This window comes from Cygnus atratus, chromosome 1, assembly GCF_013377495.2.
Source record: "Cygnus atratus isolate AKBS03 ecotype Queensland, Australia chromosome 1, CAtr_DNAZoo_HiC_assembly, whole genome shotgun sequence".
Taxonomy (NCBI): Eukaryota; Metazoa; Chordata; class Aves; order Anseriformes; family Anatidae; genus Cygnus; species Cygnus atratus.
In genome coordinates this window covers 59,251,950-59,384,203 of record NC_066362.1, presented here as the reverse complement: position 1 = coordinate 59,384,203, position 132,254 = coordinate 59,251,950, and the positions used below count along the sequence as shown (strand labels likewise).

General features: G+C 35.6%; 1 protein-coding gene and 1 long non-coding RNA gene across 5 annotated transcripts; one reads left to right on the top strand and one right to left on the bottom strand.

Moving 5' to 3' along the window:
- Positions 1-13,085: 13,085 nt before the first annotated feature.
- Positions 13,086-89,216, top strand: LOC118256050 (uncharacterized). Of its 3 annotated transcripts, XR_004781138.2 has the most exons (7): positions 13,086-13,185; positions 48,976-49,094; positions 53,186-53,383; positions 53,686-53,759; positions 56,786-56,972; positions 68,714-68,773; positions 86,864-87,476. It is a non-coding gene; the product is annotated as an uncharacterized LOC118256050 (long non-coding RNA). The 3 variants fall into 3 exon arrangements; XR_004781137.2 differs by lacking the exon at positions 68,714-68,773 and having other exon boundaries at positions 86,864-87,472; XR_004781139.2 differs by lacking the exons at positions 53,186-53,383; positions 68,714-68,773 and having other exon boundaries at positions 86,864-89,216.
- On the bottom strand, positions 29,517-85,005 carry IGF1 (insulin like growth factor 1). 2 transcript variants are annotated; one of them, XM_035562724.2, is made up of 4 exons: positions 84,785-84,999; positions 80,289-80,445; positions 43,530-43,711; positions 29,517-32,757 (listed from the first exon to the last, which is right to left on the bottom strand). In XM_035562724.2, the coding sequence occupies exons 1-4, from the start codon at positions 84,845-84,847 to the stop codon at positions 32,698-32,700; spliced, it is 462 nt and encodes a 153-aa protein (XP_035418617.1). In that variant the 5' UTR covers positions 84,848-84,999; the 3' UTR covers positions 29,517-32,697. The 2 variants fall into 2 exon arrangements, with proteins under 2 accessions (XP_035418617.1, XP_035418608.1); XM_035562715.2 differs by lacking the exons at positions 29,517-32,757; positions 43,530-43,711 and adding an exon at positions 76,875-77,629 and having other exon boundaries at positions 84,785-85,005.
- Positions 89,217-132,254: the final 43,038 nt, after the last annotated feature.

The following is a 132,254-nucleotide window of genomic DNA, read 5'->3' as shown; positions in this document are numbered from 1 at the left end:
ACTCAGGCAACTTGTGTTTTGCAGCACTGGACCCATGTTACTGCCCTGGGTTATGATTACACTGTTTTATTGCCATCAATGCTCTTCCAATGTTTTAATGCCACTGAGTATCTGCTCACCAACTGCTGTTGCATAACTGGCACAGGTAGTACACTGTAATAGGATGGCCAGTAACATTACAACAGCTCTTTCCCAATTCCAGTTTGGTGATTTCATGTGTAATCAGGGAAATTTGCTAAGATGATGGTATTAGATGGCATTTAATTTTACCCCAAATGCGAAAACTATGTTAGTGTAATTCAACTATAATATAACCCTACATTGATTAAAAAACAAACACAAAAACAAGCAAAAGGTTCTTTAGAAGTATTCTGGGGAACAAGTACTTCTCTCTGATATACATCATCCTACTCAGTTCTTAGTTGTATATCAGGCTAGTTCAAGAAACTGATGGGAAGTAAGCATTTGCCCAGGAAATTTTGCATGTACCTCACTAGACCTCGGTAATTGTTCTACCTGTAGATTATTCACTGAGAAATATACTTGTGGCCTAACATTGTATCTGAATAGAAGCTGCATTTATTACCCTAACCCTGTCTGATCTAGAAATATGGGGAGGAAATTCGTGAACTGATTATAATGGTCAACAGTCTGATAATTTGTATGCAATTTATTGTTGACATTATATCTTTCAGTTTTTACTGAGTGAAAATAATGCAGCTGATCATGGCTCTTGTGAACATCCTTTCCTATTGTCCCCTTAAGATCATTATACATAGTATAGTGAGATGAAACAAACTTTGAGTTAACTGAGCACAAGAAGGATATTCCACAAGAAATTCACTGTCTTCTCACACAAAAATAGAATGTTAAAATTTATGACATTCACCTGAATATTTTTAGCTGACTTCTTATGGAAATAAGATTTAGGCAGCCACACGATGTGTAGATTTTGTAGGAGTGTATCGTCAGCTTTTGCTTCTCTGCCACTTTCAACCAAATTTGTTCAGGGAGTAGAGGAGAGGTAGGGACGTTCCTATCAGTTTCATTAAAGTAAGTAGCTAGACGAAGAAAGACCAATTAAGTTTCCCAACTGAAGGACAAGTTTCTGTCTGAGCTTACACTTTTTTAGACTGCAGGGAATGAATGTGAATGAGAGTTTCACCTACAGGAAAAGCTTCCACTGGAGCTTGTAATGATTACATAAATTTGAAGCAAACTAAGTGTCATTAGTTCCAATAATCATGAAACTATTTCTTTAGGTTGAAGCTGAATACTAGTTCATGCAGCACAGTTTAGAAAAAATGAGCACAAGGTGGAGATTTAATCCTGTCATGGAAAATGAGTTCTGCAAGCTGAGTGCATTCATGTGTTGGGGTTCAGGGCTGCCCTGCCTCATGGGTTTTTCTCTAGGAAAGCCTGTTTTCTTTCCTGCAGACTTTCTTGAATCTCCTCTGTGCATTCTCTAGGCTAAACAGTCACAGCTATCTCAGCTTTTCCACATAAGAGATATACTCCCATTCCTTAATCATCTTATTGGCCCTTTGTTGGACTCTCTCCAGTATGCCAGTGTGTCTCTGTTGTACTAGGGAGCTCAGAACTGGACACAATACTCCAGATCCATCCTCACCAGCGCTGAGTAGAGGCAAAGATCACTTCGGCCTGCTGGCAGCACTCCTCCTAATGCTTCCCCGGAGACCATTAGCCTTCTTTGTGGCAAGGCCACATTGCTGGTGCATGTTCAACTTGCTCTCCACCAGGAGACACAGGGCCTTATTTGCAAAACTACTTTCAGGCTGTCAACACCCAGCATGGAGTGCATTCCTCATCAGGTACAGGGCTTTGCATTCCCCTTGTGTTGAACTCAGTGAGATTCCTGTCAGCTCATTTCTCCAGCCTGTCAAGTTCCCTTTGAATGGCCGTGCAGTCCTCTGGTGTATCACCTACTCCTTCCAGTTTTGTGTCATGATCAGAGTTGCTGAGGGTACATTCTGCCCCATCATCCAGATCATTAATGAAGATGTTGAAGAGAACTGCATACAGTATTGATCCTTGGGGTACAAGGCTATTTACTGGCCTCAAATTGGACTTTGTACCATTGCTCACCACTTTCTGGGCCCATCTATTCATCCAGTTTTCAATCCACCTTACAGTCTGCTCATCCAGTCAATGCATCAGCTGTGAGGATCTTATGGGATCCTTACTAAGTCTAAGCAGATGTTATCTACTGCTGTCCCTTCATCTATGAAGCCAGTCTTTTCACCTCAGGCTTGTCAAACATGACTTCCTTCTGATGAATCCATGCTGACTACTCCTGATAACTTTCTCTTTGTTCACATGCCCAGAATTTGTTTCCAGGATTAGTTGCTCCATCATCTTCCCAGGCACAGAAGTAGTAAGTTTCCAGGATCTTATTTCCTGCCCTTTTTGAAGATAAGTGATTTTGATTTCCTACAGTCCTTAGCCACCTATCCTATTTGTCATGACCATTCACAGGTTATTGAGAGTGACCTTAAAATGTCATCAGTCAGCTCCCTCAGCACATGGGTACTGTGTGGGCTCTGTGAGATTCTGTGTGGGCCCTGTGAGTCCTGTGAGAGTCCATGTGAGAGTCCATGGACTTATGTATGGCCCGTTTGTTTAAGTGTTCTCTAATATGATACTCAACCACCAAAACTAAGTTTTCCATGCCTCTGCACTACCAGTTGCTCTGCCTCCACTGCTGTAACCATCCTCACAGGGCATTTGCCACCACCCATGAGTCAATACAGAGACAGAGAGCTTGCTGCTTTTCTTATTCAGCAGTATCTAAAGCCATCTGGATGGCCTTCACTTCTGCCATCACTACTGCCTTCCTCCTCCTATGCTTTTCCACAATACGACAGGACCCATAAGTGAACAGGGCATATTGCTTCTCATTCTCTGGTAATTTATTATACAGTGTGCCCTCTTGAGCATGCATCACCTCCTCCTCTGGCAATATTCTGAAATCCTTGTCTTCTGGCCAGTCCATGATCCAAGTTCCAAGAGTCCTGGGTAACTGGGGTTTCCTATTCAAGCCCATTGTGTGACACTGTCACCTATTAACCTTTCTCAAACTAAATGGTTGGGTTTCTACAGTTCAGTCTAATGTAAAATCTTGAATTTACTGCATAAATTACATAGTTAATTGTCATAATATAGCCTGCAAAACAATAATTCAACCTCCTTTACTCTAAGCAAAGTAAAACTTAACTTACACCATAATTCATACTGAGATTATAAACTTAAAGAATTCTTACATTTTGTATATTTCATTGTTATGTTGTTATTTTTTTTTAGTAGCACGTATGGGTTTAATATATTGACAACTTTGAGCCTGAAAATTCAAAAGTGTTTTGCTGTTGCTCACATTTAGGTATATTATAAAACAGCAAAGTCCTAAAAATAATAGAAAATGTCAAAAAAAAAAAAGGTGTGTGTGTGGGGGTGGTGGTGTTGGTGGTGATGGTGGATTTTTACTGTTGTGTTGATACTTGTTCAAATAAAAAGAAAGTATGTTAACTCTGTGAAGTAGTGTACCATATGCAAGAGTGCCAATGTTTTCCAAATGTTACATCATACCTATTCAGCATGACAGTAGCTGAATAGCTGAATGAAATAAAACTTTGATTGCGATTATTTTAGACTTATGAGGAAGGATGTTTATGGTACTCCCGGCAATGCTGCATTGAATAGCACATATATTCCAGATTTATATTGGTCTAAGAGAAGTCTTTAGCAATTTGCATTTTGAGAGCAGTGTTGGTACAATATGATGTTCTGAGTCACCAAAAGTTTAGTGACATAACAAGTTACAGCCTGAGGGAAAAAATATAGTTTGCCGAGACTACTGCATCTGAATTAGTATATTATGATCAGAGACTTGAATTGACTTTTTATGTTTTGTTTTTCAACATATAAATTTAGTGTGGGTATAAAAAGGTACTGACTGAGACTTTTGAAATGATTCCTCTCTATCCTTGAACAGACACCAATAATAGGAAAGGCTGCTATAAATCACTGCTGCTGGGTGACCTTGTCTTCTAAAACTAACAAAATTGAAGCCCAGCATGGATTTTATAGATACAGTGGTATTAACATCATTGAGTCCATATATTTGTTGATGCTTTTGTATTGTATAATCATGCTATACAATGGTACTGCTTATAGTTTTGTTACTTCACGTTTTACACCAATAATTGACTAGTGTGATATTTTTCATAAGCATAAAAAGTTTCATAAGCATTTAATGGAGAGAGAATGTACATTCGGATACCTTTATTTAATTATTTTATTTATTTCTTTATTTCTGGAAAGATCACATGGCTGGAGGACAGATAGAAACACCTAACATTCAGGTATAGAAATGAGAACTTACAGGATCAACTGATCTAGCTGCCAAAAGGAGACAAGAAGATAACTTTGTATACTGCTGGGAGGTCCCAACACCTGGTCAAGCCAGCCTTAACATGAACAGTTTGAAAGACAAACACACAAACACAACAGCAAAAACAAAACCACTTACTAGAATTTATATTATTCTAACATCTCGTACAACCTTTTGATGTGCTGGTTTCATTTAATAATATTTTTAATTGGTTAAAACACCAAAAACAAACAAAATCATAAAACCCTCAGAAATGCAATCCTTACTAAATCAACCTCAATCAGTGTACATTGGGAAGGCCAGAGCTGTTTAAACACAAATTTAGACTGGATCTAAATTGGGCTCCAAATCTGTGTGAGTGCCTAATTGTAGTACAAAAATATGTCTTTGGAACTTGATTATTAAACTCACAGCACTTGGAAGCATAAACTGTGTCTGGCTATTTTGTAGTTAGTAGAATAACCTTATTCTTTTCTTGGAATTTTCTGGATTTCTCTCTGAGTGTGATGCAAAAACACTGGAAAAGTTTGCAGGGGAGGGCTATAGAATTACCATCACTGACAACCTCTAAGTCAGTCATGGCTATATACATAAATGTATCTTATTTTTGCTTGCTATTACATTATTGAAATAAGTTTCTAAACCCATGATTTTAAATTGTTTTCAACCGGAGACATAGGTGTCTCTTTTCTGGATGAATGCATAGTTTTGGCAATTCATTAATAAATAATATACTTAGTAATATTTCATGCCCCAAATAATCAAAATAACAGTTGTTAGAACATGCACCCAGCTACCAAATTTAGTTTCTTGCATTATTTCATTATTCTGATCCGTTACGTCCTTCTTTGTTTAATTTAAGAATACATACCATAGAGGCCCAAATCTGTCCCATAATAAACTTTCCTAAGCACCCTTCCTAATCAATAAAAGTGTAAGAATCAGCTAAAGGAGTAAACAATTCCAGACATGGTAAGAGTGACTTATATATAGAGAAAACATAGTTTGATTGAAATGTTGGTTTATTTATTTATTTATTTGTTTGTTAAAAATGTAGTAGAAAACTTGTGGTTGAAGGAAGTATTTTAGAAAATCTTCAAACAGCGCATCATAAGAGAAAACCTGCCTTTGACAGATTTTTCTTCTAGAGTTATTGTGTGGAACTTTGTCAGCAACCTGGGTAATTCTTTTTCTTTATTGCTGCTGAGAGTTACCTAGCTTCTGCTGGATGATCTGTTCTGGCTGGAGGCAGGGCGACTGTCATGGGGACAAGTGGAGGCTCTTCACTCATAGTACATTTGAGAAAGAATCCCATGAAAAAGCTAATTAAATAACAGAAAGCAGGTAAATGGTTTAAAAATCTGGGTTCACCTTTTAACCAGCTATTTTACTTTTAGACTTTACGAAGTAGTCCACTTCCTGGGCAGTGAACAAGGGCAGCCAGCAAGATGGATTTCATGCTTTGAAATCCTTCAGCTAGTGGTATGTGCAGATGCCAAGATAGAGTTTTCCTCAGTGCAGCAAAATTTCTTAAGGTCACTAAAGTTTTACTGCACTTCTTATGCCATGAGCAGATGGAAAAAAGGTTGTCAGGAAAAGTGGACCTTAAGGTCAAGTGAGTGCTTTCAAAGACTTTCTAGTGCAAACTGATGTCTGAGTACAGTCCTTACAGCTAAGAGGTGGAAGGAAGTTGTAAGACCTTAAATCTGCCTCAATCTGGTAAAATATGTATCACGGCTGGCAGTGCCTTTGGCCTTGGTGATAATGAATGGATACCTGCAGACCCAGCAAAACTGGTCTTATTTGGGAAGCTTACGTAATATCATCTTTCCAAAACCTGGCATATACAGCACAGAGAAGAGATATTTGTCTTAGTTAGAGAGTACAGTTGTTGTCTGGCATTTCAGCCCAAAAGGTCTCTGACATCTTTACCTGGTGGCAGACGTAGTGGATTGAGAGTTAAGTGAAACTGCCCCAGCAGTGAGTTCAGGAAGATCAGAAAATTGAATCTTTCTTTTCTTTCTTTCTTTCTTTCTTTCTTTCTTTCTTTCTTTCTTTCTTTCTTTCTTCCTTCCTTCCTTTCTTCCTTTCTTCCTTTCTTCCTTTCTTCCTTTCTTCCTTTCTTCCTTTCTTCCTCTCTTTCTTTTTCTCTTTCTTTCTCTTTCTTTCTTTCTTTCTTTCTTTCTTTCTTTCTTTTTCTCTTTCTTTCTCTTTCTTTCTTTCTTTCTTTCTTTCTTTCTTTCTTTCTTTCTTTCTTTCTTTTTCTTTCTTTTTCTTTCTTTCTTTCTTTCTTTCTTTCTTTCTTTCTTTCTTTCTTTCTCTTTCTTTTCCTTCCTTCCTTCCTTCCTTCCTTCCTTCCTTCCTTCCTTCCTTCCCTTCCCTTCCCTTCCCTTTCTTTCCTTCTTTCCTTCTCTTTCTTTCTTTATTTTTATTCTCTTTCTTCTTTCTTCTCTTTCTCTTTCTCTCTTTCTCTTTCTCTTTCTCTCTTTCTCTCTTTATCTCTCTCTTTCTTTCTCTTTCTTTCTCTCTTTCTCTTTCTCTTTCTCTTTCTCTCTTTCTCTCTTTCTCTTTCTCTCTCTCTTTCTCTCTCTTTTTCACTCTTTCTTTCTCTCTTTTTCTTTCTTTCTCTCTCTCTCTTCCTTCCTTCCTTCCTTTTTTTATTTTTATTTTTATTTTTTTTATTTGGCACTCAAGTATTAACTAGAATTGCATTTTGGATTTTAATAAGATTTAAAGACTATCTGTTTTCAGGATGTCAGTAATCTCAAAACTGCTATTTTTGACAGTGTTGGAAAATTGTTGCTTTTCCCCTTTAACCTGCTTGATTCTGCTTAAAAAAATTTATACCCAGTGATTATATTGTTCAGTCGTGCTGCCTTTCCCATCTGTTTTGAGTAATATTAACTATGTTAAATATATGTTCAGAAACAAAAAATTTTAATTTAACTATGTTTGGAAACATGCTTCATCATTCCAAGTTTATATGTTCTAGATTTCTTCAAAGAATTGTCACATGAAACAGCTGCATAAATTCCTGTCTGCATGCTTATTATCATTGTACAAAGGAGAAGAATTTTGAGAGACTCCATGAAGGAGTTTATTTCAGTATAACTTACCTCCTTCTTAAAAGTTGTGTTACTATCAGTGTTAGTATTTTTATATAGATTAAATTTGACTCTGAGATTCAATCCTGAAATAGCTTATTTCTCCTAAGATGTGTCAACATTCTCTATTTCCTCCAAGATTAGTAGATACTTATTCAGTGCCATGTCAAATTAAGTTCTTAGTCAAGACCAGCAAACACTCATGTAAGAATGCCTTTTTTTTTTCTTTTTTTTTTTTTTTTTCACTCCTCCAGTGGAAAAGTGAATTCTTGACTAATAATTGATTGGTATTTGTTTGGTGTTGATACTTTCTATGCAGCAGGAAATATCAGTTTTCAATCAAATATACATTTTAAGTAAAACTGATGATCCTGTTAGAAGTGAGGAAGTTAGCTTTATTGAAAAGTAAGACCTGTAGCTGTCACTGGAAGTTTGTCTCAAGCAGCAGAAGTTGAGGAAATAAAATTACTTTAGTAAATTAACTTAATTTTAAGAAATATGTACTTGGATGTTTTCTGATTGCAATTCCTATTTCCTTCTAGCTAACTGAAAGCTTTATGTAATTTCCAATAACATGAGATTCAGCTCATATTGTTTGGCCCTTAGCTGGATTTATTCTAATTTCTTTTCAGTATTAGTCAGAAACCCTGTAGGCTTTTTAAGAGATTTGCAATCTGTACTAGTTGTATTATACAGAACAAGAGGAAGAGTCTGTGCTTGGTCTTCTGTTTAACAGGAAGACTGTCTTCAACAGAAGTGCTCCACTGCTATCGCTTCTGCAACATATCATTACAATCAGTATCATTTGTTCCATGCTTTTTCAGCATCTGTGAAGCAGCAGCTGGTTAATGCTTTCTTCACCATCAAAGTGCTTTCAAGGACATTGGACTAGAAACTTCCAGGAGAATTTTATTAATTTGCAAAACACAGAAATATGAGTATTTCAATGTTGTTTTCAAAATGTAGGTCAAGTAAGATATTAAAAATATTGGGGAAGGCTCATCCCCTATTGGAATGTGTGTGTTGATCAAATATGAAATATCTTGGAAGTAGTGAAAATTTCTTCTTATAATTTTGGTGATTCTTCATTATATTGGTAATTTTAATTTTATTTATAATTTCCTTTTATTTTGCTAGGTATACTAGAAATACAACTGGTGCCTTTAAATCTTTATGTCTTATATAAAACATCTTCATTTAATACACTTAAGTCCTGGGATGTACACAGTTTTAACATAAATAAGTCTTCAAACTGAAATCTGGTCACATTCTAGCTGTCTCTAATCGTTCTGCAACATTAAGCATGGACAAATCGGACTTAACTGATAGCCAGCAGCCTACATTTTACTTATCTGAAGCTTGGCAACAAAGTAGAAGAATTTGGATGTTTCAGTTTAGAAGGTGTGATGCTGTAGGAGTGTTCTTTGCTTATTGTTTCTTATGCAGTATATGGGATTCCACTTTTAGAGTAAATTATCAATAAATTTCAATATATCATGAAGAGGTAGCTGCTCTCTTAGCTGCTCATCAACTTCTTTTTGGTAACAATTCAACATAACTTTGGGGAATAGAAGATCCCAAATGGTCAACAATTAAATGCTTCCAAATAGGTCAGAAATGATGGTACAGGCTCTATGGTACATAACAGTGTTAGATCATCTGAGTGCTTTGTCCCATTCTTCATTTACTTTAGGCCATCCCATTGCAGATGATGTAAAGAATAATGACAGTCTGCTAAAATGAAGTATACAGCTAAATAGCTTTAATAGTATTTTAAGATGGCCTCTGTTTGCTGTTTGTTACACCTAGAAATGCATGTGAATTCTTCCTTTCAAAGTTCTTTTTGAATGAGTTTTCTGAATTTTGATGATTTTGGAAAGTGACATAGCATACATTTTCTGTTTAGATTTTTCCAATTAAAAACATAATGCTAAAATATCTGTAATTTCATTGCCCTTCCTTTGGTAAATATAAATTTAGGGAATTAGTTTAATTGGCAGCTGTAGTTTTCCCCAGAGAACTTCTTTTATTTTATTCTGTTGTTACAGGACCATAGAATCACTGAGGTAAGAAGGGACCAACACCCCTGCACAATAGCACTTTGCTCAGGATCGTGTCCAGCTGGATTTGGTTATCTCCAAGGATGATTGATTATGTCCAAGAATGATTTTGATTATCTCAAAGGATTATCTTCATTACCTCTCTGGGCAGTTTATTCCAGTGTTTGGCTACCCTTGTAGTAGGATGATGTTTGTTACATTTGAGCAGAATTTCCTTCGTGTCACATGCCTATTGCCTCTTTCCCTTTCACTAGATACGATTGAAAAGAGACTGTCTCTGTCTTCTTTACTGCTTTGCAGTCTGGTACACTTTGATAAGATCCCCCTCAAACCTTTCTTCCGGAGGCTGAAGAGTCCCAGCTCACTCAGCCTCTCCTCATATGTCAGAAATTGGATATATATATATTTTTTTTTGATAAATAAGGAAAACATTTTTTATATTTGTTAATACAATTTTAAAGTTTATTCCAACTGCTTTATTGATGTATTTGTGTTATTCTTGATATTTTTTTTTTTATAGTTATGGAAGAGCTGAACTTAACAAGTTCACATTCTTCTACTATCCCCACATATTGAAATATGTCCTGTGTCCTCAGAATATCTCTTTAATGTCTAAAGTGAAAGGAAATGTCTGCCCATCAAATATTTCTCATTATAGTTTGAAAAAAATTAAAAATTTATAGTAAATGCCTGTAGCTGTACTACATTTAAGATGCAGTGGTTGGAACTAACATTGTGGAATATTTATTTTAAAACTCTACTCTGCTTTTGATTTTTTCACCACTAGGAGGTGAAAGTGGCCTTTCAAATAATCAGCACTAGTAAAACCTTGTTTTGTTCATTGTGTTTTCTATCCTTCCACCATCTTTTTTTTTTTTTTAATAGTAATGAGATATGTTTGGTTTTCCTTTTATAATACTTCTTTAGTGTTTGTGGCTCACCCTGTTCACACAATCGTTTCCTCTTGGTTGATAATCTTTTCTTCCCTCCCTCAAAATGGCCTAAAAACATTTCCTCTTTTTACCTTTTCCATCAATTCTGCCTTACTTAAAAACAATAAAAATATATTAAAAAAAATCTTCAAGTTAGCCTTTCCACATTGGAAGCCTCATCTCTTTACAGCTGAATGCTTTAAGGTCAGGTGAATGCAGGGAATTGAAAGTGTTCAGTAAATGTCAAGAGCTGGGCCTATTCAGAATTGCCCTAGGGAACTGGGCTCCCATTTCTTATTAGAAGACTTTGTGAGGACTTCATCTCTAGTTCTTGGACCTTTAAATTTGTTGCTGTTTGTTAATATATAATATGAAAATGCTTTTTTATTTAAGTGTTTTAAAATTCCAGCAAAACCAATGACAGAAGCTATCTATGTTTTTCCCTAATTTTGGTTTTCAGTAACACTGTATCATATTTCTAAGTAGCCTCCCTTCTTCAAAATTGTTGGCCCCTGAACTATTTGTAACTTCTCAGGATAAATGTTCGTTTACTGTATTAAATGCTGTGAGTTTGCATTCTTAACTGCTGTCCTCTCTGCACTTTCAACAGATAAAGTTCTGTGAGTGACAAGAAATATAACCTCAAGTGAAAAGGACCAGGCAAAAGGCATTACATGGGGCTTGCATATAGTAGCAAGTGCTAAATCTTAAGATTTTTACTCTGTCTTTAATTCAGCTGCTTCCTTAGGAGATGTCTCATTCTGGCCAAGCATCTTAGAATTTCATCCTGCAGAAATAGATAAGAAAATAGGTTTTCAGACTATTTCTTGCAAATTTATACATACACAAATTAAAACATTAAAAAAAGATGGATTTTTTTTCCATTGGAGTATGCCTTAAAAGTTTTATTATATTATGCAAATTGCAGTATATAAAAATAAAAATAGATATATTATTATGAAATAAATCAAGGCTTTGTGGTTTTCTAAGTATTCAGAATTAGGGATACTGCATCCTCACTTTTTTCTTGTTGATTTGAAAATGCAGATACGTGACTTCTATCTCATTTTATTGTTGGTACATTCCCCTGCATTCTAAAAGTAACTGAAATGAGGCCAGTTAACTATATCCCTTACATGCCTTGTCATGGGACACAGCAAGGATAAAATAATGTAAAAATAACTTTTCGTTTTCTCATTCTTGATTCAAATGTAAAATATTTACCAGTTCATTAGAATTTATCTTTTTTTTTTTTTTCTTTTTTTCAGCAATTGCTTTTATTTTCTGAAGAGTTGGAAGTAAATGTCTCGAGCACACAAGAACAACTCTTTTTTGCCCAGTCTCTTAAAGTCCATAGTGTCTCTCCACCCTTTGGTGGACTCTCTTGTCGTTACTTTTTTTTTTTTTTTTTTAATTTATAGTTTTATAAGAATGATTACCAGGTTTTAATTAAGCAAATTTAGGTATGGCTATAGTGGTGGTTTTTACTTAAATTCTTGGATTCTGCTATTTGATGCTCTTCATACGAAATTTGAAATAGCACTTTTATTTAACAAACATAGTCTCATTTTCAAAAACACTTAAGTAAATGGTTAAATTCCCATTTTTTTCCCCTTTTCCTCTTGCCTAGGTGTTTATGAGCTTTGCTAATGTGGGGAATGTGATGACAGGATTATTCATATATTTTTTTTTTGTCAGCTACACAGTTCCCTAGATCTGTCTTGCATCAATCACGCTGAGCCAAAATCTGTGATTTCTAATAAGTTCTTGACTGTACAAGAAGTTTTGCTCAATTTAAGACCTGAAGCATTTGGCCTGTATTTTTTCCTGTATTAAAGAACCTCATCATGTTTACATGAAGTAAAACCTAGTATTCTTTTCTTTTCTACTGGTTTTCCTTTCCAGGATCCCATTTCCTCTAAGACACCTGGCATGTAAAATTGGCTGACAGGAGTGCTGCAGAGTGCATGAGCCTTGGAATGAAACTCCAAAGCTCAGTGCCATATCATGAGTGTGTTTTTCATAATGTCAGGAAGGATGAATTTCCAGTTTATTCTTGTGCACAGACTCAAGATTTTTCTTTTCACAGTGCCTTGACCAGTTGTCATGTGTATGATATAAATCTTTAATTGATAATGTAGACAGAGCAATCACTTGTTCAATTAATCAGTCTCAAAACAAGACCCCAAAACTGAAATGGTTGGTTTTCTCTCTGAACTGCATGACACGAATGCATTCAGAATTATTGAAGTGGATTTTTTCCACAGTTATGTTTATACTTACCTGTTCTAAGGTTGGTGGACTGTAAAAATGCTTGCTTTGCAGAATAATACTTTCTATCTTTTTTGTAAAACTAACAAAACCAAACTCCAGTCAACCTAAGGACATTCTTTACTTTCATTAGTATCAAAAGTTCCCATTGATCATATTAGATTTTGCATAGGGTTCTTAGGCAGGCTTATAGCTGGGCTATTTTTAGTTTTCTATTAGAAAAAATGTACATATGAAATATTCAGAGCTGCTGTCACCTAATGCGCATTGCACATCCGAGTGGTATTATTCTGTTAGTCAGACTTGCATCACATTTGAGCTGTCATACATTCAGCTGTACTGAAGTCAGGGAGCTGCAGCTCCTATCAAAACTCTCTTGAGGTTCTGTGTCTGTCATTTTAGACATTCAGGTGAGTGCCAAATTCACTGAAGCTAGCAGAGCTGAATATATTGAGGCTACAATTGCTGCAACAAGTTAAGTGAAGTAAAGCTCCAGAGCAAGTGGGGGTAGAGGGTGGAGGGGACCAAAATAAGAAGGTAGAGCTGTAAGCAAGCAAGCAAAGAAGAATTTGTTCAAATCAATGAGGAGAGGAACCAAATGTGCAGTGCTTAAGCTTCCTCCAATGTAGTCTGGTCAGTCATCCCTGGTATATACTTTCCCCATGCATCAGTTTCTCCTTTCTCCCTGGTATCACTGTTCCTCTTTCTTGCTCGCAGCAAACTGACATTTTCTAGTATTTAGTTTCCCACTCCACTGGTTTATTTCACTTTCCTTTCCTGTCTGGTTTTCCTTTATTCTACATTATGCAAAAATTAAAAAGCTTTTGGCTGCTTCACATGCATTGGATTCCAAGAGGAGAAACAAGATGATTTTTTTCCAGTCGACAACAAATGTAACAGTGAAGTACCCTTCTAGCTGTGAATATCTTTACTCTGGCACTGTAATAAGTGTGTTTAAACTTTTAGGATTTCCATTGTTGCGAAGGTGAAGATCTTGCATTGATTTCTATGTTATCGAAAGGCAGCAAGTTATCAAAACTAAGCACTTAAAAACAATATTTTAGAGACCAGAACATTTTGCATGCTGAGCATAGTCTTGAGTGCTTTCTGAGAATTTGTGCTGGAGACTGAACCCAAATTAATATTTGCCATAGAAAAAATACTGACTGAAGCTGCAATCTGTGCCTCTTTCATATTTCAGCTACAGCTTCAGCACAAAGAAAATTGTTCCTTGTTTGTCAGATATAAATTAAAGCTTACTATGTTACATTTAACTACAGTTCAGAGGAATATTTTTTAAAGATTTGAAGGAAGTTGATCCACAGCTCCTGGTATGTTGTTTATAATTATCAGCATATAACGTATCTTCATCAGGAAACTGTATAAATAGTTGAATAAATCTTGTTTTCTAAAGATTAATATTTTTTCTTGTATCATTAAATGTATGTGTAAAGTATTAGAAGACTTTTTTTCTTCAGTGTGGTCTTTTTGTATTAGTATGTGAGAAATTCCTTGGTTTTTGTAATTTTGGATCCATAGCATCATGTTACACAAGTGATGAGGCTTTCTAAATTGCTATATCAGAAGGCTTGTCATGATTTCTCCATCCTAGATTTTGTGCTAATAGGAAGGTGAAACAATAATATTTAAAATAGTTGTCGTGTTTTTCTCAAACTTTGAGTAGATACTTACAAAGTAATTTCTCATTTCATTCTTTCTCCTGAGTACCAGAGAACACATTCTCACATATCAAGTGAGTTTTTCATAAATTTGGAATCAGTACAACTGTAAAAAACTAATGAGATGGCAGGCCATGATCCTGTGAGATTCATAGAGGATATAAGAATTTTAACAGGATATAGCCTATGGCTGGCTTGATGTATAAAGGAATTAGAAAACGTTTACCATCAACAGCTAAAAACAATGACAATCATCTTCCATACATATGTTGTAGATTTTAAAAGATTTGTCTCATATAATTGTAGACATTTAGATGTTCGTGCTGTTTCTGTTGACAGTAAAAAGAAGAATCTCAGTGGGAAAGTTCATCCTATGTACAGCAGGACAAAATGATGATACTTTCAGAGACTTTTTAGGCATCTTCTCCTACTGCCTATAGAGAAGGCCTGGAAAGTGAAATTATCAATGGTGATATGTAGGTGAAAGGTATAAGTTCAAATTCACAGAGGAGAAAGATGGAAATTTCTTGTAAATTCCTCTCTCCATTTTCTCTCTAGTGAGTCAAGTAGATGCTAATGTAAAGCTAAAGTTATTGTTAGCAGAAACGGATCCTAATATAGAAATCAGAAATGACTTCAGTCTCCCATGGTATCTCAAATTCTAGAGTTGGAGGTGTACATTTTCTAATATGGATGACCAAAATTACTACTTTAAACCCAGAACTCTAACTTGGCATTTAGAGATTTCCCTGGATCAGCAGCATTCCTCTTTGAGTTCCCACTGTGAATTAGCTCCTCTGCATGATCTAGAACATCAAAATGAGATTTTTAAAACTTTTTTTTTTCACCTGAAAATGCTGATTTGTCAATACATAAACTGCACACATAATACTTCATGTCAAAACATTTTTTTGAATGACAAGTTAAATTCTTGATATATTCCATACTATATTTTCCATATGTAAGATTGGGGCAGTAGTCTGTTTTTTTGTTTTGTTTTGTTTTGGTTTTGTTTTTTTTTTTAAAGTAAGAAAATGTGCACTATAATTTTTTACTTATGAATCTGATCTTCTTCAGATTTTGAACTTAATGTGAGACAAAGTTTTCCTTCAGTCAATAATGAGACACTTATGTGCTTTCATTGCTTTCTCCCTAACACAATATGTAAACAGACAAGTCACTATCAGGGCTTTAAAATGATCAAAATCTTATTCCTTTTCTGAGGAAAGTGCATGAGAAATAATTGACACATGAATTCTGTGTATCATCTTTTTCATGTTCAAAAACTGTCCAAGTCTCATTTGATTAAGCATAAAAAACCTTTGTGAATGCCAGTAAGAGTATTGATGAATATTCAGGTTTTTGTTATCTGTGTTTGTTTTTTGATACATTATTAAATTGTCTGTTAGTCCTCTTATATGAATATAGGTTTATTCTCCAGAGACTTAAGGAGTTGTTTTCACACTGAGATTTTTTTAAGCATTTCCTTTTTCAATTAAAGTTGGAAACTTTAGTCACCTAGTAATTTAGTGCATACTTTTTAGAGCCTGTTTGTCTGCTGCAACCTTCTCTTTTCTTCCTCATAATTACATTGCAAAATTTACCAACCACATTGTGATTAGAAGAGGGTTCTCAGCAGTGATTCACAAAGTAATTGTTTGTTATCTTCTTGAATTAGCCTGTTTTTCTGGTTTTGACTGTTTTAGAGCTTTTACCCTTTTGCTGAATGGTAATATCTATAGTGCAGCCCTACTGAAAGAAAAAATGTTGAGAAATATGGGGTAGGTGCCGGTTCCTCCCAATTCAATGTCACTTGTCTGCTTACATGATGTAAATTCTTATTTTAATCCCATCTAGCCATTGATTTCTCAAGAGGTTACTGAAGAGAGATACAAAGCCCCTTTACCACCTCTTGTGGTAGCTGAATTTGTGTGTTTGCTTTACCAGGAGACCAATGAGGCTACATTTTTGCAGAAGAGTAATAAAAGTTAACCTGTTCGGGAATATCTACATAACCTATATTTCAGTCCAAAGAGCTGCATAAAGGTGTTTACAGTGTTCAAAAAAAACAATGACTCTTTTTGTTTGGAGGAATTTTTAAGAAATCTGTGATAAATGAAGATTAACTCTATATAGTGCTTTCAATATGACTTCCAAGATAATGTCAGAACACTGGTTTTGGAGTCTCCACCAATTGGAGACTTCCAGGCCTAACTTTTAAATTGGTATGCTGAAAGTGGCATAAATATATTCTGTATATATATAGACATGATGTGCTTACATAACACTATGTTCAAATGAATGTAATGGCTTAATTTTTCTTGAAGTTACTCTGAAAAGTCTGGGTTAACTTTATCTAAGTATTTTAGTACACAGGTTAAACTCTTTATTGACAAAGTTGAATCAGCGGCTACAAACTACTGAAACAATATAAACTTAAAGAAACAGATAGAAAATTTATGTGTATGAAGTAGCATTGTCCCATAATATATAATAGATAATCTGTATGTAACTAGAAAAGGATGTCATAAACATTTCAAAGGCCTTGACATTACTTCCTATTGATTTTAGTAAGTTTATCATCAGAGCTATCTTACATATGAGGCTTTATTTCCCAAGTCTAGAATAATAGAATACCTGTAACAAGATACTTGTTTTTAACAGATTTGGAATTCTCAAATGCTGCACTTGGTTCTGTTATATTTTTGAACAAATTAACTAGAATTTTGTCTTTCACTTTCCTCTGATGCAAAATGAAGATAATTCTGCTTCATTTTCTTCTGAAAAACAATCTGAGATGTTCCTTAAGTAGAAAGAATTATTCATTCATGATCTCATAACATAATTATCTGTACTAGTTGCTGTCATTTTTTTATGTTATGTTCAAATTATATGGCATACCACCTTGATAATAAGTTCAGTCTTCAGTAATCTGAGGCACCACATGACACATTTCTAAACTGAGAGTTTTAGAGGGGCTTTCATCGTAGGGTATTATGTAATTACTGTTATGTTTCAGCTTTTACAATTTTGCATGTGGTCTTTCAGTTTCCTGAAACTTTTGAGGTTAAAGATTTTTATTTTTTTTTCTCTTCCCATGTACTATCTCTAGTTATATGTACACTCAAACTGGACAAGTAGTAGCCATTCCTGTGTTAGGGGACAAGCTGGATAGGAAAGAATCCACCCTATTATTAGAAATTCTTGAAGAATGTTTTTAGCCAAATTTTGAACAGAATATTTTAGAGTGGGATAGACATTCCAAATGCAAGTTACATTTGATTTCATTGTTGACCTGATAGATTTATGAACCTTTCAAAGTTTTATCTTATATTACATTTTTGCCAGCTTTTTGTGCAGTACAATATCCCTCATCTACATAAGCTTGTGCTTATGTAAGTCCATGTATTTCTAAAAAACTGATAAATTTTACAGTTGCTTGAATTAATCTCCCCAAAATTCAGAATCTGTTAATCAATCAGAAGACAGGATCAGGTTAATGGGATTATGTTTTCATGTAATGTTCTTTTAAAATAGAATGAACACAGCACTGGCAATTTTCTTCTCATTGCTTTTATTGCCAGGCCTTAGCTCTCTACAGTCATGGTCCATGAAAGTTTGAAATGTTTTCATAATACGAAAATATTGTTACTTTCAATTTGTTAACTAGATACTCTTGGGTACAAGAACTTTAAGAGCTTGCCTGAAGTAATGAGAAATTTGTGGTGGAAAAAGAGCAGAACCCTTTATAACTTCATAAAGTGTTCATATCCAAAAACTCCAGCAATTTTCAGGAATACTGTTCCAGATCTTATTATCTGATTGCCTTCAAAGACAAGTTATGTGTGCTTGCTTTTGCCACATAATGTAGAGAGAATGGGAAAAATCTGTGTAATTGAAGATAGTAGGACCTGTGGACCACTTGTACTATGCAGGAAGTAAAGAAAAAGTGGAGAATATATTTGTGAACAGGATGGAAGGAAAACACTGTGCCTTCTTGCTCTGGTAATTTTCCTTTGCCAGCAGGGAAGTTGAAGTTACAGGTATCTGGAAGTAGTTCTAAGTGATGATAATGCTAGGAGTATCTAAATCAAAGTAAATTCTTAGATGCTCTCGATTGTCACCATTTCAGATGCTTGAGAGAATTTAAGGAACAACAATACCAAATCAGAAAGAAATCACAAGATCCTGGAGAAGCACCATAGTGGCATGGGTTAAACACTGAGTTGCTAATCAGGGTACCAGGGACAATCTGATACTTGTAGGCTGAATAATACTGGGGAAGTTGTTCTGTCCAACCAAAATAAAATGAAAACATTGCCATTCATTTCCCACATTTGAGGATTCTTTGGAAATTTTCAGCTTTAAGTGAATAAATTACTGTTTTTATCTGCTGCTGGGAAGCTTGAAGGAGTAGTGAGCACCGCAAAGGGGAGGACAAAGTTTCTTCCTCATGGCCTAGACTTACTGTCTCACGCAGAAGCCAGATAGCATGGAAAATACTCTCTTGAGAGATTCTCTGTATGTATAATTACTAGAGCATGAGGGATGGGGAAAGAATGTTTGGCACTAACAATTTTTTGTACAAAGAAACATGCGCAGTCATGAATCAACATTTGAAAAAGAGAGAAATAAGGTGCTTACAGTACCAATGAATGTTTGAGATGTGCCCAAAGGGATGGTTTTAGAAGAAGATACATAATAAATTACATTCTCTGAAGTAATAAATTGCCAATACATTGGAAAAGTGCTTTCAGATGAAACATTAACTACACACTTACAGAATATTCTTATCTCAGATATATTCTATTAGCTAAATGGGATTATAAGGTATCTTCTAGGAGGCTAAATTTAATAAATGGCATTGGCAGCTGCTTCATTAAGACAGTTACCTGAAAATCATGTTTTGTCAAAAAATCCAGCTGTGTAAAAAAATAAAGAGTATGCCTGTTTTTAGGAGGCAGTGCAAAAACCTTTCCCTGTAAAAATCCTTTTTCAAAAAACAGAGGAAATACATGGACTAGATGGTTTTTGTGTTAGATAAGAGAATAGAAAGAAGTAAGAAGTAAAGGAGCAGAGAAAAGAAGTAGGGCAGCATATATAAAATGATAACTAGGAAAACAAAATCAAATCAAGGAATTTTTACCCTGACAGGGCAAAGAATCGGAAGTTATGTGAAATATAGGATGCATGAAGTTTATACTTTGTTATTTATTTGAAAGGCGTACAGCAATTTAAAGTCCTCAAATAAAATGAGGTTTAAATATGCCTCTTATTAAATATGGTTGAAAAACCTTAGTGAAGGAAGTAAAAAGAGAAGCTAGAGAGAGCAAAATCATAAAGAATAAAATACAATTGCATAGGTTTCTGTTGAAGTAGAAAAAGGCATATCATGCATTAATGAATAGATATATATCTGTATTATAATAGATTATATTATAGATATCTATTATATTATAATAGATCAAATATATTAGTAGACTTACAATACATGACATGAACAAATACTCATGGAGGTATAGTTATAATTTTAATAATATAGGTTTTATTAAGGAGAAACATTGATTCAAATGACAAAATTGCTTGTCTCACTGGAGTCCTTGGGTAGTGATAGGGTTAGTATACTGCAAGTTCAGCTATTAAGTTATCTTGTTTTTCTGGTTACAGACAGTATGGACACTGAAATAGAAAGAGCATAAAGTGAAACTTTATGGAGGAGGAAATGTTCTAATATTAACTGAAGCTGTTGGTGTTTTGGCTGGCATATCAATAAACACTCAGTATTTGACCTAAGTTAGAAAACTGCATAAAAAATTCATGCTATTTGGACTGAAAAAGAACAGCAGGAAATGTGTTTAATAGTAAGTTATATTTGCAGAAAAAGCTAATTCAAGTGTTTTGTCTGAAGTCAATTGCTTATTTATTGATTACTAAAACAATAATGGGGTGTGCTTAATAAAACAGTACAGGACTGTGTTCAGCATGCTAAATTAGCAAAAAATTTACTGACTGATTTGGCTTTAAGAGCCAGGAATGAGTTATGTCTACTAAAAAATATTTGAAGCTGGGAAGCACCAGCAATGATAATGATATACAGATGAAGATCTGCAGGAAAGGCAAAAATAATATAAAGTATTTTCAGAAAACCAAGGATTGGAAGAACATGAAATGAAGAAATGTATCTCTGTTGCACAGTGTGAATAAAGATTCTGCAGTCAAGAGTATGCAAATACAGGTAACAGACCAATGTAATGTGAACTAGAATACAAATGTTGGATGTGATAGAAACATAAACTATTTGAAAGAATTAAATAAAATAGATATCTGAATTGACAACACCTAGGCCAAAATTGGACAAAATCAAGAACTTTCTTAAGGCCTGTTAATGGAGGAAAAAATAAATTTCCCTGCTCTATATGCTTTTAACATAAAAGACCTGTAAGTGATTAACAGTATTGTGATGTGTTGTATGCCCAGAGCAGTTCCGCCCCAAGAATTAAAATACCTCCCTCACCTGTAATCCACAGTGGGATCTGGAAACCATCTTGTATAGTGTTTAAGTCTTCAAAGGCCTTGATCTTATTGAGAGACTCAGGAAATGCTTAACGGTGTAGTATCAGGAACCCCAAAAATGCTGACATTGTTTTTTTTTTCCAAAATTGCAAGATAATTGCAATATGTGTAGAAGGGAAATCTGATTTGATTCCATTTTCAGCCTGAAGGGATTGACACACTTCTTGACATAGTGCCCAACTCAGTAGACTTACCAGTTTTTTTTTGTTTTTGTTTTTTTTTTGGAAGGGACCCTGAAGTGCACCTAGTTCCAATCCCCCTGCCATGGGTAGGGATGCCACCCACTAGATCAGGTTGCCCAGGGCCTCCTCCATCATGGTCTTGAACACCCCCAGGGATGTGGCGTCCACAGCTTCCCTGGGCAGCCTGTGCCAGTGCCTTTTCCTGCTTCTCCTATTGAAGCAGGTCACTATGTAGCAAGAATATGATATATGGAAGAGAAGGAAAAAATAATAATAAAAATAAAACCAAAAAGACTGAATAGATCTTAGAGGATAGAGTACATGCTGAGAAGGAGAGTCTTGGAGGGCCTGGTGGCTGGGCCAAAGACAGTGCATTTTAATTGAAATGGTTGTTGTATTAAAGGTTAAGACCAAATACTCCCCAAACAAAAATTAAGCCCGTGGTAATCTGGAAATCCTGCTTTCATCTTTGTTTTATCTCAGTTTGACTAGTGCTTCTCTTCCTGTTCTAATCAGTTGCTTCTCTACATATTGGTTGTCAAAATATAGAGATGACATTTGACTTCTTTTCAGAAAGCCTGCAGAAAATCTGTGTACTACTGATATGTAGCACACCATGTGCAAGCTGTTACAAATGTTAATAACTCTGTCACCCTCTCAGTTGGTAAAACATACTTCTCAGAGGTAGCTCCTTTTCACTGAGATGAAAGGTATAGAATCATTACTAATCAACTTAATCTAAATATTTAACAGAGATATAGTAAGTAAAAACATAAATTCTTAAGCCACAATTAATGTAATTTATGTATAAAGATATTTTTAACCAAACAACACTGTGAAAGTAAAGGAAAAAAACTCATGTAGCTGAATAAACTTTCCCAAGGAAAAAAAAAATCAGCTTAAATTTACATACACAATATCGACTTTATACTAGTAAAATATGAATTTCTTCCATGAGATTTTAAACAGCTGCTATTGATAGTCCTAATTCTTACTAAGCTTCCGGAAGTCCTCTGGCCTCTAAGTAGCAATTGATTTGTAGATTGATTTTTATCCTTAGCTGTGATCCAAAACCAGTTCCAATTTCGGGAGATAAATAAGATAATTTCCCAGTAAGCCAATAACCAAACTTGGTTAATCTGCAAGAACTCTTTAATCAAATGTTCTATAAATTAAATTACCTGTATCTGAGGAAATGCACAATTGAAGAAAAGAGCTGGCCACTAAGGCTTTGATTTGTGTGAACTATTAGTCATTTCTTCGACATTTTCTTAACCCCTGTGGAGTGTTTTTATTTTGGTTGTGTTAGAATTGCCATACAGTCATATTTATTAACAAGTACATGCTGTTCATGCAGGATTGGAAACTTGTGGTAATGTATGCAATACATACAATTAAAAATTATTTAATTTGTGATTAAATTTACAGACAGATGGATTTTTAAATTGTTTCTTAGCCATGTTGCCAAATCTACAAGTTGCTGTGGCCTCTGTTAACTGTATCTCATTATCAGACAGTAAGAATGAAAATATGTTTATCATTGTTGGGTGAATATTTTTTAACTGAAATCTCCATAAGTTTCTCAAGTACTATGAACCACAATGTGGGTTTAAAAATTATTGGCTGTGAATATTTAAATATAAAATAGAGAATTTTGTGTGTAAGATATTACTGTAGGGGTTGTGGACTTAGAGAATGTGTACTTAGATAATAGGACAGCTACTGTGCCAGTAGGGTAAAAATTTAAGAATATAAGAAATCAGAGTGAAGATAAGATAGGGAAAGCAGTCCAGGAAACTGTTTCAGACTGTAGCCAAAATGAATGTCCAGGGAAAAACACTAGAAGAAGGCAATACGTAGTGAAACTTTCCTACCCTTGATTTATTTATAATTCAGGGACTTCCTGAGCCAGAGGCTTTTTTTGTGTCTTACTTGCATTCGTAGTGGTTAGACTGTCCACAAGCCTCCCAGAACCATCAGTCTACTAGCAGAATATCTGTGGGTGAAACATTGCCCACAACAAAGGAAGGAAGACAGAATTACGCAGTACTTAAGCCAAATGGAGATACCCAAGCACTTGTGCCAGATGGGATACATACAAGGGTGCTAAGTGAGCTGTGTAGTATTGTTGTGAGGTTGCTCTCCATCATATTAGAAAGGTCATGGCACTTGTGGGAGACATTTGGTGACTGAAAAAAAAATGCAAATATTGCACCCATCTGAGACAACCAAGACCTGGGGAGCTCAGGTTGGCCTCAGTCCCAGGGAAAGTTATAGAAAAAACCTTGGAAGCTGTTTTCAAGCACATGAAGGATATGAAGATGACTGGGAACAGGTAGCATTTATCAAGGCAACCTGATTGCTTTAATATTGCCATAAACTTTGTGTTCTTACAGTTTACCCCTTTTCTGTCTAGGCAAATTTGAACAGCATGGGCCCTGGAAACAGATAGCAGCAGGATTACACATATGGCGCCCCTCCACCACTGACCGGCCAGTGTTCCTACTTTCTTTCTCTCTCTGTCTCTCCCCCTACCCCTCCCTTTTTAAGTTAGTAGTGTGCATGTATGAACTTCCCTCTCATTCCATGACAGCTTATTGTTTATAAAATCTTTTGAGGCAGGACCTCATTTACAAGTATTTTTCAAATCCAAGATCACCCTGCATGCTTGTTCTTTCTTCTACAGAACTCCCAGCAGATTTGAGGCATAACTTCACAACAATCATCTTCATTTTTCTGCAAGATGCCATACAATATTTATTCACATACCTCCAGATTACATTCTTGAGAACAACTGAACTGACAGAGATATAAGGCATACTTTAGAAATCCCTTGGAAATCTTTGAAAGATTCAGTATATGTTACCTAGTTCTCATATATCAAGGAGCTTTTGAGTAAGTGGCTATGCACCAGAGTTCAGATACCAGTTTGTTCCTGTTCATTCATGACCTTTCATTTTGCCTATAGATTCCATAATTCCTTCTGGTGACACTTCATTTTTTCAAGGCTCTTGAGCCACTGTTTAACTTTCTCTGTCAGTTCTATCTTGGTAGTGAAGCCTGCTCATTCTGTTAGGTATGTCCTGGTTTTGGTATATTTTGAGAATTGAAATGTCAGAAATGTCAGAGAAGAGAAAAGAAAACTAAATTACTGCAAATTCTATGTGGTGGAGGAATTTTCAACACATTTTTTATTAACCATAATCCTTTATTAGACCTCACAGAGGTGTAAGCTATACATACAAATACATTAGAAAGATACCCTCTTAACAGTAATGCTTCACATTTTGGACCTGATACCAAGAGGGCTGCAAACATTTCAGTACATTCTACAAACCAAAGGGTGCATTAGCCTTTATGTATACAGAGTGACAAAGCCCTTTACTGAAATCAAAGTAGATAAAAGTGAAAATCAGTCAACTACCTCTTCCAACCTTTACCTACCATAAAAGCATATAAAAGCCTTTAAAAGCGTGAATACACTATTATTTATGGAGCAGAGTTTAGTGTTGTAGACAGCTTGTAGAGAGAGGGGAAGAGAGTGGTCAAGATGGCATTACATGAACTGCAAACTAGCAAAAATTCTTGATAATTTTTTTATATTTGTACATATTAGGAGCTCTGTTTTTTTTGATTTATTGGTCATTACTAGAAAAGCTTTTAAGTGCTAAATGGGGAGGATAGCGCAACAAAGACATTGTTGAGGTATTTGGGGGATTCTGCAACACAATGATGTTACATACACAGTATGAAATATTATTTGTCATCAAGTAGTGACATTGTATTATGAGTAAGCACAGGAAAATAAAAAAGAAAGAATAAATCCAGTTAGAACTTTAATAGAGAGTTTAAATTGTTTTTAGTTAATGAACACTTAACACTTGTCACTGTTTGGTGATAATGACTTGAAATGTTAATAGTAGCATTATTCAGTAGTGAAATCAGAAATTCATGTATCCACATTCATGCTTGCATCATGGAAACCCCAGTTTTAGTCAGGATACCAGCTGAAGTCCAACAGTGAAGAAAGTGAGGATAGTTAATATTTCTATTTGGAAGGGTGACCTCCAGAAAAATAAGTGCTATCGATCTCTTCATTTAGCACTTTTGGGTGTCTTACGCAAATAATTTGGTAGGAGAGAAAGCCCATGTATGATATGATTATCAGCAGCAGGTGGTGCTGCTTCTTCTAGTTTAATTTTGTTTCCTAAAATCCTGAGGATTGATAAACATGTTTAATATTCAACCCAAAGATTCCAAGCATTAAGAAACTAAAATGGCACAATCACATTCTGATAAAAGCAACATGAAATATCAGACTACAGATAAAGCTGTTCAGAATATTATGAAGTATCAGTACGCTTTCAGTGGAGCACTTTATAACTATTGTTTGGTGAGACAGTTTAATCAGGCAACTATTATGATTATACAACTTTAACAATATATATTTTTTTCATCTTGCATTGGACTTCTATAGAATTCATTCAAACTAATTCTGTAGAAATGGCTATAAATCAAAAGGTAAGATTTATCTACTGTATCATGCAGTGTAGCTTGCATGTGCTTTATTATATTCAAACTTGTCTCTAAGTGGAAACAGTGAAGAGTATTATATTTCTTATATAGTATTTATTTCAAGCTGATTTGAAATTCTAATCTAAAATTAAAAAAAAAAAAAAAGGAAAAAAAAAGTGGAATTCATCCTGTGCATGAAATAAGGCCATTGTGCCTTACATTGATAGCACTTTAGTCTACTGGTCTTGGCTTCTTTGCCTTTAATCATTACTGAAGTGGACTTTTTCATACCACAAAAATGGTTAATGACAGTAAACCAGGAAAAATTGAACATTCATTTGATTTTAAAATGTACAAAGTTACATATTTCACTACAAAACATGAATTTCATGAAATCAGTTGTAATTATAGTTATCTGGTTAAACCTTTCTTTAACACAACAGTACATGAAGCATGATCCTATTTACCAAGATAGAGGGCAGTTGTTTTTGTTCATCAGGTATTTTGTTGTTGCTTCTCAAGCAATGAGATGGTAGTAACGAATGTAAAATACAGTAAGGTAGAATGTCTTTGATTTAGTTAAAAAATGGTTCATACCTTTAAAATGTGAAAAAAATATCTTCCAACCATATTTATGCTGTTTCTTAAGAACATCTATCAAGTGTGAATGTAAATATTGTAAATGGGTGCATATAATATTTGTTTGTGGGAAAGAATGTTTAGCAGCAGAAGTGTGTTCATGATTTTATGACTATTGTGAGCCAAGGTGGCAAAATAAAAAGTTATTGAAGAGATATCAAAACAGTTACAAAAAAATTGGATATAGGAATTTACAGTACTGAGTCTTTTCCACTTCTGAAATATTTAAGGGTAATACAGGGAGACATGTTCTACTTATAAAGAGTAACTAATTGACACAAAATAATTGAAATTATATTATTAAATGTCAGAAATCTTCATTCTTCTCTGTTTGTATTACCCATTATTCTTACTTTGAAGGGATGCTTACACTTCAATAATCTCACTTAACAGAAGTCATCTTGAGAAGAATGAAATAAAATTCCTAAGTCAATATTTTCAAAATAAAGTACTCAGAGTTTGTATTTTACATCCATACTCAAACAGATGAATAGATTTGCATGATGACAGCAGAGAAGTGTCTTAAAATCAGGTGATTTCTTCAGGTGTGAAAAACAAATATAGGATCTAACTTGTGACACCCATATTACACAATGTTCTTCTAAAATTAGATTCCAATTGGATTATTGAATATAATCTATAAGAAGTAATGTGTAAAAAGCAATAAATTCAACTTCTGCATGAGAGGAAAAAGAAGAAAAGCATAATACACATGCACACACACATGCACATACACATACATGCATTATAACAATTTATATATATATATACATATATATAAATATACATATATATATATATACACGCATACACACACCCTTTATGCAACTAATGTAAGATTTCCTAACATAATATAAGCATCAGAGAGGTCCTTCTTGTTTTGGTCTCTGCTAGACTGGTATCTCTTTACTGTACTATATGTAATCAAGTTTCAGATATTCTTATAACACCCTTCATGTAAAAAAACAAAGAAGATTTATATATCAGATACTGTGCGTTTGGACAGTTTAAGTCCAGTAGAATATTACAATGCTGTGACAAGCAAAATGTATAGTGTAAGTTTAGAATGAGTAAAAGCTTTGTGTTAATGACTTTTTTCCTCTTTTAAAACTGAATCTTAATCCAGTTACTTTTTGTAATGCTACTTCCACACATGAATTGTAATTACATATTAATTACATAATTAGTAATCTCATGAAGGCAAATTCTTTATTTTTTGTGGATTGTACCCAAGAGGAAAAATCTTAATCACTTGAAGGCCTCGTCTCCTCCTCCCTACCCCTGCCCCCCAAAATCAAAACAAAGTGAAGCAAAGCAAAACACCCCCCCTAAACAAACAGACAAACAATAAAACTTATGTTGCAATAGTGTTTTAACAAGATTTGCTGGGGGAGAGGGAGGGAGGAATTAATGTTGGTTTTGAATAGAAGTTTGGCATTTGGAAGACTTGTTTTTACTGAACAGTATCCTTAAAAGAGGGACCAGTATAGGTTGAGTCCCCAAATAAATTATTACTATTCCTTTTCAGACTAAAAATAAAACATTTTAAATATATTGATTATACCTTCATCAGAACATCAGTATTCTATCTAGCCTATAGGTTCCAAGAATCTCTATTTGGGCTTAACTTACTATCATTAAAACAAAACAAAACAAAACAAACAAAACAAAACAAAACAATGAAATGTGTAATTTTGCACATTAGGATGTTCATAGTGACCACATAAACTTTAAAAAAAAAAATTCACAGACTGTTAGCCATATATTTCAACTTTTTCTCACAATTTGAAACTGGTGAGAATTAAAAATAATATCAGTTTCACGTTAGGAACATTTTGTTCTTCATTCCTTGTCAACATCAGATGCATTTCTTTGTCCTATTTTTTTTTAAGAATATTTACTTTTGGGGGCATGCCATGAATGAGAAGGTAATCAAGTATAAAGAAAAACTTGTGCTCAATGAAAATCTTGACTGTATCATGCCACTGACGTTAAGCCAAACTCAACCCTTATTTCAGTCTATAGTGTGGCTTAAAAATCTTTGGTACGATACAGGATATCCAGTAACCTGAACAGGCTTTCATTCATATCCATTGTTCCCTGACTTTAAATGCTTTTCTTCATCTGTATTTCAGACTTGGAGTAAAGATTCAGAACTGCATTTCAAGTCTATGAATTTTTGTGGCATTTTGACCCTTATTCCTGCCCCATCTCCATTACTTTAAGATCTCTTTGCCATTTTCAAGTGATAAAAAGTTGAAAAGTTATGGCTAGTTGTATTTCTATTTTAATATCCATATCTATATAATTGTAATTTTCATACATTAAAAAAATATTTATGCTTTCTTTTATATTTTAGTCAAGTACTTTCTTAAACAAAACAATAGCACCACTTTGGCATTTTTGGCCAAATCAGTAAAAGGTAAAGCAAATATGCATATGCTTTTCTGAACTTGTCTTATCATGAACTTGCTTGTTAAAACAGAGCCGAGAAGACACGGTGCTTGCTTGGCCTAGAGTCTTCCTTAATCAACATCCTTGATGCTAACTCAAAAAGCAGTTTATGGGGCAACTGGAAACTACTTATGAATGGAATTCACTTCTGTAAAGAAAGCTTACCACTAATTTACTCATTTATCTTAGAAAAGGTATTGGGAATGTAATCTGTCTCTGAAAAATGTAGCTACTTTACCGTATCTACAGGGACCGAATGCAGTATCCCATTATTTGATTTTCTTTTCTTTCATTAAATGGTACAAATAAGACTCATACAAGTCTTTCACACAGATGTACACGTACATTTGTTAAGTACATTTACAGAAGAATATAGAATTTATTGACTTGCCATTCAAACACTTAATGATTAATTATGGTTACTATGGAGACAAGGCTCAAATTTTGCTACCTTGATGAAAAAGATATATTAACTTCAGTGGGTTTAGATGTGAAGTCCTTTTTGAACTAACTGAAAATAATGAAGCTTAATTCACTTTTTTTTTTTTTTTAACTTCTGCACTTTAGCAACATTCTGTGTAATAATTGGAGTTTTATGTCAATTCTAGAATGCAAAAATCTGTGACTTCTGTCATGCGTTTTACATGACGTGGAAGGATGGCCAGTGAGATTTTCTTTATCACTTAAGTGATTTATGAGAATAAATTGTATCCATTGGGAGCCCCGTTCCTAAATAACTGGAGTGCTTTTGAAAATCCAGCTGAACCCATCAATTTCTCTAATTAAGAAGTTTTTCAAGTCAGACTACTTGTACATTTGGGAGGGAGATGTTTTGGCTCATGATTCAACTTCTTTAAGTAGCGGGTTTATTGAGATTATTAAGCTAATGCAGCCCCTTTCTTTCACACTGATTGGTATATCATGTGCTCACTGCCATATGACTGGAGAATTCTCATGCAAGTATGCATTCTCCATCTATGCATTCTCACCTCTACAGTGGTAGATTTAGTCTCCATTTTGTGATTTTTTATTTTTATTCTTTATCTTCTAGCAATGCCAAGTGTTGCTTTTGAAGTTTCATTTGAAGCTATTCCTTATTTGTTGTTTCCTCCAATAATTGTAATTTGTTAGATGGTTGTCAAATTCTGATGTCAGGTATTGCTATGAAAGATACATGAGATACATGATGACATGAATGTGATTGCATGAATCTCAGGATGAGAACAAAATTTGGATTAATTTACATGAATTAAATGACAAAATGACCTATAGCTATTCAGAAAATCTTCTTAGCATTGCATCAGCAAAATGTTACCTATGAAGAAATTTTCCATCACAGAGATCTGAAAATTGCTTTTTGTGCTCATAGCTTTCCTCCCTCCTCCTCATAGAACTTCAGAACAGGTAGGGACAGAAGGAGTTGAGGTACACAAAATGGAAGTATGTATTATGTTTGTGACTTCAAAATAATGTCTTATTCTTAGAATGTGTTTAAGAATTCTTAACAGCTATTGAAATTAAAGCCACTTCCCTCTCCATCCCTCCCACCAAAAAAAAAGTCTGTTAAGAGCTGTGATAGATATCAGAATTGCTACCTTTTTGTATTGAATTGGTGGTAAATAACTTAGGTTACCGTTCCCACCTACTTTTCTGTACCTTCTTCCTTTTTTCAACATACCTATCTCAGTCAGTGACAGCTGTGGCAGATTCTTTTTATTCATTTACTGTTCTGCTTTTACAATGTGATAGCAGCCTATTGTGCATATAAACATGCATTTCACAGAAAGGGGAGGGCTTAAAGAATTACACAGGAATACATTGCACTTTTCTTGGAAAAAATATGAAACCCAAATTTCCTAAGGGAATAAAATGGGAACAAGCAAATAATTTGTTAGACTTTTAAGACCTACATTTCCTATATGTTTCACAAGAAACTATTAAGGAGCTGTAAAACATACAATCTACAGAAATTCTTCTCATTTGTATTTTAATCAATTCAATCGTCTACTCCCTTGCATGTAGTAGAAGGTTAGGTAAGTTTGAGTCTTTGAAGAGAAATATTGCCTTTACAGATCCGATCTAACATCTCCCTAATTGCTTCCTTTATACAGTATTCTCTATGCCTTCTTTACAGGTGACCAAGGGATTCTTCTTCCCTTGTCTGAGCTTGCTTGCGTGCAGGGTGGTGAGGTGGATGAAGTCATGTGGAACCATGCAAAGGATGGAGCCATGCATTCTCCCCTGCCTCCTCTTCCTTTCTCACATACAGATTTTTGTTGTTCACCCTGGGACACTGTTGGCTATCTATCCACCTTATTGCATGGCTAATCTAGCACTGACTTGATTTACAAAAGTGGGGCATAGGAAACAGTATTATTCAAGTTAGAATCAGTGCATTCCATATCAAGGTTTTATGACTGAGATTATCTGGAAATATGTATGGGTCTCCTGTAAGAATGCATGAAATGCTAGCTTAAGTAGCAGTCTGAAGGACGTTATGGTTCATGTCTTCTTGAAGACTTTCAACACTGTAATTTTGTGATTAGATTAGCTTTTTCTGATTTACAGAGAGATGCAGTGGCCTAATTAACAGTCAATTCAGTCACATCAGATTTTGGGAAGAACTGAAATGGTAAAGAACATGATGAACCTTCTGTTACTTTTGAAGAGAATGCTGGTATTTGAGAAAGATTTAGGCCCTGATGCACTACACTTTGAAGTCATTTGAGAACTGTTTTATCATCTTCTCTGACCCTAGTCATCTATAATTCTGTTCATATAACTGTAAGAGAAAACACTACCATTTAAACATCTAAAAGGAAAAAAGCAAAATATCTCTTTTTTTTTTTTTTTTTTTAAGACGGGAAAGTTATTTTCATATTGGAATCTAAAGCCATTTTAGTTCATTTAACTGAATATTCTTAAAACTATTTTGTTATTTATTCTTTGGCTTCATATTTCCATATTTGCTTTTACCTATTACCATTTTGGCCAGACCCTTTCATATAACAAACTATAAAATAGCACCTTTGTACTATAAAACAGAGATTTTTACATACTGTTTGATATATGTGTATTATTGATATGCTAAATTTTACATACTGCATTATATGGAGGAAGAAAGAAGTTACCTATACTGTTGCAAACAATTACCTGGAAGAATCATTAATGGTTTGAGAGCCTATGTATGCTTTAACTGCTTTTAAAATCTTTTGTCTCACAAATTGCAATTAACTGCATCTTTGCAAGAGAAAGAAAAATAAAACTGTATTAAAACAAATGTATCTATAACCCATATTCTGTCAAAATGCCACAGATGGAATTAATGGATGTTTAAAACTGTATATGTTACCTTACTGCTGCTGTTACTGGGAATGTCAAACTGTGCAAATATGAAGGGGTAGACAAACAATGTTATCAGACACTGTAAAACAAACAGCCTGTTGCTTGTATAGAAGTGCAAATAAAAAAAAAAAACACCACTTAGACAAGGCTGACGAATGACTCCAGCAGCCAGTGTTCATAGGTTAATTTAGTGCAATTGGATCCATCAAAGGCCCATAAATTTGTAGGCTTTTGAGGGGCACAGGACTTTAAGAGATTTTGTGCAGGACATTTAAAACAAGTTAACAAACAGTAATATATCAACCACAGAATATGTTAGCTCTGGGCTGGTTAAAATGTTCTGTTCTCTAAAAGACTTAATATTGGAATGTTTAGTTGCATTGTTCACTGGGAGAATGCCCATTGGTTGAGATTGCATCAAGCTTTTTAAACCATAGTTTTTTTTAAGTCTTCCGATGTTTAACAAATAATTTATTTACAGCAAAGTATCCTGCAGATGGCACATTCATTCTTCATTCTTGTGGATGTCATGTTCTTACATTCTGTAGTTTCTGTTTCCCGTGTTCCCTCTACTTGTATTCTTCAAATGCACTTCCTGAAGATGTAAAAGAAAAAAACAAAGCAACAACAAAAATTTATTCCAGATGGGTTTAAATATTCTGTATTCTGAATGACCACACAACATAGATTAGTGAGAAAACAGTTATCCTGGTTATCCTGAATGCAATGCTGGAGTTATTAGAACCCTTCGGCCAGTTCACAGAGAACTTGACTATACAAAATTTCTGTACTCTCATTTCCCCATTCTTCTAGGCATAAACATCTTGATTGCTGTCATTGTTGATCTGAGTAGTTACAACATTAACCATATTTTGCATAGTAAGGGTACACAGAGAAACCCTACCATACCAAAACTATTACTTTGGAGCATTTTGGAAGAGGAAATCTCTTCATACTGGAACCTGGATGGGCTTAGATGTGCAGTAGGTACCAAAAATTTTCTTTCTTTTAGAACAATGATATTTGAAAAAGTGGGATGCATAAGGGCCATGGAAGTTTAAAATTGCAGCTGCAGGATTTATGGATCCTCCTGGGCTTTGGTACCTAGTGAGTAGAGGTTTTCAAAATTGCTGAGTGGGACTCTGTTACCTACATGTAGCATAAGCTGCACATTAGATGTGTAAGGTTTCTGTTGGATAAGGCCTTTAGTGGGATAAAAAGTGTGGGTTCACTGCAGGAGCCGCAGCCAAATCATTTGTATTTTCATAACCAGAGTGATGTGCCAGGCAAATCAAGAGGGCTTTGGAATGAACGATGCCCTCATTTCACTCTTTCCATACACAGGCCAGGTTCCAGAAGCACTGAAAGCTGCAATATCCATCTTTTGGTTTGATTTTCTCATTTACCATGCTGGTAAATATTAGCTGGACTCAAATCTTTTCCCATTCTGTACCAGACTAGAGGCAGAATTAGCAAGTGACAATTTTTGGTTAACAGGAATTGTTAAAAGTCTGCTATCCTAAAAAAAAAAAAAAAAAAAAAAAAGGACATACATAAAAAATCTCCCTGAGAAAGGTGAGGCTTGTTTATGTTGCTCTACCACTGTATTGTCTTCTATTTTATCTGCAGAAAAAGAAATGTAATCTCCTCTAAACTTTTAAAAGTATTGAAAATATTATCTGCTTTTCCAATAGACAGAAGGAAAATGAGAGCTGATTTGGTGCATTATGGTAGTTTGTTTTGTTGTTTTTTAATGATTTCCTAATTGATTTAATTGATTGATTTTTTAATGATTTCCTAATGATTTCCTTGTATTCTATATACAAGCTTTCCATTGGCTTCTGGTGTCTATTAAACTTAAAATAAATCATAAACTGACAAAGGATCACAAAACTTAAGCTCACATACAGCTTCCTGATTGTCACTGGCTCTAAATAGTGTTCTGATGGGTATGAGTTAAATTACTATTTTTAGAATATAAAGCCAAACCAAACTAAACCAACAAAACCAACAAGTACTATATTAATCATACCACCATCAAGTAATAACATTGAGCCAAACTAAAAATTATCATCACTGACAAGCCAAATTTGTTAATAATATTCATAATGAAGAAATTTCTTTGTTGGAAATCTGTTATTGTAGATGTTCTTATCCCAAAATCCAACACTAAATGAGAAAGAGATGAATCATCTAGTTACTATTTCTGTGATCAGTTCAATAGGATATGGGCTTGGGCTTGTCTTCATCAAATTTTACTGCTAGCATTATAGAATAATTTTCTTAGGATGGGTTGAATACAGAAACAAAAACTTCAACAGAATCCTGCTTATCCAGAAATTATCATTATTATCCCCCCCCACACACACAACCACACACACACATTGCTGTTTGGTCGCTTGTTTCTCTTCCAGCTTTTCTAAAACTACCCGTCTTTAGTTTTCCCTAATTTGTACCTCAGTTTTCACCTTGAAGCACTCATTCTGGATGAACCCCTCAGTTTTCACTGATTTTCACTTAAAGCACCATTGCAGCACTTCCGATGAGTCTTACACTGTTAAGGATCCTGCCTTATGCTACAAATGTTTTGTTTAACATTTTTTTCAATGATCTAGATGAGAGGATCAAGTGCAACCACGGTAAGTTTGCCGACAACACCAAGTTGGGTAGGAATGTTGATCTGTTTGAGGGTAGGAAGTCTCTGCAGAGGGATCTGGATAGGCTGGATAAATTGGTCAAGCCTATTGGCATGACATTCAACAAGAGTAAGTGCTGAGTGCTGCATGAGTGACTGGAAAGCTGCCCAACGGAAAAGGACCTGGGGGTGCTGGTCGATGGCCACCTGAACATGAGGCAGCAGTGTGGTGAGGTAGCCAGGAAGGCCAGTGGTGTCCTGGCCTGCAACAGCAATAGCGTGGCCAGCAAGACTAGGGAGGTGATTGTCCCCCTGAACTTGCCACTGGTGAGACTGCACTTCACATATTGTCTTCAGTTTTGGGCCCCTCGCCACAAGAAGTATATTGGGTTGCTCAAGCATGTGCAGAGAAGAGCAACAAAGCTGGTTAAGAGACTAGAAAACAGGAGTTGTGAGGAGTGCCTGAGGGAGCTGGGGCTGTTTAGAGAAGCAGAGGATGATGGGAGACCCCATCATCCTCTACAGCTACCTGAAAGGAGGCTGCAGCAAGGAGGTATCTGTCTCTTTTCTCAGGTGACAAGTGAGAGGATGTGAGGAAATGGCTTGAAATTGTGCAAGGGGAGGTTTAGATTAGATATTAGAAAGAACTTCTTTATGGAGAGGGTGATCAAGCACTGGAAAGGGCTGTCCAGGAAGGTAGTGGAGTCCCTGTCCCTGGAGGTATATAAGAGATGTATGGGTGTGGTACCAAGGGACATGGCTTAGTGGTGGGACTCAGTAGGTCAGACTGATGGTTCCTTGTTGATCTGGGAGGTCTTTTCCAAACTAGATGATTCTATGATTCTAAGTGTTTATCTCATAACAATGCATTAAGAAGATGGTAATTCCTTGACTCATCTGCCTTGTTTTTTCCTCATAGTAACAAAGCAAAATAGCCTTATTACTGCTGCTGCTAGGTTCTCCTTTTTGAGGAGAGCTCACCAGGATACAGGAAAAGAATTATAAACTACATGCTATTTGCAAAAAGTCATATATTCTTGAAGGCTGCACATTCATGATCTAGAAGAAGAAAATTGAGAGCCTTATTATAAAACAACAGCTATTTTGCATTTAAGTGATCAATTCTCTCTGCTAATGTTTTCTGACCTCAAAATGGCTTAACCATTGCAATAAAGCAAATCCCATGACGCAGCTCTGGCATGTAGATGGCAAAAGAGCTGTCATAACACACAGGCTAGCTTTGAAATTGAGGGGCCATTGCAATTTACTTTTAGAACAGTTTATCTCCTGGAATCAGTGTTTTGATCCATAAATACATAGAAGTGGCACTGTTGGTTGTAGCATTAACATGCATGCAGGAAAGTCCTTTGACACGTATAACATAGTTTTTCAAAGTATACCATGTTGAGACTATTGAAAACAAGTGTGAATGCCTGAATCAGGATTTTAAATCTGCATTTACTCTGCTATAGAAAATTGTGCCTTATTTCCCTAGTCTTTGAAAAACATAATTAAAAATAAATTTCCCATTTGTGATACTTGTTTAATGATCATGCCCTCTGGTCTGATATTTAGATCTGGACAAAGACAATAAGCATGTTAAGATGTCAGTTGCAGAACGTCAACTTTGCATAAGTCAGTTTGTGAACAGAGAAGTGCAGACTTCAAACCTACCACCTTAACCATGGATCTTTGGAGACAGTGCAGCATTAACAGTAGGATAACGACTGCCCCACTGACAATGAAGGTCATTTAACTAAGTTGAAGATTACTGGGAAGCATGCAGTATCAATCTTATACTATTAGGATGGACTTTCAAACCTCATATTGGCATTAAAAGATCTCTTGCTTTATTGATAATAGATGGGAAGTATAATGTTTGTAGTTTTATGTAAGATATGATATCTTAGCAGTGAGTGAAGGTCCATCTGAAAGCTTTTTAGTTTTGTGGGCAGTGTGGTCAATAACAAAATAATAAGACTGTAAAGTAAGCAATGGGTGGAAATAATTTTCTGATGTGAAAGAGGCCAAGTTCTGCTTTCAATTTTTTTTTGAAATTACTAAAGTGAAGAAGCCACGTTCTGCTATCTGTTACACCTAAAGCTTCCCTTGCTGTCTTTGATAATGTAGCATGGATGTACAACAAATTAGGATTTGCCATTGTGCATATTTTGGTCTGTAAATGTACCTGTGAGTTGATAGCCAATTACAAAAGATTCTGCCAATCTTAGAAAGAATAATGTGAAATAATGCAATATGCTTTCTATTTTCTTAATGACATTTTCAAAAAGTAAAAATATTAACATATTTACCCCTCTCTCTCAGTTGTGCTTACTGTTTATTTAAATTTGAAGATTAGATAAAATCTGAAAGGATTTTGGCTAGTATCTGATCTTTTGAGAGAGTCCAGTTCCTATTGCTACTTTGTTGATAATACATTTATGTGTATTTTCCACAAATAAGGATTAAAGAAGGATAAGGAATAAAAATTTGAGGAAGACCAAAATTATATCATGAGGTACACCTCTTTGGTCTTTTTGCTTAGGGTGCAAGGAAATGGCATGAAATTACCTTTTTTTTTTTTTTTTTTTTTTTTTTTTTGCTTTCCCTCTTCTTTATTTACTGGATTTTATAATCAGCCTTTCCAGTATTGACTTCATGTGTTAATTCTCAAGGTATCTTGTAGTCTTAAATTGGTAAGAACTTTTTGCCACTGGTTTTATGACACTGCTTAATTCCAATTCACAGTCTTCCTTTATATACACAATTATTGTGGAAATAGCTTGATTTCCTTTTCTTGAACAGAGAACAGTTGTTTTTCAAAGTTCTGTTCAACAGTTTTCCAAACTGCTGTTAAAAATCATTTCACTTAAGGATAAATACACTAATTTTTTTTTTATTTATATTTTTTTTAGCATTTCTCGGAAAATAGAATAATGAAAGAAACAAAAGCTAGATGAAACCATGTACACTGAAGATAGAAATTAATTCTCCTTCTTGTTCCTCTTTCACACAGTTTAAAATACTAGACATAAACTTAGTGTAAAAATTGATGAAACCATTACTCTGCCTTCCAGTTCAAAACCTGAAAGTTTCTCCCTCTTCCTTACTCCTGCCTCACTAGCTGATGTATTTGCTCATTAAATGAGATTCTAATCTGAAAACAAGGTCATCAATTGTTCTCATAGTTTTAGGAGAAAGAAAAAATCTTGATCTATAATGTGCTTTGGTTTTACACCTATTCTCTTTGTTAAAAGTTCAGGAACATCTCTCTTAGTTTTAGAAATGTGCTGACATATGATTAACGTGTGTCCTTTTTATGAATGTTTGTTTATATATATAACTAACTGCAATTGAGGTAGATTTTTATAATGTATTTGTAATATGCAGTTGATTTCCTATTTTTAACCATTCTGGTGAGATGAATAGTTAGTATATATCTAAGTATCTTATTTTTAACACTAACAATTCTAACAAAGCTTTTAGCAGAGTATTCAAGTAATGAGCAAGTGAACAAAGCAAGCTTTGGATAAACAGAATTGATGAGTAATCATTTAATGACTGGAAAAGAGATCCTGGAAATTGTTTGGATTATTCAATCAAATCTTCATATTTCCCTTATTCTTTTAAAGAATAAGGAATTACTTGCTGGATTCTGATCCTGCAAAATTTTACTATTTGTTTAAATATGCAAATATTTTCATAAATCTTATTTCTATGGAATTTTAACTGTTTGGTTTACTGGGGTCTTGTCTTTGAATACTATCATAATTAACGTAAAAAGGTGAACTAATAAATTTCAGTAGCTTTGGTTAGAAGCAAAAGGGATTTTAAAGTGATAATAAATTCTCTGAAATTCAAGGTTTTGAGGAGGCTGAAAATAGTTTAATGAAGGTCAATTAAGCAAAAAATAAAATAAAATAAAATAAAATAAAATAAAATAAAATAAAAATAGAGCTGCAGTAAACCAAAAAGCTTTATTTTGAGATTAAAATGTTTTCCTTTGGAAAAAAAAAATATTCAATTCCAGCAGTTCCATTGTGAAAAATCTGACTTTTGCTTTTCAAAAGATCTTTTTTTTTTTTAATTCAATGTAATAATGAGATATAGAAAAGCTAATGAATATCAGTAATATAAAGTATACAAATCAAATTAAATAAACAAAAGAAAGGAAAACAGTCTTTATGGCCTTGGCCTTAGCATTGCAATGGAATGTAAGATAATTCTATTTCCCTTACCTAAACAGTCCAGAACAGTTGGCCTGAACATTTTTAATTTATTATTATTTTTTTCACTCTGAACACTAAACTGAAAATCAAGTTAAATCACTTAGCTTTCCTTAAGAAACTTATTGGAGAAACCAATTTCATTACTTCTAGTTCTTACATATTTTATGCCATTTCTATATTTCTGGACAGCTGCTGTTGTACTGAGGAATCTGAATGATCAGGGCAACATACTCTAGAACACAGAGTATGTTGAATGGAGATTATAGGGATAAAGCCTATTCTGTTTTTACCATTGCAGTTCACATTCAGAAGAGAAACAACAGATGTAAACAGCTTACTAAGTCTTAGCCAGCTATGTTGGTTTTGCATAATTGCTGTTGCAGATATGATTGTTACATCTACATATGATGGCTACTGAAAAAAACCTATTTTTACATTTTCTCATTGACCACCCATTGTCCAGTTGCCACCAAAAATTAGAAGATAACATCTCTTCTGTTTCAGCTTCTGAGCATTTAAAAGCAGAGCTGCTACTTCAGTATGGACTATCATGTTCCCCAGCTTGGATCAGTTGTTCTACACTGGGGAAAACAATTCGAAGGCTCAAAATGCATTTCAAATTGCAATTTATTTATTTATTTTTTTGTCATTACACACAGCTGCTGACCCAGACAGGTTTGGTGACCCCTGTAGGCTATGACTCAAAGAGCATAAAATATTTCTGGGAGTAGTGGAGATACTTCTTTTGAAGTAGGGCACACATGCTCTAGTGAGAGTTTGGTATCCTTTAGATAGATGTCTGAGAAGGATGTTTGACTGCTGGGCACTAACAAAAACTACATATTTCTGTAGTTCACAACTTCCTTAAGGCCCATAGTGCTGAAATCCAGCTGGAAAGATAATCTGAGTTATCCCATCTGTTCACTAGAGACTTTGGAGTGGTGAGCCTGTAGCTACAGCATTGTGCTCTGAAGCATGCTTCATTTCTCTGTGCAAGCAATTATGCATGTCTGGTGCATTCATTGGCTGCCCCAGTTTAAGGTAATTTTGGTGTAGGCTGACTGTGAAAGAGCAAATAAAAAGATGGTGAAAGCTGGGTATCTAAATTAGGATAGAGTTAAGGTTGGATATGTGATCCATTGTATACAGCAGCTGTGGCAATAACAAAGTGCTTCTAAATACCTTCTTTTTATTTTTATTTTTGGTGAATCAGTGAAGTATGTTTTGTGTAATATGTATATTAATGAAGTATTTGGTTTTTAGTTTTCAATATACCTTTATATTTATTTGTGAATAAAGGTCTTATAACAGGAGAAATAACAGTCTTGTAGAGGAAGAAATATTTTGTTTGTTAGCTACAAACAAACAAAACTCTACACACACAGTCTCTGTAATTGGATTAAATCTGGTTTTTGATGCTGGCCTTACATCAGCAAATAGGCATTTGGGGATTCCCAGGCCACATTAATCATTCAGTGACTACCCCTCATCATTCAGATTCGTGTGTGTAGTGTAGTACATTTGTTCGTAATGAAATGACTAAAGATCAGCATCAATATGACTTGTAAACAGAAGAACAACCCTCCTCTACTGAAAGAAGTTTACCAAAGTTCTACCAAATTGTGCATAGGAGGAATGATCTGTTCAAGGACTTTAGAAACTAGACCATCTATAAAAACACTTAAACCAAAGCCAAAATCCATGATTTTTCTATTAAAATGGGTTATGAGCAGATGTCAAATAAAAACTACATTGGAAGCATGAAAGGCAAGAAAACCTAATTGTGTACAAAATCTGAGATGTTCTGCTTGACAGCACATATTATATGGTTCACTTAATCCTGCCTTAAACGCTATCCTGAAATAAGAAAATGCAGAGATCACATATATTATCTTACATATATAATTCTGTATATATGTATAAGATATATGTCTTATATATAAGATAATATTCACAGAGAAAATATTCTAAAGCAGAAAACAAAATTGTTCAGCTTGGAAAAATAATTCGTCTTTGGTATTGTTTTTTGTTGTTGGTGTTAAAATCAGTAAATATCAATGCTATGAATTAGCTAAATATATTCATACTGGGGGAGCCTATCCAAAGAAAAAGCATGGCATTGTCTTTCTTTAATGGAGGCCTGTACACTGCAAAAAGAAAAAAGAAAGAAACAACAATTATATGAGAATATGTATTAGAGCTTTTTCACATAGTTTTTTCTTAATGCGTTGTTTCATTTAACTATATAATCCTTATTTACCATAAATATGAATTATACTTCCTCCTACCCCTTCTGTATTTTTTATTTCCTCAATCTAATTTTACCCATGAACAGAGGTTAAGGAAAATTTCAGTTTTTTTTTTTTTTCCCCCACCAGATTTCTGTTATTTTATTGCCAATTTCCCATCAAGAAGCACTTATAATTTTTCTGCTTCTGTTCACCTCTCTCCTTTTCCTGTACATATTCTTCAATAGTTTTCTTTAATGTGAATTTTTCTCTAGTATTGTTTTCTCTCCCCTTACGTCAAAATTCTGTGTTTTATGTGTGATGCAACATGGTTCATTCAGTCCTTCAATATTTCTCATTTTCTAAGCCTTTGATCTAATTCCTTTTCTTTTATTTTCCTCTGCTCTTCATTGTCTTTTTGTTGTCCTTTTCACTTCTTGCCTTCTCTCCTTTTCATTTCCTGGATGCTTTTTTTCCTGCATCTAGGTTGTCTCAATTACTACATACTCCCTCTAATTTTTTCCCACTTACAGTTCCCTTTTGAACACCCGCTTCTCTGCTGCTGCTCAAAGATGCAAGGCCTTTCTTCTGACCCTTCTAGTTCATAAGGAAAATATTTCCCTGTCTGTCCTTTTACCAGAGAAAAAGACATCTGTCTAAAGAATGGCATCATTCTTGGCCCTCCAAGGAAAGTGGTATGTTAGTGGTATCTATCAGAGGGCTAACAGGTATCTTCTCTCCTTTCACTTGGCATTACAGAATGTTTTACCCATCACCCAAGTAACAAGTATGGGAGGAAGCACAGCGATTACTGGCCAAGCTTGTTTTCTTTCTTTTCGTCTTTCTTTTTCCACAAGCCTTAGATATCTGTGTGCCCAGATAGGAATAAACCACAGGCTTTTCTTGTCCATTGTTGAGCTCTACCTGAAGTAGACTTCACTTGTCATGTGAGTCTTTTGAGATGTTAATGTCTAAGGTGATACTTCCCAAGAAGAAGCATACAGCCATTCCTTTAAAAGGTTGAACACTCTTGAGGAAGAGGTGAAATGGATTCCCTTTTATGGATTAGTTTATAGAAAAGAAATGGATGCTGGAACTATTACAACTGTGAACAAAATAAAATATGTCACTGGAGGTTTACAGAAGATGACAGATAACATGTAAAATAGATACTCAGAACTCAAATGGAAGAGACAGTTGGAAGAGAGCTTAATGGTAGCCTAGTCTAAGATCTGTTACCTAAACTACAGGCTCTGTTGAGGATAAATGAGATTTAACTACATATATGTACAGTATCTAATACAGCAGGGTGAAATATCTGACACAGACACAGACACAGACACAGATTTCTAGGTTGGAAGAGACCTCAAGATCATCGAGTCCAACCTCCGACCTAACACTAAGTACTCCACTAAACCATATCACTAAGCTCTACATCTAAACGTCTTTTAAAGACCTCCAGGGATGGCGACTCCACCACCTCCCTGGGCAGCCCGTTCCAATGCTTAATAACCCTTTCGGTAAAGAAGTTCTTCCTAACATCCAACCTAAAACTCCCCTGTCGCAACTTTCGCCCATTCCCCCTCGTGTATCTATTAATCCATCTGGATTATATTATCCATCAGTATCCATAAATATCCATATTTATCCATCTGGATACACTGAACTCCAGAACTATACAAATTATACCAATGAATATTTGAAGTGCTTGGAGAACATACATTTTAAACATTAAATAGTTAAAATTAAGTATGTAATGAATGTAGTGACTATCAAATTCATTTAGTACAGGTAAATAAAAAAATAAAAACCCAAAATAATGATGAAAGAAAAAAAAAAAGATTGTTCATTTACACAATAAAATTAATAACAGAAGCACTCATGATCACTCATTCTACCTCTTCCTTACAAAGAAGGATGAGTGAGTAGTTTGTGGATAGATGAGTATATAAACACTCGGTTTGGTTTCTTTTTGAAGGAACTTTTAGGTGCTATTTATGATTGGATGATGTGAGTACTTGTCAGTTAATACCCAGAAACAGGATAAAATCTCATAATTACTAGCTTAGCAAATCCATTTTTTTATTCTAAGAGGTGAGATAGAACACTTCATCTCCTCCTTATTTCCTGCCGCGGACGCTGTTTTCCAAAAACACACTAAATGTCACTGTCCCTAGCAGGTAGAACACATCAGTTGTTTGCTATGTTACCGGCCTTGACACTATTTCCCTTCCCTAAAATAGATAGAGCATTTTATTTTTTTGGCCTGGCCTACCTTCTGTGCTTTTGGCATATCAGTGTGGCGCTGAGCACGTACAGAGCGTGCAGACTTAGGTGGCTTTATTGGAGCACAGTACATCTCCAGCCTCCTCAGGTCACAACTCTGGAAGCAGCATTCATCCACTATTCCCTTGTGGTGTAAGCGTCTACTGCTGGATCCATACCCTGTAGGCTTACCTATTCAAAACACAAATGGAAAGTTTTTATGTTAGAAAGAAAATGCAAAGATCTCAGCAGCATTCATATTAAGTTGCATTATTTTAACTGAATCACCAATGGCAGTTGTAGAGGCTGCCTGTGTGTATCTGTTCTAAGACAATGTCCTTAGATACAGCTTCCAAAGATATTCCTGGAAATGGCCAGCTTGGATCTTTGTCTATGGATAGCTGCTATTTAAGCATTTGAGCAAACTTACATCTTCTTAGAAGAGTATTATTAAAACATTTTCTTGAACTGTCTTGGCATTGAAAATGGAGAGGAAGGAAGCTATAATCTGGCAGTTAGAAGCCTTGCAAAGGGAATTCACTTTTTAGCTTTTGGATGAAATCTAATTATTGAGCTGATTGAAGTAGCTGGTGTTTAAAGATCATGCCTGTGTAGTAGGCAAGTATTTTCTATTGAAAAAGGCTTCATTGAGCCACTATATGAAGAGAGAGTATGCTCCAAAGGGGAAACAAATACTGTATACAACTACATAGGGTCTAAGATCTGCAAGCTCAAAAACTAATGGGAAGCAGGAAATGAGGTAACTCAGTAACTGATGATATGCAGCAAAAATAGGGTGATGGTTGATGGAACAGATACGGACAGTGTTTAATATTGTATAGCTTTACACAAGATGGAAAATTGGACTGACATAACATGATTGTTCCTTGTTTTGTGTTTTTACAGGGCATCTGTAGGAAATACTTGATTTTTTTTTAATTGCATTTTTCACTCAGCTACATTAAAGGGTGACATTTTCATTTACAGAGCTGTCAAACTGTCCTCTCTCTCTTTTTTTTTTTTTCTTTTTCCCTGGCATTTCTGATTTCTTTAGTAACTAGAGATTTCACTGCCATACTATGCAAAGATTACACACCCATTATTTCCTGGGCTTGTTTGAATAAAACCCAGTTGGATGTGTGGTTGTTCTATTATGATATTAGAAATGAATGAACAGTAAATTCACACACACACAAAAAAAGCAGTTGCTGACTTACTACATCTATTTTTAAATTCTGGTAGAATTTGGTTTCAGACAGTAAAATTCTGAAAAGATTAAATGTTTTGTTTTGACATTTTCAGCATTAAATGTTTCCATTTAGACATGATACACATTGGATAAAACTCCAAAATATGGAAAAAAATGAAAGAATATTGCACCAAAAGCCAAAAAAAGATGTAACTTGATTCAGTCAGCTCAACCATTTTTTCCTTTCTTCTTCCTTTCTTTCTTTTTCTTTCTCTTTCTTTCTTTCTTTCTTTCTTTTTCTTTCTTTCTTTCTTTCTTTCCTTTCTTTCTTTCTTTTTCTTTCTTTCTTTCCTTCTTTCCTTCTTTCCTTCTTTCCTTCTTTCCTTCTTTCCTTCATTCTTTTTCCTTCTTTCTTTTATTTTCTTTCCTTCTTTTCTTCTTTCTTTCTTCCTTTCTTTCTCCTTCTTTCTTTCTTTCTTTGTTTCTGTCTTTTCTTTTTCTTCCTTCTTTCCTTCCTTCCTTCCTTCCTCCCTCCCTCCCTCCCTCCCTTCCTTCCTCCCTCCCTCCCTCCCTCCGTTCCTTCCTTCCTTCCTTCCTTCCTTCCTTCCTTCCTCCCTCCCTCCCTCCCTTCCTCCCTCCCTCCCTCCCTCCCTCCCTCCCTTCCTTCCTTCCCTCCCTCCCTCCCTCCTTCCCCTTTCATTTCTTTCTTTCTTTCTTCCCTTCATTTTTATCACTGAGACCAAAAACCTGTTATTTACAGATTTTGGCAAGGAATTCAGTTTTAAGAAATTACTCAAGCTAAATAAAGGAAAAAGGTATATCAACAAAGATGAAAATTCAGTTTCTCTTTGAGAAATTCTTGCCTCCTATGCTTATACAGCAAATTCTAGATTAATATCCATATACCTGGTCTGCAGTTGTCAATTTGAAGACAACAACTGCATTTTGCAATTCTCTGTGATTAAAACATATGTCCACTGACAAAGAACCCTTGAGGCCTCAGTACATCCGTAAATGAAAAGACCTCTAGTGGTAAAGTATGTCTAACATTTTAGCCAGCAGTACAGTCAGCTAAGAACTAACTATCCCCATGAGCTTTGTAAACCCAGACAATAGGTTTTTAAATGTCTTTTTCCAGGGACTATAAATTAAACAAAAAGAAAAACATGCTTACTTGGTATATTGCAATCCACTGAGGACCTCTATACTGTACATTGTCTGCTAAATAATTTGTTTCATAAGACTAAAGAGAATAGCAAGCCAGGAGTAGATTACGGTAATATTTTGATTTGTGTGTGTGCATTGTTTTCTGTGTATCACTGGAAAGATACATAGTTGGTGGTTTCTGTTTTTGTTTTTGTTGTTGTTGTTTGTTTGTTTATTTGTTTATTTGTTTGTTTTGGTGTCTTTTTTGTTTGTTTTGTTTTGTTTTCCAGACTATTTTCACTCACTGAGTTATAAGTTACAAGCTTTTCCCTGGAAATATTTCCAAAGGCTATTAATCAGATTCTCATAGCCTAACACTTTTGAAATTCAGCAGTCATGATAAAATCTGGAGTGTCATTACTGTGTTGGATACCCGGAGCTCTTCAACATTTTGTCTTACTCCCATTTAAAACATGGAAGGGCAAATTCTGTTCCTGTATATGAAGGTGTAACTTCTCTTAATAGATCCAGCTAAACTGGCACAAACTGTTGATTAGTTAAGCTCACCTTTCTTTTCTCAGTCTACCAATTTATCATAAACAAACACATTCTACAAGCAGATCAAGGGAGGTGATTGTTCACCTCTATTCTGCCCTCATGAGGCCCCACCTGGAGTACTGCATCCAGGTCTGGGGCCCCCAGAACAAGATGTAGACCTGTTAAAGTGAGTCCAGGGGAGGGCCTCAAAGATGATTAGAGGGCTGGAGCACCACCTCTCCTATGAAGAAAGGCTGAGAGAGCTGGGGATGTTCAGCCTGGTGAATAGAAGGCTCTGGCCACCTCACTGTGGCCTTTCAGTACTTCAAGGGGTCTTACAGAAAGGATGGAGAGGGACTCTTCTCAGGTAAATGACAGGACAAGGGGAAATGGTCTTAAACCTTTAAAGGAGAATAGATTTGTATTAGACATTAGAAATTCTTCACTGTAGGGGTAGTGAGGCACTGGAACAGGTTGCCAAAAGAAGTTGTGGATGTCCCATCCCTGGAGGTGTTCAAGGCCAGGTTGGATGGGGCCTTGGTCAACATGATCAAGTGGGTAGCAGGCATCCCTGTCTGTGGCAGGAGGCTTGAAACTATTTGATCTTTGAGGTCCGTTCCAACCCAAGCCATTCTATGATTCTATGATTTTTTTCTTTTGAATGGTATTTCACAGAAGCTAACAGGCATTTAGGTTTGGTTGATTCTTTGACATGCTGTGATCATGTGTTTACTATTATCCTCCCATGACTGATAATAGTAAAAATAAGGAGGGACAGTTTATTTATTAGTTTCAACTGGCTTTCCATGATCTTTCTACCTAGAAAACTGTCAAGCCAATAGAATATTTTAGGATTAGTATTATTTTGCACTTTTAAGAATCATACAGATGTCAGATCCTCATGACATTCATAATAGATACACAGTGTTATCTCTCAGTGACAAAATTTAAAATCAATAAGATTAAATATCTGTGCTAAGAACTTCCACAGGTTAACAACAGAACTTGATAGTAGAAGTCTTTCTTCCATGAGTAGCAAGACTCTAACTTGCAAAGTCATTTTGTAAAACAAGTGATCTTGTTCTTTACTGAAACCAATTATTTACTCTATAGAGCACTTACTAGGGTAATTTTTCTTAGTGACATATTTTGGTCAGCATGGTCCTCTAGGAAGAAACAGTGGCTGATAGCAGCATATTTATGGGATCCATTTGTATAAGAATGGTTTATAATGGGAATAATGAAAGGAAATGTAAAGTTTCAAAGGTCTCAAAAAATTGTTAGCTCTTTTGTTATTTAACATTGTTAACATTTAGCATTTAAATAAGCCAAAGATGAACTGGTTGGTAGATGTGATTTTTTTGGAAAGTCCTTCATCCTTTTTAGTAATCAGTAGTTCTTTCCAATTTGTCCATGCCAAGCCTATACTTACACAACTTTACCTGTGTTTTGCCATTTTAAATTTTGCTCAATTATGTAATCTGATGCATTCTTTCCGTATTTATTTTTTATTTTTTTTTTATTTTTTTACTGAAGGCATATAAAAAAAAGCAGTGATATGCAATGGGATATATAGCATTTTGTGAGTGTATCAGTATTGTTCGTATTGTGAAATCTATGACCTTCTGGTAAATATGGTCATTTTCACAGCAATATATTTGATTTGACTATACATGAAGTAGAGGAACCATGCCATGTACTGTAGCTTTAATAATATATCTCATTCATTTGTGTATCATGTCTTCCCATCCACATTTATTTGTCTTCGCAAACTTTAAAAAGTCCTAAGTTTTATTCACGTCTAGCTACTGACTTGTGCGATCATATGCAATTCATTTTACCCTTCAGCATCTGAATGCAACTGTTTATAAAGTTGTTAAAATACCTTGAATAGCTCATGAAGCATTACCTGCCTTATTTAGTAATCAGTAGCAACATTCCTCCTGTATAATTGTATGTTTAAATAGTTAATGCAAATCCTGAATTTTCGAATCTTTCAGGTAAAATTTCAGTGTACTTCAAAATTATTTTTACTTTAGCCAGACCATAGACATGTACAAGTTGTTTTTCTTTATGACAGAATGTTAATTTTATCAAGCAGGATATAGTGTCCTATAGCAGTTTTAAAAACCTCTATGGAAAATGTAATGAGTTTGGAATTAAATCACTAACACATCAGTGATGTGGTCAGCAATGAAACAGCATTTATTTATAGACTGAAATATTCATGTATTGCATGGCATACTAGCTACTCATCCTTCATTAAAAGAATAACATAAGTATTGTGAAGTTAAATGATATTATTTAACTTTCCCTTTAAAAAAGTTTTCCTAAGGTTTTTGAAAGACCTACCTAATCAAGTATCCTTAAATGCTGTAGGAAATAGAAACTGATATTATCTGAAGTGCTGTATAGCAGGTAAAGAAAGTGAATAGAAATTAATAGGAAAAAATGATTATTTTTCAGTAATCAGTATTCTGGGCTGTACTTTTGAGAAGTGTCTAGTGCCTACATTAATTTAAGATCAATAAATTTGAAATTACTGCTGTCCTCTTACATGCTGCTGTGTATATCATTACTACAGGCAAAGATGAGATAAAGAATTACAAGGAATTACTATCACTTCTGCAAGTATTATTGGTACTCCTCTCATCTTCTCGAAGGACTACAGGATCAAAATGGTCCCAGCTGATCATTACCAAAGTATGTATGCAGATCTAAGGAAATGTTCAAGCTCCTGCACAGTCATTTGGGCTAAAGCACATATTCAACATTAAGAACATGCCTGAGTGCTCTCCAACACAGGGACTAATTTAACTAAGAACTTAAGTTAATCTGTAGACCAAAATCCATATGAGTAAATAAATGGCTGTGTGTTCTGCACATTTTATATCAGTATTCTATTCCTTAATTTTTGATGATATTGCCTTAAAATACTGACTGATCCGTCTGTGTCAATATACTGGGCACCCATATAGCTTATTGTCATCCTTCTGACACAGTTTCATTGCTGCCTTCCAGCTGTTATCAAAAGTTTCCTTATATTTACTCAACCTTCAAAGTGCTGCCTGTGGACATATAACAGTCCTAGGCATTCCTTTTTGCTGATGTACACTGATTTCCTTGGAGGTTTCTTTCCTTTTTTGTCAGTTGCAGGCTCAAAAGAGGTCTCATATCATGTAGGTCAAAGTTTACTTAATAGAATTTTTGGCTCTCATTTAATCTACTGTACCAAATATGTGAATGTTTCTTTCCATGTGCTACAAGCAGATACAAAGTTTAGTCACACTGTTCTGAAGTTCACTGAAAGCAGGCCAAGTTCCAGAATTCCAATAGTTAAACAGCTGGCTTCTGTACTAACAGCACTTCCCTTTAAATAATGCAAAGCCAGTGGAGTAATTCAGTAGGGCTGGTTTATGCTTGATTTCTTTGTTTCCTTCCCACCCCCCAACCCCAAATGTTTCATTGATGCTACCATTGCTTCTGCTAGACTGACGGCCTCAATGTTAGAAGCACTGGTGTAGGTGGACTATAAAAGTTTCAATTGTCAAACTACCTAGACATTCTTTAGAGAATTAAAATCTACTGTTGTAACACTAGCATGAGGAAATGACATGAGAAACAGCCCAGAATAAACACAAAACTAACCTATTTTTAGAGGACTCTAGAAAGAACTGTGGTATTGTGTCCTCGAGGTTTTATGCGACTCTTTATATGTGCTGTACATAGTGTCTTTTTCAGCCCAGGAGCAGAACTCAAGAATGCTGTTTAGACTGTAATTCAGAAAAATATAATAGATCTGAAAAACAGTGAACCATATTCCTAACTTACTAATAGAGTCAACCTTCGGTTATAACTGCAGCTTTTAAAGTAACGTGAAAGGCTATTGACCTACTAGTGTACGGTGGTCTTGTGAGGATTTTCTTTTTGACTAGAGAAACTTGACATGTTTCTTATAAAATATCAGGGTAATATAATTTGTACAATTTTGAAGCACTGACAGCAGTTTTGGGGTATTTCTGTGCGTGATCCTCCAAAGTGGTGTGATGACAAACTCTTTTTCTCATTTACCAGTATGTCCAATTTATAGCCTACAGTATCTGTATGTATGTAGGCATACTGAGGGGCAGTAGGTCAGCCAGAGAGAATTTGTCCATGCCTGCACAAGGATGAGGCTCTCTACTGCTATATTGCAATGTGGAACTACAACATCTTGTACACTGGATCCAGGCTGGGAGCTGGTGGCTTGAAGTATTTTTGAGTTCCATGTAGTGTTGGCCTTTTGGTGGCAAATAAGACTAGGGGTGCTGAGTTTGCCATTCATTTTACCCAGTTTCACTATCTCAAAATTAGGGGTCTAGTTTAAGATAGTCAACAGGCAGGTGTGTCTGAGTGGCTTAGTCTGTTTTGGATGCATTACTCAAAATTAATTGTCCTCTGAAAGACCGTGTTCTTTCTTTGACTACAGATAAAGCTACCTGATCTTCTCTTAGAGTATACACACAACCTCTAGATAACTGAAGTCAAACAAGATGATTTCCATTGCAAGTGATTTGTCCTAAATCACAAAATATGCTGCTGGTGGAGTACAAATCCATTTCCATTTCCATTTTAGCAATTAAATATGATGACCCATATTTGTTCTGAAAAGCATTCCATCCAGTCTGCCATTTAATCATGTATCTCCATGCCCCTTTGACTATGTTTTGTACAGTAAGGCTAGCATCCTTCCGTATTTGTGCATTATAAATAAATGTGTATGCAAAATATGTGTGTTGATATCACTTTTAATCTCCTCACGATCTTAGACAAATGATTTAATATTATATCAGGAATACTTCTTGAGAGTACTCTGGAATTTTGAATCAGTATTTGGAAAATTATGAGTCAATGTTCAATCAGCGGGAAATGCCTTTATTTTGATACTTCTATGAAGTATTGAAACAAACATACAAACAAGCAAAAACCAAATGTTATGACCTGCTGTAAAGTTCCTTAACCTTATGATTTCAACTTTGCAAAGTAGGCAATCTGATTTTCATGTAAATAAGTTGCATGTATTTTGAAGCTACAATATTTAATATTTAGCTTCCATTTTCCTTCAATGTTTTGTCAGTGCCAAAAAAATAATTATGCTTAGACTGATTTTTGTTTGTATTCATCAAAATAAGCATATATTAGCATTTATAAATGCTCAGTGAATGGATGATCTAGCTCTGAAGTCTAATTTAATCTGCATGAAAATAGAGGATAAGCTTTATCAGTATGCACAAGTAAAATCTTTATGAAAGCATATGCACTTGTTAATAGTGAGATATTGCAAGAGAGCTACTGCTTTGCAGAATACTGGATTGCACTAATTACTGAGTCAAGAAGGCAAGAAGATCTTTGCTTGCTGTCCATGTCCTTTAAAATACTAGGCAAGTAAGACAGGCAAAGCATAGGCACTCGATTAATACTCCTCTATAAGAGAAATCTATTAAGTCTTGACTTAATTACTTGAGGAGAATTTTCCCTGAGTAATTAACATTTATAAGCTGCACCTTATGAAAAAATGAAAACTCTTTAACATTCCAAGTGGTGAATAAAACAACTATGTCACTTTAGTAAAATTTGTTAGCCAACAAATGTAGATTTATCCCAAAAAGTGTCTTAATTTTAAATTTGTGTGTCTTTGTTTACCAGGTAGTCTGTTACACAGTAGAAGAAGGTTGACTTTTCCTTTAGAAATACTCTTTCAGAAGCATTTTTTTTCTTCATTGTATGTTAAATTGAAAAATAAAAATAAAAATCCTCTTTCCCTAAACTTATTTCCAAAGCACAGCACTTGTAACAATTTACTCTCACATGCAGCTGCACCGTACTTTGCCCTCTTTATGGAACTGCTGCTTTGGAGGCCATTAAGCCTACTAAGCATGTGATAGAGCCATTATGCTTCCTTCACACAGTAGTTCCTAAGCCAGTTGCAACGTGTGAAGAGAAAGACCTATAGTTTTTTTGAGTATTGCACTGGGATATGAAAAAGAAATTTTAGAGTTTGGAATTCTTTTGAGGAAAAAAAAGAGCAGAAAGAGTGGGAAACAATATAATGTATTATTTTACACCAATTATGTGCTCTAGAGGGTGAAAACCTTGCCAACCTAGCACAATTTACAAGCCTACGTCAGATTCCAGGGCTGGAAAGTGCCAGATGCTGCCAAAAAATATATACTTTGGCAAGGCAAATGCTTTGCTGGACAGAAATTCACTACTGCAAGAATGGGCAGGTTTATCGAGGTTTAGGACAAGATAATTAGAAACCAGTAGGTCATTGCTACATTTGGATATTTCCCACTATAGTGCATCCAGGAGGACAACGGTAATACAGTCATCCGTCCATAATGAGAACACGTTCTTTCTTTTTCTTGTATATGCTCTCACAATAAATAATTACTGCTTACCCTTGTGTGTGGTAGAAGGATGATCAATCATGTTATGACCTTCCATGCCTTTCTTATCCCATAGCCAATGTAAAATTCTGATTTATTTGGATTGTCAAATGAATAAAAATGCAAAAAGTGTAATTGGGTGAAATCCTAGCATCAATGAAGTCATTGGGAAATCTTTTAGTGCAGCCAGGATTATGAATCAGGTGTCAGAAGCTACTTATATAGAACCTGATCCAAAATATATTAAAATCTTTAAAAATTTAAATATTAAAATTTTTAAAAATAAAAAATTAAAAAGGACTTCCACTGCCCCTAGTGGGCTTGGCATCAAGCTGATAATGAACAATTGCTTGCATTGTCTTCCAGCCTTACAGTTCAGTTCATCTTAGCGGCATCTGGAGAGACTTGCATGGAGTGGATGTGATGTGATTCCTTGAGGGAGATAAGAACAAAAGAATCCTGATGTACAATGTGAAACTGAATGACTGTTTCCCGGAGTTAATCCTACTGACTGCATAACAAACAATACAATGTTTTGCAGTGTGTAATCAGGATTTTATCAAGGTACTTGTTCTCAGCTGTATTCTGGGAAATGAAAGCAAATAACAAATGACAAACATAGCGCTCTTATTCCTGCATCACCTAGTTAGAGGGAGAAGGTTTGAATGGCTGTTGCATAATACTGAAATTAAATATCTCCTCTCTATCTTTCACTATATCCATGGGTGCAGCTATTGTCACACATTACAATTTCTATTTCTGCTTATATGACAGTAGTCCTTCCAGGGTGTAAGCAATTAGGAGGAGGCCACTGTTATCTAATCTATTATGGAGACAAATGTTGACATTTTTCTTTCCCTCATTAGAAACAATATGACACCAGAAAGGAGGGAGAAAGAAGACACTAGGAAGGGCATGGCTCACTTCTCACTCACACTAGGTTTGTATTTGTCTAATACAGTTAACTTCAGCAGATTTACTCCAATATGTGCTAAGTTCTGGAGCTATAGGCTCTGTTTACTGAGATCTGATATCATTGTGAAGGGCTTTGTCAGCAAGAAGCATCCAACCTTGTACACTACTCTATGCAGCAATCGAGAATAAGAAATAATCAAGATTCAGCTTTGTACTTGTGCAGTGATTTGAAAAGTATTGTCTGAGTCTTGTTTAGACTTTCAGTAATTGAACCTTTCTCTAGAAGCCAGAAGCATTAATTACTTAAAAAAAAAATTAAGCAAAGGTAAGATGACTGTGTTTTTTATCAAAGTTAAGCATGTAGTTTTCTTATGGCCAACATTGCAAATGTGAAAACTTATATCTAATTGTCTGCTACTTTTGGGCTATTGGGATACTTTTACTCATGAAGGTTGAATTTCAAGATTCCTGATTACCAAGGACAAATTAACCACTGCATTCTGAAGGGGAATTAAGACAGAAAGATTAAGAGTCAGATTCTTTTATCTTCACTGATGTTAAACAGTACTTTATCCTAAATAAAGAGAGCTCTTTGCAGGTAAAGATACTACTTAGTTTCAGGAATATTTATGGAATCTAGCTATCAATTATTTGCACAGGAGAAGGCTGTGACAGTGCCAGGAACTGAACCTACATCAACTTAAGCACTAGGCCAATGTCTTAACCATATACCTGTCTTCCATTAACCTTACTTTTGACTTGTTCGGTCATGTAAAAATCTAATCTTGAAAGAAAGCATTCCTTTGAGGTCATGATGCTCCTGTTAAACTTGTCTAATGAGATAAAAGAAAAAGTGAAACTTTCCAGTGAAGTACATAGTCATTAGGGAGTGAGGATGAAGTCAATGCGGTGAGAGAGGGACAGTGAGTTGTATCTGGAAACAACAGATAGCTAAATCTAGCTGAAATATACTGCTATGCTTGATTCACCTTTCACTCACACTGGTTTCTACCAGTTGTAGCTCCATTCGTTAGTGATTTAATACTGCAATAGGAGTTACGAGGATAAGTTCCAGTGACAGGGACATAAAGAAAAAGAAGCCAGTGCTGAATAATAAATGAAACTACTCTTATTCTCCTTGACAACCAAGCACACCTTCTTATTACTGAAGACATGCAGAGAGATCATAATCAAAGTAATGCTGATATAGTGCAGGCAGAAATTGGTTCCAGGATAGCATCTTATATACCAAAACTACAGTTTCTGTAGGATCATTGAAGATAGCAGGGCTTATAGGCAGTAAAGTTTTATATGAAGCAAACAGGCAGTAATCCTATTTTTACAGGGCTGACAATGACTTCTCCAGACACAATTTTTAAAAGGGAATGTGGTTTTCTAGGTAGATTTTTTAAAGATCTCACTTGCTAAGTTTCTATGGCTTTTTAAGAGAAGTTCAAAGATTTTAAAAGTTCATTTCCATTGAAAGAGATTTTTTTCTAAGTAATGAAAATTATTCCCTTCTACTGTTATCTTTCCAACTAGTTTAGACTTGATTAATGATTGAAACCTCAGCATCAGTTTAAGATGTTTCTCAATGGCTTCTCTTATTTGGTAGTTTTGCTGTCCTTTTGTTTCTCTGTTTGTTCTCTGGGTTAAATAGAGGAATCAAGTTCAGCAGAAAATAAGTGGGGTGAATAAGTATGCTTACAATGGTGTAGTCTTTTTAATTTATCTTATTATTACACTAATATGTAAGCTTAGTAGTGACTCTGTAAATGTTAACGTTTTTAGGTGTGCTTCAGTCTACAGAATCATTCTTCCCAATGTGGCCAGTGACTTTGCATGTCATTATGTCCACTTCATCATGTTGAGCATATTTCTGTTCAGGAGCTATGGTTTTCTTGGAAAAAAATAACATACAAAAACCCACAAAAAACTTGTCTTATGCTTACTTGGCCAGTGGAGGGCCTATATGGTATCACAGAAAATGAAAAAGTACAATCCAGTGAATGTCATGAAGTGTATTTCTAAAGAATCTTTTATTCCTGTATTGTTCATTAGAAATTACAGCCATTTTTAATTCTCAGACATTTAACAGCTATAGTTTTTTAAAATGCTACTAAATCTCAAAGCATGAAGGATTTTGAAAAAAGTTGTTGATTCTCTGAAAGCATAGATTTTGAGTTGTGCCTGAAGATATTTCTTGGACATAGACATCAGTATTAAGGCCTTTTCAAATATTTTTGTTGAGTCTTTAGATATTTAATTTTACATTTGCAAGTTATTAGCTGTATTTGAAATTAATAATCTGGTATTCAAACATGACATTAAGAGTCAAGCAGTACACAGCAAACTGGATTTCAGGCATACTCTGTTGCTACCCAAAACTTGACTTAATAAGATCATAAATATTTTCAAACAACTCTTCTTAAGTAGTTAATTGTAGTTAGTTCTACAATTAAATCTGATATTGATACATAGAAACCAAATCAAATAGCTAGAAACAATACTTCCACACCAAAAAATGAAATCCCTGTAATATCTTGTTTGCTTCTTCTAATTTCTTACAACTAAAGGAATGGGGTAGTGTCCAGAGGAGGTTAACTCATTTTCAGCTGTAACAGACACACAGTTAGAAAGCTTTTTTTATTTTTTAATAACATATTAAAATTAATTTTATCATTAGGCACTCAAATTTCATAACAAAATGGAATAATCTCTAATATATGTTTCCTCTGACGGTGCCTCCTGAAATCGCTATTGCATAATTGTGATAATACTTGCAATCTCCTGCACATTTAGCATTTATACACTCAGAGTGTGGATGCAGAGGCCGACAGCATGGTGTTTCTCTCTCTTAAGTCATTTAGTATCAAAACTGCTTAGAGTTCTTTCCATTCAGAGTAATTTTTGGATAAAATATGACTGTTGCTCTCACAGAAACTTGGTCAAAACGTATACTAAATGAAAGTTTTCTGTGGTTTGGGAAAGTTGGATTAATTTTTTCCCCTTGTTTTTCATTTTACATTCCTCTGAACTCCTTTTTCCTAGCCAGAAAAGGAGGTGCCGAAATAACCTAAAGAGGCTGTGCAGCCTGGCTGGAAGAGAGAAGAGAAGTTCAGCAAGTTCAGTGAGAGCGGCTGTTCCTGTGAGGTTTCCAGCTGAAGGGCCTTAACCAGGATGACACTAATTCTGCAGATCTCATTCTTCTCATTTGTGAAACTCAGAGAAGTTTCAGGTTAGCATCCAGGATAAAATCATAATTGGAAGTAAAATGAAGTCAATTTCACAGTTACATTTGTCTAAAATGAGTCTGTTTTCTCTCCTCAGCTTCTAAATGATTGTCTAAACTGCATCTCTTGTGATTTTGCTTAATTATTTGCAATCTCTCCTCATCTGTCATTTGCTTATGCTTCTCATACATTCTGTCTCGTCTTCTTTGTAATATCACTTAATAACTTTTCTAATGAATTTCCTAAATTCATTCCAGCATTCTAGGTATCTTTGTTTATGCCTCTAGCAGTTAGACAGCAGGCCATTAAATAAGTTGTTATCAATTTAAACTTCATAATTGTTTTAACTTTCCATCCAGCATCATAAAACTGCTATGCAGTCAACTGTGATCACTAAAGATTAAAACTACAAAAATAAACTACTGCATAAAGTTTTCTCTATACAACTTAAAAGCAAAATTTTTTGTAGAACAGATAAATTTAACATATATCACATTCAGAATTAGTGACAATGAAATACAATGAACATAAGCGTCATCCTTGCTGTTTTTTTTTTTTTTTCCTAATCTTAGTGACGCAAAGTATAAACCTAATGTCTGGTGCGGGAAATAGCTGCATAGTATTGACCTGGACAAGACTGAATCTCTCTCTCTCTCTACTTTTCTGTCTTTTGTTGTGTGCATGACTCTGATCTTTTGCCAGCAGCTGCTATGCAGCTTTTACATAGAATACCACTGGTACTACTGTGGTGTGTGTTGCCCAAATAATGGCTTTTTGTGTTTTCAGCTGTATATAAAATGAGAATATTGCATGAATTACATGCTGTGGTGACATATATATAGGAATTGTTTCTATGTCATATGACATAGAGAGATGGAGCTGTTGTAATGGAGTAGTATCGCTAGCCAATAGATCTGATCACTGGAATTTCCTGGGTATTAATTATATTCTAGAGCGCACTGGTTAGCCCTCCAGAAGATTTGTGTGATTGGCACAGAAGAGATAAAATTTACTCTGGTATTGAGGGTCTACAAAAAGTCTTCCTATCCTTCAAATGCATTGTGAAAATTGTTCTTGATGTGAAGGTTTAATGAAAAATTGAAGCAAAATATTGAACTGACAGGGACCGTTGTTTACTTCTGCATTGTTCTCAAGGTTTTGTATTATTTCACTTAGACTAGCTTTGGCCATGTAAACCTCTGGTCCCTAAACGTTAAGGGCCAGGAGATTTCACACTCGTTGCACCTGCAGGCCCTCGTGTGGGGCTGGAAGGCCGGAGGCTGGCAGCGGCCTTGCGGCCACTCCCGGGCGGCAGGCCGGGCGGCCGGGCGGCGCTAGGGGGCTCCGGCGCCATTCGGTAGCCGCCACCCGCGGCTGCAAAGGGAAGGGGACAGAGAAGGGGAAGGAGAAGGAGAAAGGAAAAGGGACGGTGAAGGCCCAGTATAAGGCTGTGCCCACACTGCACAGACACTGCGGCCTTATGGGTAGTGTGAGAGTGGCCTGTTGAAACTCCCCCCTTATCCTCCTCACCACAGGGGTGTTAAGAAGAGAAACACTACGGAGATGCTGCTGAGCAAAGTGGAGTGAGGATTCACTCCCTGTTCTGTTTATAGGTACAGATGGGAATGGTAAATGCCATATTCAAGCCAGCTGGCAAACTGGAAATCTTGTCTTGAACGTTTCCTAGAATCATGTTCACTAAGATTTCTGGAGGCTATTGAAAATCACATCAACTTGTCTTTCTATTGTTCGAGTGGCAAAGTTACTTTAATTTAATTTAATTTAATAATACAAGTAAACGCTTGTGCTACCACTGCACCTTACAATAGTTTTCCTGTCAGTATTTGGATCTTGTACTGCAGTCGCTCAAGTAACAGACAAGAAGTAGAAAATGAGAAGAAAGCTGAACTGTTAGAGGAAGGCATCCCCCTGTGATAAGTCCTCCTTTTTAGATTGGATTATTCAGATCATTTTGATTTGTAAATATAGTTCTGGAATTTGAAAAATGAGTTGGTAGGGTATATTTGCAAATCAGGAAGTAAAACACTTCTCAAATATCTGTCCTGCATGCTGTCCTTTGACCTCCTTTCTACATTATTAATAGCTTCTTAATTGTCTATGCAGAAATCCCTTATTATTAATCAGGCTAGGCTTTCTTAATTTCTAGCTTAAATTAAATATTATGGTGGAAAATCATCAAATGTACAGACAAAATATATCAATGTGGTATAGTTTGGTAACCTTTTATGAGCTTTTGAAATAACTGAACCATAGTCTGTGCAACTGCTTGTGTGGTAAACACTGTTGTCCATTCAAGTAATGATACCAGAAATTGTTCCCCAAACACAGAGTTATGTTGATATTTTAAAATACTGCTACTGATCTCCACAGCTTAAGCACTTAAAGCTCTACCCTGCTCTTTGTCAGCTTCGTGCTTGGGAAATGTCACTGGAGTGACAGCTGGTGGAGTGAAGGCAAAGAGCAGAGAGGAAGCACTGAAAAATGCTTGGAACGAGTCGCTGTTATTGTTGAGAGAAAAGATACTAGAAATACAGAAAACAGTATATGGCTTAAAATCCACCCTATGGATGAGTAAAAGAAAGGACTAGATGTAATGAAACATATGCATGATGAGTGGTATATTTAACAGAACTCCTTGCCATTCTTCAATTACAGCAGCAACAAGGAAGATTATCCTTTTCTCTACTCCAGGATGACGTCATTGTACCAATAAGTAGGACTTAGGAAAGGTTTATGTTCTTAGCACTAGAATTAAAAAATATAATGCTCCTTTTAATATCATAATTTCTAGATCTACCAACTTTCAATGTTTTATCTTGCAAGATCATTAGGAAATTCAGAAATCATTTTTCTTTGGTTTGATAGAAGCAGAGAGAGGTGATCTAAGGATAAATACGCTCTCTGTTAGTGTGCTACCATACCTCTGTATCACACCTGGCAAGGATCCACAATGTTTCAAACTAATATGCTGTAAAATTGCTAAGAAGAGAAGTATTTAAAAATTCATACATATTAACATTTCAATGTTGAACCTGGTAGTAATTACTGAGTCCTATATTTGTTTCCTAATAGAACAGACGTTCTTAATTTATTATTTCACATTGTAATTTTTCACATTAGACACCATACTGGCTGAATGAATGATAAAATGGATAATAAAATATCAGTGATAGGACACTTGTTCTTTCCTTTTATTCCAAAGAAACTAGACATTATTGCACCATGTCCCATATCTTGCTTAGATTCATTTTGATTCATTTCCTAAGAAAAATTGCTGAAACCTTTCCAGATTTCTTCATGGACCATTCGTTCATTATTGTCTCAGTGGTCTGAGACAATTATATAAAATCATACTTAGTGGATGTAGAAGAAAAAAAAATTAAGGGTTAGCTCTTCTGGGTATGGCATCTGGTATAGCTCAAGCTGGAATCAGTGAGGGGCAGCCCAATCCCTAAAGAACCATTCATGCTGTCTTATTGCACACAAAGCGTGTAAGTGTTTGAAAATCAAATACTTCTGCAAAAGAAAACGAAATATCCCACAACACTATCAACAACTGAGCAGCAGAGCGCTGCTAAGGATAAAGTCTGGTAATCATACATATAAATTATGACTGTTTGGCACCGTAACATTGCTAGTGACACTAATAGTTGGAGCAGGTAGCAACACCTAAGCCTCAGATTTCCCGAAACTTTCTAATACTAATCTCTACAACTTTGAAGTTGTTATAATTTAACCAAACCTAGCTGTCTGGGTTTCAAAGTTTTTACATTGTGCATTTTTGATAGGATTTTGGGGTTTTTGTTTTTCTTCTTGTAAAGGATGGGAGAAGGAAAGGCATGGCTAAAACCATTGAGTAATTTCTGACAATAAGATTAGAAGAATGCTGATATTAAAAATTAACTTCTTATTTGAAGTGTATGGCTGTTTTATTGAATAACCCTTGTACTTCCAGGATGTTAAGGTGGAATTTGGGGAGGAAGCAATAAGAAAATTACTGTTTCATATATGTGCACTTAGGTTCTGCGTGTTTAAATTCACCTAAAAATTGCAGATTTCCAAGGTTCTGAGTTACTTATCAGTAGAGTTAGTTATATAGATATGGGTATAGGTATTTATCAATTCAGTGTAAGTATCTATCAGTTCAATTCTCTGAAGAGTTGGGCTAACGCAAGAAGTTTTGTTTTTATACCTCCCTCATGATAATTTCAAGGCATTATCATCTGGCAACTCTTCTGTTAGAACGGCTGCCATCATTCATTACTGCTACCATAATTATAGCAGCAGTCTGATACAGACTTTTCTCCATCTGGATGTTGAGGTGAGGTTTCTCTTAAAAACATTCTTTCTTGGTCTCGGTTGAGATTAAAGTTAAAAAAGATGTAGCTACTTTGTGGTTAGGTGGACTGATGTGGGCACTTCTAGAAAGATCCTTCACAGTCTGCTTCACAGTCTGCACTAATCAGGACTGCAAGACTGGTACTTATATAGCTATTCACTGACGTGCAATTGCTAGTACACAGTGCAATCACTGCCCAACCCAGATCCCGTAAGAAAAATTGGATGCAGTTGCATGTGCTGTGCGTTTGTTAGAGGAGAACCGTCCTTGAAACCTGGTTCAAACATGATTCACTCTCAAAGGAATCAAAGTCCTAGTTCAGGTAAGGTAGCTGCCAAATACAGAACTTTAATAGTAACTTTTAAAGGCCCCTCTGTCTTAATTTACATTTCCTTCTGATCCATCATTGTTACCTCTTTTCAGATAAAATTTTTCTATCTTGCTTGATACGCTTATCTCTTACTGCTAATTCTTGCCTTCATTTCTTCTGCATGCAATTCTTATGTACAATGACTGCTTTTAAAAGAAATATACTGCAGTATTGACTCCTTTAATCGAATAATGGAGATATCAAAGGTCAGACTAAGGGCTTTTTTTTCTGTTCCCCCCCCCCCCCCCCCCATCATTCTTGCCTTCAGAAATACTGAAACCTTTTGAGCAGAGTTTCTATAAAATTCAAAAGAGTAAAACTCTCAAATGATTTTTCTAAATCAAAATTATTTTGCAATTCTGAAAAAATAATACCTTTAAAAGTTAATTAACACAATATTGACCGAGATCTAACAAATAGCCTACTTACAGGGAAGTCGCTGACTTCAGGGAAGTTAACCTGTTGGGAATATTGATAGAAACAGGGCTAGGAAAAGAGCATGCAAGGCAAATGGGCTCTACTCTGAATCAACTCCTGGCTTATTGCCTCATCTCTGTGTTAGTATTGGCAGAATGTTGTGGAGAATGAAAAGAAATTGCTTAGTAGGCTGTACCACTTTATTGAGAGGATGCGAAGAAAGTTGTGTGAAAGTGGAATGTGTGGGGAATTAGAGTGACAGCACACTGTTTTGTCACTGGCAGATGTCTGCTGGGCTTTACCATTTTACTGGGTGGTACAGTTCAATTGTTATGACACATCCAGGAAGAAAAACAGAAAATGCGAGCTGGAAGCCTGGAGAAAATTGAATGATGATGACTCAGAACTTACACCCCAAAGTAAAATGAAGATTGAAACACCACACCAATTTGCTTAGCAGAGTAATCTGAAGCACACATGAAGTAATGAGCTTCCGATTTATTGAAGCTTTGCACTGATCTTCAAATGAAAAGGGTAATATTAGAAAGCTAGAGTTAAGGTGAAAGGCAGGGATGATTGCAGATAAATTGCAATCTGAGCTTATGTTTTTGCTGCCATTCTCTTTTCAGTATGCTCTTTTTGTTCTGTGTGTAGTCAGCCCCGCATCTGCTTCTGCTGAAATCCAAGGAAAAGTCTTTCAGTGCCCAAAAGTGTTATGGTTTGACTTGTTTGGGTAGGAGAATCGGTCTCCTGTAGCCTATGAACCCTGTGCCATATACTTGCAGTAGGCAGTGGGGCCTGCTGGGGTGATCTACTTAATTTGCCACGAAGTTTTATGTAACTGTTATAGTATTGTTTAAAAAAGGTTTCAGGGATTCTCTGCAGTAGTATGGCATACATTAACTTCTAACCTAAAAGCAGTAGCCAATTTTTATCCCTTATGTAAACAGATATATTCTTACTGTATTTACTGAACTGTCTTTCTACGTGTGATAAACTATTACCTGAAATTTATTACCTTCGCTGTAATGTGGCATTTTGCTTAACATTTTAACTCTTCTAGTGGTTGAGTTATGTAAGGGTAAGTGTCTAAAAAAATAGTGCTTATTTTAGATCTGAATATAGATCTGAATGGTTACCTTAATCAGTGGATTTTAAAACATTTGAAAGGTGAATAAACATCATTGCCTCATTTTCACACATGGTGAAAGTAAGACAAATACAGATAAAACACTTTGGTCAAGGTTTTTTAAGTTAGCTAGTGCTAGAGCTAGAAATAGCTATGTCCCTCCCAGCTGCTTTATTCTTTATCTGCTGCCTATCTAGAGGAGTGCTTGATCTGTCCTCTGAAATATAAAAGGTGAGAGAGAGCTTATACCAACTAGGCGTTTAGTATTCAGAATTCCTACTTCTGGATTCATGGATTGCACAGAAAGGGACTATGTTCACCATAATAGCATACTCCTGGACATTTCAACATCTCACTGCTTGTTATGGGTGCAAAATTGATAAATAATTTTTCTGTACTTATGAGAAATTGGTTAGCAACAAAAAGATCATCTTACGTAGCATATGAAGAAATCAAGTGAATGCAGGTTTTATACTGGAAGTAATCCGAGTCCAGAAATCTTTTGAACTTTACATAGCAGTTATTGCCAAGTGTTGAAAGACCATATGGTTATTTATTTATTTATTGTCACTAGAGAAATTCAGGTCCTTTTGTTCATGCTAAAGAAACTTTAATTCAGTCTCTCCCAGGTGATGGTGTTGTAAGAGGCACGTTGTCCCTTATCTTCTGAAAGCATAGCCTCAAAACTCATTGAATATTGTGCGGCATTAGAGGTACAGTAAGCCTTTATTTCATATATTTATGTGTCTTAGAGAAAGACAATGTTAGTGGTCTCCTATGTGGATCATCAAGAGGGCAGGGGCTACATAACACCTCCACTGATGACTGTGGTCACACAGGGTCAATGAGTCCAACAGAGTGTCTCTGAAAAACAGTCCCAATATATCGATGTTTGAGAAGGACGGGCTACGGGTAACACCAGATACTGCCTACCACATGTCACTGGAAGCAAAGAACATGTCGCTTCCTTTACTAATACCTGGCAGCACTGACGTCTGTTTATCAGCAGCCACTTGGCAATGAAAACTGTGCCTGGTCAGTGCTTTGCTGCTGCCCTGCACAGCTTCTGCCCTGGAATTTCTGCAGCCTATGGGAATTAGGTGATTTCTGTTGCTGCAATGGCAGCAGAAAGAGGCTCTTGATGCTTTGGAAAGGTGCTTAGGTTTGAAGAAAAGGAGAGGAGGATGACATTCTCAGTGTCTGTTCTCCACTGTTTGTGGTGGGGGGGCCTAACGTATACTAGGTTAAGTTGGACATTTACTCATACCATTTGCTCAGCACTTTGGGAGCCTGATGCTGTTTACTTCTGTGTGCATTTAGGTGCACTTTGGCCTACTTGCAGTGTAAAAGCCCAAGCTTATTGTTGTCCATTAAAATGATCAGTTATACTGGTGATTCCTGTCTGTTTGACTCCAAGATCCCAGTGTTAATGTTGGCTTAACAAGCTTTACATTCTCTTTCTCTCTTCTAAAAAATATAAAGAGCCCATGTTTCAAATAAATCTCCCAAATCGTATGCTATTTAACATCTGACTGTTGAGGTTTTAAGCTGCTGAATGCTCATATAATGCATTTTAGAAAGTGACTTTGAGTTATGAGGTTATGAGTTACACAACAACATGATGTCAGCCTTCTGACTGGAGTCGTGGTATTTAGCAATGCTGCTTGGACAGGAAAGTTCACACACAGAAGCCTGTCCAACAGTTCTAAGAATTTTATATCTTTTGAAGTATTCAATATATTTCTTTACGTGTTAAAGCACTGGCCTTCCAAACCCTTGTTTTTGTTTTCCAGTAATCTCAGTGAACTTGGGGTCATTGGATTGCTTGCTTTCTCACTGGCTGCACTGAAATCAAACAGCCATCAGCTAAATTACTAGAGTTCAAGCATGTCTAAAATAAATTCAAAGCAGTGCTTTAAAATAGCATTATGACTCCTCTTTCTGCATGGCATGAGGATATAATGTAAACTGAAGAGGTAGAGGTGGTTCACAGAAAAGGTGTATTTTCTCTACTGACTCAAAATAACAGCAATGTGACTTTCAGATTTCAACTGCCTGACTCAAAATAAGGACAATGTGACTTTCAGATTTCAACTGCCTATTTCAGCTATAATATTTCTGTGATTGTAGTTGTTTCACTAAACAAACAAACAAAAATTCTACTGTTGATACAGAATTAGATCTTAGTTTTCCTAGCCATCTCTTTCCATCTGTTGAAACTGTATAGAACCAGCAAAACGAATACTTTAACAAAATCTTATAAATCTTTTAAATCTATACTGGCAATATAGCAGTAATATACTATCAGTTCCTTTGTCTGAAAAAAAAAAGTCAAGTCAAGGACAGTTAGGATGGACTTAACCAACAAAATCATATTTATCTGTTTAGATTGTTCAGTTTTCCCAATGTTTTTTGGAGTGCTCATCATACAGTGTGGGGAAAGCAGGAAGAAAGAGCAAATTGTCACACAAAATAGATTTTTTTTTTTTTAAATCAGATTACCATCCATTACCAGCAAAAGTTGGTATATGAAAAACATTTTATACCTACAGCTGCTGTTGAGAAATGCACTGGTGGTCTCTGCTAATATCCACACCATAAAATTACTTGAATGAATTCACATCCGATTGGTAGTTTCAGTAGACTTTCCATGAATGGATAAGCCTAATTGATGTTGTCACTATTGAAGATAGAAAGTTACTTATTCCAGCTAAAGGCTTAGTGTGTAACTTTGAGAGGAGTTTACACAATGACAGCACAGTATGAATTTTTGTGAACAACCATGGGGCTTTTCTCTACCAAATTGCATCAGCTCCTACATTAGCTGAAAAGGAAAATTAAAGATTTTTATATTATTTCTTGTATTGTTTATAATGCATTCATCTAAAATCAGATCTCTAGACCAAGAGATTTCAATCAGTTAAAATTTTAAATGATTTTGCACTGAATTGTTTTTATCACCAGCCACTTGGCAATGAAAACTGTTCCTGGTCAGTGCTTTGCTGATGCCCTACACAGTGTCTGGCATTTCTGCAACTCAAAAATGAGGTAATTTCTGTTGCTACAATGGCAGCAGAAAGAGGCTCATGATGCTTTGGAAGGGTGTTTAGGTTTGAATAAAAATAGAGGAAGATTTGGTTGCTTTTGATTCCAGCTCTCTTGTCAAAAGTGCTTTGTTAGTTCAGGTAGGATAGCGCATATTTCCCCTATATAAAGGGACAGTACTATGTGACTGTATCTCTAGGTTAAATTCACTGACATTTGTATTCTGTTTTGAACATACAAAGCATGAGCAGAAATTTTGTAATTACTTTGCAAAGTGGATCCTTGCCATTTCCAATTGGATGTGCAATTAATAGACCCAAAACCTTATAAATGCTCAGAGTAACGGGTAATTTCCTGAGAAATTGTGGGATATAATATATTTATCTGAGTGCAACAATCAAATACTTCTGCGATGAGCACTCTAGAAGAGTTTATGAGGAAAATATTAATTGTTTTATCTGTACTATTTGGATCCTGGAAATCACTAGGGCACAAGACCACCCATTACCTAATGAAAACAGAATAAATATTTGAATGGTTTGTTCCTTCTCCCAAGAATCATGCATCCTCTGTAACTATGAACACTTTTTTTTTAAAAAAAAAAAGACTGTAGTCATTTAATGACAGGCTATAACGTAATGTTAAACTGATTTGCCTGTGGACATGTAAAACGACAAAATTAAGGCTAACATCTCCTGATTTTAAGGGATTCATAAGACCAGTTCCAGTCATTAGCTTTTTCATTAAGCACTTGTGTTTGAGTTACAGCACGTATTTAAAAATGCATTTAATTCATTCACTCCTGCATTATTTATGGTTACACAAGCAAGTACCTTTTCTTAAAAAAAAATGCGGATTCTCCTAGTCCTTATGCTACACTGTATTTAGAATTACTGTAATAAATTTAGATGCTGTCAGATGCTGTCACTGCAGTGGAAACTAAGTCTAAGTCAGAAGTATGTGGAATTCCAAAATAAGACCTCTTGTGAATATAACTCCTAAAGAATTTTGAGATTTAATTATAGTTTTCAGTTTAGAAGACAAAGCAAACAATAAAATATGAATTATCTCCAAGTTCATGTAATGATCATTGTTTTTCTCATGTTCATTCTTTGTCCCATACTGTTTGTGATCCACATTCAGTCTTTGGCATCTTGGAAATGAGGTTAGTAGATAGGTAGCATTTATAGTCCCTTTAACCACTGTCAGTTCCAGAATGCCTCTTAGAATATTTATTCAGATTCAGCCTTCATTATTTTTAGCTCACTTGGGAAATTATTAGCTTTCATCTGATGCTTCACGTACTTATGCTAGAAATAAGAAGATTTCATACTAAGCGTATTAGTATGTTTCACGTCAGAGAGGAAGCTAAGTCATTATGCCAATTCTTATTTTAAAGGGCTTTTAATAGTGATAGCTTTTTCACAAGCATTCAATAAGGTCCATAAGCAAAATTTAAAGAAGTGGCTAAGGACTCTGACTCCTATTTCCAAAGACACTGAAGAGATCAAAAACACAGGTATTTGCCTAGGAGGAGTCTAAAAAAATTGTCTAGGACCATCTATCACGGATTTTTGTGAAAGTTAGACACAGTTTCTTTTGAAAATCTCGAATGTCCATCTGCATCTTGAGTGCCTAAAAACCATTGAAAATCTGCTTCATATGCCTTTGGGAACCTCCAAGGTCTCACTGGCTTTTCATGAGACTCACACTCATTTTTGAAAATAGATCAACACTTCTAAAAAGTTAGGTCTTAATCTTTTAGATGTATGCACCTAGCTGCCACAAAACCCAGACCAATTTAGGCATCTCAACAAGCACTAATATATGAAGAACTGGTATTTTTTAATAGTTTATTAAACTATTAAACTACCCTGCATGAATGGTAGACGAACTTTAAATTTACACTACAAACCTCTCAGGCTGATTTGAAAGAATGTTAAAAATAAGTTTTTTTGTGTGTGTATTTACCCTTTTCCCATCAGGCACAAGTAGTGTCTATTAATCGCATAAGAGAAACCCTATTTGTTATATTATATACAGAGGGAAAAATATCAGAAGTTCAGCTGGTAGTTCCTAGGAAAAACAGATGACTGGTTTGAATACAGTCAAGGGAAAATATCTGTGGTGCAATGGTGCTTATGGCCAAAAGACCTAAGAAAATCAATGATCAGTGTTTTCTTTAGTGAACATGGATAATTCCTCAAATTAACTCACACTATCCTCAATGCATTGAGCCAAAGCCAATTAAGTCAGCAGATAACCTTGAGTTAGTATCCATTGATTCTTGACTGCGGATTGTGAAGTGAAGAAAACCCTGGACAAGGCCAGCCTAGATTATTAGCATCACATTCTAAATAAAATAAATAAATAAAAATAATAAGGTTTCTTAAGTTTTTTTTTTTAATTTATTTTATTTTTGAAGATCAATTTCCTCAAACCAACATCTGGACTTGGACATCAGAATTTTGGAAACAATGCATGAGTAAGTTTTCACTATTTTCTCCCTCTTTGGTAATGTATTTCTTCCTTTATTATACTATATAACAGCTTTCCCTGGACAAATTCTTTTCTCTGTGATACAGAACTGCAGATACACACTTTTTAAATACTATATCTTTGGGGGAGGGGGGGGAAAAAAATGGGGCACGCCCACCTATTTCATAATTCAAAGACGGTTCAGGTAATTCATTTGGTTATTTGATTCTTTTTGGTTTATTTAATTTATTTGATTCTTTTTTTGTTATTTGATTCTATTTGTCCAAAGAAGGGCTACTAAGACCTAAGGCTTACTAAGGACCTAGAGGGTCCCTTATGAGGAGTGGCTGAGGTCACTAGGCCTGTTCAGCCTGGAGAAGGGGAGGCTGAGGGGAGACCTCATCGTGGTCTACAGCTTCCTCACGAGGGGGAGTGGAGGGGCAGGCGCCGATCTATTTTCTTTAGTGACCAGTGATAGGACCTGCGGGAATGGTGTCAAGCTGAGGCAGGGGAGGGTCAGGGTGGATATCAGGAAGAGGTTCTTCACTGAGAGGGTTGTCGTGCACTGGAACAGGCTCCCCAGGGAAGTAGTCACTGCACCAAGCCTGTTGGAGTTTAAGAAGGGTTTGGACTGTGCTCTTAGTCATATGGTCTGAATTTTTGGGTAGACCTGTGTGGTGCCAGGAGTTGGACTTGATGATCCATATGGGTCCCTTCCAACTCGGGATATTCTATGATTCTATGATTCTTGATTGGGGCTTAATGTCTAATTTATTCAAAAAATATCAGAGTATAAGTTTATATTTTAAAGGAGCAGCAGACAATAATAATATCACCACTTATAATTTCTGCTCATTTTATTAGGCTTCATCTTGATGATAATAGGAAATAGTTGTCTCTTACAGTATCAACTATGACTGCTTTCAAAAACTAAAATACAGTGACTATGTAACAAAATTATAGTAGGTTAAAGCCATTGGAAGTACAGTTGTAGAATTTTATTCCATTGTTTGTAAAAAGAAAAATAAGAGTCAAATTACATGAAAATGTCTTCCTACTGTTTTTTGAATGATTATACTATTTAGACCCCTCCACTTTCTGAAATAGTTGTATCTTGGGATAGCTATATTGTCTACTGTATCTAATTCCTTGAATAAAGGCAGAATTTTAGAAGTGTATGGAAATCATTCATATGAGTATCTCATTACAAGATCAACCCTCGTGATTTTTAGATGTGGAAGTCAATGCGTAATTGTGTAGTGAGAGAACAATGTGGAAACACTACCCTCATTTCTACTCACTTTCCCTCAAGCCAGACTAACTGGTACAATGCATAATATTAAGGCTAACCTGAAAGAAATTAAATTGTATACCTATTTTTTCATACCAAATATAAATCATCCTCTCTGTTGTTTATTTGTTTTTGTCCTGTTCTCTGAATGTTTTAAAAGAATACAAGTTGATAGTTTCTCAAGATCTAAACAACCTGAAGTACAACTCCTACCCTCATAGCTAGTTTGGAAATTTTAACTTTAAAGAAGGTCATGGAATGCAATTATCTTTGGAGTGATTCTATACTGTTTTTCTGCTGCCTTGGATGAAGAGGGTAACTCAAGCAAGAAAAGTAAAAGAACTTTTGTGCTCTTAATTCAACTCAGTGGATGTCTAACTACCTCAGGCAAGGTTCTGTCTTATTTATTTCAGTCGTATATTTTCTTTTATAGCTGAGCTCAATATGTCATCAGTAGCTATTGTTTAAATTTTCTTTTTTTTTAAATTGCTTTATCACTGAGAATCTCAAAACAGTACTTGAACACCATTCTGTGTTCTTTCTCCATCATGGTACCTTATGGCACAGCACTCTAATGGAGAAATTGCATCATTAAAGACCTACGATTTTCATGTTTAGATGTCACTCTAAGTTTTAAATATTACTATTGTCTGAATGTCTTAGAAAACTGCTAGGCCACGTATATTAACAGGACTAGGAATGAATTAGTGTGAACAGCAGTGTAAAAAATTGCTTCATTATCTATGCATGGATAAGTGTACCTTCTCTCATGATGCAGGAATAAAATAAGAAAGTGTGTTACTTATTATGATGTGTAAGAATATATTCCATCTATTATATCAAGAAAGAAAAGATAGGCTTTTCCTTTTTACTGTATCAGAGTAGAGTACAGTCTCCAGCAGAATTCACACTTAGTCAAATTAATGACCTGGTAGTTCTCAAAGGAGGCCAAAGGTGCAAGCCTAACTGGTGTAACCTGCATGAAGTACATTCTGTGTCATTGCTGAATTGCATTATATCATGGTAGCTAAAATGAGCTTGGGATTTGCTTTGATCTGAAATCTGGTCCATATGAGTGCACCCTTATCTCCACTTCAGAGTTTGCTGATGTATGGCTGTAAATAGATTAATACCAACAAATGTAGGCTCTTAATGGAGGGTCCTTATTCAATTAACTTAACTAATTTAAGGATGCAGTTACTATAGCTTATTTACTTAATTTAGCAGAGAAGAACAGGCATGTTCTATGGCATATCTATAACTTACAGAAAGCTCTGAAAGTTTCAAACTCCTTTCACAGACTGGAATAAGCTTGAGTGGGTTCCTAACTCCAATATCTCATTTAAAAGCCTAAAAGTAGATGGAGTGAATGTTAACCAGGATCTCCTCATGTGTATCGGACCAAGCTCTTTTTAATCTTGATCCCTCAAAAAGGTTCAGTCTGTATGTTGATAAATGAAAATTAAATGCTTGTCACCGACTGTCTAGAAAGAACTGAATTTAAAAGAAACTTTTGTCTGAAAAGTGAAAGAAACAATACGATCATCAATATACAATGCAAATGAGCGGTTTTCTAATTCCTCTATCCTTCTCCATATGAATCACAGAGGAATAACATCACCTATTCTTCCTACATTTCTACCCTCCCTTAAAAAGAAAAAAAAGTCAGTAAGGAATAACTTCATTTTTTTGAATTTAAAAATGTAAATAGGGTCATAATGCAAATGATTTCAGCAATATCTCTGTTTTCATTCAGTGCCCATAGATTTAGAGTATAATGCCAGAAGCAATTAGAAAAAAACATAAGTGTTCTAAAATCAAGTATAGATGGTGTTTTTGTGTTTAATCTTAGCTATATATTTCAGGAATAAACATGTCTTTTATTCAGGGCATGTATTTGCCAATAATACATCTGATTAAACTAGGAAAATTAGACATACTATCAGTAGCTTGCTCCCAAATTACACAAGAAGAAATTAGATACATTTTCAGTAGCTTGCTCTCAAATCTCTTCAGTCTATGAGTCACCAGATTCTTCCTGCCAAACTAAATATGTCTGTGAAAGGCTGGAAACTTTAATGGAAAGAAACATAAAACTTGAAATACGTAGGAAAAACTAAGTTTTTTCATGGAAGACCTGTTGACTAGTAATTCAGGAATTCAGGGGATGTAGAAACAAATTATTACATCTTACTTGACTACAGAAGTTTCAAGGTATGAAGTGTATTCATTTTAAACTTGCAATGTTAACCTAAAATAGATGTCCTTATTAGCTTTCATGTAACCTAAAGTAATCAATGAAGAGTTACAAAATGAAGCTATAAAAATTTCATTGTAATAGTAGAAGCTTTTATCCAGTCATTTCTACGTGTCTGAGCTAAAAGAAATCTTCACTTTAGTTAATGCAAGTCTGAAAAAAATCTCTTTAAAAATATTGTTTTAAATACTGACTTGTGAAATACAGAGTTTGTGTGTGTAATTTAAGATTTTGTCCATTGCCTTAGTAGGAGGTGGCTGTTAATGAAAATTCAGCTGAAGTCAAAACAATTTTCAGTAGTATTTACTTTCCTTAGAAGCTGCTGTTTATGTGTTTATGCTGCTGGGGTGTTACTTTGGAGATAGAAATAGTTACTAGGTATTGTTAGAATATTTATTTTCTAAAAGAAAACCGTTTTGTTCACAGAGCTGAGCTGAATCAGAATGGTCTGAGCCAACCCCTTCTTTTTTCTGTTTACTCAGCCTTGTACAAATTTATTTTCATCACACAAAGACACAAACATTATAAACAAATATTTGAATACCAAAAAAGTCATGTAGTTTCAGATTCGGGTGTGGGCCATAGGTTTCTAAAGGTAGTGCTTTAACAGGACACTCATTGCCAACTTCTACACCTTTACGGGAACATAAGGAAATGAAAGGGTCTGCTGTTTGCAGACAGCAAACTCCACATCATTCTCTTACTCTGCAACAGTTGTATTTCATAAATGGGAAATCTGAGATCACAGCTGAATTTCAAAAGTAAGATTGTAAATAGATAAATGTGCTGTAGACTCAGAAATAAGAAAGATGAGCCCTAACAGGTATAACTTTGTATTGTTTCTATGATATGGGGAAGCTGATCAGTTTTAACTAGTAAAGGATTTGGTATGAGGTAAGCAAACAGCTTACATGCTGTCTTTTAAGAGCAAGAACATTGAAAACACATTAAAGCTGACCGTACATTGGATTCAGTCAGAAAATACAGCAAGTGTCTAAGACTTGTGTCTGCTTCAGATTTTGTAGGAATTTAAGTTTACTAAAGGAATTCAAAGCAGTTCTCTAAGGAATTCCAAAACAATTTTCCAGGAATTGGCATTGGAGAGGCAATCAGAAATTTAACCTACAAATCACTTGGATAAAATTGACAAGATAAGCTCACCTGTGTAATTTGTTTAATTCTTAAAGATGCTGAAACAAAGATAGCATTTCAATTTTCTTACTTTTTGCTTACAGTAAGAAAAGCAATTTCTCCTATCATTCTGAAAGTTGTGTGTTAAACAGTGTTTAAGGTGCCTTTTGATTGAAGTAGGCAACTTTTACTGACAGTGACAATGCAGAATTTTCTATAACTTGAAGTTACATAAGGGTCAGCATACATTGTGCCTCTCCAAAGGCTATGGATGTGTTAAAATTCTTGCTTTCAGAACGTCATTTGCTAAAGCAAACATGAAATGTGTCTGTCACTTAAACAATTGACCTAGTACTTGGGCTGTATCTTGTGCAGTAACTTTACATGAAACATAACACAAAAAAAAAAAAAAGTATGAATTGAAGGCCTTTTCTTCTTCTTGACATGGAAGATCCTGCAGTTATTAACAGGGATAAATTTAGCATAAAATTTTCAACTAGCATACAGTTGTGGTATTGCTTTCTTTCATCTAAAATTTTAGAACGAGAAATGAATTAACCATTGGTTACTGCTTTCGTTTGTTGTCATATTCTTCATCAAGTTAAGCTTGTAACATAAGGAAATGTTGACATTTGGGTATGGTTTTGTAAGTAAGTTCAGGGGCATCTTTTTTCAGCAAAGCTCTGAAATGAAAATGGCTTTAAGTCTCTACTTGATCTTCAGTGATATGAGAGAGTTTGGAACAGATGTATAAAAGCTGAAGTGCTGAATAAGCTTTAGAGAAATGGCTGTATGAACTTCCTTCTTTGAATGAGTGCTCTGTATAAATTGCCCTAGATGCTGAAGTAGTTAATGCAAAAGGTTTTAATTAAGAGACTGTGGTTCTGGTAAAGTGAATAATTTGCTTCGTGACAGTTCCTGCTGTTGATCAAATATTGAAAATGTGTTATTAATACCAGGACAAATGAAGAGGTCCATATGAAAAGGTTTTGGCCAATTACATAAAGTATATGCCAGAATTGGAGTCAGTGAAGGGTTTTTCTTGGTATTTAAGATTCAGTGGAACAGTAAGAGGGGCAGCTATGCCAAGAATTAATGCTGATCTTGCCAAGTGCTTCTTTGAGTGACTCTATCCAACATGAGACTAAACATTGTATTAAATATGCATATAGCTAACAGCAGTTAAGGAATGAAATGTCATATAACAGCTTTCTGCTATTTGAGACCAAATGTGAAACTTGGTCTACTGCATAGATAAAGGCAAACATCATAAAATGCATTAGCATCTCCTATGTCTAACAGCTAACAAGGATACATACATTCAACGTCTGGAGGACCTGTACTTACTTGGTTTGGTAGTAGGGACTTCTTGCAGAGATGTTTCAGTATGAAATTTTGATCAATGGTTTGCTTCCACTCAACTCATTTAAAATTATAATTATTACTGCAGTCCCTCCTAATAAAATCCTTGGAGACCAGAGAAGAACCAGCTGTAGAGGAAAACTGTGTGTAAAGACTAACTTTCGTCTGTTTTGGAGGCTAAATATTCCCAGACTCCCTTTCTGATGTATGGAAAGAGTAGGTGGAACCTCTCTGTTGTTACAGAGGTTGCTTAAGATTAACACTTCCTAGCCTTTCTTAACGTGGTAAAAAAGGACAAAATTCTTTTAAAGACTGGCATATTTTCCAAGAATTTCCTCAATGATTACTACAGGGGGGAACAGAGCAAACGTGTCAGTTATTTGACTGTACAGTGATTATTACTCTGTATGCCACAGCCACAGACTTGTGTCAATAACCGTGCCTGTATTTCTGGTTCCCTGAGCAGTTACCATTTGGACCTGGCTAAAGCCAGCCTTAGCTCCTTTCCAGACTAAAGCTTTCCTGTAAGACATAAGGAACCTGGGGATAAAAACTGAGGAATACATTGAAGTCTTCCATGTTTACAAGATTTGGACATGGATGGGGCACATAGCCAGACTAAGGAACTTAAAAACATTCTCAGATCTTCCTTCATGAACATGGCCAGGATGATTAGCATTTCTTTGCAGAGTTTTGTAAGACTGTCACTGCAACTGTAGACTATGTCTACTGCAACTTTTCAGCACTCCACTCCTGGGCTGGTAACATTAACGTTCCTTTCAATCAGGGACACACAGAGGAGCTAATGACTCATAATTCCTACAGGTATGGAGTAGTTAAAGAACTGAGTGCCATGCCATCTCTTGTAATTACAGTGATAGGTTTGACAAGCCTAAAAACTTTAATAGCATCTTAAAAGCAGACTTCCCAACGTAAACAAGAAGTAGTTAGTTAAAGGGAAATGGAAGAAGCAACAAGATTGCCTGTTGCTAGGCCCCTTATTTCCTCCTCTGTAAGGCAGCAGTTCCTCCATAGATACATTAGTTCTACAAAGCAATAAAATTCCAGAACGACTCTAATTGCTCAAAGTTATGTTCACTGTCTTTTCCTGATTTCTGATGATTATAACTGAGTATTTTTATGCTGCTCGCAGTTGGGGATATTCCCAAGGACGCTGCACAATTATGATTGTCTTAGTGTTACTAATAAGTAGAAAAAATATGTCCAGGTTCATCCTCAAAGCAGTTGACACTGTGAGCCTTATTCTTGAAACCAGAAAAGCCTGTGTCTTATGAGATTCGTACTTGTATGTATGGAAGCATGTGCCAGGTTAGTCTCCACAATCTGAAGAATATCAGAGGAACTAGATGGTGTCAGGTGTCTAAATTCAGCTCTTCCTTTTCTATGCAAGTAGTGCTTCAGAGGATGCTCTTTAAGCCCAAAGTGTTTTTTCATTTTTTAACAGTTTTTTTTTTTAATTCATGAAATTGATAACTCTGTGCCATTGCTTCAAATAACTATTGCCATCTAAGCTGGCCTTTAGAAATTAAAATGACCAAAAATATCCAAAGAAATAAGAAATCTATTTCTTTATTGGCATTCACATGTACTGTTAGCTAAAGTAATATCCATTTAGTGGGAAAGGAAAACGCATATTTTCAAAGGAGAAATAACTGGATAAAAAAGAATATAGCATATGCTCCTTAGAGCAAACTACACTTGCTGTCTTTTCTCAGGAAAAAACATGAGCTAGAATGAATGACTGTCTATCAAATTCAACTTGTATGAAGAAAAAAAATCTTTTAATCTCTTGTTTGATTAACATATAAAGTAAATTCTTGTGATAAGACTAGACTATTCAAGCAAAATTTGTCCCCTTCCTGAGCTGTCTTTTCTGTATGTTTTCTGTAATCTGTACGTTCAGTTTCTCCTACATTCTTTGCCTTCAGCATTTTTTATTTTATTTTATTTTTTGTTATAGCAGTGGAGTAGTAGACCTTTCTAGGCATTAACATTCAAATGAACATGGCAGGCATCCCGCTTTGTTTCATGACTGTTAAATCCAGTTTTTGATATTGAAGGAGCATTAACTGAGAAGAGTTGTGTCTAAGTGTAGCCACTTGTTTTCTTTTGGAGGTTCAGCTACAAGGAACAGCAAGCTGTGGCCAGGCTCCCTGTTGGTTGACTTCTCCTAACATAAGCTAGTGCGTGGGAACTTTAATGACAGAAGTTCTACTAGAGAGATGTTGCTAGATAGGTGGCAACAAAACTTCTCTTCACTGCTGAATCCTGCGAGGGGGAAGAAGCTGTCCAAGAAATAGCCAGTGCTGGCTGGAGTTAATTGTGACCAAGAGAAAAAGCAGATGTTCTGTTTCAGGATTTCTGCAGTGTCCTCCCCTAAATAACTTAAAAAATACTCCTTGCTAGTCCACCTCATGAAAAACAGGAGTGATAGAAACAGCTTTTGACTTCCACTTGAAGTCAATAATTGTCTTTGTGTTTGGGAGGCAGCTGGGGCATCTCTTCAAAATCTGTGAAGAATTTCCTTTTATAGCTAGGAAGTTAGTTTTCATGGGCAGAGTAGACTATATAAAGAAAAAAAATTATTCTAGTCCTAGCACTAGATGTAGTCTTGTGGTTGTGGAGTAAAGAGCTGCAACATAAAGTAACACAATTAATTCTATCTTTGTTTCCACCCACAACTCCCAAAGAATAGTCAGAAGCTTTGACCTTGAATCTGAACCAGGAGTTCCACCTCAGCCAAAAGGTATTCTTTATATTTGGAGTCTCTAGTGAAGAAAACCTTCTCTCACAGCTATTTCCTGAGTGAGTTAAAGACAAACATAACCATTGATTATACTTTATATAAAGGAACAAGAGAATGAGAATAGAAGGCTTAAAATGCAATTTAAATTGACATCCACTTCACTGTAAAAGAAAAAGGTTCACTGGATTTTTACTTTTGCAAATGATGTAGTCTTTTTTAAAGTACCATGAAACAGAGCAACGTTTATAGCTTCCAGTAATACCTTGTGTTCTGGAGTATATTTGGTAAAAAAACTTGCTATGCTCACAACAGTGTTAGTGGACTTACTTTTCTATAGTTCTGTGTTTTAGATTAAGATTTAACAAATAAGAGGATAAAGGCTAATACAGATTAAATGACTACTTCATGAATCAGAAGTAGAGTCAGGTGTGAGGCACACATTACTTAGCACCCAACAACCTTGCATTAACTTCATAAAATTCCCATGGAATCTTGTGATTGCATTCTGTTAAATACAAGACTTTCCTAAAACACGGTGGTCATTCATTTGTAAAATCTTCCATTGGTCTCCGTACCAAATAAGGTAAAACTTCTTGGTGTCAACAATTGTATTAATTTCAAGTGAAAACTCAGAAGGTAGGCACACACCAAAGAAAACTAGAGTGCCTTTACTGATGCCAAACAAAACTCAGCATTGGAGGGGTTTTGAACTCCTTTAAAACTTCAGAAACCCATCTTCGTATTTTCAAGTAAGGGTCATCTAGCTCAGGGAATGTAGAGATGTGAAACAAGTTGTGTAAGTTTAGAACAACTGAGATTGAAAACAAAGAGAGTTTTTGCTGATAATTAGCATTTCACAATTTTTTATCTTGAGGAACATGAAGAGTACACAGAATTGTTGTCAGATTGTTTGGCAGTACCGGCCATTTTTTCAGTAAGCAAGTGTAATAGTTCTCTGAACAAGTGGCAAACATTTTGCCAGGAGACAAATGACTGGAAAAATGTCTAAGATACATGCACAGTTAAAAAAAAAATGCTCTTCTGTTCTAACGATATATTGTTTCATTGTTTTCTGGTGTAAGAACAAGAAGGGGAGAAGAAAGTCTTCCATTACATTCCTTCTAACTACAAAAAGAAAGTATATGTAGGCTACTCAAATAGCCCATTAAGAGTAACTCAGCTGCTGATAAATGCAACAGATTGTGGTGTTCAGATGAACAAATAAAGAACTGGTAGAAAAATGTAAATTGCTTTATGAGAGATTCTAGTATTTTTGATATTGTGTACAGTATCAGCTTGCTAAGTTAAGCAGCACTGTAGAGCAGATGCTGATTTCTGATAGCTAACACATTGAATACAGAAAAGAAGGGTTCTTTAATGAATTATTGTGCATATACAAAACTAAGGCTCCCAGTTTCAAAGGGTAAACTTTAATAGAAAGTCTGAAGAAGAAAGTGAAAAAGTTAGCAACTTGTTTGTAGAGACTATCTGGATTTTCTGTAAATTGAAGGTCCAAGAATCTGGATTTCCTCAATTCTATTTTTATTGCAAGCAAGGAGAAAAATCCTGAAAGCAATAACTCCATGAGTAGAAATGAATAGGAATGGTGTGGGGGGAAACTGATCAGAAAAACAAAAGCGATATCTTGGAAGGCAAGAATTATTAGAATGAAATGAGGATTGAAAAAGGTGGTGGTTTTTTGTTTGTTTGTTTGTTTGTTTTGAAGGGGAACTGAGGTCCTGAAAGACAGATAACTTTAGACAAGAATAACCAGTTACACCATATTGTTAGGAGTAAACACAGAGAAAACACAGTAAAATCAGAGGCTCTAAGAGCACAAATTCGTACATGTTTTGAATAAGTATATTCATGAATGAGTTAAATGAATGAGCTACAATTTTCATTAATTGTATGATATATGAATAACAAATAGCAGATAATTAGAAATAGATTTTCATTTTTTATGAATTGTGTACTTCTTGATTTTGATAACACTTGTAAGAAGCTACTAAGAGCTTTGCACAATCTAAAATGCAGAGAAGGAAAAGTATTGTGATGTTTACTTTCCAAGTATAGGTCTTGCTCCAAAAAGTTATTCAAATACTAATGTATCCACACTATTACAGACTTTATCTATCATTTGTAGTGGAATTATTCTTTATTATCTCATCATGAGTGCATTTTACTTCACCTGTACTTAACTGATATAGAATGTGGATACTTGGATGCAGTATCATTCCGCTTACTGCCTTCCAGCTTTTCTTTTTTCAAACCAGATGTTGAAGCTTTGTGTGTTTTAATATGATACAATGTGTACTTAAACTGTTTACGAGTCATCTGACATAATAGGTACATGCAGTTCTGCCTCATGAATATCTTGGGTCTAGTGTGTCCTTTTATTCCCTTAATTTCAGTGGCAGGTCAGCAGAAAGCAGTAACATAGCAGGTGGGATAGCAGCAGCTGGGAAGCAGTTAAAAACAATGACATGTCTGAAAAGTAAAATGCATCAAAATCTCATTGAGACTGATCATGGGTACACCTCTGTTCTTTACTGAGTCTTCATTGTCATTGAAGACTTGGGCATCTCTGAGGTAGAGGATACTAGTGACACTTGGCAGCTTGATTTGATAATTCCTAAGTTTGCTTAGAGCAGTTACAAACTCTAACGGATTAAATGGAAAAGCTTAGGAGTTGAATGAAAAGGTTGACTTACTGAAGTAAAAGCCTCTGTCTCCACATACGAACTGAAGAGCATCAACCAGCTCAGCACCACACAGCGTTTCTGGGCCAGCAGCAACAGAACTGGTTAAGGTAAGCAAACACAGGCCAAGGTAGAAGAAATGAATGTAGGACACAGTATGCATCTTCACCTGCCAAGGAAGCAAAAGTACTGTGTCAGTTTCCCAACAGAGTCCTAAAGAAAATTACTCCTGCACCCTTGGGAGTTGAGAATGCATATGCACTGTAATTTGTTAGACAATAAACACAGTATCAGGGTAGGCCTCACCATGAAGTTGCAACTCTACATATTCTAGAATATACATTTTGCAAACTGATGACTTACGTTACTGAGTGGTCTTGGTTCACATTCACAGGCAGTTAGAAAATGTTGTAGGAACTATGATTTATGCTCTTGCCAAGGGAGGATATGGAATAGTACAATAGACAGGCAAAGGGATCTGGGAAGCCTAGAACAATTAGGGTAAGGAAGACTAGACAACCTTGAATTGTTTTGTTTGGGTCCAGATAGTCTAAGAGGGAATATGACAGCTGTCTGCCAATATACTAGGGGATGTGGAGGTGGTATATGACAGACAAGTTATCTAAACTTAGAAAACAGCACTGGCATAAGACTAAATGGCTGTAAATCACATGGAAGGAAATTTGGCCCAAGAGGAAGAGGTTTTTTAATTATTAGAATTCTGTGGTTCTCCAGACACCTTGAAAATGAAAATACGAGCACAAAACAAAAGACATTTTAAGGTAGAGCTTGCTAAAGTTACAGATGAGGTCATGTGGGACCTTCCAGAGGAGGGGACCACACTGAATGATTCTTCCTGTCCTCTGTTACTAGCAAGTAAACATTTGGAAGCATTCAAGAAATTAAATAGAGGAGAACTAGTTAAGGACTTTTATTTGTATTTGATAGAAACAGGTATACTTTCACTGTCTGCTTAGGTCAAGTTTGGCTATGAGGTGTGAACACAGGTGATGATTTTTTTTCTCACTTACATTTGGTTACAAACTGTTCTTTTCCTGGACTTATGATTGAAGAAGGGTCAATCCTTAGTGGGTGTAAATTTACACCATTCCATTTGTCTACTTCCTTTTGTATCAATGTATATCAACATGTCAAATAAGATAGCATTTTTTAAATAGTAGGAAAATCTATTTCTATTCAGTATCGAGACAGTGAAGAATGTGCTTAATGCATATTCTGAACTGATTTAGGCCATTTGCCAAAAATGTTAGTTTTAAAGGGTGTAAATCTGCATTTAATTTCATTCTATTGCAAGGTTGATGTTAGTGTTGCAGTCAGGTAAGAAGTTACAAATCATTATTGCTTGGCTTAAAACTGGCTTGTATTAGTAGACAAGTGCAAAGAACTGGGATAAAGTGGTCAATCTCCTGAAGTTTCTTTCAGGGTTTCAGGGACTCTTTCCCCAAATTTTTTTCACTAAACTTTTGAAAAACCTGATGAAACTATCTATTGTCTGTTCATATGAAAGCTGATTCAGTGGGGTATTGAGCTTTCTCTAGTTTAAGTCAATAATTTTCAAGAATTCTTTTTTTCTTGGCAAGGGATCTTAGCATCTTGCTGGATGAGTCCCCTATTTCAACTTAAGTCAAAGCTGAATAAGAGAAAAATTAGAAAGTCAGAATGTATCCCCTTTTTTTCCTGATAATATTTCCACTGTGAAAATAATGAGCAAATCTAATCTCAGGATATATCATAAAAAGAAAGAATAATTATTTTCCCATTCACAACAGTCTTTAGCCAACTTTGCCATGGAAAAAAAAAAAAGTTTTAATGCATGGACATGGCTTCAGTGGCAGATGGAGGAAGGTCAGATGAATGAATAGTGATAACACACAACATTATTTCCTGTAATGATTCCATATCTTAACAACATCAATTTCTTTTTTCCCTTGCCATATTTTTTAATTTTTAAGATTAATGTGATGCACCTGCAGTTTAAGATGGTTCCCAGTTCCTAGTTCTGAAGAGGTAAAGCAGAAAACTGTTTAGCACACAGGCTCAGAAGGCTGAAAGACATTATAAATACAAGCACATTATGTATTTAACAGTTTGTTCTTGTATAACTTGGTCCAGAAATAAACATAAATCTTAGACATTTAACAATTTTGTATTTATTTTTTTTTAAAGTCTTTTCAGCTGGGTTACATTTTAAGATAAATATCAGCACTGAACTACAACAAAACAGATTATCAACTGTTTTTCCTTTAGTGGAGGCCAAAAAGGCTGCACAGTATAAACCACAGAGAATTTCTACACTTTATCCTCAAATTTAAAAGCAGTCAAGAACTTGCAAACAAGTAAAAACTTTTTATTGGGGGGGGGGGGGGGGGGGGGGGCGGGGGGTAGATGCACATGTTTCTACAGCTCAACCTTTCTTTAAAAAATAATCAAGTGCTATTTAATCAAAACTAATTCCAAAACATAGTTTAAGACTTTAACTTTACCTCATCATTTTAATTAAACATAACATTAGTTGATTCAATATGTTTGTGGTAAAATCACAGTTCCCATTATGTCTGAGGGGAATATTCTAAAGAAAATACAAAGTTGTAATACAATATTGCTTCAGGTCCTTTGCAAACAGGCAGAGTACTTGCAGTGTCCCAAGTCTAACTAGAAAGTTGAGAGTTTAAAAAGAAAATGCATTGGCATGTGGGTGGGGTTTATTGAAGAATCTAATTACATTTGGAAATTGAATACAGGTTCAGGATGAGCCTGGTTAAGCACTTCTTTTAGTTGCATAGAATGACTGACCATATTTTCACAGCTGGAATTTCCTCTTTTTTTAGTAAAATAACCAGCTTTTGCTGCATTCCTCTTTTAATAGTCCAGAAGAGTGGCACCACAGAGGAATGTCATATATGAACACTCTACATCTCTTTTATATCTTAATTCTTATACACAGGTCCACTTCTTAGTACAAACTATCATTTGGCACAAGTTGTGCATAAGGATTCTTCACATCCCTGGTCATTTTAATAGCATATAAGGACACACAATAATTATAAATATCTAGAGGTGGGCAAAATTTTTATGGATAGTATATGCTATAGAAAAAATCAAGTTATATTCATTTTGATATGAAGTTGTTGGATCTAATTATTGAGTCATAGTAAGAGAAGTAACTAGTATGTAGTAATAGTATTCACTAGCAATTATTATATATTTATAAAGCATATGTACTTCAGAATGGATCAAGGTTTAAATACTGTTAACTTTGATTTTAAAAAAATCAGGGCTACATCTTAACCTAAATCAATATGATCCCCTGCTTCCAAGGAAGCTTGGCAGGATGCATCAGCTGAGCAACCAGCATATTACTTTTATATCTCTTAATGCTTTGCTCATAACCTTAAAAAAGTCATCTTCACCTTTCAAGTACAAACAGGCATCCTTTCCAATGTACATTAAAAGAATGGTTTCATCCATTGCAATTACAGACCTGCTTTTCTAAATCACATTAAGGAATGGGGTAAGTGTCTTTAAGTGTATGACATTCTAAAAAAATAATTTGGCCCTAAACAATTAAAAAAGAACTCTGTTAACTGCATAAGGGTGCTTGCAAACCACTAAAGAAAAAAAAAGTTCTTGAAGGATATAAATTTGCTGATAATGGAAAGTTGAACTAGGGCCAATTGACAGAAACAGAGGTCAATGCACCATCTGAAGCCAAATTTACCTAACGACAGCTTATATTAATGAGTAGAAATTCTAGGGTCATAACATGAAACTTCATATGCAAACTTTCCTGAAGCAGCCCTCCCTACAAGGGAAAACTTGGAGAAGAACATGTAGAAGAATTTCCATTTTCTTTATATACAGTTGCTTAAGCTATGCAAATATGCAAGGTCAGCAAGAGTTGCAGCTGGGTTCTAATGTAGAAAACAAACAGAACTTCAAATTTACTTTTAATTTATGAAAGAAAAAAAAAATATCCAAGTAAATGCAACAATACTGCCAGAAAATTGCTGCAATGACAACATCTCTTAAAAGTTTCAGTGTGAAAGCATGAAGATTTTATTTATAATTGTGTATATTAAAACTGCAGAAACTTAACATGTGTACAATGCCTATTTTCCTATAAAAGCCTGCACCTGCAGAAAATTGCTAAAAGTTCTTGTCCAAAAGCATTAATTAACAATATAGACAATGATGTAATTGGACCCTTTAATAATGACATAACTGAAATATTGTGAAGTTCTCTGAATAGAAGTGACATTTAAGACATATATCTGCAATAGTTTACCCTTACAGTTATCTATGTAATTGTAACTATTACATACAGCCATTTTCCAGATCACATAAAATTGCATGTTCAGCAATTTATAAATAATTCTCAGTACTAAAATAATGTTATTGAAAAGTGCAGAATACTCTTCAAACCAGAAGCAGACAATACACAGTAAAATAAAACTAAAAAATTATTTGAAATAGTAATAAAGATTTACCTTCAAGAAATCACAAAAGCAGCACTTAACTAATTGTGTTGAAAGACTGTTGATTTTTTCCATTGCTTCTTAAAAGTGCAAAGTCTGGAAATGAATTTGTTAGCAGTAATGATGAGAAAAAAGAAATCCAGAGAGATGTGAGATGTTGAGAGCAATGTCACATTTCAATATTGAGGACTTTATTCCATTGCGCAGGCTCTATCTGCTCTGATTTTAGCAGTGACAGTGAGATTTAGCAAACAGAAGAGGGATTTAGAGAAAATCCTCACATTTATCTACATTACACAGACACTGTAGACAGGAAACAGCTGGGGGAGCATTTGCCTTCTCTCTCTCTCCCTCTTCTGGCAAAGTTACCGAGTAAGGACTTTTTTGGGCATGGTGACAAATAACATCATACCTTTGCATTTTAAAACTAGAGCACAGAAGCATATTTTTTTCCCTTTAAAAGAATGTGAATTAGTGACTGAGGGGTTAGCAGACAAAAAAGCTTATGCTGCCACGAAAAATAAGAAAATGTATTCTGGTTAACTTTCCGATGGCTATGTGTATATTTGTGTTTTTGTTTGCGTGTCTGCATTTCAAATACACAAAAACTTACATAGGTAAGGGCATTGTTTGTATACCTTTGCATTCCTCCCTCCATCTGTACACATTTTATTTATGCACAGAGACACAGATATTTTATTTATTTTATTTATTTTAACATAGAGAGACGGGGAGTCAATCTACTATTTTTTTAATGCGTATTTACATTATTAAACTTGGCACGCCTATATGCTGAGTAACAATTAAACCCTCCAACTCTCTGTGCTATTAACCCTAAAATAACAGCTTGCAATTTGCTAAAAGTAAAATAATTGTTGAGCATTACTTGTAAATAGGGCAAAATAGCTTTGTGATTTTTTAGCAACCACACAGAAGTCATATAATTTCCTAGAATTTACAGTGCTATGAATGTAGTAACACAAGAAGCCCAGCTTCAGGGGCTTCTATGACTTTTATTTTAAATGTTCTGTTGTAATTATAAAGTGATTTCCCCCCTTTTCAGTAGTCATCTTCATAGTTACTCTTGATAATTTAAGTGACACTGGAAAAGAGAGAATTCAAACTAACTTACTTTGTTAGTTCTGTAATACCTAACTTTTGCCTTTTTATTTTTCCTCAATTATGAGTATATTATAAATAACACCAGCTGGCCAGCAACATGCTCTCACGGGTTATGATGTCATTCAAATCCCTCAACTGTGTTAGTGGCTTGCAATGTGCTCCAAGCCAGCTGTTTTTCTATTTATAATGTATGCTTGCATTTCAATGCTTAGCTATTGAGAATAAAGTTGTGATGCTGTTTTATGGATACAATTTGTACTTGTTAGCCTTTGATTTTGGAAGATGGCATTTTAAAAGTAGAGGATTAAATAAGACTGCAGCCAAATACATGTCACAGACAGTTGCATGTTGAGGTGCTAGCTGTACTCTATTATTGAAAATAACAATTGAGATCATATTGGCGTAGGTCCACTCTCAGTTTTCAGATCCACCTTGAACTATATGGTACTTGCCAGGCAGAAAGGACATGCTTAGTTATTAGTATCCTCTACAAATGGCTAATACTCAGCTCTGTGTAGTTTTAAGCTGTGTATGGTTAGCTAAGCTGATTGCTCTTTGGAAGGGGTTTACTCTAATGTAGTATAATGGTAGAATCACTGGGGGCTTTGAGGTAAGTTTGTTTAGTTGAGGTAATACCAACTACAATTTCAAGTATTCTAACACACATTTGTACTGCAGGCACTCTGTTTTAATATCTTGTTATATTTTATTTTTTCCTCTGCATTTCAGAGTTCATTGAACTGTACACATGTTCTACACGTACCTTGAGGATACCCAATGTAACTCACAGCACATGTATCATTTATTTCACCAGCCTATAGGAGAATGTGGGAAGTACATACTGCAGAGGGGTGCATGTAATTCTTCTTGCTTTTTCTTCTGAAATAACAGAAGGAATCCACACATTTATCAGTTCCCCACTGCCTAATCTTCAAACCCTCATTTCACTGCTTTTTTTTTTTCTCCCAGGTTTTACTACGCCTGTCTTGGTCATGACAGCAGCACGCAGTAGAAGATGGAATTTTGGCTTTCATGGTAGCCAAAGAATCGTGGTGTCTCTACATAACTGCTGATCCTCTTTCTTTCCATGGAGCCATTCTGAACTCTATACCCTCATTCTAGCCATCCAATCTCACTTTCCAAAGCACTTCACTTTTGTCGATTAGTTGTTGTTTTAAAGTGATACTGTGAAAAGATGGGAAAAGAGAATACATTCAAGAGAGGTTTTTCGTAGTAATTTTTTACATAGTCAGCGCAGTGCTTTTCTTCACAGGTCATTCCATTTTTATTTATTTATTTATTTATTTATTTATTTTCTAGAGAATAAAACATTCCTCAGGACATATTTATCTGAGGATCACTACTTTCCTAAAATATAGCTTCTCTTCTGATTGTAGTATCATAGTCAGTATAGAAGTCTACTAACTACTGGAAATTTTTTAATTTCTTCTTTTTTAAATATAATAGCTTTTGAATTATAAACAATTTAGAATAAGTAAAGTATGATTTACTACTTAGTGACTGAGTGCAGTTGTACCTGTAAGCAACAGAATGTGCAGTAATCATAAAAATGCTCACAAAATATAATCAGCTCACCAAAAAAAAAAAAAAAATGGAACGGGTATAGTTATTTGATATCAAAAGACACTAGCATGGATATCTTTGTTTGGCTTCTTAACTATAGCCCAGAGCAATGTAATATCCATAAAGATTTATGAAATATGTGAGATAATCAGATATTTAGGAGTTTATATGTTCTGATCTTTTGTGTTCTCATCTTTTGCACTTTAATACTCCTATGATTTCATTAACATGCTGTAACTCTGTAATGCTCATTTGTTAGTCTTTCCAGGGAGAACTCTGTTTTATACAAGACAGCTAACAAAACTGTAATTAATCAATTACCTGAATTAATACATTATGCCTTTTAAAATTCTTCCTTAAAAGGTAGGAACATTGCCACAATGCCTGAACAATCCGAACTATAGTAAGGCAACCAGCATGACATCCTCTTGCACTTTCCTGTATTGGATCAATGTTACCTATATCCAGTTATTTGTTATCTGTAACAGTTTTTTCTTTTATTATATTGGGATTATAAGTCTTCTGGAACTAAGATAGAATAGACACCACCTTTATAGGGCTAAGACCATGGTGGAAGACAGGATGAAAGAAGACAATTAGCACAGTGGTTGGTGAACAGAAGTTCTTTATTATATGAAAATAGCAGTGACAATATCATCTTTTATTATGTTGTTTTAAAAGCATTCATCCTGCACAGAACAGACACAAATGCAATGAGATACAGTGAAGAGGTTTTTGATCCATATTGAACGGCATGGTAATGTGTCCCCTGTTCCTCCCAAAAGGCAGAAGACCCTTGTGAAGGAATGATGTCTTATCAGTCTTCCCTTAGCCTACTGACTGGCTACTGAATTCAGTTCACCACACTAATGGGAACTGTGTATGTTATATATTTATATATATATATGTTTAACTTTTTGAGGTCCCAATCATGATGCTAGGCATTAAAGGCAGTATTTACCTAAATCTAGGCATTTAGTGTCATTTTTAGTGCTGTGGGATATCCTGCATGTCTTCCAGCTTCCACTACAGAGGGATATGTATTTCCCTGAGGTCTCTGTGTCATATCTGCTGATGCCGTGTAGATTTCTTGGATACTTTGGGTCATCTCAGATGGCCTTCAGCACCTGTGTTTAGGTAAATGAACCCCACAAGGCGGCCTTATTTTGGCATGCTGGTCTGGGATTCTTGTAAGCACAGTCTTTGGCCTGAGTATTACCTTTGGCTTCTTTACAGAGATACTATGTCTTCTGTCATTTACTATTTTTGTGATCCATTTCTGAAGAGGTTTTAAAGTGGAGAATGTAACATTTCACTGAATTTCGGCATGATCTGAATGTAGTTTCCTTATTCTTTGCTTAGCCTCCAACTTAAGGCCTTTTGGTTTGGAGCTGTCTCTTTTTATTTGCTTCATAAATCATCTTGCTTGCTTTTGGATAAGATAAAATGTTATTTACAATGTTAGTATTATTTCCTGAAACACGCAAATGATTGTTTAGCTCTTACAGTCTCTAGTGAGTTATTTGTAAAATATTATGTTTGCTATTGGAGAAGTTTAGCTTTCTTTTCTAGGAAACAACTCTGGAGAAAGGGGTGAAAGTGAGTATTTTATGAGTATGTTGCATTGAAGTTAGTGATAAGCCAGGTATACGTTGGAAAATTCCTTTCATCCAGTTAAAAGAAAATAGGAAATCAAGAAATGAATTATTCTAGTAATTCATTTGAGCTAAATAATTGTATTAAAAAAAAAAAAAAAATAGCTTTTTCTCCTGGTAGCCTAAGTAGCATCACCACTACATGAAAAGCAAGGTACAAATTGGATGGGCAGAATGAAGGTGTGCAATGTGAGCCATCATTACATTGGCAGTATTGAAGGCAGACTAACGAGAAGAGCAGTGCCTTGAAAAGCATTTTCTCTTTAGGGCAAAACAGGGAACGTGGAAGTTTCATGATTAAATGAGGATCAAGTAAATTGAAACCTTTTATATTCATAGATCAAGAAAAACGTGTTTTAAGAGGAGGATGGATGTGTGAGTCCAGAATTTCTGTTTATGAGTTACTACTTGTGAGTAATAGCAGAAACAATTGGTGTAAAGAACAGCCAAAATTAACACGTGGGTTGTCTGTGAACTGAAGTATGGAGTACTATGACAATTTTAATTTATCATATAAATTATAATCGCAGCTATTTTGAATATCCTTGTATTAGTATTTTTTTTTCCCCTAGGATTTAGTAACAGTTGCTTCTAAAATTAGTTCAAAGCCAAATATTGATCTTATTTTCCTACCTAAAGGAAATATACATCAACTATTACGTATATTGTTTGCACAATTTGAATACTTAAATTTAAAAAATAGTATACATTATGGAAGTAACATTTATTATTACTAAGTGGCATGAGATGATGTGTAGCTATGACTGGCAAAACAAAAATACAAAATATGAAAATTAATGTAAAATAAACAAAACTAGAAAGCCCAAACAAAATGTGTTTCAACATTTTTGAAAGCATTTTTTTTTTAATTTCTGTTTTGTGGGAAATTTTGAAATAGTTTGTTCTGATTCAGAATAACCAGAATACCAGAATTTTCCATTAAACTGGAAATTCCCAGTTTCAGCCGTCTGTATTCTGGCTCTCCCTTTCCCAATGTTAAGCACTGAATAGATCATCTTTGCTCCAAATAGTTGCTTTTTTTTTTTTCTTTTTATTTCTAAAAGAAGCAAAAAGTCAGATTTAACAAAGAAAGAAAATTGAGAAATGTGACTGCATAAGCACTATGCTTGCATAGAGAGAAAGAAGGCAAAACAAGTGAGAATTACGATAGCCTGGGATGTGTGTGTGTGGCTTCCTGGTAGATGAAGGATGATTTGCACTGCCACTTATATGTCTCTGACACCCAGAGAAAAATGCATGGCCGTAGATATTTCTTTCATTTCCTAAACTTTTACCTCCACATTTAGATGAATTGTGAAGACGTACTTGTTTTTCCTGAGTCATCACAAGGGTTTATCTGTTGATCATACATTTTTATAAAATATAGCCTAGCAGATATATTTAATGGTGTTAAATATGCACGTGACTTCTAATGTCTCTGTGTGATGTTTTTTGATTTTTCTTTTCCTGCTTCAGAAAGGACTGTAAAAGAGAGCAAATTGAATATTGTAAATTTTGTCACAGGTAGGTTGCATATTTCCCTACATATCAGGTGGTATGAGAACATGGCAAAAATACCCATACGTTTTATCTTGACCTGAAGAGATCTTTCGTAAATAACAATAAGGAATACTTTACGTCTGTACCTTTCTTGCAAGCAAACACCACTTAGAGATGAAATAAGATGTCTCTAAACAAAAAGAAACAGTCACTTAGTCCATTTTTAATTTATTTAATTTACATTTATTCTGGCTTTTAGTGCATTGCTTAGGACTCTTCTGTGTTCAGTTCTCTTCACTCCCATGATTTACTACACACAAGTGGCTTATCTCATAAAATTTATACAGTGTTTTGTGGACTGAAGCCAGTACGTTCTGCATCTTCAAAGACTAAGCCCCCTTATTGACATTTTTCTTTTTTTTTTTTTTTTTCTTCAAATAGAAAATAAAGATCCATCGGTCACCTTTAATTTGACCTATTAGCTACAATGATACTCAGGTTTATTTTTATCAAAACACTAAGAGCTAATGAAAAATTAACAGAAACCCATAAATAACTTCACCTAATTATAACTTTCAGATTTTGATCAACTGTGCTTTCATTAAGAAACTACTGAATAATTTATTTAACTACTGAGCTACTAAAATTGCTGAAATTCTAATGACTGTAAGAAAGAACCCACATAATGTTAAAATTGCCACAAATAAAAGCTATGTTGGTTCTTATTGATGTGTGCTTCACTGTAATAAAGAGCTAACCAGTGCCATTTAAAGCTTTGACTTCAATCTATATGGTAGCCATAGCATATACTGACTATCTCTGCAACTGTTACTGCATTGTAAGCAGTATTTTCTCATCAAACGACCAAATCACAATTCCTTTCCCTCTTTCCAAATAATTTCTAAAATATAGAGTATGTTGGACTGTAGCAGAATTAGGCTTTGCATTTAGCAAAATAGAAGGAGTGCATCTACCTTAACTCATGCATGGATTTTATGGTTCTGAACAATAACCATTTAGTAAGTGTAATGTATTTTTCACCCCTTTATTTTCATCAGCTTTGATTCACTATTTTTTCATTGATTATGCTTTTAGGTTTTCTGAATAGTGATGGTTGCTTAGGCCATTGAGACCATTTTTGTCTGTGGTTTCAGATTTCAGTGCATCCTGCACAAGAATGCATTAAAACAAATTAAAATGCTTCTTTGATATCTAATAGATCTTAAATATGACTGTGTTGAACTTGGCTCATATTATCATTTGTACCCCTGCGTTACTGTATTACCTTAAGCCACTTGAGCCATCACTCCAATCGGTTCTCTATTTTCCCATCTGTAAAATAGGATCAGCAGTTCTGAAATGCTTTGTGATGTGCTTTTAAGCTTGTAGATGGAAAACAGAGCAAACCATGCTATGAATTTTTTGAAAAACATCATGGTGGCCAGAACAACACCTCTGTATATTTATAGGAAGTGAAAGTTACTGCATAGCCCTGCGCGTACTATGTCTCTGTCATCTTCCAAAAGTGTTAAGCACAGCTGGAAGAATTCCCAACAGATGCTTCCTTTTACTTATTTTCTTATTTTTCATTTTACACTCTTCACAAGTGTTCTTGTCAAAGACCTTATTTGACAACATTTTTCTGAAGTAATTTGTTGTTCATTATATGGTACTAACACTACGTTATTCCTTGTCAGGTATAGGCAACAATTTAGTAAATAAACTTTAGTCCACTCGTCTGATTTATAGAATAGTGTCCTCATTGGTATGAAACTTTGTTTTCAGTTCCTGAACCTGATTATGGGTTGAGCCATGCCCCTGTACAGGAGAAGAAAAAAAAAAAAAAAGCAGCTGGCAAAGAGGCTACTGCCTCTTAGATTGCTTTCTAGTGATAATGAACACCTGCAGCATTGGTTGGCTTCTTTTGATGCTAATAGGTGGTTACCATTTAAGACTGGCAAGACTTATTTGAATCTTACTTAACCTTTCCAAAACTATTTAACCTATTTTCCTTCAGTGTTATGTGGAATATCTGATTGATCTTTTTAAAAAATAAAAAAGTCACAAATCCAAAATGTTTTGTCATATCCAAAAACACGCAAAAAAGTAAGAAAACAAGCGTTATCATTGTTAAAGACAGGCAAGCTCTGTAAGAAATATCATGGGATAGAAGTTTAGATGTTGGAGATAAACAAGACTCATAAGCGAACTGACTTCATTGTTAGTATTTTAGTTGTGTTTTTTTTTTTTTTTCAGAAAAGATTGAGGGAGGGGATACACTTATCTATTTACTTATCTATATCTGTTATCTATTTAAACAGGGCTTTTATTTTTCTCTACTTTCATTTTACAGCTATCACATCTTCAATCCTTATTTTTCTTGCATGCCATTTTGTTACATAGGACTTTTTGTAGATCAAAGATTATTATTGTTTCTATAAAGAAGTGTTGCTGTTTAAAATCTTTCTTTTTATGGGCAACAGCATCATTATAATAAAGTACTTAATATTGGTGCAATTTTGAGAGGCTTCCAAATATCAGTGTTTGGAATTAACTCCTTTAAGAGTTGAAAAGTGTAGCAGCAGTCTGAGTAGCAGATTTTATCATTGGAACGAAAATCTTTACTTGATGTTTAAATCAATATGTTTTCTCTTTATGTTTGTATTTCTATTTCTATTATTTTGTTTCTTGAGAGAAAGGAAAATATACCTATAAGCATTCTGTCTACCTATACTTTGTACTGTTTGTGTTTTTTTTTGTAGTTCTCTGTCATTTGGCGAATGCTTCAGATTTTTACCAAGCCCAATAAAGCAAACTCTGACAATATAAGTAGACATTGCAACAGCATCGAGTCCTATCTAGTGGTGGTGACAAACACCGCTGATGATCTGTCAGTTCTAAATTTATGAATTCTTTAATATTATCTGCTTTTCTTTACATGTGAAGTGGTTAGGCTATGTTTCTATAACACCAGATCTATATGCTAGTGGGTCATTTAGAAATACAAGTCTGAGCCACACCAGCTGTGGACCTAAGATCACATTTTAGCTGAACAAGGCAGAGCAGATTCAGTGTTGATTTGGTTTGTGCTGGGTACGGAAGGAGACATGGTATTTTATTCTTCATAGCATTAGAGGGGTGCCAGCAATTGTTACGTAAGCTGGCATAAAGACTGCAGGTACAAAATTAACCTGTCAAAACTTAAGCAAATTTTAACAGGCACAGTGAAGTTTGTTTGAAGTTTTGTGTCGTGTAAGCTTTGAATATTTTTGTATAGTATTACAGCACTAACACTGAATATACTAATCAATGAACCATGGGCATTATAGCAAGATTGAAACATACTGTCTCAGAACGCATTGCTTTTTTGTAGTTTAAAATTTATCTTTCAATCCTTTTTGCAGAAGATTACAGTGCTCTCATAGGCTTAAGTTTCTGTTTCTTATATTCTAATCTTCACTGATCATTTTTATTTTCTGCTGTTCTTATTCTATAAACATATATTGTTTATATGGCAACAAAAGTGTGCTAGATGCTTTTCTGTCTACTTTTTGTTGTGATTGGTACATTTGAATCTATTCGTATTGTAATACATGTAAAACACTATGTTCAATGTAAAACATCATGTTCAATTTTTTACTGATACATGTGGAACAAGATTTGTTTGTTTTGCCAGTATTTCTTCCATTGAAAAAATCAATAACATTGCTACTATATAAAAATTACATCCTTTACCCTCTAAGTTAAAAAGAGGGATTTTACTGTTGAAAAATCAAGCGCATCATATGAAAAAAAAAATAAAATCTACTCTTGCACCTGAGCCCTTTAATCAGCCCCCACTGTACATTCAGTTTCTTCCCTGGAGAAGAGAGGATTTCTCTGGGGGAAATACTATGTGGTCATGTAATTACAGGTAAATAAGAGGCTGGAATCAAGGCAATATGAACAGCCACATGTTTGGCATTGCCCAGACCACTTTCCAGTCTTGCAAAACATCCATCTGAACAGCAAAGATGTCATTTCTTGGGCTTTGAGAATGAAACTCACTCCTTTTGCTCATGCTTCGTTCTCCCTGCCACAAAATTACCATTTAGTACAATTATTATTGCTTCTCCAACACTGCACATGGCATGTAGTGCCCAAAGATATGAAAAATAGCCTGTGGAAAACTGGCCTGTGGCCAGTGCCATACTTATCAGTGATGCTGGTTCTGGAGGCTATGACTACACTTCACAGAGCAGGCAACCTGGGCACTGCCTTTCTTTGGAAACCACAAGGAAGAGTACATACTCAGTTCTTGACTAAAGACTCAGGATGTGTACAAGATGTGCATCTGAACTTGGGAGCTTAGATGTGCTACTCAGTTTCACTGTCCATGTGTAGTCACAGGAACCTCACTGACTAAACATTGTCTGGGAAACAGCTTCATGTATTTTCATATGGCTCAGCCTTCCAATTGACTGAGGCATGCGTTACACGACCTTGTATGTTAAAAGATTTGAAGTGATCCAGATGCACTGTGTACTAACTATTTGTACTTGCCAACTACTACTGGATTTTTGTGGCTGTCGGGTGGGTTGAGAAGTCATTGCTCCAAACACATAAAATCCTTTCGGAGTTCAGCAGCCACATGGCCTTTGGCTATAATATCACTATATATGATGAACTAACTGAGGTGTTTTCATGATTTACCTGGGATGTTCTGCTAAGAATATGTTTGCTGAAAGAAATGGTTTAGCTGATACAGTTATTCTCCATAAAGGTGTGTAGGGATACACTGGTGACAAAAAAGCAGGTTTGTAACAGATGTTAATGATAGATCCTAGGTCCCTGATTTTATCCCTGCAGTTACAGATGGCTATGTTTTTCTTTCCTTCCTGTATTGTAGTGATACACCATGCTGTGCATAGTAAAAACAGCTGTCACTTTCCACTGGGGCTTTAGACAAGGAGACATTTTTAACATCCTTATAGAACCTTCAAGACACATACTGATTATGATTATTTATTAATTTATTTTAAAATTAATGTAGTCTGTTTTTAATTTTAATCATGTATGATACCCTTTTAAAGGCAGTGTTTGAATAATAGGAACTACAGAATGATTTAATTAAAAAAAGAAAAAAAAGAAAAAGAAAAGCTTTTGTCTTCTTCCAAGCTGATTCATGCCTTACTACCTACGGACCTTTAAATATGTTTACATATATGCTTAAATACTGTTTGGTGTGATAAGGGGAACTAAATCTATCCTCAAATTAACTGCAGGAATTGGTAAATCATCTTAAATTTAATGAAAATATTCTCAAGATCATGTTTTAAAATACAGTATCTTAAATATACACGATGTGAACATTTCTGGTATGAGTTGATTCATGTGTTATAAGAACCAGCTGAAGTTCATGATGTAACCATGTTAACACTTTTTAATAGCTTTTTGAGAACACAACACAATTGTGTTAATGATAATCAGTTAAAGACTCTATTTGTTCCAGATGCTACTTTCCTAAGGGGAAGAAAAAAAAAAAGATTAAAAAAGAAAAAGAAAAAGAAAAAGAATTTCTTCTGTGTCCCTGTTTAATATCAGCTACTCAAAAATTCCTAATGTAAACCTAATCTCTTTCTTTAGATAACATACTAGTAAGCCGTAGCTTGAGTTGAATAAGTGAATAGAATTGTGAAGGAAACAGAGATGCCTAGAAAAGCATTTTCTTTTTTTCTGGCACCGGTCTTTAGTTCCCAGTGGCCTACAGTCCCACACCACAAAATCACTATAATTGGCATGGCTGGCAACTTATTCTCTCATTGTCAAACAGATCCTTTACAGTAAATTTGTAGGAACTCTGAAATTGAATTAATACCAAAAGTATAAAAAGGAAAAAAGAAAGCAAGCCACACACAGATTCAAGTGTACCATCACGTACTGATTTTTGATAAAGCATAAAATTGTGACCTATATTAACAACAACAACAACAAATATTTATTAGTTGCTTATATTTAAGAGGTTTCTCCAAGAGAAACTTAATATTCAGTGCCTCACTGCCAACATGGGTATGTTTTACTAGACTTTTGTTAGACAGACATGTCCCAACTTGTTCAAAATGTTAAATAAATACACATTGGTTATAACTTCAGGAAAGAAATCAAGATATTGCAAGGTGGTGAAACTTGATTTATATTTGTATATATATATATATATATATGCATGTGTTATAGTAGTAGCTGGGAAATATTTTCAATCAATACAATAGGCCAGTGGAAATACCTTTTTCTTGGACTTTACCTCCCTTCATGGTCTAGGAAAAGTTTTGATGGCCCAGAAGCTCTCCTGCACTAAAGCAAGCTCAAAAAATGAAGAAAGTTACTAATGTATCCTAGATTTCTACAGTTATGTAGCTCCTTTAAAATGTTCCAGAGAATCTCCCCAGTAAGGATAGCTCAGGGAGGGGACATGTACAAGGCTGCAGTGGCTATCACATGATTCTCAGTCATTCAAGTTCACAGGATGTTCTTGGGATACAGTCTCTTGTAACATCTCTTGTAAGGATACTTGCTCTCTTCTTTGCTCTATATCCCTCTCCATGGTCCGTCATGCTGCCTTTCATTAGGGAGCCTTCTCAGTGCTTCCCTTCAACATTGTCATTGATTTTTTCTGTGACTGCATGGTAGGAAAGGAGTGAGGGAGGAAGCAGGATGCTCCAAGGAAGGAGGTGAACCTACTGCCCAGAGACAAAGAAACACCATTCTGCCTTCTGTATGGATGGTCACTGGATCTTGAGTACTGTGTCCCTATGGCCAGTGCTCATTCTAGTCTCAGCTTCTCTTTGCTGCACCAAGATCATATCTGGGTAACTGGGTAACAGCATTTACTCAGTTCTGCCCAACTGTGTCTTGGTCATTCTGGGCATTCATTGTGAGCATCCTTTGTAATATTATACAATGAGACTGCAAGGAATTTAGCTGCATGGAATGGCTGCCCTCATTCTGTTGAGTTTTCCTCTGGTTCACTTAAAGCACAGAGGCACTGCCTATGAAGCAGGTGGATTGGCCATGTGGAGAGAGCTATAAGGATCATTCAGAACTATGGCATTCTTGAAAAAGCCTGTCAGGAGAGCATGGACTGCCACTCTTTATTCCAACCCAGTGAAGACCTTGATCTTGGTAGACACTGCTCTTGCAAAGTAAGGGAAGTTTAGCATCTTTATCAACATATATTGGTCATTAGAACAAAATAACAGATTGTCTTCATAAACAGCAAAAACAGGTTTTGTAGTTAAGTGTAAAAGTTATTTCTGCTTTCCAATTTAAGCAGATCGTATTAGACTTACATGAAGAGAGGGAGGCTTAAAAAGTAGTGAACCCTGCATGACAGATCTAATGACAGGTCTTTTTTTTCTCTGTTGTAAAACTACAACACTACCAATAACCAGAAGATGTTTATGGCCAATACAGTCAGAATCTACATGAAAAGGTTATCCATATTAATTTCATTCAGATTAGATAATGAACTTTTTATGAAAACAGTGCCCTTTAAGGGCTACTTTGTTTGGATGCTTTCACAGTGTTAATGAGTTTTTGCCAGTTGATCAGGGAAAAACAGAAAATTTGAATATGGGTCAGATAATGATAAGGTTTTTCAAAGCATGTAAGAAAAAAAAAAAAAAAAAGTTGTCCCCTAAGAGCAACATGTGCTTCTGGAAGAACAATGGATAAAGAGTGAGTGACTTCTCAATTGTACAGATTGTTGACTTCTCCACTGTGTATTCATTAAAAAATGCCCAACATTATGGTTTCTATATCCTACTGCAAATAATGTCCTGCCTTACAACAACAACAACAAAACAACAAATGAACAAACAAACAAGCAAAAAACAACAACAAACTCAGGAGTCAAGAAAGAGCTCCTTCTCCACGTCTGTCAGTCACCCTTTGGGAAACCTGTACCTAGCAGTCACTTTACTGTTCAGTGTTGAGGATGTTCTGGATGCCTCCTCTGTATGCTTTTCTTGGTCAGGTAGGTAAAATCACTTGCCTGGACTCCCCATTTTTTTATATATAGAACTACAACAAACAGGTCAGCTGACTGGATGGGTGCAGCTGTGTGCTTAATCATATTAACAGTCTGTGCTGATTATTTACTTTTTCTGAATGGTGATCTCATCTGCCAAGACTGCCCTTGTGGCTTAGTGGGAAGGGGACTGTGGCCATATAGATAGGAGTGATGTTCCACTGTCGTTATCTGCAAAGAGATCCTCAGGATAGACCTTGGTATCTGCCTCATTACATTTCTCCTCCCAGGGAGTGATGAAGTCCACTTCCTAATACTTATCTCTGAGGACCTCATTATGCCCTTCTCCCTGTTGTGAATGTGTTGTATCCAAAGGATAAATGCCTGCCTTATGAGTTTGGTCTGTTCAGCAAGGTTTCTGAAGGGCTGTATCTTGTGTAGAGGCATGGGTGTTAGGCAGTTTGATACGAGATTGTAACAGGAGCCTTTGTGATTTGATGCTTTTGGAATAATGGGGTGTGTGGCTGGAGAGCAGAACATCTTAGCTGTGTAAGGAACTCAGAGTATGCTGGAGGACAGCTCTCTTAAGATTTATTTCTTCCCATTAAGAGTGCAATGCTCTCAGTTCGACATAAAGGAGATTCAAAGTGCCAGACAATGTGGGCAGTCAGAGAATTTGGTCTTGAGTGTGCTGATGAAACTCTAACAAGACAAACTGTAACTGCAACACAGCAGTTGACTCGACTCGTTCTGGCCGTAGCCCTGGCATGGCTGTTTTAACCTGTGCCAAGCTGATTATAGTCTGCAGGAGACTATGTGCCAATTGAGAATTGCTGGAAGGCAGGCCAACATCAAAACAGTTAGAGGGTAAACTGCTTGTTGACTTTGTGAGTGACTTCTGGGAAGACGGGCAGCCTCTGGCAGCCTGTGAAATTGTTGAGAATGGAAGGAAGTAGTGTCCTCTCAGAAATGCAGTTTGGGGTGGTTATGAGAAAAATAACCCTTGTTTCTCTTTGAGAAAAGAGTTGTGGGAAAGATAGAGTGAGTTCATAGACTTGCTATGGGGGAAGGGAATGAAGAAACTTGCTGGTTTAGTTAGGAAATGGGTTAGTTTTTCCTTGCTCACTCCAGTTCCATCCAGAGGATTGGGGCCTTATATGAGCCAATGAAGTCAGGATGGTTTGGAATAGGTTGTGCTTCCTTGGCTACAACTAGATAAGCCAAGAAGGGAAGGTTTTTATGTCCACACATTTAGTAAAAATGGGCACATATCATGCAGATACCCTTGGACTTAATTCTTTCTGCAGGTTGACCAGTGCACCTCATTTGTTCATTGCCAGTCTTCTTAATAGGGTATGAAATTCATAGTCTCTAGCTGTATTTCTTGGCCTCGGTCTGTGCTTAAAAGTGTTACAGATGAAGCAGGAGGTGATAGGTAAACTTGTGGCACTTAAATCCAGGTACTTATTCAATATGAAATGTACTTTGTTCATTAAATCAATCTCTCTCTGAGTATTTTTCCTTCTGCCCTCAATTCTCGGTATCACTACAACCAAAAGTTGTAGTGTCTGCATGTTTTTAAAATAAACAGAAAAATCCTTGATGGTGCTGGACTAGATGTTCCTGATAACATGTTGCCAACAGAAAAGTTCTCATCCTTGAAGAAAGTTTTTCAAGTGGTCATGACACTCTCAATCATGTAAGCCTCTCTTCAGAACAGACATTTGGTGCCCTCAAATGACTCTTCAGACTTGGCTTAGAAACAGGCTGACACAAAAGGGGCTAATTAACACACACATATTCATGTGGAGGAATCTGTTTCCAAACAGATTTTTACCAGCAATATAGCTGACGAGCTGAATCTGCTAGGGCTGTTTCTTCCGTCCAATTTGAATGAAAATGGAAACAAGGGATAGGAGAGACATTTCATTCCAGAGATGATACAGACATGATGAATTCCTTTGAGCTGAACTTATGTCATGTTAAATTTCTTCTTAAACGATCCAAGGCATAAACTATCAGATGAAACAATTTAAAATATAGATGAACGTTGCATGTGCTATGTACATTGTCACAGGAAATGTCTTAGATATTCTTTCTAGAGAAGAGGCAGAAAGGTGGCCCTGCATTATAGCGCTGGCTTAGAATCATGAAGGCAACAAAAAGTTTTCATTTCTGCCATAGACTTCGTATCTGTAGACTTCATTCTGTATAGACTTCATATTCCTCTGTTTCACGTCATAATAGTGATTGCAGTAGTACAGCCCTGCTCTGCACAGAGGTTTAAGGCAGCATGCACACCTGTCCTGGCAATCGTGAAAGAACAGTGAGACAAAAGTGGTGAATATGGTAGAATACAGAAATCAAATACCAGTGCCTCCACCCTCTCACATCCCCCACATGCTGTTTAGGAGCTGTCATCCCTAATTTGCAGGTCCTCAGGTTCTCCTACTTACTTTCAGATGTTCCCTGTCCTACTGGGATTGATTCTTAACCAATCACTATTTTACTGTCATCATTATGGGAAATTATATATGCCTCTCTTCCCACCATAGCAACAACTACCAAGTGTTGATAGCTAATTGCTCCAGACTAATCCACTGCAAGCACCCTTGTATCTGGCTGGGTATTGTAGTAGCTGTTAGTAAAGGGCTCTGAAGATGAAAACAGATTTTCACATGTTTTAGTGCATCACAAGGAGTCCATTGTAACATTGTGCCCCTTGGATTAACATTAGAGAAATGTGGTGGGTTTTTTGTTGGTTTTTTTTGTGTTTTTTTTTTCAGTTTATCAAAAGAAAATTAAAGTTCCTTAGACATCAGTTACATTACATCTGAGCCTTTAATCATACTGACAAGAAAAGATAGAGAATTTGAGCTGAAGAATGTTTTTATAGACTTAATGTTGGATTGCTGGTATTTAACTCTGGGTAAGCTACTGATTTTTAAAGGGGAGAGCTTTTATCTCTCTAAAGATATATACTTCTGTATCATTTCAGTTTAAAATATTCTATCCCATCTATATCTATACATTCACCCCATATGGCAGACTGGATTTTTTTTTTCTCTCATTCCAAAGACTAATAGTTTTTTAGAAATGGCTCATTCAGAAATCAGCTTGTTTTGCATCCATCAACACAAGAAACTCAAACACAGGTTTGGGGGAGAAAAAAAACCTGCTGGTTCTCAGTTACACTGCCTGGGTAGTCTTATTCCGTATGGAACTCTATTTGCAGCATTACCAAATATTAACATATTGAAAACTATTATGAACTGGTACTGGCCCAACTCCCAGAAAAACCCTTAAGAAATTCTTAATGAAAAAAATGCCAAATGTGAAGCTTCTCTATATGAAAATAAGAAAATGCTAGGTGAAAATAATATGCATACAAAAGGCAATCTCATTTGTAAGTAAATTACTGTACAGTTATTTGGGATTATAGGCTTTTCCACATCTGACCAATAGAAAAATGAACAAGCAAGTTAAAGGTCTAGAAAAAAGCATGCTGGACAAACAGCTGGTGGTAATTATAAGACTATGGCAAGCTATCAACAGTGTAGATGTTACTTTCAGTTTGGAGCCAAAGGGACAGGAGGCAGTTAAAAAAATGCTCTGCAGAGAAGGAGTAGGAAATAGCTGTAAATATACTAACATAAAGGGCCACCTTAAAAACAGAATTAGGAATAAGTAAAGAGTATACAAGGAATAGAAAATATATACAATCAAAAGAAAAGCACATTTTTAGATGCAGAAGTGTGAAGAAGGAATAGATTGAGAGTTGTCCAAAGTCAAGCTTTATCTGATGTTACCAAAACAAACAAACAAAACAAAACAAAACAAAAACAAGCAACCACCACCACCGCCAAAACAACAACAACAATAACACAACACTTACCAAATTCTTATCTAACTCTTCTCTTTTACTCTTCCTATAGTGGTCTTGTTGCAACTTTTTTTCTTTCTTGCCATGTCATTTTCTCTTTTCTCCTCTTCAATTTGCAGTGCAGCAAGTATTTTGGTAACTGTAGTTCTCCTGTGATATGTGCTCTTGTTTTTTTTTTTGTTTTTTGTTTTTTTTTAACCACTGTGTAGTTTACTACTGTAGGCTTCCTTGCCTCCTTTAACATAAATTCTTCTTTTCATTGCTGTACTAACTGCAACAAGCTGGAATACTTGAGATGGTAAATTTCAGGTGTAAATTGGTATACAAAAGCTTTTTCTTGGAAATGCCTTGCTTCTAATTAAACAATACTTTGTCCAGTCACTGAAAGCCATAGGTGATATCTTGTGCCAGCAAAAGTATTCAGAATTAATATTAAGACTCTAAAGCCCAAAGCCCAATAGAAAATAGATCTGTATGTCGTGGCCACTGAAGAAGTGATAACTGAAATACTGAGATGTGGAATCAGTGGTATAATTAGCCTAGGAAGAAGGACAGCGAGGATTGTACTTTAATGCTGCTTTAAAATAGTACAGTACAATACTTCAAAAATAACATGAAAGAAAAACAACAAACATGACTGGTACTTCATATAACAGTGTAGGTATTCAACGGAAGTCTAACATTTATGTTTTGAACAGGCTCATCCATTTGATATTTCTCATGGTCTTTACTCAACAGAATATTTTTATAGTCAGTAAACAGATATCATTAAATAGCTGTCAGGACTGGAATTACTCCTCTTTAAGTTTCCGTCCATCTTTTGGTCCAATGATGTAAGATGTAGTAAGTGTAGGAAGAGATTTAAGGAGTTTGCTCTTTCAGGAAGAATATTTTTTTTCTGTGTGAACTCTCAAAAAGGTAAGCAAGAGTGACCAGTCCTAGGCCCTGGAGGATCTATAAGATGACTGTTGTTCCCTCATTCAGAACCAAAGAAAATGATAGTGAGAGAAGGCCAATACTCATCTGTACAAGAAAAGGGGAAGGAGAACCAAAGAGGCTACAACCTGTCACTAAGTCTCATCTTAAACAGCTGATGCAAACAGACTTGTATCTCCCCAGTTTAGTTACAGCGTGAAAACTAAACTTGTATTTTAGTTGAATTTGGACTTGCAGAATTTCTGATATGTCCTCTACTGTCAAACTAGTTCTTTTTTTTTTTTTTCTCTTTCCACTTTTTTAAAATGATTACCTGTTCAGTTTACACAGTAAAATTTTTGCCTTTTGGAACCACTGGTTGAAGCTCTGAAATTTCAGTTTATGATTTGAACAACACAATAAGGCATTGGCTATAAATTTGAATATTTTTAGCATAACATCATATGGAAAATCCTATACAAACACTACAAAAGCTTTTAACAATAAATCTTGCAGGCTGTTGAAAGAAAATGTTGAGATATGGGAAAAAAAAAAAAAGGAAAAAAATGTGTTTAACTTTTTCTGTTGGTGTATACTGAGCATGTACTCCTCTGTTTGGGAGGTGTCAAGTTTAGCATGCTATCTAACCACAGACCTTTATAGTGGCTGAGGTCTAAATTTGACCCAAGTGCATGTTTAGCCAGATGTCATTTGCGATTACTGGAATTTGGACTGACTTTCAGATAAACCACAAACCTGGATGAATGAATGTTGTTCCAGATGCATTATCTCATAATCCTAAAGAAAATAAGATTTCAGATGAAAGGACTATAGAACTTTTCTTTGTATGAGCTTTAAAAGCTAAGGCTAATCCCGAGATCATTGAAAAGCTTTAACTTGCGACTGTGTGAAATTTTAGCCAAACAGAATTTAAGAGCCTTAATACCTTTAGAATCGCCTCAAATTAGTAAAACAATATTCAAAATTAATTGAATTGGTTCAATGAACTTGAAACCTAAAAAACTTTCTCACCTTAAAACACTTTAATAAACTATTATGAGGTTTTTAGCTTATGTTGTTCTAGCAACATCTTGATAATATGGAATATTCTTTATCGTGGGGAACACTACATATTGTGTTATCTAGAAAGATCACAGAGATACTACAGTTCAATAAAACCTCTACATAAAGACTTTTACTGAATGTCTGGAGGAAAAGGAACTGGAAGACAGAGAGTGAATGTTTTAGGAGTTTTATCTTATCTCCAGTCAATAAATAGCCACTGTACAGTTATGAGTATGTGTGTATTGCATGAGTGTTGCTACCCCTTAGTCTTCTGTGCTGCAGAAGGCAGTCTAAGCTACCTGGTTAGTTACTAACTTGTAGCTCATTAGAGATCGTGGGTGACACAGAGTATCCCAGATGACACAAAAATAGAACAGCAGCGAAAGCCTTGTATCTTCTGTACGGCTGAAGATCCAATACTGTTAATACCTTCCTATTATCTTTGATTCCAGATCAGGTTACAGTGTGTTAACATGCTATCATCTGTCAGCTGAGCTGTGGCAAATGTGAGTGGGTCTTCTTAGGCTGTAGCATGAGCAAAAATGTGTCTCAGTTGAAGTTGTTTTCTTTGTGGACTAAGTGAACTCACTGTAACCTCCCTTTGTTTCTGACTAAGAGTGAACAGGCAGAGAAGACTGCATGTTGTATGATAATTTGTCAAGCAAGTTGATGGTTTGTCTGAGTCCTTATTTAGAGATACCTTAAGTGTTCTAAAATATTTTATGCCTGGTAGAGTTTAACAAGCAAGCTGATTTCTGTGCGGATACAGTAATTCACAAAAACAGGTCCCTTTTCTTAATGGTGGGGCATTTTAATAGATTACTGGAATCAAAACAAGAAAAAAAAATATATATCTGCCTAAAAGAGTGTGAAGAGTGTTGGTTTCCCTAGTATCACCAGTGTGATTAATGTTTTTTTCAACTCCAGTTATGAAATCAGCCAGAGAATGAACAGTTTTAGAGGTATGGGAAACAGTGATATGGAATAAATATGCAAGAACTGAAAATCAGTTATGCTGAAGACATTACTGCTAATATCTTAGAAAAATATTTGGCTCTGCTCATGGTACATGTGTCTTTGAGATGTCTGTATTAGCCAAATGATGAAGAATTAGCCAGCCTACTCTAGGTAGCTAATTTGTACAGGTTTGTTTCAAAAAATAATGATATTGTTTTCATTTGGGAATTTAACACCATGTTATAGATATTTTAGAGTGTATGAGAGAACTATCTTTTTGATGCCAAATGGCAATCTTCAGTAATGGCCAACATTGTTATAATGAGGATCACAGATCTGAGTATTTACTCCTTCCAACTATACTCTTTCTGGATGAGAAGTGAAAGTCTGCTAACATGATAATTATTTGCTTAGCCTTCTTTACATTCAACCTGTGGCAGCCAAGTGTATAGATACCTGATGGGAGGAAGTAAAGAAGACAAAGCCATACTCTTCTCAGTGGTATCATGTAAAAAGATAACAAGCCATGGGCACAGACTGAAACATGGGATTTATGGCTGGAAGAAGTTGCCCAGAAAGATTGTAGGCTCTCCATCGTTGGAGATATTCATAACCTGACTGGACATATTACTGAACAACCTGCTCAGAGTATGGGAGTGGTGGAGGAAAGTAGAGCAGCTGATATTGTTAGATGATTGATAGATGATCTCTAGAGGTCCCTTCCAACCTCAGTGATTCTGTGAAATCACTTTTAAGAACTATGCATCCCATACAATATCCAAAGGCACTAACGTGTCTGTGTAAAATGTCATGACTCACATGACTGAAACAATCAGAGAATGTGTCTGACAAGGCAAAATATTGTTTTCTGAAACACATTGTGTGAGAATTTAGCTTTTACCTTTACCTGGTGCCTGAGATTGTGAGTAATCAGTTGGGTACACAGAGGAGCGAAGCGTGGTTAAGGTAGTTGTTTGGAAGAAGATTATTTTATTTCCTCTTCTAGCCTATGAGAAGTTTTTAACAGTTGTCTATTGTTTATAGGAAACAATATACGGGGCCTGTGAAGAAGAAGTCTGAAATTCTTGAGCATTCTTCATTTTCCCTGAGATAACAGTCCTACAGGCTAAATAGACTACATACATTGATTAATTGATAAATGAGATAGTTAATAGTTGCCTTTTGATGGATAAGACTTCTGCTAAAGTGACATCTCCATTTCCTATCAAACCTTACAAGGTATCTCAAAAATATAGAAGAGCTACATTTCTCATTCTCAGTATTGACTTGTTGGGGACAACATACTCATTTCTTGGATAGATACATATAACTGGGAAAAGCATACCGTTATTATTAACTTGGCTCAAGTCACAATCATGATGTTCAAAACTAGACAGTACATCTACAAATATCTTGCTTTTTTCACTATCTGAAGTTTTATATGTTTTAACTTTGAGCAGTAAATGTGTCACTCATCCAGAAGCCTCATCCAGAAGTCTTAGTTGGCACACACTCCATTATACCAAATAATACTAAATAATGAAGAAGAATGGAGACTGATTATTAATGCAAAATGACTTGAAAAAGCAAATGAATAGAATGACAAAAATAGATTAAATAATTGTGAGTCTCAGAAAGGATGTTAAAATGTACATCTTACATAAATCAAAAATGAAGTGTATACGACACAGAATGAGTCATCCTGTGAATAATGGGAAGATGAATTCAAATGTTATTTGCCAGTAGTAATAGACGGTACCACTCTGGTTCTGTCAATCTGCTAAATAATAATGATGGACCTAATACAGGAAGTCCGTAGGAGTTTTGCTTGGCTAAGGAATGTAGCATAGAGCACTAGAAAAGTAATGAATTTAAATAAGAAGTATCTATTGTGTTGGCCCACATTCTAATTCTGCCTCTAGTGAATGAAATGGCAAAGTCTTTATTAGCATCACTGGGAGCAGGGAAGAACCCCCTCTCCTCTGATACGAATTCATTTTTATTAGCAGCAAAGTAAAATGAAAGGTGATCTGCAAATAGCCCATAACATTCTATTTTAGCTCAAAATATCAAAAGCTTTAATATACATTTTTAGTAGTGTCCATGAGTGAAGAGCTAAGTAAGCATGTCGTTCATTTTAGAGTCAGAACATTTTTAATTTTTTATCATACGCCGTGGTATACATGAAAGTAGTAACAAGTTTATAGAATAAGAGACTTGCAAAAATTAGCATACAGATGATACCAAATTATCAAATCTGAATATTATAACTGTGTATAGTTACATCCATTGCTGAATTTGGATATTTCTTGAATATTTTATTATTATTGGATTAGAAATTGGAAGCTTAAAATCAAATATGCATTTCCATATGAATTTCTGGTTAAGGATAATTTACTGCTTACAAGTCTTGATATTTTCTATTGTTTTTAGTGGTGTCTGGATTGGGTCAGTTTTTAAAAACTTCCCTCTTTCCCTCTCATACTAGGGTGAAAAACTGTCACAATTGCTGCTGCTTTATTGTGCTTACGGATGTGAGTTCTCAAATTTTAGCTTGTCATTGCTCAAGAAAAAAAAAAAAAAAGAAGTAGTGGCATGCTTTTAGTGCACTGAGAGAAGAAAAAACATCAGAGAAGTAAAAAGAGACTAGAAAGACAAAGGGGAAATAAATTTGGCAAAAAAAAAATTATCTTGAAGAGCAGGAAGGTCAGAACAGGAGGGAAAGCTTGGAGGAGACAGATGTGCTTGGGAACAAAAAGGGTAAACGCAATTTCTGGAGTAGAGCGAAGGCTTGGACTCATTAAAGCAGAGCAAAACAATCAAGGAGACTTTGGGGAGAAAAGACAGCAATCACACCTCGGAAGGAAAAAAAAAAAAAAAAAGGAGAAACTGGGAAGTGGGCCTGAAAGAGGAGAGCAAGGGAGAGTTGAGAAATGAGGTTTTGGGAGAAGAGATAGGGCTTTGCAAGGATGGAGTTAAGCAAAAATATTGCTAAAGGCTCCAACTCTGTGAAATGTCAGCCAAGGTGGCTGTCTGTAAATCTTTGGGTTTATTTATTTGTCTTGCCACAATATATAAAGGAATTTATTTAGTTAGTGAAACACATTTTTATTGCATTCTGCAGAGTCTATTCTCCCTTCCGTGTACATGCTAATGGGAAATTGTTGAATAAATTGATGGGAGAACAGATGTTTCTTAGTAGTTTTCCATTGAAAATTTTTTCTTGCTATTTAGAATTTTTAAGAATATGCAAACTTTTGGAAAAGACCACATAGAATGTGCCTAATACATGCAGCCTAGAAACACAGAAATTCATACCTAGTTGTGAAATATAGAGGACTGATAAATCACTAGATGATATAACTCTGAGTCATTTAATCTCTAACGTGGTCAGATTGACTATCAGTGATGTTACTCCAAGAGAAAGTGCTCTCCTATGTGAAAAGCAATTGTATACTGCATTCCCAAAGAGTATCTTGGACAGTGAATTAAGCAGGCAGAGCAGGCATGGATTCAGCTAATACTGGAATAGGTTAATCAGACTTTGATTGTGGTGGGTTCAGAGAAGTAAAGAACTTACAGAAAAAATAAAGGACTTCTGCTATCAGTATAGTTCTTCCATTGAAAGCTATAAAGTTTTGTAGAATTTTTCCAGCTACACATACATAACCAGATATATCCCATTTGGAAAAGAATTTGCTTCCTTTTCTCATAACAATTATTATCTCACTCTTCAGGTGGAATGGCTGAAAGCAGCAGAACCCCTTGAGAAGTAACATATTGTTCTTCATATCAAGATGAGGAAGAAATAATGTGTTAAAAAAACTTTCTTCCTTTTCCTTTTTTTTTTTTTCAGCACAGTGTATCAGCACAGTGCTTTGAAAAGTTCCCTCCCCTGTTTAATCTGATTGTTGGCTTCTGTCACCATACTTTAGCCTGAGCTAAGCCAAAGCAACCTAAATCCCAATGAATCTGCAGTATCTCATGTACTAACACCCACAGTTTTTGCAAGGGTTTCATAACTGGCTAACTGTGTAAGAACATTGTTTGTACCTGTTGGTGAATCTGTACATTCTGAAGACAAGAATCAGGAAAGCAAAATGTCTTCAGAACAACTACAAAAACATGATTTTTCTTCTAGTATGATGTGACAGTTTTTGTTATATTTTGGATAGGGATGTTAGGAATCAAAGATTAAAGTCCTCCTGTACTTAGAAAAAACACCTAGTCTGGCATCCTTCCTAACCATGTTGTCTCCTTCTGCTTTGTATATATAATTTTTATATATATGTATATATAAGTTCTTTGTCTCTTGTCCATGTTACATTCACAAACACACACAAATTAATATGAAAAGGGGGAGGATTGCACAACTTTTAGTTTGCTGTGATGTAGGTAAAGAGTGCAAGCCATGCCCAAAAAGTAGAAGGAGAAGGGTTCACTGCCATGTTACTGAGTGGAAGGAGGGGTAGACTTACATGCACGAATTGTTAGGTTAAATGTGCTGAATGAGCTGTTATGAACAGAGTGATTTCTGACAACTTTTATGAAATCTGCTGCTGGCTGGTAAAATGAAGCCATAGGCTTTATATCAAAAAGAAGGAAACATGCCTGTTTGGAGTCCATTTAAATGCTGGCTATTGGAAAGGGTGTTTGTTTGTCTTTTGCAACCCAGGATGAGCAGTGTCCTGAACTATTAATTTACAATTTGGCTGCAGGAAAGATTTTCATTATTTTGACTAGTTTCAGGTAGATGCAATCCGTATTTTGAATTTTGGCACCTTGGGGTACCCATCTCAAAATACACTCCAGCAACTTACGTGTGGTGTGCATGAGAGTAAATGACTGATGCACAGAAGAGGCATGTATCATAAGATTTGCCTTGCAATTGACCTCTCTGAGACTTTATCCACAGCCTCCCATAGGGATCTGAGTGAATACTAGACCCCCCTACAGGTCAGAGAGTTCTGCCAGCTTGCATCAAGTTTACATTAAAACAAGAAAGGAAAAATAAATTCTCAAACCTTTCAAATGGAGAAACATTTTTTGAATTAAGATTTATTACTTGGTTTCATAATCTGTTGCTTGACAGCGGCTGGCTATACAACGTGTGGAGTCTATTGGATTAGTTTATATAACAGATGGTTCTGTTTTCAAATTTACTCCAAATGTTCAGATGCTTTAGTAAATTAATATTTCCCATCTGATAATATGCCATGGGCTCAGCTTTAATCTTTGGTCTTTCAACAAAAGAAGAGTTAATAATGACTACTGGGAATCATTGACACTTGATTTGAAAATGACAGCCTGGGGAGTGATAGGATTAGGGTAAAATGTATAAGCAATGGCAATAAGAGTATTGTACAGAGGTTTTAGCTAAAATCACAGTATATTCAGTGCTGCAGTTTATTTCTTAAAACAGTTTTTTGGGAAGATTTCAAAACCTGTTTCATGTGTTAGACAGGAGTGTATGTTCCTCACACCATACAAAAGTTTCACTTGTCTAAAATACAGTCTTGAAAGTGCAGAAGGAAAGCAAGACCAGGCCAATAAATTCATTAGACCTCACAAGAGCTCTGTAAAATGTCTGAGATAATCAGTGTAACACAATACACTATGAGAAATATATAATTGTAATAAGTGGGTCATCTTTACATATTTTTGTATCATTGGAAGAAAAAAAATTGAAAGGGAAGCCAGCTTCTAAAGACTTGCAGGCTGTAGACCGTGTTGTCTGTTTCTTAGTCAGTAGACATATAGAGTGGTTCTATAGCTGCATAGCCTTATATAAATTTTTCAACAATTTACTTTCTTTACCTAAGCTAACAATAAAAATGATTACAAAAGGATATTAAGAAAATAGGTACTGTAAAAAGTGGAGTTACTGTTTCAACATAAATTTGCTTACTGTACCTCCATGTGGTATGATACAAGTTTCAATTACATAGCACTTTTAATTACATAGCCAAATCCTACTTTTTCCTACATAACTCCAGCTTCATTAACGGCTATGACACATGGTGCTCTCTGAAATTTGGTCTTTGTTCAGTAGTTCTTCACAGCTTCGTTTTTCAGTGTAGGATCCTATGCATTATTTATCATGTGCCATCCAAACCTCGTCCTGAATATAAAACTTTCACTGTGGACAGAAATATTTCTACTGGGCTCTTGCATTAATACCAATGGGTAAGTTCAAAATAAGTATCTGAACTTAGAGTGGATTCCAGATACCTGGAGTTATGTGATCAGACTCTGCACGTGATGTAAAGGGAGAGTGAAGATACTTGAGAAGGCAATGTAGATTAACTAGCAAGTTCAGTAGATTACTGTCCCAGGAGGACAGCCCACAGAGGATTATTGAAGACAAAATTCTTTCCATCCTGGAAACTCTAAGAATCTTATTGAAGGGTACATCTTTGCACTTTAGACATAAGCCCTATCTGTCACCCTTGGTGAGGTATCCCAAATTCTTACTTTCAGTAAAGAGCTGGAAACATTATTCTTTCCAACTTTGACTAGAGGAGGCAGCAACGGAGTTGAGGGTACTGTTTTGGTGGTGATAGTGATTCAATAGTTTGCTACTTTAGCATTCATTTGACATGTCAGAAATCCAGGTTTAGTGAATTTCCAGCTCTGATGGAGGAATCAAATTTCTACTCAAGAGCCATTGCACTGTGCATTCAAGTTTCACCTCATCAGGCAAGAAAGAGGACAAGGTGAAACAAAATTTCTTATGTGCAGTTAGGGAGCATGCAGCTGAGAATGAGGGAGGAAATGAGTGATCAGCTGCTGCCTAAGATAGGCAATATCTATTTAGCTTTTTTCCCTAATAAGTAAGCCTTTAGAAATATGAAGAATCTACAGTGGCATTCAGGACTTTCTAACCCAGCCTGAAGCCTACTTGTTCAGAATGGTTATACTCATCATCCTTCCATGTTGTGGTACGTTTTTAAAAGGAAACAGTGCTTCTATCTTCCCTTCCTAGCATGACCTGAAAACCTACGATGTGGAAGTGGGAAATTTTGTCTGTACCTCCTACATTTCCGAGAAGTGCTGCATGACTAGACTATTAGGTAACAGGAGGCACAACCTTCTTGACCAGTTATGTTTCAGCAGAAGTCAATGGGAGTCAGCCTTTTAATAGACATAGATGGGAGTTTCTACATTCAAAGAAGGCTTAAGAATGGGTGTATATTGAATTAAATCCTATTAACAGTGACATACCTCTCTGTGAAAATGCAGAAGCAGAATTATAGGTACTTGTTACACTTTGAGGTAATTGAGACTCTTGTGGAGACCAGATGTGGATTGGGTGGATATTGAAACGGGTGTTACAGAATCTCAGAATTAGAAGTAGGCTCTGGCTTATATCTATGTGAAGAACTTCTGCAATTATTTTAGTCCTTTCAGCCTGTCCGTAGCACTTTAAAACTATTTATAATTTTATTTCAGCAATAATCTTGTTCAGTGGAGACTGTTATCGTCATATTTTATGCAATGAACACAGACTGTATTTTATGCAATGACACAGACTGTATCTGATATAGTCAAGGAACATACGTGGCCAGTCTGACATAGATTAGTTGGCATTGTAAGAACAGCCTAAGTGAACTGTAGAGTTGATCTTGGTCCCAGTGACCTCAGTTAGAGCAGAGAGTCCTCAGTTAGGACACTTGCTGTGTGGTGTCACACTGGGCAACAAACAAAAAGCAACCATCTAGTCAACTTCAGAAAATTTCAGATTACATGACTTTCCCAGAAGTACCTAAGAGCTGAAGCAGCATCTGAGACAGAAAACAGTTAGAGAAGCTTTAACTGCTCTAGCCTTGAGGACATCCTTTTGTCTCCTACATGTCCCAGTCTCCATATTATACTTTATAGCAAGACTCTGGTAGCTCTTCTCATTTACCAGAGAGCATTGAGCATGATGAACTAAAAAATGTCTGGCTTCACTTGGAAGAGCTGTGTCATTGCGGACATGGGTTGTATCCATATACATATGCCCAAGAAAGTCACATCATAACTGCATAAAGCAATTTGCATTTCAGTAAAAATACAGAAACAAAAATTAGACTGAAAAACCACTGAATTACCAATCCTGTGAAATTCTGTGGATCCTCACATGGGTCATCAGTGGGGCTGATTTTTTTTTTTTAAATATGTAACATCTGTTTAGCACTTGAACTAACGAAGTAATTTGTAGTAGCAGAAGGCTTTTATCTTCCACTAGGGGGGAATGGATACACATACTTTGCTGGTGAGTTTAACAAACCTTTGCTAACTTATGAAGAAATTATGAGGCTTGGGGGTAGTAGGTTAACTGCTGTCCTAAGACAAAAAGTGGGGAAGTCATAATCTTAAAAACAAACAAACAAAAAAAAAAAAAAACGCACCCCAAGAAAGCCTAGTTTCTTTTTATCTGACTCTGGATTTCTGAGGACTTTGGGATATGCTTGGGTAAAACATTTTTTTTTTTTAAATAAAGGAAAAGAAAAAGGAGGGCTTTAAAGAAAACACCAAGTATTATAAAATGCACAGTAAAAGTGTCTGAGTAGGTGAAATTTAGTAACATTTTTTTGGTGACTGAAAGCAGGGTCATCAGTTCAGAACTCCTGAGCAGCCTCAACTGTAGATAGACATCAGTTCCAGCACTACAGGTAATGCCTCAAAGCCTCCTCGTGTTACTCCTCACTCCACTCACTACAGTCAATAGCAGCTTACCTGCCAAACTGTCCCAGTGGTTTCTGCATTGAATTATTGTGAAGCAAAGGTGACAGGACCTGACATTTACTTAATAATTCCAAAATCAATAATGATATGAAGATCCCAGTTCTGGGACATTGGGTTGCCAAAGTCGGGAGGGTTTTTGTCAAAGTAAGAGCTCTAGAGTTTCGGTCTCAGCCAGGCCCTCATTCCTGTGATGTGCTGAGGGCCGTTGGCTCCCTAATGGTCTTGGCTATGCATGCCGTTCTGACTGTGTCACCTCAGGCCTCAATTACTGTTCTCAATTTTTATTTTCCCTACCCCTGTTCATTCTTCTATTAATTCCAGTTCTCCTCCCTCTCCCTCCCTCATGGTGATGAATTTTCATTCACTGTGGGCCTCTCCAATTCCCACTGAAGTCAATGAGAGTTTTGCCATTGACTTCCGTGGGAAAAAGATCAGGCCCTTCCTATTCTTTCTCTCTCTTCACCCACCCACAGCTGTCGTCTATCTATTCTTATGCTGCTGCTCTAGGTTTTTTTTAATTCTCTGTCCAATATTATAATCTTCATATTTTTTTAATATTTCTCTGGCCTCTTTATGCACTGTAATCTGAACCTTTTGCTATTTAACCTCCCTAACTTTTCACACACCCATTCCCCTGTCCCTCTTTCATTTTGTTTCTTTTCCAGATTTGGCTTTCCTATTTTAACCTCTCTGACTGAAATAGGAAACAGAAAAATAAACGAAAATGCTGAGATCTTCATACAGTAGCTGGGTGAGGCATTGGTTTGGATTCATCAAAGGGTATTCGTTTTTCAAATTTTAATAGCCTAGATAGGAATCTTGTTCATTATTCATCTCTGTTAGAACTGTAATGAAAAGCTGCAGTGGGGGGAATTAAACTTCTAGACAGATGCTTCATAAATAAAGAAACATTTCATAAATATCAAATTATGCCACTGTCTTAGCATGTGCAGGTTCTCTGTCATTATAGAAATGTGATAATTATCTCTGATTATTCATTATAATTTAAGAATGGATAATGAGTAGAAAATGAAGGAGATATATTCCTGTAGCATTGAAATTTTACCTTTTCTTAACCTGAGTTTTAGGGGCTTTTGCAGTATTAACTCAGCACTCGTTTCAGCAGAGACAATTAGTATGTGGTGAAGTAACATCTCTCTTCAACAGTACATTTAACTGTATGTTTCACTAGCTGCTGAATAATACTTCTTCCTTGCAACAGGCTCTTTGTCTTTGAATATCACACTGTTCCCACTGGTGCTATGATAGGTATGGTCAATATTAAAACTTATTTTGCTGTTGTTTTCAAATGTTTGATAGAATTAAATAATTAATTTTCACAGTTTTCTTTTGTATTCCAGACAGAAATAAACAATTCAATGCCTAAATATGTTTCTGACAGGCAGCAGCAATACAAAATTCTCACACTCTATCATGCCAAAGTGCCTCCTTTTTACCTGAGAGTCCGGTTGAGGAGCAAGAGCTGAGACAAATCTGCAGGATCCAGCCATTCAGTGAAACTTCCACTGGAAAGGCTGCCATCATGTTTTTGTTTGTTTGTTGTTTTTGTTTTGGTTTGGTTTTGTTTTCATTGTGTAACAACAAGTATTTGACAGATATCATCTACTAACTTGTTTGATAAAGGGAACTGAACTGCTCTTGGAATGCTCTGTGATGGAGAATATATTTCTGTCACCACCTGCCTAAGCTGGATTAGAACTAGGGTCAAATTTAAAAGATATATGAGCAGGTAATGAAACCGGTAGTGACGGAAGTTCATTTGAACAAAGGAGGAAGTTTCCAGAGTGGTGGATGACATTTTTTAGGATTCCAGGAAGTATGATGTAAGGCCTAAAGGGAAAGTAAAGGAATAAGAGAAGAGCTTGGTGTAGGGAAAATGTCTCTTTGCATTCACAGAGGTAACAGAATATGTTAACGTATCTGCACTAGCTCAGCTGAGTTAGCACAAGTAGCACAGGTGACAAAGTACAAAGGGTAATGCCAATGTGCAGAAATTTGTACATCTGTCTTCTGTTTCCACAAGGCTAGAAGCTATCTTACTTATTTGTTTTTCCACATAGCGTACCTGTCAACTCTTCCTTCCTCTTCTCTTACCTTCATACATACAGACTGTTAGTCTCTACTTGATTTTTTCTCCAATCTAGGAAAATTATGTGTAACGTCAGAAATAGTAGTTATAAAGAAACTTGCATTTTCCTGACAGGATGCTACCCTAGCTTCGGGAACAACTAAGGAAAAGATGCTGAAAGCCAGCCTTTCTCCTCTTAGTGTGGAGATTGCAACAGACATTCAGAAGCTAGTCTGTTCATGAATCGCATCCCAGATATTAACCTTATTAAGGAGTTCTCAGATTGGAGAACGTCTAACTTCTGTTGGGTGCATTCACACCTATATACTCAGCATCCACACACTACTCTCCACTGCCATCCGTAAATCATGTGATCACATCAGCTGTCAGAAATATGCCCTGCATATTTTCCATTTGAAACAACCAGGCCTGAAATTGCTGTTAGTCACAGCTGTCATAAGTGATCAAACATAAAGAATCTGCTTAAAATCTGAAACTGAGGATTAGAGTAGTCTTAACCATGTTAAATTGCCAGAACTTGCGAGAAGGAGGCTCATGACTCCTGGACATGGATGTTCTAGAAAATCAGGTTGGAAGAGACCTTGAGATACTATATAGTCATACTCTTTGCAACCAGGTGCTGTGAATGGCAGATGAAACATGAAACAGCCTCATGATTACTCATTTCAGAGGCAGGTTGTCACAAGGCACAGAAGAGTTTTTAATGGACATGATACATGAACTAAAAAGGTTGAGAAAAACTGCATTTTAGTTCAGTATTCTTTTCCTCAGCAAATTTCATTATCCTCAAACCACTCTTGGCGGAATTTTTTTAAGCATTTTTCTCTTACACTTAATAGACTTTTATTTCATAGCAAAAATTCTTATTCCTTGTCTGTATGATATCTAAAACATAAATAGATCTTTTACAATTCAGTTAAGATTGTTATAGAACAACAGGGCGCAAATCTTACCATACACTGTAAGATACCATACAAAATCTATGCATACAAAATTTCGATATCATATGATCAGATAGGATAACATTATTCATCATGAAATTATTTGGGAAGTAAACAGAGATCAATATTTTTTTGTGTGTGTGCAAGGTGCTGTAACAGTTATCTGTTACCCAGGTATTACCTTGGCCTAGAAATAGAAATAGAAATAGAAATAGAAATAGAAATAGAAATAGAAAAAGTTCTATTTTGTGAACTGAAGACAAGTTTCAATTATGCATCACCTGCATGTGATATTCCTTTATAATATTAGTCTATAACTATATCACTAGACTCATCCTTGTGTTGTAATAATGTTAAGATTTGGTGGGTACAGAGGTGTTCTTAGGTATTGTGTAATTCTAAACTATGTGGTAGGGTCTAGTCAACACTTTTGTAGATTTAAATGCAAATAGTCTGGCATTTAATTTTTATTAATCACATAGTACTTTGGACTTTCTCAGAGTTTGATCTTTTCATCCTGAGCTTATTTGATCTTCATCCAAGTAACCAGCATGATTCAGTATTCTCCCAGGATATAATATCAGAGTTTGCAAAGTGATTGTTAAATGCATTAATAATTTCAATGAGATCATTAATAACATCTCTTGTCAGTGACCTAGCTTGGATAATAACTTTCTTGTGACTTGCATGAAGTAAATTTTTTTTTCTGGGGGGAGGGGTATCTTTTTCCAGACATTTCTAGATGCCTTTCAGTTGTTTTCCAGTGACTGAAATAGCTTTTAACTGTGGTATGTCTTGAGGTTTATGCATTCATTTCTAAGAAAATGTGATAATTGGTTAACCAACCATTCCCCTGTAGTTGGTCTGATTGCTTAACCTAACAACTCCACCAATATTTGCTGTAAATAACAATAATTATATGTATTTTTCATGATAATGTCCTGTTGTTATAGACATTTAAGGCATCAAGTGTCTATTGCCATAAGTCATATAATAATATTAAAATAGTATGTCAAAGAAATCTTTTTGGGGCAGTGAAAATTAATTTGGCAGAATTTCAGTTTATAAGAGTAATGTGTCATCATTGTTAGTATTTTCACATTGGGATAGTCACATGATTTCAAAGGGCAATTTTATGGCTGTTGGTGTAGTTAAGAACCTCAAAACACACTGTAACTTGGAGAAAGCCATCTCCAGAAATCACATTTATCCCTGTTTTCCCTTGTCAGTTTGATAGACTGCTGTCTTACAGTATTTCATTTTGCAGATTACTGTATCTTCCTGCAATGACACCAAGCTGTGTAGTGGCTAATGAATGCCACATTCTCTGTATTACTCTCTTGTTTTCCTTGTGGGGAATACAGAAAGTCTACCTACTTGTCTGCCCTGCAAAGAGATCACCACTGTTAACAAATGATCACTCTTCTTTCCACTTTACATACCTTGGTATGATGTGTAGCAATGGAGCCATGGACCAGGGTGACATCCTTTATCAAAGAAAGCAGGTTAAGAAGATTAGTTGTGAGAACAGCAACATAAACTGGTAGAACAATGAGTAAGAAATCCCTGCCAAACATTGACATAACTAGTTAGGAACTCACTCCATAGTAGTTGCCTGTGTGCATGGCCTGCTGTGAGAAAGATAGTTTTTACTCTGTCTGGAAAAAGAGAAAGTCTTTAGGCAGAGCTGCTTGTAATGGTCCTCCACTGAAACATACTCAGGTTACTCTTCTCTGCTCTCTACCTTCACATGATACTTTGAGTGTTGTATAACTAGTAAGCAGGTTTTATTATGAATTATCTATAGCAGTCCCACCTCTGACTGTTTTTGTACTAACTGAAAGGGGAGAATGGGGTCTATAACAGTAGATTACAACATTTACTACTCTTAGACAGCAAATGAAGCAGCTAAGCTAACACGAAGCTAATTATGTGTGCAGTACCACTTATTTTACCGTGTCTTCTCTCTTTCTAGACTCAGAAATGTTAAAATTTTTCAGATGCATATTGTTATTACTCTCATGCATGCAGGGTAAAATCTGAAAGTACGCATGTTCCTTACCTAGAGATCTCAAGAAAGGCCCAGAAAAGAGAGGGCACTTAGATATAGCAAGAGAATATGCTTAAAAATATTATTAGAGTAAGTTCTTTTCTTTGGTGAAAGAAAAGTGTTAGGAAAATGCTGAAGAGCAGAGTGTTACGAGCTGAAGAATGAAGCATCTCTGAATAAGAGAAGACATTATGAAAGGTGTGAGAGAGAGAAGACTGAGATGTCTAAGGGAGCATTGTTTCCAGAATGGAAAGAAACTGAGGATGTAATTGCAGGTATTCTAAGAGATGTGCTTGCACAGAGATGCTCTAGGCATTTACAGTGAGGAAAATAAATTGGAAAGGAGTCAGAGAAGGGGTTGGAAGAGGGAAATGGTACAGCTATTTCCATAAGCTTTCAAAAAATTACTGTGGAACAAACAAGTAGTCTACAGTTAATCCTTAAAGAACATTTAAATGGAAAAGAGAAATTCCAGTTGGGTAGTTCCAGAAACAACAAATTACAAGAGAAGACAAAGCAAAGAAAAAATACTCAGCATTTGTGTGTAATCAACTCTTTAGAATTGATTCTCTGTCAAGTTGCAACCTTGAGAAGCCACTTAAATGTCAGCAAAAACAGCTTGATTCTCCATTCTAGCTAATGGCATGCATACCTGGGGGGAAAAAAAAAAAAAAAAAAGAGAGATCTCAAAGTGGCTTGGACAGATTTGGGGTTATCCTTAACTTGGAGCTATTATTCTTCAGTCCATTCCCTAGGTCAAGTTAGAGTCACCCATAAGAGTATATCTTCAGTCAGCAACCAGTGGGTGTAACTGAGCTGGTTATAACAGCTGGGGAATGCAGGCATTCGTACAATGACTGTGTCATTGTATGCATTGGCATAAGTATCACTCTAGGAACTTTGCCCTATTGCGCTTAACATCTTCCCTTACCTTTTCCAGAAGAAAAAATCAATCATTGGCTGGTTTGGAGGTCGCTTTACTCTTCTGAAACATTCTGGAGAAGCATGGCCTAAACATAACAGAAGGGTTCCCAAATCACTGAAGGAAGATTTTCCAACAAACTCAAGCTAGGATAATGATCAGAAGAGGGGAAAGGAGGCTATGAAATCTGTTCTTGTGTTATGCAGCCCCTATAAGGTGTTGATTATGCATTATAATTACGCATTATAGCTTCACTCCTGTGAAGTCCTGTGTCCTATAACTTAAGAATTTCTTAGCATGCCAGCAAACTGGGTAAGTACTTATCTCCCCTCTTCAGATGAGAGGCTGAAACTTAGGTTGTTAGTATTACAGAATCATAGAAATTAAAGATGGAAAAATTTTATTAGATCATCTACAGTAGTTCATCATCTTGCCAATACAAGCATTTTACTATAGAACAATGATTCCTTGCCCAAAGCCACAGAGAGAATCAGTGTCAGAGCCAGGATTAAAACTCAAGGAGTTTCTGGCTCGCTGTTCTCTACTCAGACTGCTTGAGCATACTGCAGAAAAGCTAGATTGTCCAAACATTAACAGAAAACAGCAGGGATGATTTGATTAATTCAGTTTAGTTGCTAAAAGGCCTGTAGTGGTTTTGATTAGCCCTAGGGTCCTCACAAGGCTTTGGGGGGTATGTGTGTTAAATTTCCTTTTACCACTATATTATCTAGAAGATCTTGAAGTGATATGTGTTCTTGAGAAATGTGCAATCAAAACACTACTTCAAGCTAAACCCCATGAATATCTGGATCTCTGTCTTTATGATAAATAGGCCAGACTTAATCCTGTTAGCTCTTGAAGGCAGGGTCTGTGGTTTTTGATAATATCCATACAGTTCCTTATTGAACTCTTTAAATAGCACTGTCACATAAATTATTAATAATTGATACTTATCTATTGGACATTAGAGTTAAAGTTTGAAATTATTCAAACTATGCAAAGTTCAAAGTTTGAACTGCTTCACTTGTTCATAAGCAGTTGCACTGATGGTTTCTATATGCTTAGAGCACAGAGCTATTTGCGAGTATCAGTTGTTCTATACTTTTATATATGTTCTATAGTTGTTACTTTTTGCAAGGATGTGTATTATACAGGACATGTTTATTATAACTGCTGTTATTACTATTATCAGCATTATTATTATTGCATAGTACTCAGTGTTAATATATGCTCATGTAGCATCTATAGAAAGAACACTTAAAACATCAGCATACCTGGACAATAATGTTTTCACTTCAATACCAGAATTTCTCATACACAGGTTTCTACAACACAAGTATTATTAGTGGGACTGGAAACACTGCCTAATATTGAAGTTTTTGGATGGGTCTCATTATAAAATCTTATTTTAATTAGCTAAGCTTTAACTATTTAAGTGAACTTTTCAGTGGTATGTATCTATCTTAGACAGGATTTCTTGGAGCAAATTTTTTTACAAATAGTCCATGAGTTTCTAAGAAACCAAGGGGAAAAAAAAATTTACTGAGAAGATTTGAACCACTATGTTTTGCTGCAGGGATAGAGAATTTTTCAAAAGGTGATCTTTATATTGGGTGTCTGTTTTCTTCCTGTTTTGTACAAAAATTTCAGAATGTTATGAGTTGTTCTGGCTGACACTTTTCTTCACTTAACTTCTTCCCATTTAAAATGAATCTTTCCACTGATCTGATTCTGTTTACTCTTGAACATGAATGTTTTTACCACTTTAGTGCTCATTGGGTACTTCCCATTTGTCAGGTGGCCTCTCAGTAACTAATAAATGAGTTTCACATCGCATTTTAGCAGAGATCTGAGAATGAGTGGTTACATGCTGTGGCAATGCAAAAGATAATGAGAAGTATCTCTCTGCATGTAGCTAAGGTTGTGCTTTCACAATCACTTGAAGATGATCTAAGTACATGCTTCTGCCAAAAGTGGTGACCTCACCTATCCTCAGACAATGGTGGGTGTAGTTGTGCTCTTTGACTTTTAGAGAACTAACCCAGAAGACTGCTAACTTTTTGTCTGAATTAGTTTGCTGACCGCGTGTCCATGTGAATTCTAGCACAGGAGTGAGAGGAAGAATGCTTGCCTACAGCAGGGACAGAGAAGGTAGCTCATACAGTCAGAAGCTGACGTTATCTTAAACGAATAATAACCTAATTGCCATGTTCTTCTCACCTATCCTTCAACAATATATAATCTTTGAATTCAGTCAACAGCTCATTAATACAGAGATTAGTTGATAAGACTTGACTGGTGAACACCAAATACTTTCAAATTTACCACTGGTGGTTTTTATCTGGTGTTATTGGTAAAAATTATTAGAAATTATCATAAGTGTTTTGTTGTATGCCTGTACTTCCTTTGTCTTATTACAGACCACCTGAATTACAAATATTTCACAATGAAAGATGGGATTCATCTTACTTTAGATGTCTGTAATGTAAACATCAACAACATGGAGGCTGATCATGGTGGCTCCCTTTAATAATCCAAGTAATGTTACAGGGACATTTAAACTGAGTCCTGTTTTCAGGAATCTGTATTTGGAAGGATTAATCATGCTCTAGAAATTCTTATCTCACTCTGTTGAACAACAACAGAAAATAATCTGCAGATGAGTAGTCACATGATAACATATACATTACATGAGATAAAGCCAACAAAAAGCATGACATCTAACCTGGTGAACTCAGGGACTGGCTAGGAAGGAGATTTGGTCACAGAGGGACTGTGACTGGCTGGGAAATGGATGATGCAGCTGGGAATAAATGGGAGTGAAGGCAAGAACAACCAGTAAGAACAATCAAATATCAGCTTCCTTAGTCTCCTACATGTTAGTGATCTGTGCCATACAGAAAGATGTTTCAGCCTTACTTGTAATTCATGTGGGTATCAAAATAGTGTCAGGTGATGTATATTGCCAATTTTGTACTTTGCTGTGTTTTTTTATTTATTTATTTTATTTTTTTAAAATAGGCATTTATTCAAAGTCAAGCACTCAAAAGTAAGAATTGTCATTAAGTTTGCCCCTAAGTGACATCATCCATGCTACACTTTCCATAAGATGCAAATCTCAGATGTGAGTTAAGATTATTCCTTTTCAGGAGCAGCACATTTCCCTGAATTTAAAGGTTGGAAAGCACACTGTTGTAATGTAATAGTAAAAAGTGTTATAAGTGACTTGAAAGGATTTACAAGTAGAAAATACCTTGTAGAAAAAAAAAAAGCAAAAAAACCCACAAACTTCTGAAAAAATAATCCTTTGGAAATGTACATAACAGTTTCTAAAAGCTTTATAAAGTAGTTGGTTTTTTGTTGTTGTTGTTTGTTTTTCCAAACTAGATCTAATATCTAACTATCTACAGTAATGTATTCATGCTTTGTTTGGTGTCATATATCACGGACCAACTGTATCAGAAGTCTATTTAATTAGTCCAAATTAGGCAAACTTTAAGAATCCATTGAACAGAGGCCAAAGCAGCAATTTTAACATACAGTTCAATTAAATGATATTTTAAATATAAAATGTAGAAATATATTAATTAAAAGTTAGTAATATTTAAGAAATAAACATCTGACTTCTTGGCTGGGCATTTCCAAACTTTGGCATGTAACTAACAGTAACTTTAGTGAGATTTAAGTATGTTAGGTTAAAAGTATTATGCATAGGAACATGAGGCATGAGAAAAACTTCAGCATATGAGAATGGGAGATGGTCCCAATGAAAAGCACATCTGTAAGTATCATATACTGTGAATTCCCTGGCTGCAGTTGAAGATCATGCCATTGTTTCTAAATAGCTTTGAGAGTCCTCCCTGTGTCAGTGCAAAGCATTGTTAAATTTTAATATTACTTCTGTGGTGCTCAGTTTTTGAGTTTTCTTGGCACACTTCACTGAGGCAGAGGAATGCTTAAGGCTAAAAATGAATAACTTAATTAGAATAGGGCCTTCTATTACTGGGCCAAATTCTGAGGCCTTCAACTGAGCAGAACTCCCAGTAATTTGAGTGGAACTTTTGTTCAATTGACTGCATAACTTGGATTTTTGTCCCATATTAACCTCTGCTAGCTCAGTCCCATTGCAAGATAAACAGGGGAAGACATCTTAATCATGAGGAGCTGAGTCTTAAAATGGGTCACCAACAGCCCTCCTCTAAAAGAGATTTTACGTTCTAGCTTTAGCTTAATTGAGTATTCTCACATTCTGGTGATGCAGGGTATCTCTTTTATAATAGCTGAGGATCCCTTTCTGAGTTACTATTGCTCTGTTCTGGGATAGAAAGAGTAAAATTCTTGAGTGTTTCTCAGTAAAAGAAAATTCCAGTTGGAAATGACTTGCATATTCTTGTAAGATTATTGGTTTTGTTAATCCAGCTAACTACCTCAAATTCTCTGTAATTTCATAAGAGCAAGATACTGGGAAATTTTGTTGAGCTGCACTCGAGGATGGTTGTATTTCTCTGATGGATAAAGCAGGGTTTTCTCCCTCCACTTCTGTTTATGACAGTTAGTAAACAATACGATCTTGAATGCTTCTGGAAGAAAGGAATAGCATTGCAAGATATGTTTTAAAGATTCTAAGGCTTCTAATGTGGCTGCATACATTGTTACTTTGTTCTCAAAGCAGAAATACCTTATGTGAGAACTATTATTAGCTTTTTTTTTTTCCTTTTTTTTTTCTTGTTTAAGGAATTTGTTATTAAAGAATGTAAAGGAGAAAAACAGCCAGTTCTTTGTCAAATGTCAGCTTTTGTGAAAGTAAGGGTAAGATTTTCAGAAGTCCTCAAACTTACTTCACGTTCCATCTTCTCTAGTCAGCATGAAGAATTGTATTAACTTTGATGGAATTTAGACCACAATGAAAACAATAATTAGAAGTTTTATAAAATTAGAAAATTTCAACTTTCATTGTCATCTATGTGTCTCCTAAACTGACATTTGTGGGAATTTTTCCATTCTGTTTTTCACTGCATTATGACTGAAGTTATCAGAATCTCAATCTCAATCTTAACTTTATAACCTTAGCATTAAGCCCCTTTTGATGGATTTAGGAAAAATGTTTTAAGACATTTTTTTTATGCAATGACTTAAAGAGGTGAAAAATTTGACTATAAGACTTGTATGAAGACTTGTATGTGATTTGTTATTATCTTGATAATCCAACATGTGCACCTTAATTTATTCTTAATTTTTAAGCTTCAATTTCGATCTATTAGTTCTTCCTTATTTATTTATTTATTTATTTTTAATTGAAAAAAAAAATCCACTGTTGAAAGTATTCAAATTTAATCACTAATAAACTATTATGAGGTCACCTAGTTAACTTCTCTTAGAGACATTAACTAACTAGACTGAACTTTTCTCTTCTGTCATTCTAACTTTCCAAATCATTATTAATTCTTATTTTTTTTCCTGAGTCCTATATGATTTTTTAGTATCTTTTTTTTTTTTTTTTTAAGAGTGGGCATCAGAATTGCACACACTATTCCAGTAATGGCCTCACTGTTGAGAATCACATGTGAAAATTGCTACAGAATGCATTATTCAAATGTTATTGTGATAAAGGCCAGATAGCACCTAGCTACCCTGATAGATATAAAAGCTGCAATAACATTCCATTCCAAGCTTTCATTGGTTTTGGTTCCTGTGGTTCTATGCACTCACCATATTCATTTTACTCTGAGTTTTGGTTACTCCAAAACTGAAAAGTGAAACTCATCCCAGCCCACAGTTCTCCCCCTTTCTGTACCCTTAATTTTGCATTGAAGCTATGCAAAAATATGCATTTTTGTTATATTTATTTAAACACAAAAATAGTGTGGCACAACTGTGCTGAAAACTGGGTCATGACTTGTTCAGAATATTTACAGCCCTTTCAAGGAACATAGGTCGTATTTAGGGCTTGTAATGAACTCAGAATTTAACAGAGTTTCAGGTCACAGTTGTAAATATCGTCCTGAGCTAAATAACTGTACTTTTTAATGTTTCAAAATATGTTAACATAAGTTATTTTTATTTTATTGTTTTCCTGGTGAGTTATTGATTGAAGATAAAATGTTTTTATATTAATATTTTGGCATTTGAAAGGGAAGTGAAAGATTGAATGTAGTTCATTTAAATTAATTTTATTTATTTTTTTAACTCTTTTTTTTAACTTTTTTATTTTAACTTTATTTTAAACTTTATTGCAAAAATGACTGCATAGAGAATTAAACTGAGGTCTGTTTTTCAATACCATTTGTGACAGTGATTGCCCCAAAACATTGCCTTATACAAATTGAGTTCACCATGTTCATGCTGAGGACTCTCAGCAAAGTCACATTAGCTTAACAAGTGACCATGCATCAGCACAGCAACAGTTAGAGCATGGGAGAATGTTTTCTGCTCAAAGCAAATAGATGTAATTCAACATGAATATCTAGGCACAGAGTGAAATTACAGAGGCTTTGTTCAGTCTTGGTAGCTGATCTTGTGTATCTTCTTATCCTGTGTCAGTCACATGCTAACACAACCTATCTTAAGCCTCAAGGAAAAAGATTAAATGGACATAGACATATACAAGCAGTTCCAGCAAAGGACATGAAGATGATTTAGGGATTGGAACATCTGACATATGAGGAGAAACTGAGAGGGCTGAGATTATTTAGTCCTAAGAAGGCTCGGGTGTATCTTATCAAAGTGTATAAATACCTATATGGAGTGAGTAAAAAAGGATGAAGCTAGAACCTTCTTAGTCGTATCCTGTGACAGGATAGGAGGCAACGGACATGAAATGAAGCATAGGAAATTCTGATTAAATATACGAATTGTTATTATTTATTTATTGTTTTGAATATGAAGCATAGGAATTCTGGTTAAACATAAGCACAGGAAATTCTGATTAAACATAAGAAATATATATATATATTTCAGAGAGAGTGGTCAAACACTGGAACAGGTTGCCCAGAGAAGCTGTGGATTCTTCATCCCTGGAGATACTCAAAACCTGACTGGACATGGGCTTAAGCAATCTGCTCTAACCCCACTCTGCTCTGATGAGAGGTATTAGACTAGGCAGTCACCAGAGGTGTCTTCTGACCCCAGTAGTTCTGTCAATCTATGAAGTTATACAGGTGAGATATCCCTTCTGGTGTTTTTTCCAGAGCTCTATTCATATTTTTCCCAAATGAACCCACACCAAACTTCTGTATTATGGTTCCACAGTAATATATGTATGTGCTTTAAATTTCCTTTTATCTCAGTAGTCCTTAGCAGCTGTTTCTAGCTCAATCATTTCTAGCACACTTCCCCACTGCACACACGTTTTCCATCCACTACCTGTTTAGGGTATTTGGACTCCACTGTCAAACTTTCATAGCCTGTATTAGATATTTGATATTGTATATTGAAGTATTAACATTGCAGGCATCTCAGCTTCATTTCCTCAGAGATACACATTACTTCTTGCATGACGAGTCATAAAAATCATGAGCTACCTCTTCAATTTTATCTGTAGAAGATGGTAAATTACAGTTTTTCCTTCATGGCAGGCTGAAATTTGCTGGGGTGGTGGAACTACTCATAAATATTTGCTAAAATGATTCAGAGGTCAATCAAATCTAAAAGGAAATGCTGAATATTTACAGCTCAAGATAACAAAAGTAATAAAGCATGGAGTGTTGCAGAAAGCAATCACTCTACACTTTCACAAGTGTAAGACACAGGTAGGGCTAAATAAAACATGTACATGTGTTTCTCTTCTTCTCTGTCCTCACAGCTTCAAGTAAGACATACTGTTCTTCAGCAAGTCATACTGTTCTTCGGTATCAGAAAAAAATATCTTCAACTCCTATAGTTAGTCAGCAATTTTTAGTTATTTCTTCTTCTCATCTCTTAACCTGATATTACTTTTTTAATTCAACATTTTTGTTGAATCTTATCATTTTGATCAAATGATCACATACGTTCCATTAGAGACTCATTACTGTTTATCAACCCACTTTGCTGCATTTGTGTTTTAGCAGCTATTTTTAGCGTATTCAGATATCAAGCCACTATGTTCACCTGCTTACTCAGTACCGACCTGAATACATTCACAGGTTACCACAGTATTCTTACAGTTCCCAGCAAATATTTGCAGAAGTTAACTATTTGAAGTCCAGGAATACGATTCATGAAGTTAATCAGGTGAAGAGACGCATACACTCTATTATTAACATTTGATGTAAGGATCTGGCTTATTGCTCATATAATCGTCCTCTCCATGAGAAGGCTTCGTCAGCTCTTGCTAAATTGGCAAACCCTACCTTGCACAGACAAATGCCAAATTTTGTGCTAATCCTTGTGCTAAACCAAAACCATCATGTTTCATGGAGCTCTCTTCATATCTGTTATAATACCTAAACAAAATGGGGTGAGTTGAGGACAGAGTTGCAGCCCTAACTCTGAATTTCCTAGCTTTTGTGGGCTTAAGTCATACCCGTAATGTTATTTGAAAGTATTTTTTTGTGGTTTAATATATACTATAACTTGTTCTTTTGTGACAACTAGATTTATACTGGCTTCATCCCTAATACCACTGGAAACTGGAAGCAGGTCATAGTGTGAGCCTGCCTTCCAAATATTTTAAACAGAAAGTCACCATTCTGTACTCATTGCTCTTGTTCTCCAATAAAAGTCCTGTTTTCCATATTAATTAGAATGATACCTCTTATGTCAATACCACATCCAACGTGTAGACTATTTATCAGCCTGAATTTTAAAGGTGAACAAATGAACAAAAATCTCTTTGTGTTTTTTTCTCCTTTCTTTGTTATTCATATGAAAAGGTTTGGTTTTAATAGAAAAAAAAAGTTGTTTTTTTTTTTCTTACATTAGTAATTATTTTCTTGTCTAACTTGATTTTCCTTGGCTGATTTCTTAGTTGCTCTGTGCTGTGTTCGAACATTTTAATGCTACATGCTGTGTTCATGCTGACAAATGTTTGATTGTGTCTACCTATAAACAGCTTTCAATATGTCTTCATATTAAAACTGTAGGCCTCAGGTGCCTGAGTAACATTACGTCACAGAGCAAAATAAGTTCCTGGTTACGTATGAATGTTGACATACTTCCTGTGTGGAAGTCCTGCCTCCTAATGATTGCTCAGGTCACAGGCCTGAACTTTTCTATTGGAAGTTGAGCTGAGTAGCAGAATGCTCTTCTATATATGTACAAACATTTGTGTTTGTTTTGGAGATAAATACTTTTCTTGTCAGTCCACCTGGGTAGGACTGACTGACTGCAGAGCAAAATACATTCCAAACCCATATGCTTCTCCATAGAGGAGGAAGATGCTGGATCTCCTCCTGATTGGAGGGAACCCTGTTTCACATGAACCAAAGGAATGGAGACATCTGTGGGAGAAAATGAGTGAGGGGAAGAGGACAGGAGAACTGGAGAGGCAGGAGATCTTGAAGAGGCCCTTGGTATTACTTGTCTCCTTATACAGCAAGGAAGTGATAGTTCCAAATGCAAGGTTCACTCCACCACTATGCCATAGGTTCTTTCCTTCCCAGGGAGTGATTTTATGGTCACTATAATCAAACATAAGTGAGGGCTGTCACTGAAATGGGCAGTCCCTCCCTTCCTAGCCTTCTGACTGTGTATTCCTAACTTGCCATCTCCCCTATCCAGGCATTAGGGAGAGACCATTGATTCAGTAAGTCACCTCAGGGAACTGAGCTGGCTGTAGATGGACCCTTTTTTTGCTACCTTTTTCACCATCCAACTTGCATATGAAATAGAATAAAAAACTATGAAACTTCATCCTCGTTTGCACTGATATAACTATATGGGTGGTTTTTTTTGGTTTATTTGTTTACAGTACAGAGCCAAAAACACCTGAGATAAGAATGAGGGGAAACTGAATAGGAACATAATAATTTTTCTTTACCACTGAATAAGCTATAGCATTCACATAACATTTTGACAGCCACAGAGAGAAGCTGGATAAGAGGAAGCATTCTAGAGACAGAGAGAGCAGAAAGGATCTTGGATAGCTTATCTGCTCTCTGTCTGACAAAAAACTTTGCTGAAGTGACTTTTGTAACACAAAAGCTTTGGTCATATATACAGAAAGTCAATAAACTGGCTTATTTTTGGAAAGGCAACTGATATTGGTAAAATTACTTGATTCATTATCTTTTCATAAAGGTGTATGTCACCATTTCCAAGCAGACTGAGGTAAGATTTTAGGAGCTGTGATTATCAGGCCTGTTCTCAAAAGACGCAGAAGACCTTACCACTGTGCCAAACACTGGCTAAAAGGGATTACCCGGAACACTGTGTTAGGGCTACAGTAACAAGAGAAATGCCTTTTACACAGATTTGGCTATCAGCTCAGTAATGTCTTATTTGATTAAGGAATGCTTAAGAAAGGTTCATTTTTGCAGCTGTCTTATTTTTTTCCCATTAAAATTAACCAGTATAAAAACAGTCCTTCTTTGTTGTTTGATGTAGTTTTCACTTTGCAGGACATTTGTAATAGGAGGGATAAACAATGTTTTTGTTTGTTTGTTTGTTTGTTTGTTTTTCTCTTGAAATTTAGAGTTGTGAAATGTGATAGTAGGCATTTGACAAATTGTGTTAATCTTTTGTTGCCTTTTTGGAACGCATTTCTTCTCATGTAATCTCAGGTCCACATACTTACCCCTTATATCTCTACCTTATGCAAAGAAGTCACACTATTTTGTTTAATATGTGGGAATACGAAACAAATATAAAGCAGGGATAGTAAGCCGCATGTTACAGGATCTATCATCTTGTTTGGTGGCTGGCAGAATGTGTGAGGCTCTGGCTATCCTATACTGACCAGATAACTTCCTACTAACATTGGTGCAAGCTGGGTTAATCTTAAAGTTGTTTCATCCTTACTGCTTTGCTGAGAAGTACAAAAGTTCACAAGACTGTGAATTTGCCAAAAATAAGGTGATATCCCAAAAGTGATGTCTTTTCAGATTCTCAAAATTGGAAGACCTCACCACAATGACATTGGCGATGTTGCGGCTAGTGCATAGTAGTAATGTAGTTGGCTTGCTGCTTCTCTTAGAGAGAGATCATCTCTTTATTATTGGCAAAAGTATTACATGTATATATATATATGCATCTTGTTTCCCTTTTTGTGAACTCTAAATAGCAAAAAGCTAAAGACTATTGGGAGTTCATGTTTGCTACCTCCAAATACAGCACAGAAGACTGTGTATATGTGTGCATGTAGGTTTGTCAATATGCATACATATAAAAACATACATGCACACACACAAAGTTTAGTTTTAACTTACTTTAAAGCGTGTAAGTGTATTTGTGAGATGGAAACTAACAAAATCCATAATGAAGTCCCAGCTCCTCCTAAAATTTGAGAACAGAAAGCCCTTTTCCAAACTTTCATGTATGGAAATACCAGATGAGTCAATGGGTGTTCTCCATGATAGGAGCTTCCAGAACTTTCTGTATGTCAGCAGCATTGCCTTATAACGTATTTTTAAAGGTTGCCCAGCATCCGCAGCCACCACTGAATTAAATTTTGGTGCTCAGTAGCCCTGAAACTGGGCTTATGGCTTTCATGATTCTTCAGGAAAGGCAGTCACACAAAAACAGTTTAGGGAAATTAACATCTGGCATTTGGGTTAATATGAGATTTGCTCAAGGTGACAATTCCTGGTAAAAATTATCCTGGAGAGGAAAAACAAAAAAAGAAAGAAAGAAAACCTGACTTACTCATAGTGTAATAACACTGTGCTTGTAAAATGTTTTTAACCACAAACAGTTTGGAGCAACCAACTGAAATCTATTAAGTTTCAGCTCACAGGGATTTTATTTTTTCCTCAACCCTTTATTGTACGTTGTATAAGTATTTATAGAAAATTCACAAATCTACTGAATTTATGACAAATATTTAGCTTTCTGTGGAGAAACCAAATAACACCCAACTATAGGTCCTAAGGTAGATCTTGGAAATTAAAGAAAATTTTCAGTGTTA

Coding starts and splice junctions, on each gene's coding strand:
- IGF1 (XM_035562715.2), bottom strand. CDS start 84,847: ATGGAAAAAATCAACAGTCTTTCAACACAATTAGTTAAGTGCTGCTTT. Junction 80,446..84,784: donor GCTTTTGTGATTTCTTGAAG/GTAAATCTTTAT, acceptor CTTCCTTGGCAG/GTGAAGATGCATACTGTGTC. Junction 77,630..80,288: donor AGACAGAGGCTTTTACTTCA/GTAAGTCAACCT, acceptor TAACTCACTCAG/GAAATAGCTGTGAGAGAAGG.